The sequence below is a fragment of the Phyllobates terribilis genome, unplaced genomic scaffold (genome assembly GCF_046119375.1).
Source record: "Phyllobates terribilis strain yellow unplaced genomic scaffold, ASM4611937v1 Scaffold_4__5_contigs__length_816908805, whole genome shotgun sequence".
NCBI classification, from domain to species: domain Eukaryota; kingdom Metazoa; phylum Chordata; class Amphibia; order Anura; family Dendrobatidae; genus Phyllobates; species Phyllobates terribilis.
Genome location: NW_027362764.1, coordinates 477,754,881 through 477,899,059, shown reverse-complemented (window position 1 = coordinate 477,899,059; position 144,179 = coordinate 477,754,881). Strand labels below are relative to the sequence as shown.

The 144,179-nt window shown below is 44.2% G+C and overlaps 2 protein-coding genes across 3 annotated transcripts; both read left to right on the top strand.

The window, feature by feature from the left end:
- The first annotated feature begins 40,370 nt into the window (after positions 1-40,370).
- LOC141264376 (proto-oncogene Mas-like) lies at positions 40,371-41,864 on the top strand. Its single transcript, XM_073676662.1, has one exon. It carries the CDS (start codon positions 40,371-40,373, stop codon positions 41,358-41,360), a length of 990 nt encoding a protein of 329 aa, XP_073532763.1. The 3' UTR covers positions 41,361-41,864.
- A 15,961-nt stretch (positions 41,865-57,825) lies between these two features.
- Positions 57,826-110,247, top strand: LOC141264375 (mas-related G-protein coupled receptor member H-like). Of its 2 annotated transcripts, none has more exons than XR_012319914.1 (3): positions 57,826-57,958; positions 58,124-58,203; positions 110,103-110,247. XR_012319914.1 is itself a non-coding variant. In XM_073676661.1 (3 exons), exon 3 carries the CDS (start codon positions 106,054-106,056, stop codon positions 107,014-107,016), a length of 963 nt encoding a protein of 320 aa, XP_073532762.1. In that variant the 5' UTR covers positions 57,826-57,958; positions 58,124-58,203; positions 106,049-106,053; the 3' UTR covers positions 107,017-107,623. The 2 variants fall into 2 exon arrangements, 1 of the variants encoding a protein (XP_073532762.1); XM_073676661.1 differs by lacking the exon at positions 110,103-110,247 and adding an exon at positions 106,049-107,623.
- The last annotated feature ends 33,932 nt before the right edge of the window (positions 110,248-144,179 follow it).

The window sequence follows — 144,179 nt, the reverse complement described above, 5'->3', positions numbered from 1 at the left end:
AGCGCTTCTGTGAATCCAGACGAGGAAATGATCTGCACTGATGCCCAGAATCTTTATGAGTCGGATCCAGGACCAGACGCAGAAGGTTCTGACCATAATGTAGACCCTCATTCCCAAACTGTAACCCCTGTTGGTGGAGACAATGAGGAAGACGATGATAAGACTCAAATACCTGATTGGAGCGACAACTTTAGTTTTTTGTCAGGGCAGGAACAGGTTGGCTCTGAGGACGACGGGTGTGATAACGCACAGGGTGATGATGATGAGGTTGGAGATCCCACTTACTGTCAACCCACAGTCAGCCAAGAGATGAGGTCAGCAGAGGAGGTGGAGGAAGATGCTAGTGACGACGAGGTCAGGTTGCGCCTTCCTGGACAGAGACGTAGTACTGGAAGCACGTCAACAACTGCATCCTCAAACACAACTCTGCCTCTCACCACAAGTCGTGGTGGCTCTTCAGGTCGCATGGGTGCTAAGCCTTGCATAGCCTGGGCATTTTTTCAGATCGATAAAGATGACCCAACTCGTGTTATCTGTAACATTTGTCAGCAAAAGCTAAGTAGAGGCCAAAAAATACATAGTTTGAGTACTTCATGCATGAACCGGCACATGGACATGAAGCATAAGTTGCAGTGGGAAGCTCAGTGTGCTACAATGCGGCCTAGCCGGCCGGGCCAACCACCGTCTGCCATATCTTGTGCATCCGCGGCCTCTTCATCCTCTGTGACTGGGGGGACAGCAGTCACACCTGTTTTGGGGCGCAGACCTGCCACCTCTTTACCCGCAACAGCCAGCGTGATTGGCAGGTCATCATTTTCTTTGGAGGTGGTAACACCAGCTGGTGTTGAGCGCTGTCCGATATCGATAGCACCACCTTTGGATCCAGGCAACCTAACATGTCCGCCTGCATCTTCCTCACAGACCGGTAGTTTGCCGGGGACACCCTTATCAACCCCGTCTAAGCACAATAGCCAGCCCTCGGTCCCTCAGATGTGGACAAGTAAAAGACCATTTCCTCCTAGCCATGAGAAAGCTAAGAGGTTGAATTTCACCATCTGCAAGTTCTTGGCTACAGAAATGCTGCCTTTCCGCCTGGTGGACACAGAGGATTTTCGAGACCTTATGTCCGTCGCAGTGCCCCAGTACCAGATGCCCAGTCGGCACTACTTCTCAAAGAAAGGTGTGCCTGCGCTCCACCAGCATGTCGCACACAACATCACCGCTTCTCTGAGAAACTCTGTGTGTGACAGGGTGCATTTCACCACAGACACTTGGACGAGTAGGCATGGACAGGGGCGTTACAGGTCGCTGACTGGGCACTGGGTAACTATGGTGACAGCAGGACAAGGGGCTGCTGTCCAAGTCTTGCCGTCCCCACGAGTTGTGCGTCAATCCTCTTTATGTCAAAGTTCCTCCACTGCTTCTGCCTCCTCAACCTCCTCTCGGTCTTCCACCTGCACCCAAAGCCTGTCTGGTCATGCCACAAGCTTTCTAACTGCGCAGAAGGGATCCTGCACACCTCCTTACTATGCTGGCAGTAGGGCTCAACGTCATCAGGCGGTTTTTACATTGAAATGTCTGGGAAATGTGAGTCACACAGCTGAGGAGTTGTGGTCAGCTCTGGAGAACCAATTTCATGAATGGTTGTCTCCACTGGACCTGAAACCAGAGAAGGCCGTGTGCGACAATGCTGCAAACCTGGGTGCGGCCCTTCGCCGGGGCAATGTCACACACGTGCCTTGTATGGCTTACGTGTTGAACCTGGTTGTCCAGCAATTTTTAGCCCACTATCCCAGACTAGATGGCCTTCTGCAGAGGGCACGGTCGCTGTGTGCTCACTTTCGCCGTTCGCATCCCGCAGCTCAGCGACTTACATCTCTACAGAAGTCGTTGGGCCTGCCACTTCACCGGCTAAAATGCGATGTGCCTACCCGGTGGAATTCAACTCTGCACATGTTGCAGCGACTGTGGCAGCACCGACAAGCCCTGGTGCAATACGTTCTGACGTATAGCCTGGGCCAACGAGATCCAGAGGTGGGGCAAATCACGCTGGAGGAGTGGTCTCAGATCAGGGACCTATGCACCCTTCTGCACAGTTTTGAAATGACGACGAAGATGTTTAGTGCTGACGATGCCATTATCAGCATGACTATTCCAGTGATTTACATGATGGAGCACATGTTAAACAGAATTCGGAGTCAGGTGGTGGCACGAGAGGAGGTGGAGGAAGTAGAGGAGGAGGAGTTGTATGCGGAAGGGCTAACATCTGCAAGGTCCAGACGGTCGGCAGCACCAAGGCGGCAGGCATGTGAGGGTGGGGGAGATGGTTTTACCAGGGCGCATGGTAGCAGCCAAACTAGTGAGGAAGGTGCAGGAGCCCAGGAAGAAGTGGAGGACGAACTGATGGAAGACTCATCAGATGAGGGAGACCTTGATCACATTTCTGTTGTGCGAGGTTGGGGGGAGAGGAAAGAGGAAGGAAGCATGATTGTTACCTCGCCACCAACACAACAGGGACTTGGTGCTCCTGGATGCGCAACACACATGAGTGCCTTCTTGCTGCACTACCTGCAACATGACCCTCGAATTGTGAGAATTAGAAATAATCCTGACTACTGGGTTGCCACACTGTTAGATCCCCGGTACAAAAGTAAATTTGCAGAAATTATTCCTGCCATAGAAAGGGATGCACGCATGCAGGAGTATCAGCAGAGACTGTTGAAGAATCTTACATGTGCTTTTCCACAAAATACCAGTGGTGCACGTAGTGAATCTCACAGTTCCAACTTGCCAATCGTGGGACCGTCAAGTGTTCAGCACTCAAACCGTAACAGAACCACAGTATCTGCTGGTAACATCAATTTTGCGGAATCATTTCACCACTTTTTTAGCCCATCCTTTGCAAGGCCACAGGAGACAAGAAGTCTGACACATAGTCAACGCCTAGAGACGATGGTACAGGAGTATCTCCAAGTAAACATTGAAGCCACGACTGTGTCACTGGACCCTTGCTCTTTTTGGGCTTCCAATCTGGATAAATGGCCGGAGCTAGCCACTTACGCCTTGGAGATCTTGTCATGCCCCGCAGCCAGCGTTCTGTCTGAACGTGTGTTCAGCGCTGCTGGTGGTGTGCTGACAGATAAGCGCACGCGGCTCTCCACTGATAATGTAGACAGACTCACGTTCATAAAGATGAACAAATCATGGATCCGAAATGACTTTTCTACCCCTGTGTCATCCTGGGGAGAGTAAAAGCTTGATGATTGGTTAAAATCACCCTACCAACCGTTTTAAGCTTTCAAATTACTAATCATGTTTATCTGTATCTTGACTGGAAAATAATTTGGGCTTTGTAGCAGTGTGCAGCACTGATCCTATTAGGCCATCTATACTAAAGCTTCACCAGATTTAAAATTAATAATAATTTTTAGCTGCATCTAGCCCGGAAAATAATTTTGGGGCTCCGAGATGCGCAAGACACATAAGTGCCTTCTTGCTGCACTACCTGCAGCATGACCCTCATATTGTCAGAATTCGAAGTAATCATGACTACTGGGTTGCCACACTCTTAGATCCCCCAAACTTTTCGATCAACCTTTTCATTTTAATAAAGACCAAAAAAATGGTCATTTTTGAAATTATAAGCATTAGCAGGTTGTTAGAAACTGAAATCAAACAGTTTTCAACTCAAAACTTTATTCTAGGTGATGTTACATTTTCACATAGGACCCCTTGTTCGAAAGGAGCTTCTGAACTCTCTCGTCCATTGAATTTGTCAGGTTTTGGATGGTTTCTGCTTCAATTGTTTTGCATGAGGACAGAATACCCTCCCAGAGCTGTTGCTTAGATGTGAACTGCCTCCCGCCATCATAGACACTCCTTTTAATGATGCTCCAAAGGTTCTGAATGGGGTAGAGGTCAGGGGAGCATGGGGGTCACACCATAAGTTTGTCCCCTTTTATGCCCATATCAGCCAGAGATGCAGATGTTTTATGTGCAGCATGAGATGGTGCATTATCATGCAGAAAAATGATCTTGCTGTGAAATACACGGTTCTTCTTCTTGAACCATGGCAGGAAGTGCTGTTTGAGAAAATCCACATACATTATGGAGTTCATCTTTAGCGCCTTCAGGGATCCTAAAGGGGCCGACAATCTCTCTCCCCATGATTCCAGCCCAAAACATTACTCCACCTCCTCCTTGTTGGCGCTGTAGCCGTGTTTGCGTGGGGTGTTCATCAACCAGCCATCCTCCACTCCATCCATCTGGACCATCGAGCGCTGCACGGCACTCATCCGTGAACAAAACAGTTTTGAAATCAGTCTTCATGTAATGTTTGGCCCACTGGAGCCGTTTCTGCTTGTGTGAAGTGGATAGAGGAGGTCGACAGGATGGCGTATGCACAGCTGCAAACCTCTGAAGGACCCTGCATCTTGTTGTTCGGGGGACGTTGGAGGCACAAGCAGCTTCAAAAACTTGTCTGCTGCTATGACAAGGCTTTTTTGCCGCTGCTCTTTCAACCTGACGTAATTGCCTGTAGGAAAGAGTCCTCAATTTGCCCTTATCAGCACGCACACGTGTGTACTGTGAATCAGCTACATACTTCTTGATTGCCAAGACACTTCATCCTGATCATCGCACAATGTTGATTGTAGTCATGCCTTGACCTAAACACTCCACAATTTGTTGCTTCTCAGCAGCCGACACATCCTTTTTCTTTCCCATTTTGGCAGAAAATGTAGGCTGCTTAATAATGTGAGACAGCCTTCTTAAGTAGTCTTGCCTTTCATTGGACACACCTGCCAAACTAATTAGCACAGGTGTCTGCAATTGCTTACAGTGATATAAAGAGCCCTGACACACATCACCATCAATGAGTTTAACCCCTTAATAACATCTGACGTACTAATACGCGTCTGTGCCCTGGGACTTAAGAGCCAGACCCGTATTAGTACGTCATGGCGATCGCGCGCGCACACAGGCTGTGCGGGCGCGATCGCCGCCGGGTGTCAGCTGATTGTCACAGCTGACACCCGGTACTATGTGCAGGGAGCGGTCACGCACCGCTCCCAGCACATTAACCCCCGCGATGCTGCGATCGAAGTCGATCGAAGTCGATCGCGGCATTGCGGGGGCAAGGGGAGGTGATCGCCGATACTCACCTCCTCTTCCGGCTTCCAGCGCAGTCTGCAAAGGCTTCCCGGGTGTTGCCATGACGACCCGATGTCGTCATGACAACATCCGGGTCACCAGAGAGCAGGAAGATTGCTTGGACATGCGCAGTGCATCTCCAAGCAATCTTCACACTGTGCACTTCTGACAGCCTTCATGGCATAGGGATGGTGCTCCATTCCTGTGCCATGCAGGCGATCAGAAAAAAAAAAGTGAAAGTCCCAGAGTGGGACAAAGTAATAAAGTGTATAAACTGTGTGAAAGTGGAAAAAAAAAAAAAAAAAAAATGTGCAAAAATATAATAAAAAAATAAAAAAAATAATACACCAAAAATAAAAATATAATGTACCCATCAATAAATATTATTATAAAAAAAATAAAAAAAAAACAATAAAAGTACACATATTTGGTATCGCCGCGTCCGGAACAACCTGACCTATAAAACTGTCCCACTAGTTAACCCCTTCAGTGAACACGGTAAAAAAAAAAAAAAAAAAACCAAGCAAAAAACAATGCTTTATCACCATACCGCCAAACAAAAAGTGGAATAACACGCGATCAAAAAGACGCATATAAATAAAAATGATACCGCTGAAAACGTCATCTCGTCCCGCAAAAAACAAGCTGCCATATAGCTCCATCAGCCGAAAAATAAAAAAGTTATAGCTCTCAGAATAAAGCGATACTAAAAAATATTTTTTTCTATAAAATAGCTTTTATTGTGTATAAGCGCCAAAACATAGAAAAATTATACAAATGTGGTACCGCTGTAAACGTACTGACCCAAAGAGTAAAGCTGCCTCATCAATTTTACCACACGCGGAACAGAATAAAAAAAAAAAAAAAAAAACAATTCCTGAATTGTTGGTTTTTGTTTATTCTGCCTCCCAAAAATCGGAATAGAAAGCGATCAAAAAATGTCACGTGCCTGAAAATGGCACCAATAACAACGTCAAGTCATCCCGCAAAAAACGAGCCGTCACATGACTGTCTGCCAAAATTTGGAAAAATTATAGCTCTCAAAATATGGCGATGCAAAAACTAGATTTTACAAAAAATGCGTCTTTTAGTGTGTGACAGCTGTCAGTCATAAAAACCCCATATGATTCTGGCATTGCTGTAATCACACCGACCCGAAGAATAAAGTCGTCTAATCACTTATACCGCACAAGGAACGGCGTCAAAAATAAACTCTTGAGTTAGGATTGGGCTAGGGTTAGGGCTGGGTTTGGGGCTAGGGTTGTGCTGGGGCTAGGGTTGTGCTGGGGCTAGGGTTGTGCTGGGGCTAGGGTTGTGCTGGGGCTAGGGTTGTGCTAGGGTTAGGGCTGGGGTTGGGATTTTTTTCAAAAGTAAGAAAAAAAGATGACGATATGGCGACTAGTGTTGAGAGCAAGTGCTCGCTACTTGAGTTTGCATCGGGTGCTCTGGTATGCATTTAGTATCGTGGGTATTTGAGTGACATGCTCGAGTCTCTGCCCCATATGCTTCGCGGCCAAAAAACTTTACGGGGATTGCCTGCCATGCACGAGCGATCCCCGCATGTTTTTTTTTGGGTGTCTAATAACCGTGAAACATGCGGAGCAGGGACTCGAGCATGTCACTCGAGCACACGCTGTACATGGTGCATACCTGAGTACCCGATGCAAACTCAAGTAGCGAGCACTTGCGCTCAAGAATAATGAAAACTTATTCAATATGATGACCTAATGTAAACAAATAATGTGCCGTACCTCTGGGTTCAAAATGTTCACTATACACCTTAATAAAATCTTTGAGGGGTATAGTTTCCAAAATGGGGACACTTGTGGGGGAGCTCCACTGTTTAGGCACATCACGGGCTCTCCAAACGCGACATGGTGTCCGCTAACAAATTGAATGGAAAATCGGCTCAAATTGTTAGCGGACGCCATGTTGCGTTTGGAGAGCCCCTGTGTGTCCAAACATTGGAGCTCCCCCACAAGTGACCCCATTTTGGAAACTAGACCCCCCAAGGCACCTATCTAGATGCATAGTGAGCACTTAGAACCCCCAGGTGCTTCACAAATTGATTCGTAAAAATGAAAAAGTGAAAATAAAACACTTTTTCATTTTTATGAATCAATTTGTGAAGCACCTGGGGTTCCAAGTGCTCACTATGAATCTAGATAGGTGCCTTGGGGGGTCTAGTTTCCAAAATGGGGTCACTTGTGGGGGAGCTCCAATGTTTGGGCACACAGGGACTCTCTAAATGCAACATGGTATCCGCTAACAAATTGAATGGAAAATCGGCTCAAATTGTTAGCGGACACCACATTGCGTTTGGAGAGCCCCTCTGTGCCCAAACTTTGGAGCTCCCCCACAAGTGACCCCATTTTGGAAACTAGACCCCCCAAGGCACCTTTCTAGATGCATAGTGAGCACTTGGAACCCCCAGGTGCTTCACAAATTGATTCGTAAAAATGAAAAAGTGAAAAAAAAAACACTTTTTCATTTTTATGAATCAATTTGTGAAGCACCTGGGGTTCCAAGTGCTCACTATGAATCTAGATAGGTGCCTTGGGGGGTCTAGTTTCCAAAATGGGGTCACTTGTGGGGGAGCTCCAATGTTTGGGCACACAGGGACTCTCCAAATGCAACATGATATCCGCTAACAAATTGTCGGCTCAAATTGTTAGCGGATATCATGTTGCATTTGGAGAGTCCCTGTGTGCCCAAACATTGGAGCTCCTCCACAAGTGACCCCATTTTGGAAACTAGACCCCCCAAGGCACCTATCTAGATGCATAGTGAGCACTTGGAACCCCTAGGTGCTTCACAAATTAATTCGTAAAAATGAAAAAGTGTTTTTTTTTTTCACTTTTTCATTATTACGAATCAATTTGTGAAGCACCTGGGGGTTCCAAGTGCTCACTATGCATCTAGAAAGGTGCCTTGGGGGGTCTAGTTTCCAAAATGGGGTCACTTGTGGGGGAGCTCCAAAGTTTGGGCACAGAGGGGCTCTCCAAACGCAATGTGGCGTCCGCTAACAATTTGAGCCGATTTTCCATTCAATTTGTTAGCGGATACCATGTTGCATTTAGAGAGTCCCTTTGTGCCCAAACATTGGAGCTCCCCCACAAGTGACCCCATTTTGGAAACTAGACCCCCCAAGGCACCTATCTAGATGCATAGTGAGCACTTGGAACCCCTAGGTGCTTCACAAATTAATTCGTAAAAATGAAAAAGTGTTTTTTTTTTCACTTTTTCATTATTACGAATCAATTTGTGAAGCACCTGGGGGTTCCAAGTGCTCACTATGCATCTAGAAAGGTGCCTTGGGGGGTCTAGTTTCCAAAATGGGGTCACTTGTGGGGGAGCTCCAAAGTTTGGGCACAGAGGGGCTCTCCAAACGCAATGTGGCGTCCGCTAACAATTTGAGCCGATTTTCCATTCAATTTGTTAGCGGATACCATGTTGCATTTAGAGAGTCCCTGTGTGCCCAAACATTGGAGCTCCCCCACAAGTGACCCCATTTTGGAAACTAGACCCCCCAAGGCACCTATCTAGATGCATAGTGAGCACTTGGAACCCCTAGGTGCTTCACAAATTGATTCGTAAAAATGAAAAAGTGTTTTTTTTTTCACTTTTTCATTATTACGAATCAATTTGTGAAGCACCTGGGGGTTCCAAGTGCTCACTATGCATCTAGATAGGTGCCTTGGGGGGTCTAGTTTCCAAAATGGGGTCACTTGTGGGGGAGCTCCAATGTTTGGGCACACAGCAGCTCTCCAAACGCAACATGGTGTCGCTAACAATTTGAGCCAATTTTGCGTTAAATTTGTTAGCGGACACCATGTTGCATTTAGAGAGCCGCTGTGTGCCCAAATATTGGAGCTCCCCCACAAGTGACCCCATTTTGGAAACTAGACCACCCAAGGCACCTATCTAGATGCATAGTGAGCACTTGGAACCCTCAGGTGCTTCACAAATTGATTCATACAAATGAAAAAGTGTTTTTTTTTTCACTTTTTCATTGTTACGAATCAATTTGTGAAGCACCTGGGGGTTCCAAGTGCTCACTATGCATCTAGATAGGTGCCTTGGGGGGTCTAGTTTCCAAAATGGGGTCACTTGTGGGGGAGCTCCAATGTTTGGGCACACAGGGACTCTCTAAATGCAACATGGTGTCCTCTAACAAATTTAACGGAAAATCGTCTCAAATTGTTAGCGACACCATGTTGCGTTTGGAGAGCCGCTGTGTGCCCAAACATTGGAGCTCCCCCACAAGTGACCCCATTTTGGAAACTAGACCCCCCAAGGCACCTATCTAGATGCATTGTGAGCACTTGGAACACTCAGGTGCTTCACAAATTGATTCATAAAAATGAAAAAGTGTTTTTTTTTTTCACTTTTTCATTGTTACGAATCAATTTGTGAAGCACCTGGGGGTTCCAAGTGCTCACTATGCATCTAGAAAGGTGCCTTGGGGGGTCTAGTTTCCAAAATGGGGTCACTTGTGGGGGAGCTCCAAAGTTTGGGCACACATGGGCTCTCCAAACACAACATGGCGTCCGCTAATTATTCAAGCAAATTTTACAATCAAAAAGTCAAATAGCGCTCCTTCCCTTCCGAGCCCTGCCGTGCGCCCAAACAGTATTTTTTCCCCAAATATTGGGTATCTGCGTGCCCAGGGGAAATTGCACAACAAATTTTGGGGTCCATTTTTTCTTGTTACCCCTGTGAAAATAAAAAAAATTGGGTCTAAATTAACATTTTTGTGAAAAAAGTTAAATGTTCATTTTTTTCTTCCACATTCAAAAAATTCCTGTGAAGCACCTGAAGGGTTAATAAAGTTCTTGAATGTGGTTTTGAGCACCTTGAGGGGTGCAGTTTTTAGAATGGTGTCACTTTTGGGTATTTTCTGTCATAAAGACCTCTCAAAGTGACTTCAAATGTGATGTGGTCCCTAAAAAAATGGTTTTGTAAATTTTGTTGGAAAAATGAGAAATCGCTGGTCAACTTTTAACCCTTATAGCTCCCTAACAAAAAAAAATTTTGGTTCCAAAATTGTGCTGATGTAAAGTAGACATGTGGGAAATGTTATTTATTAACTCTTTTGTGTGACATATCGCTCTGATTTCAGGGCTTAAAAATTCAAATTTTGAAAATTGCAAAATTTTCAAAATTTTCGCCAAATTTCCGTTTTTTTCACAAATAAACGCAAGTGATATCGAAGAAATTTTTCCACAATCATGAAGTACAATATGTCACGAAAAAACAATCTCAGAATCAGGGGGATCCGTTGAAGCGTTCGAGAGTAATTACCTCATAAAGTGACAGTGGTCAGAATTGTAAAAATTGGCCCGGTCATTAACGTGCAAACCACCCGCGGGGCTTAAGGGGTTAACTGACAAACAAACAAATTCTTCCCTTATCACTCCTAAACACTTTTTGCATAATAATTTGGAACACAGTGTACATGTGCTTTTCCACAAAACACCAGTGGTTCACGTAGTGAATCTTACAGTTCTAACTTGCCAACCGTGGTCTGTATGGAGTTGTTCAATAAAGGGCCCAAAATTAAGATAACATAGATGGGAGAGGTCTCTATGAATAGGAATTCCTAAGTATTTGATACCCTGTGAGGGCCAGGCAAAGGGAAAGTTGGACTGGATGGAATCCTATATGGATTTGGGGAGGGAGACATCGAGGGCCTCAGACTTCGCTGCATTGATTTTAAAATTTGACCATGTAACAAAGTGATCTATTTCAGCCATAACAGCATGGATGGATATATGTGATTGAGTGATATATGCTAGGACATCATCAGCAAATAGAGAGCACTTGTACTCGGTGCCTCCCACCTCAATCCACCTAATATTGGGGTTATGGCGAATTGATGAGAGCAGGTGCTCCGTCACTAGGATGTATAAGAGAGGGAACAGAGAACATCCCTGCCTTGTCCCATTGGTGATTGTGAAAGGTGATGAAAATGTTCTGACGCGCCCCCTGGGCCTTGGGACACCCGGAGCCGGACCCTTTTTGGTGGATGCTGGTGGTTGTAGTCTCCGTGGCGGCAACCCGGTTCCGTGGCTCAGGGCGGTCAAACCAGTGGCGGAACTATTTATGTGGTTTTGATGTTTAAATGTCCGACTACGCCACCCGTGGATTGCGGTCAGAGTGAACCGCCGCTCCAGGGCAGACCGCTGAGGCTAGTGTTGTGGGTGCAGCAGAGCGTAGCATAACTCCCCACGGGAGGAGTATAGCCTCAGGGCAGTGTATGCGGAGGATGGGGGTGATGGTGCAGGGCAGCAGCAGTAATGACACGGAGTCAGTGATGCAGTCCAGGGCCTTTACTCACAGTTCTTATTATCCAGACCACGTCTGCAGGTAACGGCTGCCCACGTCGTACTGTGCTCACCAGGTGAGGGGCTCAGACAACTCCCAGATAACTTTGGAGTGCTTCACAGGACCCCCTTTGTGTGTCCTTTGTCTGGCCTTTCTTACCAACCCTTCTGTCCGGCTGCCTCGGGCCTCCTCTTGGTAAACTTGGCGCCAGTTTCCCTGACCCTATGTGGTGCATTCCTAGCGGGTGTAGCTAGGGGCTGCGCCACATAAAATGTCACAGCCTCCTGTTTCTAGCTGAGGGTCGTTTCCTGCCTCCACTAGTTTCGGGGACCGATCTCCCCCTTTGGCCTGACCCCTCCACGCAGGTGGATTCGGGCGTGCGGTGGCGACTCGCCCGTCCGCACCCCTGAGATCCCTTCGTTCCTCGTTCCTGGAGCCTTCTCCGCTCCTCTTCCTTCCTTCTCCCTCTTCCAGGCCTGGGCCTCTGTTACTAGGCCCGCCTCCGGAGCAGAGCTCATGCAGAGCCCCTTCTCCCTGCCACTTCTGCTCAGACTTCTCTGCACTGAACTAAGATGGTGCCCACCTTTTATACTCCCTTCTCAATGCACCCAGGAACTGCTTCCTCCCTGCTCCTGCACTACAGGGTTCCCCTTCCTCAGTGTTCCCTCCCCCCACTCCAGCCAGGGACAGGGACTGTCGTGCCCATCTCAGGGGCATATTGGTCGCCCTGCCCCACGGCAATGTGGTGTAATGCATGCAGGTGTCGGGTCCTGATCCACACTACATCCTTACCTGAGAGTGAGATATCACACCTCTGGGTGAGGTGCAATACCTCTGTAGCAACCGAGCCCTCAGGGTGCTACAGTTCCATTTATCTTCAGCCTAGGTGACGTATTGCGATACAGGGCCGTGATTTTGGCTATAAAAGGGTCCCCTAGACCCCTACCCCAAGCTTTTTAAGAGAATCATATATGGCGTGCCAGGAGACTCTATGGAATGCTTTCTCAGCATCCAACGAGAGTATCTAATTACAAATTTTTAACTGCATCTAGCCCAGGTAATACTTTGTGCCTAGTAGCAGGGTCTGCTAGTCAGTGGATTATCCCGGCTGTTAAGCAAGCTACACCACCTGTAGTTTGGACACTTCATTTTTTCAAAGGAAATGCTTCGGGACCACGGGATACTCAGTGAAGAGCATCAGGAGGCACCCCAAGGCATAGGGGCTCGGACTGGCAGTAGGATGCCTTGCGGTGGACAGACGAGCTCGATCCTTATAAAAGCTTTTTAACTGCAGCAGCTTTAGTGGACGCTACTGGAGCTGGAATTACGCGGCTGCTGGCATGAGACTTGCCCTCCAATAGATCCTTGTAAATGGATTTAAAGTGTATTTATTCAAATTAGAGAGACAATTTAAATTAAAAAGCTTAGAGCTGCCTCCACCACAGGGGGGCTCGCTCGACCCACCAGCGGACAGGCACCAGTATTGGGAGAGGGGGGCTGGCCGTCAGGGTTCACCGCGGCTCTGGCACAAACCCGGCGACACGGAGGTGGCACGGGCAGGAGCGGACTGAACGTGTCGGCTTCTCACTTTTTGGATTTTAGAAGGGCATGACATGCCTATATCTGTGTCTCCCCCTCCTTTTACTCCTCCACCTCTTTTCTTTTCGCATGACTATATGTACTTGTCACTTTTCCATGTGTTAGTTGTGTCTTCTGAGCAGTTTGTCAGCTTTTGGACACCTTTGAAGGTGTTTTCTATGTGTTTCTATGTGTTTTTGTTTGCCTGCCATTGGTTTTAACGGTGTTCGAAGGTGTTCGACGAACAGTTCGACGAACAGTTCGGCGAACACACGGGTGTTCGACGAACCGAACCGAACTCGAACACTACGGGGGTGGCTCAACACTAGTGCTAGCCACTGCAGTCACCATAAGCCATTTTGTTACCGTGAGCTAAAGCAATTATTTTATTTGATACATTTTTCCGCTTTCAGTTTTTAGGTCATGTAGGCAGCATGGATTTTTTTGTATGGTGTGATTAATTTATTTCTGTACATGATTGGCAGCATTCTTACTAATAAAATGTGGGCTTTAATTATATTATAATTGTGCCATTGCATACAGATATGTTATAACAGTATTGCATAACAGTCTTTTCCTTATTGCTGTTATGGCTTCACACACTTATGCTTTAGAGGTGTAAGGCATTTGCATTTTCTGGTGACTCAGAATCATTGTAACATAGCAGTTAATAAGCGCCTTTATTTTTACTACTACTGGAGACTTCCGTCATCACTCACCACCATGATTAACTTCCTTTTTTGCAATAGCATATTAACATTTCCAGCTGTTACTTTTTCATATTACTGATCTTTTCACACCATTCAGAATTTTCTTTGGAACAAAATTTTAAAGAAAATAGAACTTAAAGGGAACCTGTCACCATGAAAATGCCATCCAATCTGCAGGCATCGTGTTATAGAGCAGGGGTAGATGAGTATACTGATCAGGCACGGCATCAGCACCCGGCGCACCCGGGGCCCTGAGTAGGTGGGGGGGCCCACTCTCCATCGGCACCCCGGCGCGCTATGGGACCTGAGAGCGGAGGATAATATTGCCAGTGCCCGCCCCCCGCTTGCTCAGGACCCTGGCAGTCGGCACAATACTTACCTCTCCCTGTGCCTCCGCAGCAGGTCCTGTATCTTCCGCGGCTGCTGCACTGTGATGTCTCAGGTCAGAGGGCGCGGTGACGTCTTTCCACCGCGCCATCTCCTGAGCAGTCAGTGCAGAGCGGGAAGACGCCAGCGATGCTGAGGAGTCCGGAGCTGAGCAGCGGCAGCAGGTGAGAAGTGAGGTATTTGATTTTTTTTTAATGTATGGAGGCGTGGGTCATTATATGGGGGGGTGACATCCTGCATGAGGCATTATATGGGGGAAGTGACATCCTGCATAGGGTATTAAATGGGGGGAGTGACATCCTGCATGGGGCATTATATGGGGGGGAGTGACATCCTGCATTGGGCATTATATGGGGGGGTGACATCCTGAATGGGGCATTATATGAGGGTGTGACATCCTGCATGGGGCATTATGTGGGGGGGTGACATCCTGCATGGGGCATTATGTGGGAGGGTGACATCCGGCATGGGGCATTATATGGTGGGGTGACATCCTGCATGGGGCATTATGGGGGAAACAGCCTGCATTGGGCATTATGTGGGGGGGGACAGCCTGCATGGGGCATTATGTGGAGAGGACAGCCTGCATGGGGCATAATGTGGGGGGGGGACAGGGAACAGCCTGCATGGGGCATTATGTGGGGGGGACAGCCTGCATGGGGCATTATGTGGTGAGGACAGCCTGCATGGGGCATTATGTGGGAGGGGATGAAACAGCCTGCATGGGGCATTATGTGGGAGGGGGACAGCCTGCATGGGGCATTATGTGGGGGGGAGACAGCCTGCATGGGGCATTATGTGTGGGGGGAGACAGCCTGCATGGGGCATTATGTGGGGGGAACAGCCTGCATGGGGCACTATGTGGGGGGAACAGCCTGCATGGGGCATTATGTGGGGGGAACAGCCTGCATGGGGCATTATGTGGGGGGCACAGCCTGCATGGGGCATTATGTGATGGACACAGCCTGAATGGGGCATTATGTGGGGGGCACAGCCTGCATAGGGCATTATATGGGGGGCACAGCCTGCATAGGGCATTATGTGGGGGGGCACAGCCTGCATAGGGCATTATGTGGGGGGCACAGCCTGCATGGGGCATTATGTGGGGGGCACATCCTGCATGGAGCGCTATATGAGGGCCAGTATCCTGTATGGAGCGTTATATGGGGGCCTGTATCCTGTATGGAGCGTTATAAGGGGGCCAGTATCCTGTATGGAGAGTTACAGTACAGACCAAAAGTTTGGACACACCTTCTCATTTAAAGATTTTTCTGTATTTTCATGACTATGAAAATTGTACATTCACACTGAAGGCATCAAAACTGTGAATTAACACGTGTAATTATATAGTTAGCAAAAAAAGTGTGAAACAACTGAAAATATGTCTTATATTCTAGGTTCTTCAAAGTAGCCACCTTTTGCTTTGATGACTGCTTTGCACACTCTTGGCATTCTCTTGATGAGCTTCAAGAGGTAGTCACCGGAAATGGTCTTCCAACATTCTTGATGGAGTTCGCAGAGATGCTTAGCACTTGTTGGCCCTTTTGCCTTCACTCTGCGGTCCAGCTCACCCCAAACCATCTAGATTGGGTTCAGGTCTGGTGACTTTGGAGGCCAGGTCATCTGGCGTAGCACCCCATCACTCTCCTTCTTGGTCAAATAGCCCTTACACAGCCTGGAGGTGTGTTTGGGGTCATTGTCCTGTTGAAAAATAAATGATGGTCCAACTAAACGCAAACCGGATGGAATAGCATGCCGCTGCAAGATGCTGTGGTAGCCATGCTGGTTCAGTATGTCTTCAATTTTGAATAAATCCCCAACAGTGTCACCAGCAAAGCACCCCCACACCATCACACCTCCTCCTCCATGCTTCACGGTGGGAACCAGGCATGTAGAGTCCATCCATTCACCTTTTCTACGTCGCACAAAGAAACGGTGGTTGGAACCAAAGATCTCAAATTTGGACTCATCAGACCAAAGCACAGACTTCCACTGATCTAATGTCCATTCCCTGTGTTCTTTAGCCCAAACAAGTCTTTTCTGCTTGTTGCCTGTCCTTAGCAGTGGTTTCCTAGCAGCTATTTTACCATGAAGGCCTGCTGCACAAAGTCTCCTCTTAACAGTTGTTGAAGAGATGTGTCTGCTGCTAGAACTCTGTGTGGCATTGACCTGGTCTCTAATCTGAGCTGCTGTTAACCTGCGATTTCTGAGGCTGGTGACTCGGATAAACTTATCCTCTGAAGCAGAGGTGACTCTTGGTATTCCTTTCCTGGGGCGGTCCTCATGTGAGCCAGTTTCTTTGTAGCGCTTGATGGTTTTTGCAACTGCACTTGGGGACACTTTCAAAGTTTTCCCAATTTTTCACACTGACTGACCTTCATTTCTTAAAGTAATGATGGCCACTCGTTTTTCTTTACTTAGAATTTGTATTATGGCAAGAAAAAAGCAGCTAACAGTCTATTCAGTAGGACTATCAGCTGTGTATCCACCAGACTTCTGCACAACACAACTGATGGTCCCAACCCCATTTATAAGGCAAGAAATCCCACTTATTAAACCTGACAGGGCACACCTGTGAAGTGAAAACCATTTCCAGTGACTACCTCTTGAAGCTCATCAAGAGAATGCCATGAGTGTGCAAAGCAGTCATCAAAGGAAAAGGTGGCTACTTTGAAGAACCTAGAATATAAGACATATGTTCAGTTGTTTCACACTTTTTTTGTTAACTATATAATTCCACATGTGTTAATTCATAGTTTTGATGCCTTCAGTGTGAATGTACAATTTTCATAGTCATGAAAATACAGAAAAATCTTTAAATAAGAAGGTGTGTCCAAACTTTTGGTCTGTACTGTATATGGGGGCCAGTATCCTGTATAGAGAGTTATATGGGGGCCAGTATCCTGTATGGAGCGTTATATGGGGACCAGTATCCTGTATGGAGAGCTCTATGGGGGCCAGTATCCTGTATGGAGAGTTCTATGGGGGCCAGTATCCTGTATGGAGAGTTCTATGGGAGCCAGTATCCTGTATGGAGAGTTCTATGGGGGCCAGTTTTCTGTATGGAGCGTTATATGGGGGCCAGTATTCTGTATGGAGCGTTATATGTGGACCAGTATTCTGCATGGAGCATTTTATGGGGTCCATTATTCTGTATGGAGCATTATATGGGGCGCATTATTCTGTATGGAGCATTATATGGGGTCCATTATTCTGTATGGAGCATTATATGGGGCTCATAATACTGCATGGAGGACTATACTGTCCGGTCTGCATTGTACGCTGTGAGGATTCGCCGGTTTCTAAGCTATTGTAGAATTTACAATAGATAACAATCATATGATGTAAGAAGTGAAATCTTTGGCATAGTACTATATATATATATATATTTCTCTGCCGTATCTGTGCATCATGAATCGTGGTATGTGTTAAAGGGGCCCACTGAGACTCTTTCGCCTGGGTGCCACAAAGACCTGGAGCCGGCCCTGAGACTGATATATTGTTTTGTGAGAAAAGATTCAGTATAACCTGTGTTTTCATCATTTAATCCTCTGCACTTTCTGGGATTTTTGGTCCGGTAGGCGGTCCTATCAGTGATTGACAGCTACCTCAGTATGCTCACTTATACAAAGAAAGCTGTCAGTCACTGATAGCCCAGCCTACTGGACCAAAAAAAACAGAAAGAGCAGAGGTTTAAATAATGAAAACACAGGTTATACTGAATCTTTTCTCATAAAATTATATATCAGTCTACTCATCTAGCCTTGCTCTATAACATGACACCTGCAGATTGGATGGTATTTTCATGGAGACAGGTTCCTTTTAATAATGGGTGAATAAGACTTTAAAGCGGCCTTCCAGCCACAAGCTAAAAGTATGGAAGGAAGTCATCCACCTCACTCCCAAAGCGGTATTTATTTTTGCATTTTTATTATCCACATGATCTGTGACTATGCTGCTCATATTGTCATATTCTAGCATACATGGAGTCTTTTTTTGTAATGTATTAGATGATTATAAAGGGCAGCATAGTATGTGGGCTGAGATGCTGAATCCAACAATATGTCACTTGTGCCAGCTTCAGCAAGCAGACGTTTAGGCGGTCTGCGAACCTGGAATGAAGAGCCTAGGGATTCCAAAACCGTTTTTATTAATACCAACGTTTCTGCTCCGGACTGGTGAATTTCTGAAGGTATAAAAAACAAGAAATCCTACGTACATAACTTTTGCATAACAATGCTACATGCCTGTTTCTGCCCACGAAAATAGTATAACACCGTTTTCATGGGTTAACTGACTAGAATTGAATGTGGAATCTGTCACATGATATCCCTCCACCTACACACATATCATGTGACGCTAATGTGCTGGATCAACAAGTAAAAAACATCCATGAGCTACCTGAATAGGAATAATAATAGTATTACTTTGATGGTTATTGCAACATTTTCTGTGTGTACTTCTTTCTAGGTGATATATAAAATTTCTGTCTGTCTCTAGATTGTAATATGGGTTATTCTCAAATTATTCCATTTAAAGGGAACCTGTGATGTAAAATAACGCTATTAACCTGCAGATATGGGGTTAAACTATAGGTTAATAGCGTTCTGACACAGTGCGAGGATGCACTGAGAGCCCCGCTGCCAGGAAGAAATGAACTTTATTGCCCACAGCAGCCTTGCTCTTTCCGTCATAGGGGTGCCGCTGGCACAGATTCAGTCACCGCTCAGTGTATAGAGCCTTTGACACTGACTGACAGCCAGCTCTAATGCAGAGTTAGCTGTCAGTTAATGTCATGGGTGCAGTTACAGCTGCCATGCTCTATACATTGAGTGGTCACTGAAACTGTGCTGACACTGCCCCTATGACTGACAGAGGAAGGCTGCCGTGGGTAATAAAGTTCAGTTCCTCCTGGCAACGGGGCCCTCAGTGTGGGCACCATACGTATCCAACTCCCAATCCCTAAATAGAGCAAAATTAAGTCAAAAAGATAAATATAGTAGCACAAATAGTTAGACAAATTACATGAGAACAAACAAACAAAGTACAATTGAGGACAAATAGTCATGGGCAAAATTGTTGGCACCCTTGAAATTGTTCCAGAAAATGAAGTATTTTTCCCAGAAAATTATTGCAATTACATATGTTTTGTTATACACATGTTTATTTCCTTTGTGTGTATTGGAACAACACAAAAAAACCAAAGAAAAAAAGGCAAATTGGACATCATTTCACACAAATCCCCAAAAATGGGCAGTACAAAATTGATGGACCCTTTCCAAAATTGTGGGTAAAAAACTTTGTTTTAAGCATTCAAACTCTCCTGTGGCAAGTAACAAGTGTGGACAACATGAAAATCACATCTAAAGCCACATAAAAAGGAGAGAAGTTGACTCAATCTTTGCATTGCATATCTGTGTGTGCCACATTAAGCATAGAGAACAGAAAGAGAAGACAACTGTTTGAGAACTTGAGTACCAAAATTGTTGAAAAATATCAACAATCTCAAGGTTACAAGTCCATCACCAGAGTTATTGATGTTCCTTTGTCCATAGTACGCAACACATACAAGAAGTTTACAACCCATGCCATTGTAGCTAATCTCCCTGGATGTGGATGGCAGAGAAAAATTGATGAAAGGTTGCAGCGCAGGATAGTCCTGATGGTGGATAAGCAGCCCCAATCACGTTCCAAAGAAATTCAAGCTGTCCTGCAGGCTCAGGGTGCATCAGTGTCAGCACGAACTATCCATTGATATTTGAATGAAATGAAACACCGGGAAAGAATGTTGTGGAGAGATAAGACCAAGATAGAGCTTTTTGGTAAAGCACATCATTCATTCTATGACACCTTCAAAGGAAAGAACGCAGTACCTAGAGTCAAAGATGGTGGAGGTTCAAAGATGTTTTGGGGTTGTTTTACTGCCTTTGACACTGGGTGCCTTGACTGTGAGCAAGGCATCATGAAATCTGAAGATTACCAATAGATTTTGGGTTGCAATGTAGTGGCTAGTGTCAGAAAGCTGGGTTTGCGTCCTAGGTCATGGGTCTTCCAGCAGGACAATGAGCCCAAACATACTTCAAGAAACATCAAGAAATGGATTAAAACAAAGTGCTTGAGAGTACTGAGGTGGCCAGCAATGAGTCCGGATTTCAATCCCATTGAACACCTGTGGAGAGATCTTAAAATTGCTGTTGGGAGGAGGCATCCTTCAAATATGAGACCTGGAGCAGTTTGCAAAAGAGTGGTCCAAAATTCCAGTTGAGAGTTGTAAGAAGCTTGTTGATGGTTATGGGAAGCGATTGATTGCAGGTATTTATTTCAAAGGGCATGCAACCAAATATTAAGTTGAGGGTGCCAACAACTTTGTCCAGCCCATTTGGGGTTTTTTGTGGTAAATGATGTCCAATTTGCCTTTTTTTCCATCTGTTTTTTGTGTTGTTCCCATACACACAAAGAAAATAACCATGTGTAAAACAAAACATGTGTAATTGCACTAATTTTCTGGGAGAAATACTTCATTTTCTGGAACAATTTCAAGATTGCTAACACTTTTGGCCATGACTGTATGACTAGCCAATCAAAGGATCAATAGATGTTATATACAGTTATGACCTGCCAGTCTGCCTGATTCCTCTTATGCTAGGGACAGCACATAACCACTGCGGCTAATCATGGTAGTGCTTTTTTCTTTCTTTCTAGTTTACTTGAACTGTAATACCAAGTATAAATATATAAAATCATAATGAACCTTTAAAGCACCACTACAGTGTTTTGCTGTTTTTCACCACTTGAGTGGTGCTTTAAATGCAAGTCCCCTGCCTCCTATCACATACTCAACTTCCGGCGTCTTCACCATTTTTTGGGGTCGCTCCGGTCCCGCGGCGCCATCTTGTGAGCACAGCTTCTGGCTGGCCGGAACTCAGAAGCTACGTCACAAGCTCTAAATACAAGTCTATGAGAGCCAGAATGAGGCCAGAATGAGGCTCTCATAGACTTGCATTGTAAAGTGACCTCCGAGCAGCTCCATGAAACACTGGAGTAACCGGCAGGTCACACACTGGAGTAACCGGCAGCTCACACACTGCAGGGGACAGATCGGAGCTGGGGAAGGTGAGTATCAAAAAGGGGGCAGAGGACTTGGATTTTAAGCACCACTCCAGCGGTGAAATAAAAAAAAACGCTGGAGTGGTGCTTTAAATGCCACATACATACATTTTGGTGAAAATACCCCAATGTTCTACTTATTATTTCAAAGAAATCCTTAACAATCAATCTACGTCTGTGAGAACATTCCACTTACAATTGTTTAGAGACACATACAATGTACAGTGTTTTCAAATAAAGAAGCCATGCTCAGGTTTCTTGCTCAGTGAGAATATTATCCAAAGGCTAACCTACAGATGACTCAATCCTGCCAGACCTGGAAGAGTAGCATCCCGAGATTCTGCAATCACTAACAGGTATAATATTATGATTTAAATAACTTGTAAAAAACAATAGAAAAAGATTTACAGGTGCCAGCAAGGTTCATAGAAGAAGTCAAATTCCAAATAGACTAAAGAATTAACAGCTGTTTAGGAAAATTGGTAAAGTTCAGTTTGGTGATTCAGATCTAAAATTATTTGTTTTCTTGCATTTTGAAGTTTAAAGCAATTTTTAAAGCAAAATTGTAATTTTAAAAGTAAATTGATAATTTAACATCAGAAAAATGTAACTTTACATAGCAACTATTATTGTAAACATAATTAGACTCAAACACACTCACGTGATTTACTGATCCATTATTATATTATGTTAAATGTAAATATGTGCAATGATTACATTGTTAGAAATAAAAATTGAATCAAATAATTTCAACTGTTCACACATGAGCAGTATATGAAAGAATGAATGGTTTCTATATACACCATTTACGCAATATAGTACTCATACAATTATGAGGACCCTTATAATACCTTAGATATGTTTCTCATTTCATATGTAGACATAATGAGACTAAAAAGGAATAAAAAAGCATGCTCCATTGCTTTACTTCTAAGAAAGAATATATCCATATATCCATGCCTGAGTCTTCAGATCTATTCTATTTGGATTAAAGTAAACTACTACTTCTTGGTTGGCAGTTAACAAGAGAAATAAAGTGTTCCAAGTTAAAAAATCCCCTTCATTTAGAAGATTTTTCTGTTATTGAAACAGTTTAGGTAGTTAAATGTGAAAATATTGACATAAATGAACTTTTGAATAGGATTGATGATTGTTCGAGATTTCCCGTGATTTAGTTGTATGGTTGCTTGTAAATTATGTTGACCCATAGAAAACTAGTTTTTAATTGTTTTATGTTTTTTTCACTGAAAATATCCTCATGTGACTTTTGTGAATTCTTATAATATCAGTCAGCAATAGCTTATAAAGCATTTATATTTTTTGTATTTGCAGAACTTAGACGTAACATCCGATTTACAAGGATACATAATGTCAAATCATTGGCTCCGAAGTGCAGATGACAAGTCATGTAATTAAAGTTACAGCTTAAAATCTACAGTTCAACATTTTTATACGGCCGTGGTGTGTATTAAACGTATGTTTACATTAATATACTTTGCAATCTGACTTTACTCCCAACATGTCTGTACACTTTATAGCTGGGTACTGCATACTTTATTAGGGAGAACAAACAACCACTTATTTTTAAATGTAACTCCATTATTTTATTTTATTTTCATCACAATTACAAAATTATCTGAAAAAAAGAGAAATATGAGGTTAATTTGCATTGAATTTGCAGCTAGTTTTTATTCCTGGAAGTTTGTTCTAGAAATTGAGTAATGTGTAGTATATCGACTTGCTGTCTTTTGACTCTTAACTATGTTGCTTAACTGCAAATTAACGTAATTGTACATCTTGGGTATGGCATGGGAACAAGAGTTGTCCTGTGCCATCTGCAGCAGGAGCCGGCTGTAGTACACAGCTGAGCTACTGCTGCTTGTGCTGGGACAGGAGATAGTTTAGATCTAAGCACTTAAATCCCAACATTGACAGTAGCATGTGAGGAGCTTGACAGAGGGAGATCACGCCCTCTGTCAGCCCATTGGCACCCCTGCAGCATGATCGCAGGGCACTGATGGGTTGCTATCTCAACCGAAGGTCTAACAATGGCCTACATCTCTGCCATATACCCAGTCAAATAGATCCCGCCAGGGGTGGGTTCTGATAGGCTGCTAGTCAACCAGTGACAGGTTAAATGGTGCATTGTACTACAAGTAGTACAGTAAGTGATCACATGTTCAAGTCCCATTGTCGGACCAGTAAACTGTAAAATAAATGTAAAAAATATATATATATGTATATATATATATAATTATTTTTTTTATTATTTTTTTTTTTTCAGGGTAAAAAAAATACAAAACAAAATTCCAGTTTTAATTATTTTAATTTTAAAAATAGTTTACTTGTGGAAAAAGCAAACCCCTGCAATAACTAAACATACTTTGTTTCACCACATACATAATGCCCCATACTATAAACTATATTATTATTTATCCTGTGAATGCTGTTTAAAAAAATGAATAAATAAAAACTATATCATAACTGCTGTTATTTTTTATCTTGCCTTCAAAAAAATTAAATCAAACGTGATTTAATTTTACATACAAAAAGTTGTATGTATTCAAAAATGGTATCCGAAAAACTACAGATCATTACAAAAAAAATCAAACCCTCATGAAGCTCTGTAAATAAAAAAAACTGAAAAATAAACTAGGGAACTCATAATGAGGACAAAAAAAATATCGTTTTTTTTTTCTTAAAGTGATTTTTCTTGTTCAGGAGGAGTAAAACCTAAAAAAAAACCCTATAATTTGGGTATCATCGTAATTGCATTGACCTGCAAAAAAAGTTAACATATCAATTACATGGTACGATGAATACTGTAAAACATGAAATAAAAAAATTCTAGTCTTAATGTTTTTTATTTATACATACTACCGAAAAATAAAAAGTGCTCAAAACGTTCTATGTAGTCAAAACTCAAAAATGGTATAGTTTTTCCTGCAAAAAAATAAGCTCTCATACAATTCAATCTATAGGAAAATAAGAAATTCATGAGTATCAGAATATGGTGACCAAAATTTTTTTTTTTCTAAAAAATGTGTAAAAATAGCTAAACATTAAAACTTATATATATTTGCCACAGTTGTGATTGCACCGACCTGCAGAATAAAGATAACATATCAATTTTACCAAACGGTGATTGATTTTTACAAAATGTAAAATATAGAATTGCAGTTTTATGTTCATTTTGGCTGGCAGAGTGTAATAAAAATGTATCAAAAAGGTGCATGTACCATAATTTGGCAACATTGAAAACTACAGGTTGCCACGAAAAAAATAAGCCCTCATATAGCAATACTGATGGAAAATTGTGGAACCTATAGATCACAGAATATGGCAACATTAATAAATATTCCTTCTCATAAAAAGTTAATAAAAGTTTGTTACTAATGAGGCCTCTAACAAATACATCTCATCGAAAAAAAACACAAGCTTTAATATGATTATAATGTTGAAAAAATAAAAAAGTTATATCCTGGAATACATTAATAAAAAGGTTCTTACAAAGGCAAAAACTGAGTGTAACACCTAAGGGTTTAACCAGCTAGATGACTAGCATCATATGAAAGACGGGTAGGGCAGCTGGGAAACTGATCTGCTTTTCTTTATTGTTAAATAAGACAAGACTGGAAAGGCAGAAAGTGGTATTAAATATCTACCTTTTCATGCTCTCATTCAGCTATTAGTGAGCTGTGCAGTTTTGATTAACTGTTGAATTTCTGCTGGTTGGGGTAAGGGGGAGTTGTGTACGTTGATATAAACCTGCATTTTAAGAATCAATATCATCCTTCCGATGAACATGTGCCCTCTGGCTTTTAAATGGAATATGTCACCACCTGTTTGCTTCCGCAACTGAGAGAAGCATGATGTAGGGACAGAGACCCTGATTTCAACGATGTATCACTTACTGGGCTCCTTGCTGTAATTTCGATAAAATCACAGTTTTCTCTGCTGCAGATCTAGCAATTCTCTGAATGCTGAGCTCTGTATAACCCCGCCATCACCACTTGTTGGCAGATTTCTGTGTACACTATGCATATGACGCGCCCCCTGGGCCATGTTGTTAGGGATACCCGGAGCCGGATCAGATGGGGGTTGTAGTCTCCGAGTGGCTGTGACCCGGTCCGTGCCCAGGGTGTCAAACTCAGTGTGCGGCAGTCCTGGTAGTTGTTGTTTCTGTGTCGACTACGCCACCCGTTGATTTGCGGTCAAAAGGCCGCCGCTGCAGGATGGTCCGCTGAGGCTGGTGGTGTGTGTGCAGCTGTGGTAGTATAACCCCCAACGGGAGGGGTATAGCCTCAGGGGGTCAGACGTGGAGGATGGTGGTTGTGAAGGTGCAGCAAGGAGACTCAGAGGCATAAAATGCAGTTCCAGGGTTTTACTTACTGGTGTTGCTCGGGTCACTGTGTACAGCAGTGACCACCCAAGCCGTGCTGCGTCCACCAGGTGCGGGACTCGGTCAACTCCCGGGCAATTCCGGAGCGTGGTGCTGAGCTCCTTTCTGACTCTCCCTTCCTCTGGCCGTTCCCACCAGGGATCCACTTTTGGCCGGCTCCCTCGGGTCTCTTGGTGGTCAAGTCTCCTCTGGGCTCCCTGACCCTATGCTTGGTATGCCTTTTTAGTGGATTTGGTGAAGGTCGTGGCAGATCCTGCCCACGACCTCCGGTTCCTGGCTAAGGTGTGTTGTAGCCTCCGCCAGCTTGGGATCCGGTACCCTTTTGCCGACCCTTCACCCTTTTGTCCTTATTCTGGGATCTTGGGGTCCCCTCTCGTCCTGCGCCTCTGGGTCTCTCTTCCTTCTCCTCTGCTTCACTGCAGGCTCTCTCTCTGACTGACTGACCCTGATCTAAGATGGTGCCCACCTTATATACTCCCTCTATGTGTGAGCTCAGGTGACCAGCACCCAATGAGCTCCTACATTTACCCAGACTACTCCCCCTATCTGCCCCTACACTACTGGGATGTTCCACCCCCCTCCCACTCCAGCCAGGGACAGACGCTGTCGTACCTGCACATATACTGGTGGGAGTACCGTTGTTCTGTCCCCCGGAAATGGGATGTATGTAGTGCATGCAGCCTACTAGCTCAGTTCCACACTCCATCCTTACCCGGGAGTGGAATACCACACCTCTGGGTTGAAGTGCAATACCCCTGTAGCAGCCAAATCCTCAGGGTGCTACATTCCCCCCTGGTAAATCACAGCACGTCTTCGGGCTGTAAAAGAATAAACATCCAAAAACATACAATTTTTTTTTCAAAACATAAACATATAAAACATTATATACATCATAAAACTTTTCATATTAAACATTCTTGTTCCTCCGGCCACGGTGCAAATTGTGACCGGGTAAGTGCCACAGTCTCTTCTGGAAGAAAAACAGTTTCCTATAAAACCAGTAGGGGGCGCTTTAGAAAGCGCAACTATATACAAAGGGAGGTGGCCGCTCTCAGTCCTCGGCCAGTGGGGAACAGGAATGGCTGTTCACAGTCCTCAGCCTGTGGGGAGATGGGACACACTGGAACAGTTCACACTTGTCCCAACGGGGAACTCATTTTAATTAAGCAGCATGGCATATACCCTTACGGGTAACTATATACAGTTTCAGTTCACCTCTTAATGGTGACGATGCCCTCCTGCTCCTTCCTGAGGGTAGGCTTCAGACCCGTCCGGGTCCTCTTGAGTGAACCCGATGAGGTCTCCTCCAGTGGGGTCCCACTCGAACTGCGCCTCCTCTAACGAGAGCGGGGTCATCTTGGCGGGCGCCGGAGCCGGGATCAGGGGCTCATCCAGGGGTCTCTCTTTCCAGAGTCGGGGATGGTGGTACTCCGGTGGCCACACAAAGGGCTGCCCATCCGGGCAAGTGTGCTGGGCAAATAGGTCTTCACCCAGGTGTGGCGCTGTGGACGTTGAGGGCGCGGTGGTGGTAGCGGCGCCCGGGTTCACCAGGCCTTGCGACCAGGCCTTGGGTACCCTGAACGTAAAGGGCACCGTGAAGACGGCGGCGCCCGGGGTTACTTGGCCCAGCGACCAGGCCGGTGGCTCGGCAGAGGTAGAGGGCGCTGTTGGTACTGCGGCGCCCGGGGGCACTCGGCCTTGCGACCAGGCCGGTGGCGTCTCCTGCTTGGCCGCGCTCAGGATTGAGGCGCGTGACGTCACAAGAGGCGTGGCCGCGGCTCCTGCTTGAGGCCTAGTCTGGAGCGGTAGCGGTGCGGCAACGGGCACGATCAGTGGGATTTCGGGCTCTGCGACGGGGAGTGGGGATAGGCTTGCGGTGGCTGGGCTTGGGGTAGTGACGTCCCCTTTACTTGCCTCCGTCTCTTCAGCTCCCTCTGTGGCGTCGTCTCCGGCCTCAGTCCCTTCTGCATCCTCTTCAGGGGCAGGCGTGCTCCTCGTTGCGGGTGGTGTGCTTCGCTGGCGGGCTCCAGCCTGCTGGGCCATCTATCTGCTCCATGCGGCCAGTACGTCTCGCTGCACTCGGGCCATCCTCTGAGCCAAGCCCTCCAGTGCGGTCCGTGCATGCTCCCGATCTCTGGGGAGCTGCGCCAGGATCTCCACCAGGCCTTCTGGGGTTGTCGCTTGCAACAGGCTCCTGACCACTGGGTCGGTGCTGCCTGACTCTCCCTCCATCTCCGGGTACGGCTCCTCCAGACTCCTCCAGGCTGCTCCCATCTTCTCTCTTTTGTTCTGTCTACGCCCATACCGAGGGCGGTCCTGGGGCAACTTTTTGATTGCCAGTTCCAGGGGCAGTTCTCTCACGCTGATGGACATATCAATCATCACAGTCTCTGCTGGTGGGGGCGGTTTCCACTTTTGGCGCCATTTTCGGTCCTGGCCCACGATGGGAGGTGGCCTCTTGCCATCCTTTGGCACGCCCATAATGGCGTCCGCTCTGCCAAGGCGGGAAATCTTTTCTGATGGCGGGAATCGCTTCCCAGTGGCGGGAAACTCTGTGGATGGCGGGAAAAGACTGCAGATGACGGGCAAATGGCGGGAACTGATCCGAGATGGCGTCCGATGGCGGGGACCCTCTGGAATTGGCGGGAGACTTCTTTTTGAGGTAAATGCGAACTTTTCTTCAGGCACGCAGTACCCGGTGGTTGCGGGCACGTGATCCTGCCGACTACGCCAAAGTTGACGCGCCCCCTGGGCCATGTTGTTAGGGATACCCGGAGCCGGATCAGATGGGGGTTGTAGTCTCCGAGTGGCTGTGACCCGGTCCGTGCCCAGGGTGTCAAACTCAGTGTGCGGCAGTCCTGGTAGTTGTTGTTTCTGTGTCGACTACGCCACCCGTTGATTTGCGGTCAAAAGGCCGCCGCTGCAGGATGGTCCGCTGAGGCTGGTGGTGTGTGTGCAGCTGTGGTAGTATAACCCCCAACGGGAGGGGTATAGCCTCAGGGGGTCAGACGTGGAGGATGGTGGTTGTGAAGGTGCAGCAAGGAGACTCAGAGGCATAAAATGCAGTTCCAGGGTTTTACTTACTGGTGTTGCTCGGGTCACTGTGTACAGCAGTGACCACCCAAGCCGTGCTGCGTCCACCAGGTGCAGGACTCGGTCAACTCCCGGGCAATTCCGGAGCGTGGTCCTGAGCTCCTTTCTGACTCTCCCTTCCTCTGGCCGTTCCCACCAGGGATCCACTTTTGGCCGGCTCCCTCGGGTCTCTTGGTGGTCAAGCCTCCTCTGGGCTCCCTGACCCTATGCTTGGTATGCCTTTCTAGTGGATTTGGTGAGGGTCGTGGCAGATCCTGCCCACGACCTCCGGTTCCTGGCTAAGGTGTGTTGTAGCCTCCGCCAGCTTGGGATCCGGTACCCTTTTGCCGACCCTTCACCCTTTTGTCCTTATTCTGGGATCTTGGGGTCCCCTCTCGTCCTGCGCCTCTGGGTCTCTCTTCCTTCTCCTCTGCTTCACTGCAGGCTCTCTCTCTGACTGACTGACCATGATCTAAGATGGTGCCCACCTTATATACTCCCTCTATGTGTGAGCTCAGGTGACCAGCACCCAATGAGCTCCTACATTTACCCAGACTACTCCCCCTATCTGCCCCTACACTACTGGGATGTTCCACCCCCCTCCCACTCCAGCCAGGGACAGACGCTGTCGTACCTGCACATATACTGGTGGGAGTACCGTTGTTCTGTCCCCCGGAAATGGGATGTATGTAGTGCATGCAGCCTACTAGCTCAGTTCCACACTCCATCCTTACCCGGGAGTGGAATACCACACCTCTGGGTTGAGATGCAATACCCCTGTAGCAGCCGAATCCTCAGGGTGCTACACATAGGTATATCAAATAATTAGTCACTGGCTATGGTGCTAGATAATAATCCTATTACATTATTTTTAAGTTTTCTAAGTCCTAACACCTATTCACTGGACCCATGTAGCAGCATTGCTCAACGCCATGTAGAACTTGGAGCATATAAGAAAAAAACTCACATAGAACTTGGATAAAACAACCAAATTTTATTATATTATTAAAATACAACCATTAAAAAAGTGTCAGTTGTGGTAAGTCAGAAAAATAATGGCAACACAGGTTGGCAGGCAATCAAAATTTTAACAGCATAAATGGATATAGTCCATGACTAAATGATAGTCTAAGTGGAAAGGTATATACAGCAATGAGTAGTTAATCTAAACTTCAGTATCAAAGTGCTCAGGGCATATAGAATATAGGTGAAAAGACTACTTCACTAAATAATTCATAGATGCATAATATGCTGTGGGGATAACCCCAGTGAGAATGTTACCTGAGCCAAGCGATGGTGCCACTTCCCCAACGCGCGTGCCTTCATCTGGGGGAGTGGCATCATGGCATCCCTGTGCCCCTTAAAAATGCCCATAGTCCAATCACAGTTCAGATACCAAAAAATTCCCTGTGTTAAGCAAGTGCTGTGAATAGGCGCATAGAGCGCCGACGCCACCGCATTCAGCGTCACCGAGGGCGTCAACGGGGGAGGGGTGACCATCGCGACCTTGGGCCATGCTCAAAAAAGTTACGTGAGAGGAGCCGAAGTCTCGCAATGGTTGGCAGCGCCAAGCAACGGGACAGAAAGCTGCCAATCAGTGGAGAGGGCGGGGTTATACAGCGCTCAGGAATATAGAGGACTGTATGACAGCAACTTTACTAGTCCTTAGTGCTGATCAAACATTTATTGTATTAAAACTAAAGCACACAGCCCAGGAAGTGACCCAGTGCTGAAATTAGAGTCTCTGTATCTATATTATGCTGCTCTAGGTGGCAAAACACCTGGTGACAGATTCTCTTTAAATCCTTTTTGGAGAGGTACAGGTTTTGCCGCTGAAATACAGTTACTGAAATATGTCTATATTATATCTATTTAAAACCATTTGAAATACTCTTTATTATAGTGATTGGTAGCAAACTAGGTAATAAGCTGGACAGTACAACTTAAGATCTGCTGTGGATATTATTAAAGAAAAACTGAGTGTTGCAAATATTAAGGTTTTCTTTCATCTGCAGTAATAGAAAATGTAGCCATGGAAAAACATATATTGATAGAAATATTTCTAAGTTGTTTGGTTTTATTTTATGTTGTCATGGTTCTTTCATATTGAGAAATGATTTTATGTTCATTGATTGTTTTATAGCTTTATGTTTAAGTCCATCATTAAAGGGAATCTGTCAGCATGTTTTTACAACCTTATCCGTTTTTGCTACCTTATCCACAAGCAGCATATTATAGGAAAAGAGACCCTGATGCCAGCGATTTATAACTTAGCTTACTGAGTGCAGCAGTTGGGATACAATCAGAGTTTTTAGATGTAGCAGAGCTCAGAAGGCTAACCCCACCCACGCCACATCTTTTGGTGTACATTGTCTGTTGACAATAAGCCGCTAATCATAGGAGGGGGTGTGGTCAGAAAAGGGCTCACAGGGGCACCAGTCCAGGCAGTGATAATCTCCTGCTGATAAAACACTCATTGCATTGAAACAACAGCATACAGCCCAATAAGCGACACATCCCTGAAATCAGTCTCACAGCTCCTATCTCTTGCTGTCCCCAGATTACATAGCAAAAACCTGCTAACAGATTCCCTTTAAGTAGAAAATAAAGCTAAAAAATAACATTTTATCTCTAAAGGCACCAAGTCATATTTTTGTCAGATCCTGTAAATTAATAGTAACAGCATTTTTGTTCTTAGGGGTCTAACTACGATGGTAGAAGTTACAAGAGCTACAATGAAGCTTAGTGACAACCAATCACTTTTATTTACAGCTTTTTGGTGGGAGCATTGAAAGCTATACAGGAAAGTTATAGAAAGTACCAGGAACAGAATGATAAATCAACACTTTTCAATGTAAGCCCCAATATTATACTAATGTCAAATAGCCTATTTCTTTGTGCAAGCTTTAAAACCCCTTCACGACCTATGACGTATCCATACGTCATAGGTCATGGCCTTGCACTCCATGCGGGCTCTGGCGCTGAGCCTGCTTGTTTTTAGGCACATGACAGCAGATCAGATCAGCTGTCATGTGCCCCTAACAATCACGGGTGAAATTGCGATCCACCCGTGGCTGTTAACATGTTAAATGCCGCTGTCAAACTCCGACAGTGGCATTTAACAGTGCTTCATCAGAAGCGCATCATAACACTCGCCTATTGGCGCTCCCATCATATGATCGCCGGTCGCCGATTGGTTGACATGACAACCCGGGGTCTGAAGGAGACCCTTGTGGTTGTCATAGCCGATTTGCTATGAGCGCCGCCCAGCGGTCAACATTCACAGCAGATGAACATTTTTGTTACACATAGCAGGGCTGAAGCGCTGCTATGTGTAACACAAGCGATCAGATGATTGCAGCTTCAAGTCTCCCATTGAGACTATTGAAGCCAGTGAAAAGTAGAAAAAAAGGTTTTAAAAATAAAAAAAATGTAAAAATTATAAAAGTTCAAATCACCCCCCTTTCGTGCGATGCAGAATAAAACACACACAAAAAAAATACACATATTTGGTATTGCGGCTTTTTTAAATGCCTGATCTATCAATATAAAAAAATAATTAATCCGATCAGTAAACGGTGTACTGAGAAAAAAAATCAAGACACCAGAATTATGTTTTTTTGTTCACCGACACATTGCAATAAAATGCAATAACAGGCGATCAAAACATTGTATCTATCCCAAAATGGTATCAATAAAAATGTCAGCGCACAAAAAAATAAGCCATCAGTCGGCCCCAGATCACGAAAAATGGAGATGCTACAGGTCTTGAAAATGGCGCCATTTTTTTTTACAAACTTTGGATTTTTTTTTCACCACTTAAATAAAAAAAAATAAAAAATAACCTATATATGTTTGGTATCTGTGATCCAGTACACAATATGGTAAAACCAATGGTGTCATTCAAAAGTACAACTTGTCCAGCAAAAAAAAACCCTCACATGGGCATATTGACGGAAAAGTAAAAAAGTTATGGCTTTGGGAAGAAGGGGAGCAAAAAACAAAAATGCAAAAACGGAAAATCCCAAGGTCATGAAAGGGGTTAATGAACTGGAACTGCACTGCGATATGGAGCCCACAATTGGTTGCATAATTGATTGTCGTTAAACTGTGGATTATAAGAAACAATGTTGCCACCAGTTCAGACTAACGTTTAAAAACACAGCAAAACTTTACAAAGACCAACTGGCTGCACTAAGTGACTACCCATCGCTAAATATTTACTGTTTGGTGGTTGTTTAATAGCTTGTTTACAGAGGCAGGATCCTGAAAGGATGAACACGGAATGATCTGTAATTAGTGTTGAGCATTCCGATACTGTAATATCGGGTATCGGCCGATATTCGCGGTATCGGAATTCCGATACTTAATTCCGATACTTTTACAATATCGGATACCGGAATCGGAAGTTCCCATAATGCCTGCGCTCTGCAGTGTCTGTGAAGGATGACAAGTTGGATGGCAGCGCTCCGCTGAGATCCAGCCTGTCATCAGAATGCCATCCCAGCGGGGGAGAATTCTGATTGTTTAAAAGCCGGCGTGCGGTAAAAAGCCGCCGGCTTTTAAACAATCACTCAGCCCCATACTGCTTCCCCGCAGCCTCCCACCCCGATCCTCCGCTCCCCTCGCCACCTCCAATCCCAATCGTAAATTAGGACCGGGCGGGGAGCGCAGCACCAAGGAGCGAAGGACCCGGGCGGGGGAAGCTGGCAGTGAAAAGACTTCACCGCCGGCTTTCCCGTTCTGTGCTGCGCTTTCCCGCCGGTTATTTCAAATGAACAGCTGAGGTATCAGGTGATGCCGATCAGCTGTTCATTTGAAGTCGCCGCGGTGCCCTCAGAGGGTTCATGTGAGTTCATGCTTGACTGCATGAACTCACATGAACTTTCCCACGGCCGCACAGGTCAGCCTCACCTCCCAGACCCGTCATGATTAGTGTGTGTGCGGGTGTGTGTGCGGGGTGTGTGTGCGGGGTGTGTGTGCGGGGTGTGTGTGCGATGTTTGTGCGGGTGTGTGCGGTGTCTGTGCGATGTGTGCGGGGTGTGTGTGCAGGGTGTGTGTGCGGGGTGTGTGTGCGGGGTGTGTGTGCGGGGTGTGTGTGCGATGTTTGTGCGGGTGTGCGCGGTGTCTGTGCGATGTGTGCGGGGTGTGTGTGCGGGGTGTGTGTGCGGGGTGTCTGTGCGATGTTTGTGCGGGTGTGCGCGGTGTCTGTGCGTGCAGGCAGACATAGGCCGATGTGACACTACTACTCCCATCGGCCTATGTCTGTCCCCCATCCACTCCTGCCAGCAGGATCAGCTCGATGGGAGCAGTAGTTCCCATCAGCCTGATCCTGCTATTTAAATTGCCCTACTGTGCCCCAATAAATGTTAAATACATGTCATTGGTGGCCAGTGGTTACCTAAAAGAAATTAGTTCATACATTACCTGTCCCCGCCGATCGCCACCTAAAATAAAGTAAAAAATAAAAAACTACACCTATACACCTAATTCCCCGAAGCCATCGATCTCCTGTAATAAAATATAAAATAATAAACCACAACCTTATCCTTACCCCTCCGTAGTAGTCCACGAGTGTCCCACGAAGATCTCCAGTTCAGAGCAGCCACATAGAATGTGACCGCTCTGAACCGCTGCCGCTGCTAGAATGACGGGGCCGTAAGGGTTCACCGGAGTTCAGGCAGCGCTGCTCCGGTTAGCTCCTTTTACGGCCCTGCTGTATCGTGAGAAATTCCCACGGTACAGCAGTGCCGTAAAGGAGGTCTCCGGAGCTGCGCTGCCTGAATGCACTCCGGTGACCTCAGTCAGTGGCTCCCGCTGCCGGGAGCGGACGTGTTCCCGGCAGCGTGAGCTTACAGCAGCCATGACAGCTGTCACCATCTCCAGATGTGACAGCTGTGCATGGGAGATCAGCGCAGGAACGTGGACAGGTAACTATTATTTTTAGTAAACTAAGAATTAAATAAAATTGTGTGTTTTATTTCAAATAAATTATTTTTTTCTGGGTGTAGTGTGTGTTTTTTCTTTTTAACACTTTGTAGGTTAGTAATGGGGGTGTCTTATAGACGCCCATCATTACTAACCTGGGCTTCATGGCAGCTGGCGCTGACATCAACCCCACCACTATTACCCCCTGCCACCGCACCAGGGCAGCGTGGAAGAGCGAGGCTAAGTGCCAGAATTGGCGCATCCTATGAATGCGCCATTTCTGGGGCGGCTGACGGCTGGTGTTTCTAGCCTGGGAGGGGGCCATTATTCATGGCATCCTTCCTGGGCTATTAATATCAGCCCCCAGCTGTCTGCCTAGCCTTTGCTAGCTATTAAAATAGGGGGGACCCCACGTCATTTTTTTTGGGGGGGTCCCCCATTTTAATAGCTAGTAAAGGCTAGGTATTCAGCTGGGGGCTGATATTAGTAGCCTGGGAAGCTCCGTGGGTTTTACCCCCTTCCCAGGCTTCAAACATCTGCCCCAGCCGTCTGCTTAACCTCCGCTAGAGACTAAAATTATGGGGGATCCCACGGCATTTTTTTTTTAAATAAATCCTTTATTTTAACACTAAATGACATTTGAGGAGTTAATAAAGATGCAGTCCCTAAATTATTATTTATTTTTTAATTAATTTTTCCCAAAACTTTTGACGTGGGCTTCGCCATATTTTTGTATGCCAGCCAGGTACAGCATCCAGCTTCTATGAACGCGCCATTTTCCGGGGCGGCTGCAGACTGCAATTTTCAGTGGGGGGGCAGAAAGCTTGGGCCTCCCTGCGCTGCAGATTCCATCCCCCAGCTGTCTAGTTGTACCTGGCTGGACACAAAAATAGGGAGAAGCTCCACATTTTGTTTTTTTTAATTATTTCATGAAATTCATGGAATAATTAAGAAAAAAAGGGCTTCCCTATATTGTTGTGTCCAACCAGGTACAAATAGGCAGCTGGTGGTTGGGGGCAGCCCGTTCCTGCCTGCTGTACCTGGCTGGACACAAATATAGTGCAAAGCCCCACGTCAATTTTTTTTAAATTATTTCAGGAAATTCATGAAATAATTAAAAAAAAATTATGTGGGGCTTCGCCCTATATTTGTGTCCAGTCAGGTACAGCAGGCAGGAACGGGCTGCCCCCAACCACCAGCTGCCTATTTGTACCTAGCCGGACACAACAATATAGGGAAGCCCTTTTTTTCTTAATTATTCCATGAATTTCATGAAATAATTAAAAAAAAAAATGCGTGGGGCTTCGCCCTATTTTTGTGCCCAGCCAGATACAACTAGGCAGCTGGGGGCTGGAATCCACAGCGCAGGGAGACCCAAGCTTTCTGGGCCACCCCCGCTGCAAATTGCAGTCCGCAGCCGCCCCAGAAAATGGCGCGTTCATAGAAGCGCCATCTTCTGGCGCTGTACCCAACTCATCCAGGGCCCTGGTGCGGTGGCTCACTGGGTAATAAAGGGGTTAAGGCCAGCTTGGCATTATCAGCTGGCCCTAAGCCCGAAATTCATGGGGTCACGCCAATATTAGACATGACCACCATGAATTTCTAGTAAAGTATTTAAAAAAACACAACACCCAGAATAAAGTCCTTTAATTGAAATAAACACACAATTCTTTATTGTTCTAAATTAAACCATACTTACCATCACGCCCATTCCAGCTGAAGCCAACGATCTCCTGCAATAAAAGTAAAATAATAAAGCAACCTCATCCTTACCTTTCCATGGCTCCCACGACAGCTTCAGCTCTGCTACATCGAGATGACAGGCTGGACCGCAGCAGAACGCTGCCATCCATCCTGTCATCCCGCAGACACTGAGAAGCGCAGGCATGCTTGCGCTCCTCAGTGTCTGGCTGTGACGGCATCCAGATGAGCCGAGGTCATGTCCAATGAACTCAGCTCACCTCATGTACGTCACTGACAGCGTGGGAAAATTCTCCTGCACTCAGCACTTCAGCGTGAGAATTTTCCCACGCTGTCAGTGACGTGCATGAGGTGAGCTGAGTTCATTGGACATGACCTCACCTCATGTATGTCACTGACAGCGTGGGAGAATTCTCACGCTGAAGCGCTGAGTGCAGGAGAATTTTCCCACGCTGTCAGTGACGTGCATGAGGTGAGCTGAGTTCATTGGACATGAACTCGGCTCATCTGGATGACGTCACAGAGAGACACTGAGGAGCGCAAGCATGCCTGCGCTTCTCAGTGTCTGCGGGATGACAGGCTGGATGGCAGCGTTCTGCTGCGGTCCAGCCTGTCATCTCGATGTAGCAGAGCTGAAGCTGTCCTGGGAACCATTGAAAGGTAAGGATGATGTTGCTTTATTATTTTTCTTTTATTGCAGGAGATCGTTGGCTTCAGCTGGAATGGGCGTGATGGTAAGTATGGTTTAATTTAGAACAATAAAGAATTGTGTGTTTATTTCAATTAAAGGACTTTATTCTGGGTGTTTGTGTTTTTCTTTAACTTTGACTATGGGGTTAGTAATGGGGGTGTCTTATAGACGCCTCTCCATTACTAACCTGGGCTTGATGTCAGCTGGCATTATAAGCTGACATCAACCCCAGCCCTATTACCCCCTGCCACCGCTACAGGGCAGCGTGGAAGAGCGAGGCTAAGTGCCAGAATTGGCGCATCCTATGAATGCGCCATTTCTGGGGCGGCTGACGGCTGGTGTTTCTAGCCTGGGAGGGGGCCAATATTCATGGCACCCTTCCTGGGCTATTAATATCAGCCCCCAGCTGTCTGCCTAGCCTGTGCTAGCTATTAAATTAGGGGGGACCCCACGTTATGTTTTTGGGGGGGTTCCCCCATTTTAATAGCTAGTAAAGGCTATGTATTCAGCTGGGGGCTGATATTAGTAGCCTGGGAAGCTCCGTGGGTATTACCCCCTTCCCAGGCTTCAAACATTTGCCCCAGCCGTCTGCTTAACCTCCGCTAGAGACTAAAATTAAGGGGAACCCCACGCCATTTTTTTTTTAAATAAATCCTTTATTTTAACACTAAATGACAAGTACAGTAATCAACACTATTACTGTACTTCATATATATGTGACAGACATGTTTCTATCTATCTAATCTATGTGTGAAGCTCTATTCTGTCTGTTATAAATTGTCGGGTACAGATGCTGAATTGCCGGCCGGCTTTCTTAAAGAGACGGTGCACGAAAACACTAATATTTTTTTAAATAAATCCTTTACACTAAATGACAAGTACAGTAAGCAACACTGTCACAGTACTTCATATATATGTGACTGACATGTTTCTATCTATCTAATCTATGTGTGAAGCTCTATTCTGTCTATTATAAATTGTCGGGTACAGATGCTGAATTGCCGGCCGGCTTTCTTAAAGAGACGGTGCACGAAAACACTAATATTTTTTTAAATAAATCCTTTACACTAAATGACAAGTACAGTAAGCAACACTGTCACAGTACTTCATATATATGTGACTGACGTGTTTCTATCTATCTAATCTATGTGTGATTCTCTATTCTTTCTTTTATAAATTGTCGGGTACAGATGCTGAATTGCCGGCCGGCTTTCTTAAAGAGACGGTGCATGAAAACACTAATATTTTTTTAAATTAATCCTTTACACTAAATGACAAGTACAGTAAGCAACACTGTCACAGTACTTCATATATATGTGACTGACATGTTTCTATCTATCTAATCTATGTGTGAAGCTCTATTCTGTCTGTTATAAATTTGTCGGGTACAGATGCTGAATTGCCGGCCGGCTTTCTTAAAGAGACGGTGCATGAAAACACTAATATTTTTTAAAATAAATCCTTTACACTAAATGACAAGTACAGTAAGCAACACTGTCACAGTACTTCATATATATGTGACTGACATGGTTCTATCTACCTAATCTATGTGTGAAGCTCTATTCTTTCTGTTGTAAATTGTCGGGTACCGGTGAATGCCGCTGATGAATTGCCGGCTTTTCATGTCATTCTACATTATTCTTAGTTGTTTTACTTCATGTAGAATTAACCTACAAGGAAAGAAAGGGTTTATTTTCATTCCGATATTTGTGTCCCATTGACTTGCATTGGTTTCCGGTATCGGAATCGGCGATATCCGATACTTTTTGGGTATCGGCCCGATCCAATCCGATACGATATTTCCTGATATCGGAAGGTATCGCTCAACACTATCTGTAATAGATCGTTAAGTGTACATAGACTACCATTGTTTTTGTCAGAATGAGTCCTATTTACAAAGGACGATATGCTCCTGTGACGAAACAGCTTCTTATGTTAATCAGTCAGATGTCTAGATTTGTTATGCCAAGAGAAATGCACTTTTGTGTTTGTGTTGACTTTAGAACTTGTGTGTTTCTTTGGTGGGTCAAGAAAGACAGACCAGTATTTGTATAACCCTGTATGTTGTCTTCTCTTGGTTCTGAAACAATGATGTTTGTTACTATGCTAATTACATATTGTACTAAAGTCAGCTAGATGTTTGTTTACAAGAACCCCCTGCTATACCAACTATGTAAATTTATTAAATGCTCAAACTATGAGAACTGAGCCCTGTGGAATAATACTCTCCCTAACCTTTGACGTGTGGATGTGTGCTTAAAAGAACAATCCTAACTATTTAAGGGACATATGCCTCTGTAGCAAGCAGAATCGAAAGAGACTTTACAAGGAGAATCAAAGATCAAACTCTCTGCAGACCATCAGCTTCCTAGCATGGCTTTATCCAAAGAGACACAGATTTGGATTCTACATGCTTCCAGACTAAGGGTACAAGGCCCTGACTGGAAGGATACAGATCTGCTCCATTGACCATCAGAGAAACCATAGATACATTTGGGGAGAACAGGTTGGAACGATAGTCACCTGGCCCTATGGATATGTTGTTTGGGGCTGCCAGGTGGTACTCTCCGGTCGCCTGGAACCTATGGAGACATTGGGAGAAGCCAGATTGGGACCAGCCGGTCATCTGGCCCCATGGAAACTCTCAGAGAGGCCAGGGTGGGACCCTCAGGTCTCCTGGCCTTGTACCTCGATGGACTGTCAGCTTCCTAAGCTTGCCACTACCTCCTCTCTGTGGGGGCCCACCAAAAGCGGGGGGCCACTGGTTGAGGTAGTTGGCCCTGGAAGTCCCAAAGTCACAGCTGTTCTATTCCCAGGCGGGCCAGCGAATGGGTGAGACTGTGTAATTTTGCACTATCTTGGGTATTAGATGGAACTGTTCTATGTGTTGTCCATTTTGTGGATAAATAAAGTATTGCTACACTGTTTTATCCTCACCCTGTGTTGTTTGAGTAGTATTACACCCACGGAAGACCCGGGGTCTTCACAGCTCCCAAGAACAATGATCTTTGACCCGCACAATAGATCATTTACCCTGAAGGTCAAGTGTTTTGCTTGTTCATCAAGTGATCAACAGCCTTTTTCCACTGAAAGATCAGGAAACGAGCATTATTATGAATGCCTGTTCATGATAACCTATCAGTTTAAATGTGCCTTACATTATGGTAAAAAGCAGATAATGCTAGTGCAGGTTTGATAAGTCACTAATCCATGTAACATAGGCCAATTATTTTCCAAAATAAGAAATATGTCTCTAAATTGTTTTTTTTTTTTTTAATCAGACTAAAAATTATCGAAGAAAACATCCACTACAGCCATGAAAATCATGTCAGTCATCAGAATGGAAGAAAATGATTTCAATGAAACAGAGGACAGAAAGATCCAAGACCCCGCCGACATCCATTTCACAATCACATCATGTTGTATCTTTGCTCTCTGCTTGTTTGGAATGTTAGGGAATGGAATTGCCTTCTGGTTTCTTACTTTCAGAATTCCAAGAAACAAATTTACAGTATACATAATTAATCTGATCATTGCTGACTTTATGTACCTATTTTTCAATGCCACTCTCATGCTCCTACAGATTGATCAACTTATGCTTTTGCACCCTAATTTTCCTGGAATGCCCACTTTCATTCTTGTGTTAGAGATATTCTACGATGGTGCAGATCAGGCAAGCATGTTCTTTCTTCTTGCTATTAGTATTGAGAGATGTCTTTCTGTTTTTTATCCTTTCTGGTATCGTTGCTGCCGTCCAAAACACCAGTCATTAATTATTTGTTTGATCATGTGGTTCGTTGCCGGCCTTGAAAGTTGTCTTGATAACATTATATGCTCACCAGACGCTTTCTCAGCCGGGTCACTGAAATGCACAGGGGTTCAGTTTATGACATTCGTCTTATCAATCATTATATGTCTGCCCTTGATGCTGATATCCAGCATGATTCTACTTATCAAGATCCGAAATGCGTCTACAAGGTGTAGGCCTCCAAAGCTTTACATCACCATAATTATTTCTGTTCTGGTTTTTCTTGTGGCTTATGTTCCAGTCAAATTTATGTGGCTTTTATTGTACCTGAAACATTTACCCAACGGCTTTCAATCTGTACATTTCTTCTTTGCCAGCATCCTGTGTACTGTATTTAGCAGTAGTATCAATCCATATATTTACTTTATGATTGGAAGACAAAAAAAACAAAAGTTCCGCGAGTCAATTCACACTGCTCTGCAACATGTATTTCATGTTGAAGAGGATGAGACTGAAAAAACATTTGGAAGCAGCTCAATTATCAACTATGTTAGCTAAAATAGACACCTTCAAGCCTCCTTAAGATGAGTGTATTTGTAGCACATATTCAGCAGTCTGATAATACTGTGCTAATTTAAAACGTTATTACTATGGCTGTTTTTTTACATCCGTATTTTAAAAGTATAGCATGTGTTATTTTCATCTGTTTTAGGCCAGGTTCAGAAGGTTCATTTTTTTGGTCAGTGTGATGCCCATGTGCTCAATGGACAGCACTCCGAACCAATAATAATAGATGTGCTTGTGCACACAAGTAATTTTTCAAATGGACTAATGGTCTTTATGAATTAATTTGCAACATGCACCAGTCTGGTCCATTTATAGTGCATGTAAATGCTGGCAGCTTCTGCATCTATTTGCTGTGCATGCAATATGGCGGAGCATGCATAGCCAGTCACATCTGCAAAAGCCAGTTTATGTTGTTTGGCCTTCTGAACCCTGGAGGAACCTACAAAGAATGAATAGCAACTTACACATTTTTTTTTACTATAATTCAATTTATTTAGAACCTATAAAAATGACATAAAATCTATATTAAAAATGGGGAAAATCATAGAGGAAAATGGTGAAATAAATTATGTATATGGCAGTTCTGGGTCTCTTGTCACTCTGGTCAACTACTCTTTGGTATGTTTGTATTTCATAGCTACATCTAACTACTTGCACATTGTGGTATAATATAATATATATATATATTCATTATTATTCCATTCATAGATTGTCTATTGCAGATACTTTATTTAATATTGAGTATTTTTTGACCATTTATTTCCTACCCAAATATGATCACCATTTTTCTCTGTATGCTTCTCCCCATTTTTAATATTTATTTATTTATTTTACTCACTTATATAGCGCCATTAATTCCACAGTGCTTTACAGGTATTATGGGCACTGTCCCCATCGGGACTCACAATCTAGATTCCCTATCAGTATGTCTTTGGAATGTGGGAGGAAACTGGAGAACCTGGAGGAAACCCATGCAAACACAGGGAGAACATACAAACTCCTTGCAGATGTTGTCCTTGGTGGGATTTGAACCCAGGACCCCAGTGCTGCAAGGCTGCAGTGCTAACCACTGAGCCACCGTGCTACCCCATATCACTTTTTATGTCATTTTTTTGTGTGTTCTAAATTGAATTATTGTAAAAAAAATTCTGGATCACTGTTCATTCTTTGTAGGTTCTTATAGTGCAATAACCACTCACTTGCTAATTGATTGATTGATCTAGGTTCTTGTAGGTATTCTCCTGGATGCTGCCAAGAGCCCGTTCACACGTTAGATTATCTCATACATATTCTATCCTTGTTTCTCTTGGATAGAACACATTTATTACACACACTTATTACAGTCAATAGGGCTGTTTACATGATCAGTTTTTTCGTGGATTGAATGTAATGGCACCCGTCCAAAATGTGGACCAGCACAGAGATGCACACAGAACCAGTCACGTTCAACAAGTTGCAGACATGACTAACCCATTTTTCCATACAGCGGACTGACCTAGTCTTATTTTCACATCAGCAGTTTTAGTTAGTATTTAGTCATAGAATCTTAGAATGTTAGAGTTGGAAGGGACCTCCAGGGTCATTGTGTCCAAAGCAGCATTCACTGAACCATCTCAGACAAATGTCTGTCCAGCCTCTGTTTGAAGACTTCCATTGAAGGAGACCTCACCACCTCTTGTGGCAGCCTGTTCCACTCATTGATCACCCTCACTGTCAAAAAGTTTTTTCTAATATCTAATATGTATCTTCTCCCTTACAGTTTTATTCCATTGCTTCTCATGTTTCCATGTGCCAATGAAAATAAAGATGATCACTCTATACTGTGACATCCCTTCAGATATTTATAGACAGCTATTAAGTCTCCTCTTAGCCTTCTTTTTTGCAAGCTAAACATTCCCAGATCCTTTAAATGTTCCTCATAAGACATCCTTTGCAGTCCGCTCAGCATCCTGGTAGCTCTTCTCTAAACTTGCTTCAGTTTTTCAATGTCTTTTTTAAAATGCGGTGCCCAGAACTGGACACAGTACTCCAGAAGAGGTCTGACCAAGGAGGAGTTGAGGGGGATAATTACTTCACATGATCTAGACTCTATGCTTCTCTTAATACAACCCAGAATTGTGTTTGCCTTTTTTTGCTGCTGCATCACACTGTTGACTCATGTTCAGTCTGCGATCTTTTTAGTATACTCAAGTCTTTTTCACATATGCTGTTGCTTAGTTGCATTTCCCCCTGTTAAATCTCATTCTATTAGTCGCTGCCCAATGTTTAAGCTTATGTAGATCTTTCTGCATCCTTACTCTGTCTTCTCTAGTGTTAGCTATCCCTCCTAGCTTTGCATGGTCTGCAAATTTAATTAGTTTACTTTCAGTTCCCTTATCTAGATCATTTCTAAAAATGTTGAACAGCACTGGGGCCAGGACAGAGCCTTGTGGTACCCCACTTGAAACACTCTTCCAATTGGATGTAGAACAATTTATTACCACTCTTTGAGTATGATCATTGAGCCAGTTATAAATTCACCTATTTGTAGCCTTGTCAATCCTATACTTGGTCATTTTTGCAATAAGGATAGTATGAGATACTTTATGAAATGCTTTATGAAGTCGAGATATACTATATCTACTGCATTTCCCTGATCCACCCATTCAGTGATTCCATCATAGAAGAAAATTAGATTAGTCTAGCATGACTTGTTTGCTACAAACCCATGCAGGCTCTGGTTAATTACTGTATTCTTATCCAAGTACTTACATACATGCCGTTTAATAATTTGTTCAAAGATCTTTCCTGGTATAGAAGTAAGGCTTCACAGGCCTGTAATTTCCTGGCTCCATCTTCTTTTCTTTTTTTGAAGATAGGGACAAAATTTGTGCTTCTACAATCTTCTGGGACTTCTCCTGTTCAAAGATTTTGGCTAGTGGTTCTGCAATTTCCTCTGCTATTTCTTTCAGTACCCTAGGATGTAATTCATCTGGACCAGGAGATTTAAATTCATTTAAATTAGCTAAGTGTTCCCTCATCATCTCTGTTTATAGAGAGTGTGGATTATTTTATTCCTTCGATAGCACAGTGAAGATCAGTTCATGTTCCATTTCAATTCTTAGAGAACACAGATGCAAAATAGGAATTTAAAATTTTGGCCTTCTCAACGTAATTTTTGACCACTTCACCCTTTTCATCCTGTAAAAATCCTATAGCATCTTTTACTTTTCTTTTGCTTTTGATATGACCCCAAAATCCTTTTTTATTGCTTTTGGTCTCACTTGCAATCTTCATTTCTTTATTGGCTTTAGCTCTTCTAATATTTGCCCTACATTCTCTGAAGACAGCAGTATATTCTTCTTTAGATATGCTCCCTCTTTCCATTTAATATACATTTCTTTTTTCCTTTTTAGCGTTTAAGCTCTGTGTTCATCCATCCTGGTATCTTTAAGTGCTTCCAATTCTTCCTTCTTTTCGGGATTGTTACTGATTGTGGAGTGAGAATTTCATTTAGCAAAATCTCCCATCCTTCTTGGACATTTCTGTCCTTTAGAACATCCAGCCATTGTACCTTTCCTACCATCTTTCTGAGTCCATTAAAATCTGCCTTTCTGAAGTCCAACCTTAAAGTTTGAGTCCCTGCAGGTCTTCCTCCTCTTGTAATCCAAAATTTGAGGATAGCATGATCGCTGCCCCCTAAACTCACAGCCACCTTTACTTCCTCAACCATTTCCTCCCTGTTAGTTAGAATTAGATCCAATATGGTAGATCATATTATTCTCTCTTCTACCTTTTGAAAGATAAAGTTGACAGCAAGACAAGATAAGAATTTTCTGGACCCATTACTTTAGCCTGAGAGAGATTTCTAGCAAATATCTGGATAGCTAAAATCTCCCATGATCACAAGTCAGAACTTGTGACCTAAAACCAGGAGGCCTCTTAAACACATTGAAACTTAATAGTTTTTCTTTTGTTTGGTTCTACTCATCATTTTGGCTTGCAAATTCTTGTGAGCCCTCACGGGTAGAGTCCTCTCTCCTCCTGTACCAGTCGCTGACTCATTTTGTTCAAGATTATTGTAAGTGTTTCTGCTATGTATACCCCTTTTTCACATGTAAAGCGCCTTTGAATAAATGCAGCTATAATAATAATAATAATAATAATACTGCCCAAATACTCATGTGTGAATAAGGCCTTATACATCCGTAATGTGGTCATGTATTACAGCTATACCTGATTATTTTATTATTCATTTGCTTCTTAAGGCCTCATTCACACGTCAGCAATTGGTCAGAATTTAGCATCAGTATTTGTAAGCCAAAATCAGGATTGGACCCTACAGAGAAAGATCCACACCTGTTCTGTGTTTTGGATCTACTCCTAGTTTTGGCTTACAAATACTGATTAAACATTGACCAAAAATAATGACGTGCAAAAAAAGCCAGAGTAAAAAAAAATGAATTAGGAAGCAAACTTTCCAGCAGAATTTCTTACTATTTTGTTTTTGGTGAGTCTATATACTATCTACGAATTACGAATTTTTCACTCTTTGTTTCATTGCAGCCTTTTGGAAAATTCTAAAAAGTTAATTTTTTTTCTCATTAAAATACACTCTGCACCCCATCTTGACTGAAAAAAAACAGAAATGTAGAAATTTTTGCAAATTTATTAAAAAAGAAAAACTGAAATATCACATGGTCATAAGTATTCAGACCCTTTGCTCAGACACTCATATTTAAGTCACATGCTGTCCATTTCCTTGTGATCCTCCATGAGGTGGTTCTACTCCTTCATTGAAGTCCAGCTGTGTTTAATTAAACTGATAGGACTTGATTTGGAAAGGCACACACCTGTCTATATAACACCTCACAGCTCACAGTGCATGTCAGACCAAATGAGAATCATGAGCTCAAAGGAACTGCCCGAGGAGCTCAGAGACAGAATTGTGGCAAGGCACAGATCTGTCCAAGGTTACAAAAGAATTTCTGCCATACTCAAGGTTCCTAAGAGCACAGTGGCCTCCATAATCCTTAAATGGAAGAAGTTTGCGACCACCAGAAGTCTTCCTAGACCTGGCCGTCCAGCCAAACTGAGCAATCGTGGGAGAAGAGCCTTGGTGAGAGAGATAAAGAAGAACCCCAAGATCACTGTGGCTGAGCTCCAGAGACGCAGTAGGGAGATGGGAGAAAGTTCCACAAAGTCAACTATCACTGCAGCCCTCCACCAGTCGGGCCTTTATGGCAGAGTGGCCCGACGGAAGCCTCTCCTTAGTGCAAGACATATGAAAGCCCGCATAGAGTTTGCTCAAAAACACATGAAGGACTCCCAGACTATGAGAAATAAGATTCTCTGGTCTGATGAGATGAAGATAAAACTTTTTGGTGATAATTCTAAGCGGTATGTGTGGAGAAAACAAGGCACTGCTCCTCACCTGCCCAATACAATCCCAACAGTGAAACATGGTGGTGGCAGCATCATGCTATGGGGGTGTTTTTCAGCTGTAGGGACAGGACGACTGGTTGCAGTTGAAGGAAAAATGTATGCATCCAAGTACAGAGATATCCTGGATGAAAACCTATTCCATAGTGCTTTGGACCTCAGACTTGGCCGAAGGTTCACCTTTCAACAAGACAATGACCCTAAGCACACAGCTAAAATAACAAAGGAGTGGCTTCAGAACAACTCTTTGACCATTCTTGACTGGCCCAGCCAGAGCCCTGACCTAAACCCAATTGAGCATCTCTGGAGAGACCTGAAAATGGCTGTCCACCAAAGTTCACCATCCAACCTAACGGAAGTAGAGAGGATCTGCAAGGAAGAATGGCAGAGGATCCCCACATGCAGGTGTGAAAAACATCATTCCCAAGAAGACTCATGGCTGTACTAGCTCAAAAGGGTGCTTCTACTCAATACTGAGGAAAGGGTCTGAATACTTATGACCATGTGATATTTCAGTTTTTCTTTTTTAATAAATTTGCAAATAATTCTACATTTCTGTTTTTTTTAGTCAAGATGGGGTGCAGAGTGTACATTAATGAGAATTTTTTTTTTTTTTAGAATTTACAAAATGGCTGCAATGAAACAAAGAGTGAAAAAATTTAAAGGGCTCTGAATACTTTCCGTACCCACTGTATATATATGTCTGACAGGTAATCTTTGCATGTGTCACAGCTGTCAAACAGCCATGACACTTGCAGGCATGGCGACATTAAAAGAAATGCCGAGCACGCCAAAATACTCCGCTAGCACCTGAGCGTGCTCGCTGAAAGAGTTAATAGAACACGCTCGCTGATCACTATTCAGGTCCCATTGGACCCACATCTACTAAAAATGCATGGCATATACTTTTTACTCAATGTGACCATTATTATATGCAAATCTTTTTTTTTTCCATGTCCAAGGTATCCATAGTTTTTTTAATATGTTTTAACTTAAAATATATCTTTTGATCCATACACAAGCATCCTTTATTATAAATATGTTTTTTACTTCATTATCCTATTGGTCTCATGTGGTGACATTTAGAGGCATTTTTCATGTCAGTCTAGGCTAAGACCACACATGTGGATTTTATTCAACTGAACTATTGTAAATGATGTGCTGAGCATATGCTATAGATGTATGCGGTTGGATATGTCCACCATTTACTACCATTAAGAAAGGATGATAAACTGCAGTTTACTTTTTTCTTTGCATATGCTTGTACTGAAAAGCATAGTCAGCTGTTCTATTGAATATAGCTGAGATAAAAGAATCCCAACATATTTCAGCCAAAGATATGCTATAAGAACACTACTTTCTTGTCATATAAATGGCTAATCAAAGTGTATGAACACTTTAGATATACAACACTTATCAGGAGATTTTCCCAGTATGTACACTATTCATTCCCCCCAAATGTGAAGTAAAATGAGCCTCAATTGTTTGACAGAATTATAAAAATTGTAAAATGCGCTTGGAATAATGTTATTGCTCTTACATAGCTAAAGAGTACTTAATAAACAATTAAATGAATAATATGCAATATAAATAACATATCTGTGATGTTTCTAATTAAATATTTGTTAATTACTTATAATGTATGAAGAAAATGGAAACAATATTTCACGGAAGAAATTGATTATTATAGTACCTGTTGAAGAGGGCAGTCAGATAGATCTACAAATAGAAGGGAGATCGGAACACAATGCACAATGCCTACTGCTCCCCCGACCTGAGCGCCACAGCTGCATGTATTTCTATGCAGCTGTCATGCTCGGGTCGGGAGAGCTGCCGCCCAATCTCCGTCCGATTTATACCCCCATCTCACTCCGCCCTTACTCTCATGGTTGAATCTTGCAGGTAGCTACTTGGTCCCTGAGTAGAAAGTATATGTGATATGAAACTAGCCTTAATTGTAGGTTCCAGACAAATATATTAAGATTAGATTGTGCAAAATTGTATGTAGACTATTGCTTTTGCTCTTCTGGCACATAGTTTCTTGTAATGTATATATACAAAAGTTACTTGTAATAAATAATATGAAATATAAATTGCAAACTTGTAACTGTATTAATTTCATTACTTGCAATAAAAAATGAACAATATGTAATTAATCAAAAAGGAAATGTTCTTATAGTGCACTGTTTGACAGAATTATGCAAGTGGCCGCATGGACCTTGAGTTTAAAACTGATGGTGTTCAAAAACTGCAAATTAAGTTTAAAAAGGAACTGTAACTTGTAAAAAAACATTGGAGGTAAATACTTTTTAAAAATCCCTGAATTTCCCTGATTCTTCAGGACTTTTCTGTTTTGCGATGCGTCACTCCACTGCTGAGATATTCATATTTGTCTCTTCTGGAGCGCACTATGTGAAACCTCGCTTTGCAGTTCAACTGGTTGATTCTTCAGAGTCTTCTCTGAGGGCGTGAGGGCGTGTGCTTTCACCTCTCCCTCTCAGATGCCGCCAAACACAGCTCAGCATTTTCAGAGTCTGATAGACTGTTAGATCAGATGTCGAGATGTGATTGGTAGCATCTGGGAGGGAGAGGTGAAAGCCCACGCTCCAGTAAAGACTATGAAGAAAAGTGTAGTTGGACTACAAAGCAGAGATTTCATAGAGTGTGCTCCAGAAGAAACAAATGTGAATCTCTACAATTGGAGGGGAACTCAGGGATTTTTACTAGGTATCTAACTCCCCTTTTTAAGTGACTGGTCCTCTTTAAATGTATCATTGTATAATTTTTTTCCTATTCCTATTACTTTTAAATCAGTAGCTCAAAAGATATGCAAATCGCTATTTAATTTTAGAGATGATCAGATCATTTGAAATTTAAATTTGCCGTTTTTTTTTTACATTTTCCCCCAAAATTTGATTTGCAGCAATAAATTAGTGCAAATCTCAATATATGTATAATATATTTACTCCGTGGAATCTGAAGATGAAAATCAACTCTGTCGTGCAAACTGACAGTCCAGTGCCCAACTGTGCTCCACTAGGAACTACGCTGATCTCTGATGCCCCAAGTACTGATCACCAATGTACAAAATATGTCACAACTGCAGGTCATTATAGGGAAGCCAGCTCGGCCACGCAAAATGACATTAGCCAGCTCACTGATGCTTCAGCAGTGTGGGAAATGGTGCCAGGCAAGTTTTTATTTTTTTTCTGTGACTTGTGAATTGAACCTCAAAGTGTTCAAATTCATGTGGAACTGCAAATTTCATGAATTTCGACTTAAACTCGATCCTCCGCAAATCCATCCACTCATCTCTAAAAGCCACTGACATCTATTAGTACTGAAGCCATTCTAAAGACTCTGTGAGCTAGAAAGCAAAAACTTGGAATAGTAGCAAACATTCCCCCAAGTGTGCGTCGGCAACTCATGCAGGAGGTCACAGAAGAACCCAGACAAACCACTAAAGAACTGCAGGTCTCACTTGCTTCAGTAAATGCCACTGTACACTATTCCATATTAAAAAATATACTGGGCATCAAAGGAAGAGATGCAAGGGATAATCCACTAGTGGCCAAAAACATTCAGATGACCTTTCGGACTTTTTGGATATTATTCTGTGAATTGTTGAGCCAAAGGTGGATTTTTTTGAGGGAAAACATGGGTCCCATTAGATCGGTGTTAACTTAATAACGCATTCAACCACAGGAACATCATACCAACAGTTAAGCATGGTGGTGATAATGTGATGGACTGCTTTGCTTCTGCAGGACAGTGATAACTTTTTAGAGTTAATGAAACTATGAATTCTGCTCTCTATGAGAAAATACTAGAGGAGCATATCTTCCCATTAGTCCATGACTTAAAACTCAAGCACTGTTGGGTCATGCTGTAAGTAGTAATATATTTTTTAGTGCCAGAAAAATGTAACAAATGGGACCGTTCCTCGTCTAGCATTAGAAGCACTTGTGCAAGTCTACCGCTGAATGGCTCAAAAGAAACAAAATTACAGGATTTTTCCCATGTACAAAGTACATTTTAATCAGTAGATCATGGAATAAAATAAGTTCCATATTTGGATGTATAAATTTTTTTTCCCGTGTTGAGATAATCTTATAAATATGCCCCTGCTGTGTACTGTGTAATGGCTGTGCCTCACTGTGCAGGAATATGGTCTGATCATACCACATCTCCTGGGCAGGGGAGGAAGCAAGAGAGTATACAGACATTACAGCACAGGATCACAGCTGATTCTTTCTGGAAGGTAAAACATTTATTGCTTGTTTTTAAACGTGTTTTACCTCACAGAACATAGCAGCTGCTTTCATACCAAATTGGCCCGATCAAATTGCTGCGCTAGTTGAGTCATTCAATTGTAAAATGAATATGGATAGATTTACCTATTTGTAGTTGCATAGGTATACAGATCCAATAGCCTGCAATTGTATAACTAGCGTAAAGCAAAAGGGCTGATATCCGTTATTTAACAATCAGGGATCGTATCCTATCTTTGTAATATCTTTTGTAATGGCCAGAAGAACAAGGTGCTATTGAAATAGAAATAGCAACATGTACCCTTACAGGCTTCATCATGTTAATGAGGCAAAGTCAGTGAAAGGCTGAAAAAAATATATATATATTTCTAGGCGTAAAAAATATACAAATATAAAAAAATCCTGAATCCCAGTTTTAATAACAATGGTTTAATTGTTAATTTAAAAAAAAGCCCTGAAAAACATGAACTGTATTTAGTATCACTGCATTCATATGTTTTTTTTTGTTTGTTTTTTCCAGAAAAATGAAAAATGTAGGTCTCTTAGAATATGACGACCGCAAAAAAAATCCTTTTTTTTCTTAAAGTGGTTTTCCCATGAACAAAAGTTCAGTTTAAAAATTGGCTGTGTCTGACCGTGTGCGGCACATACCACAGCTCCTGGGCAGGGGGGGAAGCAAAAGACCATACAGACATTACAGCACGAAACTAAATGGATCATTCGCCTGAATGCTAATGGTCCATTGGGCTTAAATGATCGTCTGGATTTTTCTATGTTTTTATGATTCTGTTCAGATTTGTGTTCTTTTATTTTTGTGCTCATGTGTTCTTGTTTAATTTGCATATATAGGATGTGATGTCATGTTTTGTGTGTAACACAGACCTGTAGAAGCGTCTTCGCGCGAAACAGCTGTTGTCTGCTTTTTGCTTCCCCGCTCTCCCTGCTTGCCGGACTTTTTATTCTTATGGAATAAAGATACTGCTTTTAAGGATTGGTGAGTGCAGCTCATTTTTCTTTCTTATGGTTATTTTGGACTGTTTAAACTTTTTTATGAGCTTTTGCACCTGAAATGTTACCAAGTCCTATTTAGGTGTCTGCATTGTACATGTTCAGCTTTGCACTGACTATTGCAGCTGCTTGCAGGTTTTTCACTTTCCTTGCTGTAAGATTTATCGACTTTATTATCCTCGCACACCTGTTTTTGCTCCTTGAGATTGGTTCAGCAGCTTTCCACTGATAATGGACACTCCTAACATAGATATGCAGGAGTTGCAGGCACCTATATCTCTACAAACCGGTCTTAATGCAGGTCGAGAAAATGCGGAGGAATTTTTTTCTGCTTGTAATTCTCAAAACGAAATTCAGGCCCTGGGTCTTAAAACACTTGAATGGAAGGTGTCTTCCCTGTGTGAAAGAGAAATAAGTCTGTTTTGGACCATTCACTCTCTGAAATCATACAGTGACTGTGGTCGGGTACCAAGAGGTCTAAGAGTGTTTAAAGAAATATCTCAATTTCGAGAGGACCCTGACTTCCAGAGGGAATGGGAAGCCGTTCATTTGAAATGCTCCACGGACTTGATGCATCTAGTTCTTAAACGGAGCGAAGCCGCGGCTATTAAAAATGAGTTGGAAGCTGCTGAAACAGAAATTCGCTCCAGGCTCTCAATAACACAGGTGTCTTCTTTTTTTAGTCGACTGAATAAGAAATTGCTGCCGATCCTAGCAGATATTAAGTCCAGAAAGAAGGACAAATTTATCCGAGACAAAGTCAACTTTGAAACAGGCAATGTGTTTTCATGGAATAAAAATAAAAATTCGGGTCATAAACAGTCCCGTTCCAATAACAGACACGCTGCCAATAAGAGGAATCGGTCTTATAACAACAAAAGAACACCACAAGAGCTCTGGACTACGGATTCAGACTCTAGTATCAACAATGAATCTAATGATCTTTCTGAGTCTGAAATTGCGGCTTCTCCAACTGCTTTGTGCTCCCTCCCTTTAGAAGAAATATCAGGAGAGGTGGAAAGAGGAAGAAAAAGATATCCAAACCGCAAGAGAAAGCAAGTTTCCTGGAAGAACTAGTTCCCACTGACTATGTCCTTAATCTTACGGATCATGCGCTATCTCAGTTTCATCTGTTTGTGCTGTCCAAGGGACTAAATTTTTGTTTACCTGAAGCTTTTGATCCAGTGGATTTCAATTTCAATGGAGTCAATTTGTTTAAAGCCGTCAGAAAGATACATCTTCACAAATTTTTTTCTAACAAAAAAAGTGATACCCGTGTTTATGCACCTCTTGAGTGTGAGACTCCTTGCAGTTCTGACATCCTTGGCTTTTATGTCAATGATCCTGCAGACCAGCATATAATGGATGATGCGCTTTTTTTGGCTAATTTGAATACCATTCCACCTGCTGATTTTGATGCTGAATTTGATGCTGATTATGAGGTTTTGTCTGACTTACCTGCCGGTAATGAGAATGCAGCCTTCACTGGCAGCATCTCGTCTTCTTTTCTACCTCCCACTAGTCCTGGTAATATTATTGACACCTTTCAGGATCGTGTTATCCGGGAGGTTGAATCATTGATTTATGTACCCCCGCTTTCTAATTTGTCACAAAATGAGAAATCTGCTTTGAATGAAATTAAATCTTGGAAGGATGTTGTTGTACGTAAAGCAGATAAAGGTGGTAAAATAGTATTACTTAATAGAGATTTGTATGTGGCAGAGTCATTGTCGCAATTGGCAGATTCCAATACTTATACAACTTTACCTAATGACCCCACATTTAAAAATAAAAATTTATTGAGATCTTTATTAAGAAAATACGTAGAGAAAGGCGTTCTATCTAAATCTACTGCTGAAAAGCTTCTGCCAGAATTCCCATTGAGACCTTATTGGTATACTATACCAAAAATTCATAAGTGTACCAAAATGCCCGCAGGCCGCCCTATTGTCTCGGGGGGTGGGCTCCCTTTTGGAGCCTCTCTCGAGATATATAGATTGGCTTTTAAAGCCGTTTCTACAAAAAATACCTTCATTCATAAAGGACACTGATACTTTTCTGGTTGCTCTAAAGGAGGTAAACTGGCAACCTGATTTTTCTCTATGCTCTATAGATGTTACCAGTTTATACACTCGCATCCCCAAAGCACTAGGGTTGGAGGCAGTAAAAAAATTCCTGATGCAGTCTAATAAAAGTGAGGAATTTTCCTCCTTTATTTTAGAAAGTCTTGATTTTGTGCTCTCAAATAACTGTTTTCAGTTCCAGAACCAATGGTACCGCCAGAATATCGGGACTGCGATGGGCACACCCGCAGCGTGTGTCTATGCAAATATTTTTTTATCTTTTTTTGAAACGCAATTTATCATTTCCTGCAAAAATCCATTTGTTAAGTATATTAGATCTTTTTTAAGATATATTGATATTTTCATCGTTTGGTCGGGTACCGCAGAAGATTTTACGGCTTTTGTTCAGTTTTTGAACACCACAAATACAGCTAATATGAATTTTACTGCGAATTTTGGAGGACTTTTTCTTGATTTTCTGGACGTTTCCTTTTCAATTGAAAATAATACCATTCACACAAAATTATTAAAAAAACCTTCAGCTGGTAACACTTTGTTACATTATAATAGTGCTCATCCAGTGCATACTAAATCTGGGGTTCCATACAGCCAATTTCTCCGTCTGCGCAAATTGAATACTTCTGACCAAACCTTTCTTGATCAGGCTTCAGAGTTGAAAAACAACTTTCTTGCTCGTGGTTATCCTAGACATGAACTAAATACCGCACTTGAGAAAGCACAAAAATTTACACGAGATAGTCTTTTATCAAAACGCTATGTCATCCTCCCATCATGCACAAACGGCTACTAAAAGATTTGTTTTTCATTTCAAACATAGTCCCATTAATGACACGATTAAAAAAGCCATTTTGAACAATTGGCATCTTTTGGAGTCTGATCCAGATTTATTATGTGGCGCCCCTGAGGGTTCGGCCGCCACAGGAATGCTGCACTTCTTTAATGGAGTGTGGTGTTCCTCCTCTGAGGTAAGGCCGGTGTGATGGTAGTTACCTAGCCTCTTGCATCCAACACCACATCTCCACCAGAGGGAGCTAGTATGCACTAGGTGCTGCTCCCCTGGTTACAGGGAGCCTGGGGAACACAAAGTGGTAGGAACCAGTTAGTGGGTGTGGGTGGAGGAACAGTAAGTTAGTGACACTTCTAATTTCATATTTAATAGTATGCCATCTTTGATCTTGGTTCTTTGGCGGTTCTTGGGCTGTCAAGCGGTCTAAACTACTGTGTGTAAAGTGACTTCCCTCCGGGAGCGCAGATCCTGTGTGGGCCTGCACCGGCATGGGACACAGCCCTCGTACCCCGATCTATGGGACGAGGGGAAGGTTGCAGACAAGGAATGTCTCAACCCGGCCAAGGACCAGGATCAAGAAGGCCCGGGAGCTTTAGAGTGTGGCTCCTAGCAAATGGGTCCCGGGGAGGATGCAGACGGAGCGGAGTATGCCACCTGTCCTCGCCTACCTGATCTATTCAGAGGGATTCCGGCTGCAAGAGGGGTACCGGCCCCCGACACCCGACCTCGTACTCTATGTCCAGGACGGGAAAGCCCGGTTAGGCCCTGAGGATCCCGCCGGGCTTGGGATGGAGAGGAATTGCCACTCGAGCCATTCACCTGAGAGGAGCTCAGAGGGAGACCTGGCCTATCTACACACGCACAGACGGGATAGGGTAAAGTCTGTAGTGCAGGAACACTCTGGTGTAGGGATGCTACCTCACACTGGACTTCCTCGGAGGTAGTCGGACTCTCGTCCCTGGTGGCCGCAGGACTCCGCGAGGAGCAGGGAGAAGCCTTGCGCTGCTTATGAGAACTGTGAGTAAAGCCTTGGAAATTGATCCCTATGGCCTCCGGACTGTTCATTACGCGCCATACCACGCGACGCGGTGCCCGCACTCCCCGCACTACTACTACTACCCCCTTCATCCTGCCTTGCCTGCCCTGAGGCCGCGCTCTGCCTGTGGGGAGCAGCGAGAACTTTAGCCGCCATGACACCGGGCCTCAGCGGACTGTAGCGGCGCTGGTGGCCTCTTCACCAGACACCACAGGTGGCGTAGTCGACAATTACCACTCAACCCGGAAAGCCCTAACATCATTTTCAATGTGACGGCCCTGGGCACGGAACGGGTCCAGGCCACGACTGCATCCCCGTTCTCAACATCTGACCCGGCTCCGAGTACCCCATCTTCCCAGGGCAGGGCTTGCGAGCATCACAATTATCAGTGGCCAAAAACAAACCTATAGTATCCTATATGCGTAGTCAGAATATAGGAGACTTACTCAGTAAACACAGACTTCCAGTGGAATCTAAAAATTGGTTGCAGAAAAACATTTCCTCTGGGAATTTTAGATGCGGTTCTTGTTCTTTTTGTAATCTGCACCTCACGACTAATCCCTTGTGTATTGGCCCGATTACACATTTTGTTAAGGATTTCATTACCTGTAGGTCCAAGAATATTGTTTATGTAATTTTTTTGTCCTTGTAATTTTTTTTACATAGGGAAGACTATACGTTCTTTATTAGGATCAGGGAGCATTTACATTCCCTAGAAACCCAAAAGGGCTCTAAAAGATTTATTAAGCATGTTACTGAATTTCATAATGCTAACCCTAAATCATTGAGATTTGCTGGCTTAGAACAGCTTCATTTTCCCAGTAGAGACGGCAATCTGAATAAGCAGCTGCTTCAAATCGAAACTAAACGGATCATTCACCTGAATGCTAATGTTCCATTGGGCTTAAATGATCGTCTGGATTTTTCTATGTTTTTATGATTCTGTTCTGATTTGTGTTTTTTTATTTTTGTGATCATGTGTTCTTGTTTAATTTGCATATAAAGGATGTGATGTCATGTTTTGTGTGTAACACAGACCTGTAGAAGCGTCTTCACGCGAAACAGCTGTTGTCTGCTTTTTTCTTCCCCGCTCTCCCTGCTTGCCGGACTTTTTATTCTTATGGAATAAAGATACTGCTTTTAAGGACTGGTGAGTGCAGCTCATTTTTCTTTCTTATGGTTATTTTGGACTGTTTAAACTTTTTTATGAGCTTTTGTACCTGAAATGTTACCAAGTCCTATTTAGGTGTCTGCTGTACATGTTCAGCTTTGCACTGACTACTGAAGCTGCTTGCAGGTGGTGCAGGTTTTTCACTTTCCTTGCTGTAAGAATTATCATTATTACACCTACTATATATTGGGATAGGATCTTGGAGATGGGAATACCCCTTTAAGGATACTGTAATTTTTGTCCAGGCCATTAGCTATTATTATTATTATTTATTTTTATTGATTCCATGGTGCTACACATGTGGCAAGGGGTATACATACAAAATATTGATATAAATTACAATTACCAAACTAACAATGACAGACTGAAACAGAGGGCGAGAGGGCCATACCCTTGTGGGTTTACAGTCTACAGTTCATTAGATTTTATTTTTCTATTGAACCATAATTCAGAAGCAATGTCTGATTTTCATTAGTTGATATTCAGTACATTTAAATTGAAAATAATTTTTGTCAGTTTCAAGTTATTTCTGTGACCGTTCTGGGATTTCTTACTTTACTAGAATGGTACCAACAATTTTATCCACGTCTGTAATCTCACCGAGAGAATGCTTTCGAAGCAAGAACAATCCAGTATTTCCTCATGACAGGATATAAATGTTCCAATGGCAGATAACCTGAGAGGGGAATGTCCGTGTGCCTGGGAGTGATTTGCTACAGACACAAATATCTGGAGTCCTCACAGCACTTTCCAGTGATTTGCAAGTGGCTAAATCAAACCGCACTACTGCCGATGTAATATCGTGTAAAAGGTAAGTCTACATATTTGTTTTAACCATCTGTCAGCATTAATAAAGGAAACCAACAGCGCAACCTTCAGAGCTTATCAAAAATATATTTTTCGCTTCATAGAACAACAGTTAATTGATATCAGAGTAATGGCTATTTAAGCTTACTGACTATATTTATATTTTCAGGGCTTAATTTTGATATAGTGTTGGCAACAACTGAAGTTTTTCTCTAAAACCCCAGTATATAGAAGCTTCATTTATAAGAGGTAAGGTGTATAATAGTGTGAAATCTGCTAGGCAGCTACATGCTAATGAAGAATAATAGTTAAACATATCAAAATGAAATATATTTATAGTTATATGAGCTGCAAGTGCACAAATGTATATTTTAAAAATCATGATTTCTACAGTCATGGCCAAAAGTTTTGAGAATGACACCAAAATTATATTTTCACATGATCTGCTGGCCTCTGGTTTTTATTAGTGTTTGTCTGATGTTTATATCACATACAGAAATATAATTGCAATCATATTATGAGTACCAATAGGTTATATTGACAGTTAGAATGAGTTAATGCAGCAAGTCAATATTTGCAGTGTTGCCCCTTCTTCTTCAAGACCTCTGTAATTCTCCCTGGCATGCTCTCAATCAACTTTTGGACAAAATCCTGACTGTTAGCAGTCCATTCTTGCATAATCAATGCTTGCATTTTGCCAGAATTTGTTGGTTTTTGTTTGTCCACCCGTCTCTTGATGATTGACCACAAGTTCTCAATGGGATTAAGATCTGGGGAGTTTCCAGGCCATGGACCCAAAATCTCTATGTTTTGTTCCATGAGCCATTTTGTTATCACCTTTGCTTTATGGCAAGGTGCTCCATCATGCTGGAAAAGGCATTTTTGGGCGCCAAACTGCTCTTGGACGGTTGGGAGAAGTTGCTCTTGGAGGACATTCTGGTACCATTCTTTATTCATGGCTGTGTTTTTAGGCAAGACTGTGAGTGAGCCGATTCCTTTGGCTGAGAAGCAACCCCACACATGAATGGTTTCAGGATGCTTTACAGTTGGCATGAGACAAGACTGGTGGTAGCGCTCACCTCTTCTTCTCCGAATAAGCTGTTTTCCAGATGTCCCAAACAATCGAAAAGGGGATTCATCAGAGAAAATGACTTTGCCCCAGTCCTCAGCAGTCCACTCCCTGTACCTTTTGCAGAATATCAGTAGGTCCCTGATGTTTTTTCTGGAGAGAAGTGGCTTCTTTGCTGCCCTCCTTGAAACCAGCCCTTGCTCAAAGAGTCTCCGCCTCACAGTGCATGCAGAAGCACTCACACCAGCCTGCTGCCATTTCTGAGCAAGCTCGGCACTGCTGGTAGTCCGATCCCGCAGCTGAAACAGTTTTAAGATACGGTCCTGGCGCTTGCTGGTCTTTCTTGGGTGCCCTGGAGCTTTTTTGACAACAATGGAAGCTCTCTCCTTGAAGTTCTTGATGATGCGATAGATTGTTGACTGAGGTGTAATCTTTGTAGCTGCGATACTCTTCCCTGTTAGGCCATTTTTGTGCAGTGCAATGATGGCTGCACGTGTTTCTTTAGAGATAACCATGGTTAACTGAAGAGAAACAATGATACCAAGAACCAGCCTCCTTTTAAAGTGTCTAGTGATGTCATTCTTACTTAATCATGACTGATTGATCGCCAGCCCTGTCCTCATCAACACCCACACCTGTGTTAATGGATCAATCACTAAAACGATGTTAGCTGCTCCTTTTAAGGCAGGACTGCAATGATGTTGAAATGTGTTTTGGGGGTTAAAGTTCATTTTCTGGGCAAATATTGACTTTGCAAGTACAGTAATTGCTGTTAAGCTGACCACTCTTTGACATTCAGGAGTATATGCAAATTGCCAATACAAAAAATGAAGCAGTAAACTTTGGAAAAATTACTATTTGTCTCATTCTCAATACTTTTGGCCATGACTGTATATGACCAAAAAATACATATAAAACAGCATGAACTAAAAAGGCTATGTCAGCTTAAATATTTACATACCAAAACGTAACTGGTCAAAATTAGATTTGCAATTAATTTAAATATTTCAGAATTAGTGGTAAACTGAGGAATGGACAAGACGCTAACATAGTACAGTGTATTGTTACGCAATTACCTTTTTGGTCATTATAGTCATTAAATGATCAATGCCTTTTCAACTATCTTTTACATGCATCAATAATATATGCGCATATAAAAAATAATATCTGATCAATATATATATAAACATATACATATATATATATATATACATACACAGTGCATTGTGAAAGTATTTGGCCCCCTTGAACTTTTCTACCTTTTGCCACATTTCTGGCTTCTAACATAAAGATATAAAATTCTAATTTTTGGGGGAAGAATCAACAACAAGTGGGACACAATCGTGAAGTGGAATGAAATTTATTGGATATTTTAAACTTTTTTAACAAATTAAAAACTGAAAAGTGGGGCGTGCAATATTATTCGGCCCCTTTACTTTCAGTGCAGCAAACTCACTCCAGAAGTTCAGTGAGGATCTCTGAATTCTCCAATGTTGTCCTAAATGACTGGTAATGATAAATAGAATCCACCTGTGTGTAATCAGGTCTCGGTATAAATGCACCTGCTCTGTGATAGTCTCAGGGTCCTGTTTCAAGTGCAGAGAGCATCATGAAGACCAAGGAACACACCAGGCAGGTCTGAGATACTGTTGTGGCGAAGTTTAAAGCCGAATTTGGATACAAAAAGATTTCCCAAGTTTTAAACATCTCAAGGAGCACTGTGCAAGCGATCATATTGAAATGGAAGGAGTATCAGACCACTGCACATCTACCAAGACCTGGCCGTCCCTCTAAACTTTCATCTCGAACAAGGAGAAGACTGAACAGAGATGCAGCCAAAAGGCGCATGATCACTCTGGATGAACTGCAGAGATCTACAGCTGTCCATAGGACAACAATCAGTGGTACACTGCACAAATCTGGCCTTTATGGAAGAGTGGCAAGAAGAAAGCCATTTCTCAAAGATATCCATAAAAAGCCTCATTTGAAGTTTGCCACAAGCCACCTGGGAGACACACCAAAACATGTGGAATAAGGTGCTCTGGTCAGATGAAACCAAAATCGAACTTTTTGGCCACAATGCAAAACGATATGTTTGGCGTAAAAGCAACACAGCTCATCACCCTCAAAACACCATCCCCACTGTCAAACATGGTGGTGGCAGCATCATGGTTTGGTCCTGCTTTTCTTCAGCTTTCTTCAGCAGGGACAGGGAAGATGGTTAAAATTGATGGGAAGATGGATGGAGCCAAATACAGGACCAGTCTGGAAGAAAATCTGTTGGAGTCTGCAAAAGACCTGAGACTGGGACGGAAATTTATCTTCCAACAAGACAATGATCCCAAACATAAAGCAAAATCTACAGTGGAATGGTTCAAAAATAAACGTATCCAGGTGTTAGAATGGCCAAGTCAAAGTCCAGACCTGAATCCAATCGAGAATCTGTGGAAAGAGCTGAAAACTGCTGTTCACAAACGCCCTCCATCCAACCTCAAAGAGCTTGAGCTGTATTGCAAGGAAGAATGGGCAAGAATTTTAGCCTCTCGATGTGCAAAACTGATAGAGACATACCCCAAGCAACTTGCAGCGGTAATAGCAGCAAAAGGTGGTGCAACAAAGTATTAACTCAAGGGTGCCGAATAATATTGCACGCCCCACTTTTCAGTTTTTAATTTGTTAAAAAAGTTTAAAATATCCAATAAATTTCGTTCCACTTCATGATTGTGTCCCATTTGTTGTTGGTTCTTCCCCCCAAAATTTGAATTTTATATCTTTATGTTTGAAGCCAGAAATGTGGCAAAAGGTAGAAAAGTTCAAGGGGGCCAAATACTTTCACAATGCACTGTATATACATATATATGTATTGATCTGATCGGAGAAATAGGCTTTCTTTTCCACTTATAAGCCACTTCTCATTTCTCTCAGCCCCATCCTGAACTCATCATTCACTTTGAAATACCGCTAAAATTTGTCTTTCTCCAGATAAGATGGACTTCCAATTCACTGTGGAATAAGGTTTCCTCTTCACCCCCTTCAATATTATAGTCTAAGGGAGAGGGAGGAAAAGGAAGCTGCAGAGTCAGAGAAATAGGTAGAGAAAGACATACTGGTGGTGATACTTTCTGCTTTTATCTCACAATCGTGCTGGATTCCCAGTTACATTGCTCAGTACTGCTGTATAGTATCCTCCATGCTGCTCATGTCTCTGCGTACTGTATGAGAGATATCATAGCAGCTTGCCTCCATCCACTAGATTTGAGACAACGGAAAAAATAAACAGGGAACTTGCAGAGGGGGAAATCTGGTGAAAATGGCATACAAAAGTTATTTAATGGTCACTTTCTTGGTGGCTTACTGAGACTAAGCCAGTCAATCAGATTAATGTCACCAATTAACCAGATTGAGTGAAATGATATTAATAATCCCTATGTTGAAAAGATAATTTACAAAAAGACTCTAAACAGTTAGAAATTCTGTCAACATATGTTTTCACTGTACAGACTTAAAGGGAACCTGTCAGCAGAAGTATTTAGACTCTTTGCTCAGACACTCATATTTAAGTCACATGCTGTCTATTTCCTTGTGATCCTCCTTGAGATGGTTGTACTCCTTCATTCAGCTGTTTTAATTAAACTGATAGGACTTGATTTGGAAAGGCACACACCTGTCTATATAACACCTCACAGCTCACAGTGCATGTCAGACCAAATGAGAATCATGAGCTCAAAGGAACTGCCCGAGGAGCTCAGAGACAGAATTGTGGCAAGGCACAGATCTGGCCAAGGTTACAAATGAATTTCTGCATTATTCAAGGTTCCTAAGAGCACAGTGGAATCCATAATCCTTAGATGGAAGAAGTTTGGGACCACCAGAAGTCTTCCTAGACCTGACCATCCAGCCAAACTGAGCAATCGTGGGAGAAGAGCCTTAGTGAGAGAGGTAAAGAAGAACCCCAAGATCACTGTGGCTGAGCTCCAGAGACGCAGTAGGGAGATGGGAGAAAGTTCCACAAAGTCAACTATCACTGCAGCCCTCCACCAGTTGGGCCTTTATGGCAGAGTGGCCTGATGGAAGCCTCTCCTCAGTGCAAGACATATGAAAGCCCGCATAGAGTTTGCTCAAAAACACATGAAGGACTCACAGACTATGAGAAATAAGATTCTCTGGTCTGATGAGACGAAGATAGAACTTTTTGGTGATAATTCTAAGTGGTATGTGTGGAGAAAACCAGGCACTGCTCATTACCTGCCCAATACAATCCCAACAGTGAAACATGGTGGTGGCAGCATCATGCTATGGGGGTGTTTTTCAGCGGCAGGGACAGGATGACTGGTTGCAATTGAAGGAAACATGAATGCAGCCAAGTACAGAGATATCCTGGATGAAAACCTCTTCCAGAGTGCTCTGGACCTCAGACTTGGCACAAGGTTCACCTTCCAACAAGACAATGACCCCAAGCACACAGCTAAAATAACAAAAGAGTGGCGTCAGAACAACTCTGTAACCATTCTTGACTAGCCCAGCCAGAGCCCTGACCTAAATCCAACTGAGTATCTCTGGAGAGACCTGAAAATGGCTGTCCACCAACGTTCACCATCCAACCTAACGGAAGTAGAGAGGATCTGCAAGGAAGAATGGCAGAGGATTCCCAAATCCAGGTGTGAAAAACTTGTTGCATCATTCCCAAAAAGACTCATGGCTGTACTAGCTCAAAAGGGTGCTTCTACTCAATACTGAGCAAAGGGTGTGAATACTTATGACCATGTGATATTTCAGTTTTTCTTTTTTAATAAATTTGCAAAAATTTCTACATTTCTGTTTTATTTCAGTCAAGATGGGGTGCAGAGTGTACTTTAATGAGAAAAAAATAAACTTTTTATAATTTACCAAATGGCTGCAATGAAACAAAGAGTGAAACGTTTAAAAGGATCTGAATACTTTCCATACCTAATGTATACAGTTGAAACCAAAAGTTTACAATGAAATGTATGTAAACTTTTGACTTTGCAGTAAGTAATAAAAATGCTTTAAAACATTCTTTCTCTCATTATTCTGGCTTTTGGCAACTATTAAAAATGATGGTAATCCTAATTGACCTAACACGGGAAAGGTTTGTTCTGATTTCATGTCAGATATTGAGAAAAACATGCATATGTGTCTTCTTACATACGGTATGCAAACTTCTGGTTTCAGCTGTGTATATATATATATATGTATATATCTGTATATATCTATATATGTATCTATATATCTTGTAAGGCAGCGCTAGTCATCATATTGGTGGATACTCGCTGCACCGGGTCAATTAAAGCACACCAGCCACGTTTTTCCAGTTTTCACACTCCAGCAGTTTATTATACATCATAACTGCTATAACCGAGTCCAACTCAGTGGCTCACCGACATATTACATATAATGTCCAGGAGCCTTTCCAGTGGCAGCTATGCCCACTTGGCTCCAGTTACAGCCTTCAGCAAAGTAACTATAACAATATCCATATAACGTACCGCTTTTACCTTTTGCCGGTCTTAACGGTTTCGTTCTGCCACCGCTGTGGCTTTTAGGCTTCCCAGGTGGGAGTCTCCAGCCCTCGTACCTTCGAAGGCTACTGGTATATCTTCACACATAACATCCAGCCTCTACCATTCAGGACTCTTGTCTTTCAAGCCTCTGTCCTCCAAGGCCACTGGCATCGCTTAATCTAAGGATCCAGCCTCGACCTTTCAGGCTTTACCAGGCTTCACACTAACGGTGTCCCACACGGGAACAGGCCTCATGCCTTACACACCTGTCTCAAAACTACAAGGGTTTTTGTATATCCTGTAGTACACACACACAGGACCTGTGCTGATGTCACAGTCATGTGACCAGTCACCTGTGGGGGAGGTACATGGTCAGCAAGAACATATCCTGGACCATTACCGTAATGCCGCAAGTCGCTGTATTACTTATCCCCCCCCCCTGTTCAAACTTGTGGGGTTGAACACATAGTATACACAATTACCTCATAACCCACAGTTCACACCGAGACCATGTACTTGACAATTGCGCTGTTCAGCGCCTGGAACATTAGTCAACGACATTAGCCCATTCCTTAGGGACCTACCATCTGTCATTGTCACTGACTTCGTCAAGTCACATTTCTGGGTCGTAACTTTGTCAGACCTCCCCTGCTCCCAGCGGTCAGTCGTAACCTTGTCAGACTCACATGCCCTGGTATCTAAGGTCCTCTATTGGGTCGTTTGTATAGGCCACTCAGACCTGAGCTACTGGAGGTCTCACTACCTCTAACCCCACGCCCACTACTCTCAGGACATCTTGAAAGGTCCCTAACCTCAGCTGTAGCTGTTTTGTTATTTAGGGGGCCCTTTCTCTGTCTGGTCTCACAATTTCTAGATGGCTGCCACTTTCTACCGCTCAGGCAATTCTGTCTCTCCACTCGCAGTCTAGCGATATTCAACTGTTCTACCTCTCGCACGTAGGTCACTCGGTACTCCATCAGCATACGTATATAGGCAAGACTTTCTTCTGTTCCTACAGCAGAGAATGACACCATGCCGTCTTCATCTGGTATCCAGTCCTGTCGATCACGTGGACTGCTTACTCTCATTACACCAGACTTCTTTACCATCATCTGCATGGCTCGGCCATTTCTCCCAATGAGCTTTCTCACCAGAACATGAGGCACCCGGATGACCTCTTCCCGCAGACTGTGAGCTTTTCTCATAAGCTCCAGTTGTCTAACGGCTTGTTCCGTCTTCAACCGGAGAAACCGCTTTGTGCGAATACATCGCCAGTGCATGTCACTTAGGATAACCACCCTCTTCACTGTAACTTCGGTTGTGGACAGTAGTGTTGAGCCCCCCCGTAGTGTTCGGGTTCGGTTCGGTTCGTCGAACACCGGGATGTTCGAGGAACTGTTCGTCGAACTGTTCGCCGAACACCTTAGAACACCGTCGAACACCGTTAAAACCAATGGCAGGCAAACAAAAACACATAGAAACACATAGAAAACACCTTCAAAGGTGTCCAAAAGCTGACAAACTGCTCAGAAGACGCTTTCTTTAAAAAAGCCGGCCGGCAATTCAGCAGCGGCATACACCGGTACCCGACAATTTAGACAAGAAGGAATAGAGCCTCACACATAGATTAGATAGATAGAAACATGTCAGTCACATATATATGAAGTACAGTGACAGTGTTGCTTACTGTACTTGTCATTTAGTGTAAAGGATTTATTAAAAAATATAATCGTGTTTTCATGCACTGTCTCTTTAAAAAAGCCGGCCGGCAATTCAGCATCTGTACCCGACAATTTATAACAGACAGAATAGAGCTTCACACATAGATTAGATAGATAGAAACATGTCAGTCACATATATATGAAGTACAGTGACAATGTTGCTTACTGTACTTGTCATTTAGTGTAAAGGATTTATTAAAAAAAATAATAGTGTTTTCATGCACCGTCTCTTTAAGAAAGCCGGCCGGCAATTCAGCATCTGTACCCGACAATTTATAACAGACAGAATAGAGCTTCACACATAGATTAGATAGATAGAAACATGTCAGTCACATATATATGAAGTACAGTGATAGTGTTGGTTACTGTACTTGTCATTTAGTATTAAAATAAAGGATTTATTATTAAAAAAAATTGGCGTGGGGTTCCCCTTAATTTTAGTCTCTAGCGGAGGTTAAGCAGACAGCTGGGGCAGATATTTGAAGCCTGGGAAGGGGGTAATACCCACGGAGCTTCCCAGGCTACTAATATGAGCCCCCAGCTGAATACATAGCATTTACTAGCTATTAAAATGGGGGACCCCCCCAAAAAAATGACGTGGGGTCCCCCCTAATTTAATAGCTAGCAAAGGCTAGGCAGACAGCTGGGGGCTGATATTAATAGCCCAGGAAGGGAGCCATGAATATTGGCCCCCTCCCAGGCTAGAAACACCAGCCGTCAGCCGCCCCAGAAATGGCGCATTCATAGGATGCGCCAATTCTGGCACTTAGCCTCGCTCTTCCACGCTGCCCTGTAGCGGTGGCAGGGGGTAATAGGGCTGGGGTTGATGTCAGCTTATAATGCCAGCTGACATCAAGCCCAGGTTAGTAATAGAGAGGCGTCTATAAGACACCCCCATTACTAACCCCATAGTCAAAGTTAAAAGAAAACACAAACACCCAGAATAAAGTCCTTTAATTGAAATAAAGACACAATCCTTTATTGTTCTAAATTAAACCATACTTACCATCACGCCCATTCCAGCTGAAGCCAACGATCTCCTGCAATAAAAGAAAAATAATAAAGCAACATCATACTTACCTTTCCATGGTTCCCACGACAGCTTCAGCTCTGCTACATCGAGATGACAGGCTGGACCGCAGCAGAACGCTGCCATCCAGCCTGTCATCCCGCAGACACTGAGAAGCGCAGGCATGCTTGCGCTCTGCAGTGTCTGGCTGTGACGGCATAAAGATGAGACGAGTTCATGTCCAATGAACTCGGCGCACCTCATGCACGTCACTGACAGCGTGGGAAAATTCTCACGCTGAAGCGCTGAGTGCAGGAGAATTCTCCCATGCTGTCAGTGACGTGCATAAGGTGAGCTCATGTCCAATGAACTCAGCTCACCTCCTGCACGTCACTGACAGCGTGGGAGAATTCTCCTGCACTCAGCGCTTCAGCGTGAGAATTCTCCCACGCTGAAGCGCTGAGTGCAGGAGAATTTTCCCATGCTGTCAGTGACGTGCATAAGGTGAGCTCATGTCCAATGAACTCAGCTCACCTCCTGCACGTCACTGACAGCGTGGGAGAATTCTCCTGCACTCAGCGCTTCAGTGTGAGAATTCTCCCACGCTGAAGCGCTGAGTGCAGGAGAATTTTCCCACGCTGTCAGTGACGTGCATGAGGTGAGCCGAGTTCATTGGACATGAACTCGGCTCATCTGGATGCCCTCACAGAGAGACACTGTGGAGCGCAAGCAAGCCTGCGCTTCTCAGTGTCTGCGGGATGACAGGCTGGATGGCAGCGTTCTGCTGCGGTCCAGCCTGTCATCTCGATGTAGCAGAGCTGAAGCTGTCATGGGAACCATGGAAAGGTAAGGATGATGTTGCTTTATTATTTTTCTTTTATTTCAGGAGATCGTTGGCATCAGCTGGAATGGGCGTGACGGTAAGTATGGTTTAATTTAGAACAATAAAGAATTGTGTGTTTATTTCAATTAAAGGACTTTTTTCTGGGTGTTGTGTTTTTTTTAAATACTTTACTAGAAATTCATGGTGGTCATGTCTAATATTGGCGTGACCCCATGAATTTTGGGCTTAGGGCCAGCTGATAATGCCAAGCTGGCCCTAACCCCTTTATTACCCAGTGAGCCACCGCATCAGGGCCCTGGATGAGTTGGGTACAGCGCCAGAAGATGGCGTTTCTATGAACGCGCCATTTTCCGGGGTGGCTGCGGACTGCAATTTGCAGCGGGGGTGGCCCAGAAAGTTTGGGCCTCCCTGCGCTGCGGATTCCAGCCCCTAGCTGCCTAGTTGTACCTGGCTGGACACAAAAACAGGGCGAAGCCCCACGTCAATTTTCTTTAAATTATTTCATGAAATAATTAAGAAAAAAAGGGCTTCCCTATATTGTTGTGTCCGGCCAGGTACAAATAGGCAGCTGGTGGTTGGGGGCAGCCCGTTCCTGCCTGCTGCACCTGACTGGACACAAATATAGTGCGAAGCCCCACGTCAATTTTTTTTAAATTATTTCATGAATTTCCTGAAATAATTTAAAAACATTGAAGTGGGGCTTCGCACTATATTTGTGTCCAGCCAGGTACAGCAGGCAGGAATGGGCTGCCCCCAACCACCAGCTGCCTATTTGTACCTGGCCGGACACAACAATATAGGGAAGGCCTTTTTTTCTTAATTATTTCATGAATTTCCTGAAATAATTAAAAAAAATTGAAGTGGGGCTTCGCACTATATTTGTGTCCAGCCAGGTACAGCAGGCAGGAACGGGCTGCCCCCAACCACCAGCTGACTATTTGTACCTGGCCGGACACAACAATATAGGGAAGGCCTTTTTTTCTTAATTATTTCATGAATTTCATGAAATAATTAAAAAAAAAATACGTGGGGCTTCGCCCTATTTTTGTGTCCAGCCAGGTACAACTAGGCAGCTGGGGGCTGGAATCTGCAGCGCAGGGAGGCCCAAGCTTTCTGGGCCCCCCCCCGCTGCAAATTGCAGTCCGCAGCCACCCCGGAAAATGGCGCGTTCATAGAAGCGCCATCTTCTGGCGCTGTACCCAACTCATCCAGGGCCCTGGTGCGGTGGCTCACTGGGTAATAAAGGGGTTAGGGCCAGCTTGGTATTATCAGCTGGCCCCAAGCCCAAAATTCATGGGGTCACGCCAGTATTAGACATGACCGCCATGAATTTCTAGTAAAGTATTTAAAAAAAACACAACACCCAGAATAAAGTCCTTTAATTGAAATAAACACACAATTCTTTATTGTTCTAAATTAAACTATACTTACCATCACGCCCATTCCAGCTGAAGCCAACGATCTCCTGCAATAAAAGAAAAATAATAAACCAACCTCATCCTTACCTTTCCATGGTTCCCACGACGGCTCCAGCTCTGCTACATCGAGATGACAGGCTGGACCGCAGCAGAACGCTGCCATCCAGCCTGTCATCCCGCAGACACTGAGAAGAGGAGGCATGCTTGCGCTCCTCAGTGTCTCGCTGTGACGGCATCCAGATGAGCCGAGGTCATGTCCAATGAACTCGGCTCACCTCATGCACGTCACTGACAGCGTGGGAAAATTCTCACGCTGAAGTGCTGAGTGCAGGAGAATTCTCCCACGCTGTCAGTGACGTGCATGAGGTGAGCTCATGTCCAATGAACTCAGCTCACCTCATGCACCTCACTGACAGCGTGGGAAAATTCTCCTGCACTCAGCGCTTCAGCGTGAGAATTCTCCCGCGCTGTAAGTGACGTGCATGAGGTGAGCCGAGTTCATTGGACATGACCTCGGCTCATCTTTATGCCGTCACAGAGAGACAATGTGGAGCGCAAGCAAGCCTGCTCTTCTCAGTGTCTGTGGGATGACAGGCTGGATGGCGGCGTTCTGCTGCGGTCCAGCCTGTCATCTCGATGTAGCAGAGCTGAAGCTGTCGTGGGAACCATGGAAAGGTAAGGATGATGTTGCTTTATTATTTTATTTTTATTACAGGAGATCGTTGGCTTCAGCTGGAATGGGCGTGATGGTAAGTATGGTTTAATTTAGAACAATAAAGAATTGTGTCTTTATTTCAATTAAAGGACTTTATTCTGGGTGTTTGTGTTTTTTTTAACTTTGACTATGGGGTTAGTAATGGGGGTGTCTTGTAGACGCCTCTCCATTACTAACCTGGGCTTGATGTCAGCTGGCATTATAAGCTGACATCAACCCCAGCCCTATTACCCCCTGCCACCGCACCAGGGCAGCGTGGAAGAGCGAGGCTAAGTGCCAGAATTGGCGCATCTTATGAATGCGCCATTTCTGGGGCGGCTGACGGCTGGTGTTTCTAGCCTGGGAGGGGGCCAATATTCATGGCTCCCTTCCTGGGCTATTAATATCAGCCCCCAGCTGTCTGCCTAGCCTTTGCTAGCTATTAAATTAGGGGGGACCCCACGTCATTTTTTTGGGGGGGTCCCCCATTTTAATAGCTAGTAAAGGCTATGTATTCAGCTGGGGGCTGATATTAGTAGCCTGGGAAGCTCCGTGGGTATTACCCCCTTCCCAGGCTTCAAACATCTGCCCCAGCTGTCTGCTTAACCTCCGCTAGAGCCTAAAATTAAGGGGAACCCCACGCCAATTTTTTTAATAATAAATCCTTTATTTTAATACTAAATGACAAGTACAGTAACCAACACTATCACTGTACTTCATATATATGTGACTGACATGTTTCTATCTATCTAATCTATGTGTGAAGCTCTATTCTGTCTGTTATAAATTGTCGGGTACAGATGCTGAATTGCCGGCCGGCTTTCTTAAAGAGACGGTGCATGAAAACACTATTATTTTTTTTAATAAATCCTTTACACTAAATGACAAGTACAGTAATCAACACTGTCACTGTACTTCATATATATGTGACTGACATGTTTCTATCTATCTAATCTATGTGTGATTCTCTATTCCTTCTATTCTAAATTGTCGGGTACCGCTGCTGAATTGCCGGCCGGCTTTTTTAAAGAGACGGTGCATGAAAACACTATTATTTTTTTTGATAAATCCTTTACGCTAAATGACAAGTACAGTAAGCAGCACTTTCACTGTACTTCGTATATATGTGGCTGACATGTTTATATCTATCTAATCTATGTGTGAAGCTCTATTCTTTCGGTTCTAAATTGTCGGGTACCGGTGTATGCCGCTGCTGAATTGACGGCTTTTCGTGTTTCACTGTTGGCACTGTTCCCATCGATTTGGGCAATCACTGTAATGCCACAACCACCATGGCTGTGCCATTACAGTGAGTGGCAGACAATCCCTGCATGATTGGTGCTCTAAATAGCACCAGACATGCAGGACACGCTTTTGGTGCACGAACAGTTATCGAACATAACCTCGAACAGCCGAATTTTTTGCAAATCGTTCGGGTTCGTCGAACAACTCGAACACCGCCCAAAACAGCTCGAATTTGAGATTGGCGAACAGTTCTAGTCGAACACCGCTCATCTCTAGTGGACAGGACCACCAGCTGTTTAGCTTCTGAGGTCGAGTACACCTTACAGGCTCCCACGGCCTTCTTAAATACTTCATGCACGGACTCACTGGTGCATTCTTCTCTCAAATCCTCGGGTACATCTATGAGGCATTTGTACCGAGACGTTTCTGTCTCACCAGCGGTTTCCAGACGATCAACCAGCTCAGGTTTAAGGGACAACTGACTTTCAGCTTCTTCACCCTGTATGCTTCCCCTGAGCTGACTCACAGCTACGACTTCAAGAATTTTCGACTTGACCACTTCCAATTCATATTTATCTTCTGTTAACACTCTCTTACCTCTCCTCAGGTCCACCTTCTCATGGTATAAGGGAGTGAGTGCAACTTGTTTGCCCTTTTCTTTCTCCAAGGAGGCCTCGTTCACTGAGTGATACTTTGCCAGGCGACCTTTGAGCTCGAATACTTCTTCCTCTAGCTCAGCTACTCGCCTCTCAGCAGCCCATCTCTGAAGCTTTTCCTGCTTCAGTTGCTCCTTTAACAGTAGAGTTCTCTCAGACCTCTCTGTCTCCAATGCGCCCACTCGGCTCCCAACAGCTAGTCTCTCAAGATTCTCTTGCTTCCAATCGGCTTGTAGCGACTCCTTGAGCTCCTTGATCTCAGCTCCTACATCCACCGAATCATCCGGGCTCGCATTATTCGAGGAGGTATTTGCTTCATATCTCCCATCTCCAGTGGCCAACTCCTGGCCCTGGTCTGTCGCTTCTCCAATAGACTCCTCCATCTTTTCCCGCTCAGCTTCCATCTTGCTGATTCTTTCCTTAAGGCACGTCTCTGCCCTCTGGAGATTATCACAGAACGTCTGCAGCTCCTTAACCTGAGCTTCCAGACCTAGGGTTTTTCTGCGGAGATCACCATTTTCATTACGGGTGTCCTGCAGAGTGGTCTCAGCCAGTTGGTGCATGTGCTCTGCATCCGTTTTATCATCCTCTAGTTTTTCCTTAACCTTGAGGAGACCCTCATAGTCTCTCTTGATTTGTTACAGTTCCCTATTGAACTTTTCATGCCTCTTTTCTGCCTCACGAGCGTGACCAGACACTTCATCTTTTATTGCCTCTTTCAGGGCGGAAAGCTCCCGGTCTCGCTGGTTCAGAGAATCCACCAGCCGCTCCTTCTCCTGCATTAGAGGCTTTACTTGGTCCTGGAATTGCTGCAGCTCCCTCATGAGTTCACCATATTCCTTCTTGGAGTCACACAGCTACCAGTTGAACTGTTCGCGCAGTCCTTTTAGGTTTTGGTCACGTCCGGAAACTTCATCCTGCAGCGCCTCTTTTAAGGCAGACAGCTCTCTATCCCTCTGGTGTAGTCCCTCATCCAGCTTTTGCTTCACCTGCATCAGCTCTACATGTACAAGGGAGAACCGATCTTTCAACTCGCACAGCTCATCTCCAAACTCCGCTTTGTCAAGCTCCAACTGAAAAACCTCTTTATTTTTCTGTAACTTTTCCTTCCAATGATTAATTTCCTCGTTGCTTCCCTCCAGGTCTCGCTGTAAGTTCTTCACAACCTGGTGTATTTTCTGCTGTTCAGACTCCAGGCTCCGCTGGTCTGAGGACACGTTCTCCAGGTTTTCCCATAGTTGCTGCACGTCACTCTGACACTGCTGCCTTATAGGCTCCAGCTCTTGGTCATGACTGGCCACCTCCTCTTTCAGGGCTGTCAGACCCTGATCCTTATGTCTCCGTATTGTACCGGAGGTTGCTACTGGCAACGTCATCTCCTCTTCTGCCTCTAAAGGAGGATCCACGCTGGAAACAAAGGCACACAGTACTACATTTTCTTTATTTTCACTTTCAGCACAGACTCCAGGAGCAACCTTTTTGTGGCCCTTGCGCCGTCGACGACGAGAGAGAGACTCTCTCCTCTCGTCTAGCCCCTCCTGACTGACCTCTCTTTCTACTTTCATAGTGTCACCGTCAGCTACGGGGTCTGTGTCACTCCCCATGGTTTTGTGGACTAACAGGTCACCTCCCACTTTGACGTCAACCCCTTCTACTGGAGCTACCCCGTTATCAACGGTTAAATCATCATTTTTAGGCGGTACCAACCCACAACCAGTAACAAATTTTGGTTTTCTATACTCCACGCTCTTGTGAAAATCCGCCCCCTTTTGAGACTCCGCCCCCTTTTGGACACCCACACATGTAGGGGGATTTTTACAAAAAAAATCAGCAATAGTCTTAGGACTCGGTTCATAACATCTCTTACCACCTCCCCGGGCACTCTGGGACAATACTGGCACCCCCGGAGAGTTCACAGAATGGTCCACTGCCGCCACTCCATACGGTGTCCACAGCTCCGGTGGTTCCAGCACCATGTCCAGTAGAAGTTTCCCAAATACCTGCTCGGGTCCCAACCGGCACTTTAATCGCTCAATAGCTTCATTTACTTTTGCTGCTCCGTTCACAGCCATCGCGGTACACTATTCACACTTGACACTTCACCGCTTTCCCCGGAAAAATTTTCGTGGCCCCGCCGAGCCACAGCAAACCAGGTTTGAGTGCGAGGACAATTTTCGTAACCCTGCCGAGTTACAGCAAACCAGGTTTGAGTGCGAGGACAATTTTCGCAACCCCGCCGAGTTACAGCCAGATGCTTTAATTTTCGTGACCCCGCCGAGCCACAGCAAACCAGGTTTGAATGCGAAGACAATTTTCGTAACCCCGCCGAGTTACAGCAAGATGCTTGTATCTACACTCGTCGTCCTGTGCCGTTGCCCCTAGCAACCGGGCTGCAGTTGCCCCTAGCAACCGGGCTGCAGTTGCCCGCATTCTCCACCACATGTAAGGCAGCGCTAGTCATCATATTGGGGGATACTCGCTGCACCGGGTCAATTAAAGCACACCAGCCACGTTTTTCCAGTTTTCACACTCCAGCAGTTTATTATACATCATAACTGCTATAACCGAGTCCAACTCAGTGGCTCGCCGACATATTACATATAATGTCCAGGAGCCTTTCCAGTGGCAGCTATGCCCACTTGGCTCCAGTTACAGCCTTCAGCAAAGTAACTATAACAATGTCCATATAACGTACCACTTTTACCTTTTGCCGGGTCTTAACGGTTTCGTTCTGCCACTGCTGTGGCTTTTAGGCTTCCCAGGTGGGGGTCTCCAGCCCTCGTACCTTCGAAGGCTACTGGTATGTCTTCACACTTAACATCCAGCCTCTGCCTTTCAGGACTCTTGTCTTTCAAGCCTCTGCCCTCCAAGGCCACTGGCATCGCTTAATCTAAGGATCCAGCCTTAACCTTTCAGGCTTCACCAGGTTTCACACTAACGGTGTCCCACATGGGAACAGGCCTCACGCCTTACACACCTGTCTCAAAACTACCAGGGTTTTTATATATCCTGTAGTACACACACACAGGACCTGTGCTGATGTCACAGTCATGTGACTAGCCACCTGAGGGGGAGGTACATGGTCAGCAAGAATACATCCTGGACCATTACCGTGATGCCGCAAGTCGCTGCATTACAATCTATATATGTATATATATATATATATATATATATATATATATATTGCCTTGAATTTTTACATTTTTTCTTATTATACACAGATAATGGTTTTCTAATTATGTTAAAAATATAAATCTGAAAATTGAAACGTGCGTTTGTATTCAGCCCCTTGTAGTTTGATAACTCTAAATAACATCCTGAGTGACCACTAGCCTCCAGAAGTCATATAAATAGTAAATTGAGTCCATCTGTGTGTCATTTTTCCTCAGTATAGGAAAACAACTACAGCTGTTCTGTGAAGGCCTCCCTCAGAGGTTTGTTTGGGAACATTAGGGATCAAACAGCATCATGAAAACCAAGTAACAAACAAGACAGGTCAGGGATAAAGTTGTGGAGAAGAGTAAAGCAGTGTTAGATTATAAAAAAAAGTGCACGCTTTGAATATCTCATGGAGCACTGTTCAAACCATCATCTTAAAATAGAATGAGTATAGCACAACTGCAAACCTACCAAGACATGGCCATCCACCTAAACTGACAAGGAGGGCACTAATTCGAGAAGCAGCCAAGAGGCCCATGGTCACTCTGGAGGAGCTTCAGAGATCCACAGCTCAACTGGGAGAATCTGTCCACAGGAGAAATATTAGGCCACGTTCAGAATTTGGTCAGTATTTTACATCAGTATTTGTAAGATGAAACCAGGAGTGGGTGAAAAATTCAGAAGTGGTGACGTGTTTCTATTAGACCTTTCCTCTGATTGTTCCACTCCTGATCTTAATTTACAAATACTGAGGTAAACTACTGACCAAATACTGAATATGTGGACTAAGTTATATACTCCAGAAATCTGGCCTTTATGCAACAGTGGCAAGAAGAAAGTCATTTTTGAAAGCAAGCCATAAGAAGTCCTGTTCCCAGTTTGCAAAAAGCCATGTAGCGAACACAGGTAGCATGTGGTAGAAGGTGCTCTGGTCAGTTGAGACTAAAGTAAAACATTTTGGGTTCAATCCAAAAAGTTATGTGTGGTGGAAACCTAACACTGCACATCACACTGAAAACACCAGGGACAGGGAAACTAGTCAAAGTTTATGGGAAGATGGTTTTAGCCAAATACAGGGCAATCCTGGAAGAAAACCTGTTAGAGGCTGCAAAAGACTTGATAGGTTCACCTTTCATCAGGACAACAACACTAAGCATTCTGCTAGAGCTACAATGGAGGGCTTAGATCAAAATATATTCAAGTGTATGAATGGCGCAGTCAAAGTCTAGACCTAAGTCCGATTGAAAATCTATGACAAGACTTGAAAATTGCTGTTCACAGATGCTCTACATCCAATCTCACTGAGCTAGAGGTATTTTGCAAATAAGAAAGGGCAAAAATGTTAGCCTCTAGATGTACAAAGCTGGTAGATACATACCCCAAAAGACTTGTATCAGTAATTGCAGATAAAGTTGGTGCTACAAAGTTTTGACTCAGGCAGACTGAATACAAATGCACGTCACAATTTTCAGTTTTATATTTTTAAAATATTAGAAAATCGTGTATCATTTACTTTACAATTCAGAAATACTTGCTACTTTGTGTTGGTATATCAAATAAAATCCCAATAAAATTAATTTACTTTTGTGGGCGTAACGTGAAAACATGTGGAAAAGTTCTTGGGGTATGAATACTTTTTCAAGGCACTGTATATATACACAGTATATACATATAGTATATTCATTTATATAACTGATAGTAGCTGTAAACACAAAGATTCCAAATAGTAACAAATTGCTGGCAAAGTTTCTTAATATTTATTGATACTGTACTTGAAAAGTTGTACTTTATGCAAGCAATGTTTACAGATTTCATAAGAAACAAAAATAAATTAAGTAATAACAGAGACAGTCCACCAAATCACTATTTGCTACAGCACAAAGAAGCAATGCTGTGTAAATTCATTGTTTGCTATTTGACTGGGTATCTATTTGGAGATCATGTTCTTGTACAATGTCAATAGAATTGCTATTAAACCTTCCATGTCATAGAACAGTGAGGTAATTTGTTAGGATAATACTCCTGTTTGGGCGCAAGTTTTTATTTATTCATACATGTGCTTGGCAAGCTATCTGTACAGTAAAAACAGAACAGATATTGGGAGCTGAATATTATGAATGGATAAAACCCACTGTAGTATAAAGTCAATGTAGATTGTTTTTAGAGGTATTTTTCGCCTCAGAAAAGAATCAATATATTGAGATAGATAGGGGGCATAGAAGTACCCAAATTTATGGCAATTGTTCAGTGGTTACACTCTGAAGGTTGACTGTGCTTGCCTCAATATTAGTGTTGAGCGAGTATGTTCTATTAACCCGTGTGCATGATTTGCAACTGTTTGACATCTTTATTACATGTGAGGAATGTCTATTTCTTACACATTCCTCACATGTAATAAAGCTGTCAAACAGTTGCAAATCATGCACATGGGAGTGATTTAACCATATCACTGAGCAGCTGTAAATACTCGGAGCTCGGCCCGAGCATACTCGGACAGAACATACTCGCTCAACCCTACTCAATATGCATTATGATTACCCTGAATCTAAATGTAAATAATTCATATCAGCTCAATACTGCTATAAATCATTTCTATTTATTTTGCATTATTCTGTATGCTACATAAAAACAGTTGTGTAGTGAGAGTACATCTAAAAGTACAATAAATCCCATCATGTATATTTCATGGAGAGCAAGTGACCTTATTATCATCTGCATTTGTCATTAGGCCTCAACAATGCTGTCATTGTACAAATAAGGAATAATAGACATGCTTTAATGTAATTAATATTTTATTAAAGAGCTATTCACACTCTAGGATGAACACAATATGTTGACGCAGATAGAGCAGTGTAAATATTATTAGCTCATTAGCTTGCTAAATACAGTACATCACAAATGAGGGCCTTCTGTAAAAGATAAAACTTGACAACCAAATGGAGGATACAATTTACTTCCCTTTTCCAGACAAAAAAATAAAAGGGGAATGAATATTGACTAGCCTTAGCAGACCACTTTTGGGAATGAGCATTCCTAAAAACTCTGTTTCCTGATGATTGACCAGTGTTAACAGACAGCCAATCACCCAATAAATGAGCAAAATGCTCAGTTGTCAGGTGAAATGATTTTTAAGCTTACTTAAAAATCATCATTCTTGGCGGTACATTGTCCTTAAAAATGGGCTGCCAAGAACAATGACAATCTATGTGGACAGAATGACTGCATTAACGATTATTCTGTGCATTAAACCTGTCTAAATAGGCTAGCAAATGACTGACCATTTGTTTCTATGATATTAGGGATAATTTATTAGCTGTCAGCTACTTCTACTATAACTATAACTCCATCCAGCTTTCCTCCAGTGGCAATATAGGGAGTGCAGAAACCTAAGGTTTTCTTCACATCTGAGCTGAACCCTCATTAGATAAAATGATGGACACATTACAGTCAATTTGGTCTGTTGGATGCAATTCCTTCTGTCATTTGACAGATCAACCCCCTGCATGAATTCGCTTTTTCTGTTGCTACAGTGCACAAAAAAATGGAATTCCTAATGCAGATGTAAACCTACTCTAAAGCCCTGCTTACACTTTAGGTAGCTGTCGGCCAAGCGATGGTTCGTTTGGCTAGCGGCTATCATACCTGACTCTCCCATACAAAAGATGGCTCACTCTGCTGAGTACTCCTGTATATGAGAGTGCCACCGCCAGACATATCTGATGGCAGCTTATCTGTTACAGAACAAAATAATAGGAAGTCCGAAATCGGTCATGTCGGATCATTATCTCCCCCAATAATCACCTGTCAGTGGACCTGATACATATTAGACTGTTGGCCGAACCTGTTGATATTGGCAGTTTTGGCCAAAGTAAATCTATGTGTATTGGGGCCTTTAGACAGAAGTCAGCATAGATTGCGTGAATGAAGTGTGCACTCACAGATGGCAATGATATTCTCCAGTGCCTGTTGTCTGTTCCATTCTAAAGCTCTGTGCCAGAAAGGGCCACAAGGAAACATAAGAGAGATGAGTATATTTTGTCCCAAGCCAATAATTTGTACATCCTTTTCAGTATGGTAATAATCTTATTTCTGCAGTCTGCTAAACAGCTAGATGACCATCATTTGACTGCCTGTACTAATAGTCGAGTTGAAAGATGAACTGTGTATCAAATAGACATACAAATTTGGTTCCTGCTAAGTGACTTCAGTAGTGTGTATCTGAGGGGGATCATTTTAGCATGTGTTTGTTATTGGCTACAGTCATAACTCGTGTGCCATGAAAACCCTTCAAATTAACCATAAGGTATGCTCTGTATGAGCTCCCATCTTACTGTGCAATATTCTACTCAGTGCACAGTTAAAGTGCACTCCCTCTCCTGCTCTAATGAGAAGTGAATAGTGATGAATTGGCAACAAAGCGCACTGTCAGTGCACATTGTAAGGAGAGTATGTGGAGAGTAGAGACCTGCCCTGCCTCTGAAAGTGACATCTGTTTTGGAGCAAGGCTGGTCTCTCTAAATATATTCTTTCCTTAAAATGCAAAGTGATTGTGCTATATTGCATGCTCATCACTTCTAATTAGAGCAGGAGAGGGAGGGCACTGTAAATGTACACTGAGAAGACCCGCCCCCCCATGTGCTCATTTCATTGTGGTTGGAAGCCCAAACACCTGTGGGAATGTGTGTAAATTACACCACAGCATACACCAACACACACAGCCCCGCGAGGAAGCCTAACACGAAAAATATACCTGGGTCCCTCACCACATGGGTAAGAACTTCATTGCATTTTATCATGTTTGAGGTTAATTCATCATTACCTTGATTAACCTATTTGCATTTACATATAACCTGACTCCATGTTTTGACAATATTGCGTGAACACAGTTACTGTACTTTGGTGCCATTTTGTGGCTATACCATATTATGGTCTACTCCCACTTCTTGAGATCAGGCTTTATTGCTGTTGTACACATCTTGTCTATTAACCTTGGTATATGGTGTTATTACTAATTATCCCTACATGTTTTTGCTTATACATTACTACCCGTGGTAAAGTCCTAAATTGTGTATTCACCATTTATCTACTAACCTGTTGTATTGTAGTGTCATTGTTTCATTTGATTAATTTGATTTTTTATTTTGAGAAATAAAATGTATACTTATTGTAATGCACGCGCCCGGACTGACTGGCGTGTGCGTGTATATGTAGTGATTCCACTGGACCGTACCGGAGAGTGAATGCCTGGAGGGGCGTAACTAAGTATCCACCCGATCCGACCAAGGTCGCACGACGGCATGCGACGCCAGTGCACCAAGGAGGAACTGAGCAGAGGGACCAGGTGCTACTCCAGGTCAGACCCCGGACACGGCTGTTGACCCACACCGGGGAATACAGGAACAGGCAGGTTAGGCTGGCACGCAGACGGGTAGATGCTGGCAAGCACGACTGGTATGCAGGCAGGGAGGTACTGGCAGGTACGACAGGTTGGAGCACAGAGTGGATAGGTCCCAGTACAGACTGGGACTCAGGAACAGAACCGCAGATGCGGTGGACAAACACAGCAGAGTGAGGCCGCCCGGAGCGGCGAGCAAGAGCAGAGCGAGACGAGACCGCCTGGAGCGGGGAGCGAGAGTAGAGCAGGACAAGGCCGTCTGGAGCGGTGAGCAAGAGTAGAGCAGGACGAGGCCGCCTGGAGCGGTGAGCAAGAGTAGAGCAGGATGAGGCTGCCGGAGCAGTGAGCAAAGGGTCAGAGCAGAGCGAGACTGCCGGAGCAGTGAGCAAAGAGTCAGAGCGGTACGAGACTGCCAGAGCAGTGAGCAAAGGGTCAGAGCAGAGCGAGACTGCCGGAGCAGTGAGCAAAGGGTCAGAGCAGAGCGAGACTGCCGGAGCAGTGAGCAAAGGGTCAGAGCAGAGCGAGACTGCCGGAGCAGTGAGCAAAGGGTCAGAGCAGAGCGAGACTGCCGGAGCAGTGAGCAAAAGGTCAGAGCAGAGCGAGACTGCCGGAGCAGTGAGCAAAGGGCCAGAGCAGAGCGAGACTGCCGGAGCAGTGAGCAAAGGGTCAGAGCAGAGCGAGACTGCCGGAGCAGTGAGCAAAGGGTCAGAGCAGAGCGAGACTGCCGGAGCAGTGAGCAAAGGGTCAGAGCAGAGCGAGACTGCCGGAGCAGTGAGCAAAGGGTCAGAGCAGAGCGAGACTGCCGGAGCAGTGAGCAAATGCAGAGCAGGCAAGAACCGCCGGAGCGGTGAGTAAGGCAGAGCAGGCAAGAACCGCCGGAGCGGTGAGCAAGGCAGAGCGGGCAGAAACCGCCAGAGCGGCGAGCAAGGCAGGGCAGAGGGGACAGGGCTCTGTTCACACGGAACAGACAGGAAGGGAAAGGCAGAACCAGATACCCACAGGGTACTTGCAGTGAAGTAGCGAGTGGACCACAAACTCACAAACGGAAGTACAGTGACAACGAGCAGGAGTTAGGTACGAGTTCAGACTCTGCAGAAAAAGGGAAGATATGGGCGTAGAGAGAAACGGGAAACAGGCTGGAAGATGGTTAGGGCAGGAACAGACACTGGGAAAAGACACAGACAACAGATCTAGGTATGTGGCCCCTAGAGGGCAGAATGAACAGGCTAAGAGCGTGTTCACACGGGCCTGGAAATACAGCCTCCAGGAAAGGCGGAAAGACAACTGGCTAGAGTACACAGACAGGACACAGTTCAGACACGGGAACTGATACCACAAGGCAGGAAACATAGACAGGACCTGGCACATCAGTGACTAGAAGCAGAACAAGATGCTCAGGCAAGGATTCCAGGGAGGAGCTGGGTTAAATACCAGGTGACAGACAGCAATAGGCTGAGGACGCATCAGGGGAGTGTCAGCAGCAGCTACATGAAACAGGAAGTTCAGCGGGCGTCGCCCTAAGCAGCCAGAGCAGAGCAAAGCAGACAATATGGAAAGAAGCCAAAGTGATAGTCTGGACTGGAAATCAAGTGCGCGCTCTTGCACAGTGGGAGATGGACCACTATGCAAGGATGCCGCCAGGTATGTTACACTTATCATGACTGATATTTTAGTGTTGTATATCTTAGGGGCTTAATATTTTGTAGGATTTATTCATTTGGATATTGCCCTTTCCCTATTGGGATTATGGTTGTTATGCATGCCCATTGTTTCGGTTTTATTCAATATTGAGAAGAATATTGTACAATAAGAAGGGAGCTCATACTGAGCATACATTGGAATTGACAACCGATGCATGTTCAGTAGAGCAGGGAGGGACTAGCCCAGCCACTGAAACGGATTTCACAGTAATGATTCTTCACAGGGTGGGTACAGAGGCTGTAGCAGTAACAGCATGAGTATACCAGCATGCACTGGGGATTCTCAAACGAAGCATCAAAAAAAATAGAAATAGGTTAAAAAAGAAATAAAGCAGTAAGATCAGAGAAGGAAGGGTAGGAACTTTTTAATTAGACCATATTAGAAAAATTAATATATTATTAAAATAAATACAGAGACGTTAAGGATGAAAATCGATATTAGTTTCGGACCACCATTTTAATTTTGTAACCCATTCTGAACATTTTGTAAAACATTTTTACCTATCAAATACAAATCCACTGAAGTTAAAAATGTAACGATGAAAAAATATTACATTTGTCAGGTTCTCAGAGCTGCGATTCATTAGATTAATCAGTGAAATGATCATAGTTGATGTTTGCTTTCTCTGTAGACTATGCTTTTGGTTGACTCAGTCACTTCCTGTAATTATTTTGACTCTGTTCCCTCATGTTATTGACATTGGTAATCTTGTTTTTCCACTGGTTAATAAACAAATTTAGAGATAACCAGTGGATTTGGATTTTGTGTCCAGGGTATGCATTTATTCACATGTACAAGACATCATATGCTTTAGACAATTTCTGTTTTGACTGTTGTTTTCAATTTCCCTGAAAACAGCTCAAGTCCTGTATTGTTCTAAAGCCTCCATACACGTTAGACTGCTGATTGTCTAGCCAGCAGCTACCTAACCCAACTCTCCCATACACAGGACCCCTCACTCTGTCATGCCCTTCTATGTTCTATATGAGAGAACCACAGCAAGATATCTCTGATGACGGCTAGTGTTGAGCGAGCACTAAAATGCTCGGGTGCTCGAAGCTCGGGCCGAGCTCAATGTGATACTCGGGTGCTCGACCCGAGCAACGAGCCCAATGTTAGTCTATGGGAGACCCGAACATTTTTGCGGCGGCACCCCCGGCAGTCTGTAGAAAGCCTAAAAAGTGCCCAAAACGATAGTGACAGTGCTCAAATGACATGGGGACAGCATGGGGATCGCCCCTGGAAGCATTTCTGACCTCCAGGTCACTGCTGTCAACAACGTGGTCAGAGGTATTAAGCCACTTTTACAGGCTCACAATAAAACGTTCAAAAACGAAAGTGAAAGTGCTTTCCTGTGAAATATGTTAACCCCTTAACGACCATGGGTCTTTCTGTTTTTGTGTTTTCCTTTTTTGCTCCCCTTCTTCCCAGAGCCAGAACTTTTTTAATTTTCGTTCAATATGGCCATGTGAGGGCTTATTTTTTGCGGGACGAGTTGTACTTTTAAACACCATCACTGGTTTTACCATATCGTGTGCTGGAAAATGGGAAAAAAATTCCAAGTGCAGTGAAACTGCAAAAAAAATGCAATTCCACAGTTGTTTTTTGGGTCCTTTTTTTACCACGTTCACAGATTGCTAAAACTGACCTGCCATCATTATTTTCCAGGTCGTTACGAGTTCATAGACACCAAACATGTATAGGTTCTTTTTTATTTAAGTGGTGAAAAAAAAATCCAAAGCTTGCTAAAAAAAACAAAAAAAATTACGCCATTTTCCGAGACCCTTAGCTTCTCAATTTTTCAGGATCTGGGGCCAGGTGAGGGCTTATTTTTTGCGTGCCGGGCTGACGTTTTTATTGATACCATTTTGGGGTAGATCTGATGTTTTGATCGCCCGTTATTGCATTTTATTGCAAAGTTGTAGCGACCAAAAAAACTTAATTCTGGCGTTTAAAATTTTTTTCTCGTTACGCCGTTTACTGATTGTATTAATTCTTCTTTTATATTGATAGATCGGGCGATTCTGAACGCGGCGATACCAAATATGTGTATGTGTTTTTTTTTTTATATATATATATTTTATTTTGAATGGGGCGAAAGGGGGGTGACTTAAACTTTTATATATTTTTTATTTTTTTTATTTTTTTAAAAACTTTTTTTTTACACTTTCTGCTTGCTTCTATAGTCTCCAGAGGAGACTAGAAGCAGCAGTTGTCTGATTGCTTCTACTGCATACAAGCGATGAGCAGATCGCTTGTATGCAGGAGAAATGCTCACTTGCTATGAGCGCTGACCACTAGGTGGCGCTCATAGCAATTGAGACATGACAACCACAGGCGTCTGCAGCAGACCCTGAGTTGTCATGCCCACCCATTGGTGACCCGTGATCACGTGACGGGGTTACTGATGGGCGGGGCTTAGGACTCCCGGAAGCGCGAGTTAAATGCCACTGTCAGAGATTTAACATGTTAACAGCCGCGGGTGGATTGCGATTCCAATAATCAGCTGACATGTGCTCGCTTCAGTGCGGGCTCACCGCCGGAGCCCCCGCTGAACCGGCCTTCCCGACCTGGTGCGTACTATCACTGACCAGGTCGGAAAGGGGTTAAGGAACATCCTTTCCAGGGTAAAGACTTGTGTATAAGGTAAAATAAATAGCCAAAAACAAAAATACTCCTCCACACCTTGGGCTATGTTCACAAGTAGCATTTTTTATGCGTTTTTGCACGTTTGTATTGCTTTCAACCGTGACACATGCATTCACCGGGAAATGTCATTTTAACATTTTACAACCTTATCTGGCCGTGTGCTGTGTGACACATGCATACAGTGCTAAAAAGACAATGGAACAGCAGAGGAAGATCCCTGGAAGCATCTCTGACACCCAGGTCACTGCATAAAAGTGTGCCCATCCGAAGTGATCCTTGCCGCATCAGAAGATGCAGACTTGCAACTATCCCTGTGCAAGTCCTTGTCCCAGGGCAGTGTTCAATTGTACCTCCCCCATAACTTGCAATACAAGCGCAAGTATGCAGCCTGCCACCCACCCACCCCCAGGCTGCAATACCATACTGCTACCTTGCTTGCACTTGAAATTGGGCCTTTTAGGCATGTGGAGGTGGAATCTGGCCACCACGTCATGGCTGCGTCGGTAGCCTGGTATTCATACTCAGTCCCCAGCCGCCCGGGTGTCCACGCTTGGTCCCCAGCCGCCAGGGGGCGGCCGGGTGTCCATACTCAGTCCCCAGCCGCCCCGCGGCCGGGTGCCCACACACAGTCCCCAGCCGTGTAGGGGTGGCCGGGTGTCCATAAACGGTCCCCAGCCGCCCCTATTTGTCCCGGTGCGCCTTATACACAAGCGCGCATACCAAAACATTACCTGTGCCCTCCCCAGTGCATTTCGTGGGAAGGACAGCCTAACCACAAACACGTGGACAAGTGAATGTGGCCAGGAATGGTCCATCTCACTGACGCCTTCACACTGGGTTAATATTGTGGAAGCCGGGACACAGTTGGACACTGGGATGCAACACGTCCTCCAGACATAGAGGATTGCGGGTCCTGGGTCAATCAGGCTTCAACACAAAGTTCAGAAGGTAGACAGCAGCAGTGGTCGGCCTCCTACACAACGAGTAAATTATTCATGATCATGAGGCCATCCACCTCCTTAGCTTTCTGTTCCTTGGAATGCAAGCGCATGTATGTAGTAGCAGCTAGGCCTGAGGTGGTCAGCGTTTTGGCGCATATTCTACCTCCTTCGAGGATTGCTGGATGTTTTCCTGCTACTATCCCAGTTCTATGACTCCCGTTAAAACAAAGCTTCAGGTGATGAATGATGGATGAGGTGGTGGCAAAGGAGAAAGAGCAGGAGGAACAGGGACCATTCACATCAATATCAGGCCAGCCAACCACACATGTCTTGTAGGATATGTTTCTGTACTAAAAGGAGCGGTTCAGCTACACAGTTATAAGGCATACAGTGAATGCAATGCCTACCAAAAATTTCGAGGCACTCCAATGCCCCTTGGAAGTGACATGGAGGTCAGAGGGCCTTAACTAAACCGTTTTTTCCATTTATAGCAACTGGGTCCCCTGTACACTGTTGGCCTAAGCAGGGAATGGAAGGCTTTCCAAAAATTATTAGGCACTGCAATGCCCCTTGAAACAGACGTGGATTACAGCGTATTAAAAACCTTATACCCATTATTGGGGAGTGGGTCTCCCTTAGTGTTCGCCTATGCATTGAAAAGCAAAAGCTGACAAAAATTAGGAGGAAATGCAATGCCCGTTGCAAGAGTCGTGGAGGTTAGAGGTAATTAAAAACAACATGTCAATGCCCCTTGGAAGAGCTGTGGAGTTCAGAGTGGTTTAACAAGACGGTTTTAATGCCCCTTAGAAGAGACATGGAGTTCAGAGTGGTTTAACAAGACAGTTTTAATGCCCCTTGGAAGAGATGTGGAGGTCACAGTAGCTTAACAAGATGGTTTTAATGCCCCTTGGAAGAGACGTGGAGTTCAGAGTGGTTTAACAAGACAGTTTTAATGCCCCTTGGAAGAGTGGTGGAGGTTACAGTGGAATAAAAAGACAATATCAATGCCCCGTGGAAGAGACGTGGAGGTCACAGTAGCTTAGCAAGACAGTTTTAATGCCCCTTGGAAGAGTGGTGGAGGTCGCAGTGGAATAAAAAGACAATATCAATGCCCCTTGGAAGAGTGGTGGAGGTTACAGTGGAATAAAAAGACAATATCAACGCCTTGTGGAAGAGACGTGGATGTCACAGTAGCTTAACAAGACGATTTTAATGCCCCTACAAGAGCCATGCAGTACAGCATATTAAAAACATTATTCCCATTATTGGGGAGTGGGTCTCCCATAGTCTTTGCCTATGCCTTCCAAGCAAAAGCTGCCAAAAATTAGGAAGGGGGAAATTGCAATGTCCCTTACAAGAGCCATGCAGTACAGCATATTAAAAACATTATTCCCATTGTTGGGGAGTGGGTCTCCCATAGTCTTTGCCTATGCCTTCCAAGCAAAAGCTGCCAAAAATTAGGACAGAGAAACTTGCAATGCTGGCAACATGGACCACGGTCACCCTGGTGGTATAGTGGTCGTGGAGGCTGAGGATAAGGAGAAGAGCAAAAAACAGCCGAAATGAGGAAGCGTATACCCATGTGTGGGTGTGAAGCGATGCATGGGAATACACCTCCCGAAATAACACAGTGGATTTGACTTTATGTTACTCTGCTGTCATTTGGTGGTGATGAGAAGTCTGGCCCAATCCAGCCCTTGTTCATTTTGATAAGGGTCAGCTTGTCAGCATTGTCCGTTGACAGGCGAGTGCGCTTATCAGTTATAATTCCCCCAGCGGCACTAAAAACACGCTCCGATAACACGCTAGTGGCAGGGCAGGCCAGGACCTCCAAGGCATACAGAGTGAGTTCATTCCAAGCGTCCAGCTTGGATACCCAATAATTAAAGGCACAGAGGAATCACGGAGGACGCTGGTACTCCCTCACCATCTTTTGAAACTTTCCACTCCTTGTGAGAGTACCCTGCGCCTCAGGGCCTCTAAGCTGGGTAGGTCTCAGAAAACTGTCCTAGAACATTGACAGTGTTCCCCTGCCTCTGCTGGATTGGAGTTGCGTCTCTCTCGCCTGTATGTCTTAGTTGGGCAGCGAACTGTGACCTCTGCCGCTACCGTGTTCAGATGGGAATTTTTTTAATAGTTCTGCAGCAAGGGCCTTCTGGTACTGCCCCATTTTTGTAGACCTCTCCAACTCAGGAATAAGAGAGTGAAAGTTCTCCTTGTAGAGGGGGTCTAAAAGTGTCATCAACCAGTAATGACTGTCACCCAACATTTTGACAATGCGAGGGTCACGGTTAAGGCAGCGTAACATAAAGTCAGCCATGGGTGCCAGACTGGTAACGGGCAAGACTTCCGTGTCCTCACCAAGCTGACGACTGATAGTGTTGAGCGATCACTAAAATGCTCGGGTGCTCGAAGCTCGGGCCGAGCTTACCGTGATACTCGGGTGCTCGACCCGAGCAACGAGCCCAATGTTAGTCTATGAGAGACCCGAGCATTTTTGCGGCAGCACCCCCGGCAGTCTGTAGAAAGCCTAAAAAGTGCCCAAAACGATAGTGACAGTGCTCAAAAGACATGGGGGCAGCATGGGGATCACCCCTGGAAGCATTTCTGACCCCCAGGTCACTGCTGTCAACAACGTGGTCAGAGGTATTAAGCCACTTTTGCGGGCTCACAATAAAACGTTCAAAAACGAATCTGAAATGGTCTTCCTGTGAAATATGTTAAGGAATTTCCTTTCCAGGGTAAAAACTTGTGTATAAGGTAAAATAAATAACCAAAAACAAAAATACTCCTCCACACCTTGGGCTATGTTCACAAGTAGCATTTTTCATGCGTTTTTGCACTTTTGTATTGCTTTCAACCGTGACAAATGCGTTCACCGGGAAATGTCATTTTAACATTTTACAACCTTATCTGGCCATGTGCTGTGTGACACATGCATACAGTGCTGAAAAGACAAGGGATCAGCATGGGGAAGACCCCTGGAAGCATCTCTGACCCCCAGGTCACTGTCTAAAAGTGTGCCCATCAGAAGTGATCCTTGCCGCATCAGAAGATGCAGACTTGCAACTATCCCCGTGCAAGTCCTTGTCCCAGGGCAGTGTTCAATTGTACCTCCCCCATTCCTTGCAATGCAAGCGAAAATATGCAGCCAACCACCCACCCACCCGCAGGCTGCAATACCATACTGCTAGCTTTCACTTGAAATGGGGCCTTTTAGCTTCGAGGAGGCCGAAGCTGGCCACTACCTCATGGCCGCTTCGGCAGCGAGGTATCCATACTCTGTCCCCAGCCACCCGGCGGCCGGGTGTCCACGCTCGGTCCCCAGCCGCCAGGTGGCGGCCAGGTGTCCATACTCGATCCCCAGCCACCCTGATTTCTCCTGTCACCTTCCCCCACACTTTTCTTAGCCTAGCCTGCTTTAGGGCAGCATTGGACGAGCCCACGAGAGAACCAGACTCCTCCGGTGGGCCCTGGCTTCTCCATCAGGGGAGTTGAGAGTGCCTAGGTGAGGAGCATGATGATGATGATAGAAGTTAGCATCTGCTTTGTTTTCTTGGAATGCAAGCGCATGTATGTAGTAGCGGCTAGGCCTGAGGTGGTCCGCGTTTTGGCGCATATCCTACCTCCTCCGAGGATTGCTGGATGTTTTCCTGCTACTATCCCAGTTCTATGACTCCCGTTAAAACAAAGCTTCAGGTGATAAATGATGGATGAGGTGGTGGCAAAGGAGAAAGAGCAGGAGGAACAGGGACCATTCACATCAATATCAGGCCAGTCAACCAGATATGTCTTGTAGGATATGTTTCTGTAACAAAAGGAGCGGTTCGGCTACACAGTTATAGGGCATACAGTGAGTGCAATGCCTACCAAAAATTTCGAGCCACTCCAATGCCCCTTGGAAATGACATGGAGGTCAGAGGGCGTTAACTAAACCTTTTTTTCGATTTATAGCAACTGGGTCTCCCGTGCACTGTTGGCCTAAGCAGTGAATGGAAGGCTTTCCAAAAATTATGAGGAACTGCAATGACCCTTACAAAAGCCATGTGTGGCACCCCAGGGGTCTGGTCACCACAGTAATAGAGATATTACGTCGGAGAGCAAGTGGGAGGTTTCCTGGTCAGGATCCCTTAAACATGCAACATCCTCCTGCCCCAGTCCTGGGAGGGGAGAATTCTGCCCTTATAAACTGGATCTGGGGCGGGGTTGAGTGAGTCAGAGAACAGTCAGAGTCAGAGTGAGAGCAAGGGAAAGTAACAGCAAGGAGCTCTGTAGGAGCTAGGAGCAAAAGACCAGGGGCTGGAAGCTGAGCAGAGCTCGCCCTGGCAGAAGACAATAGGAACCGGACACAGGAGTCCGAAGCTGTGAGGACTTATATATCCAGCAGCAGAAACCAGCCGGCAGGGGATTTCAGGTCCTCTGGCCATAGAAGCCCGGAGGCTCAGTCACAAGCAAGGGACCAGCACCGCTGTCATGGAGCGGAGGCTAACAGAAGGCCCCAAGTCACCAGCCATACGGGTGAGCACTACATGGTACACTCAGGGACGTGGGCTACTTCTACCCGCTTACAGCAAGGTAGCCAGGAAGAGTGCAGACAGACGGGGAGGCCTACAACTCCACCTGGCCAAGGGAACTCCTGCTTGCTCACAGACTGACCAGGCCTCTTATGCTAGCCAGTACTCCCGGGAGGGTCTACCTTATAATCATCAGTAAAGACCCTGAACTGCACTGCAAAGACTCTGAGTCGTTCCTGCTGCGCTCGTGCACCATCACCCCCATCATCCACACTCACTGCCCTGAGGCTATACTCCTCCCGAGGGGAGTTATCCCATTCTATGCTGCGCACACAACACCAGCCTCAGCGGTCTGCCTTGCAGCGGTGGTACTCCCTGACCGCAATCCACGGGTGGCGCAGTCGGACAATTAACCTCAAAACCTAAGAAAGACTGCCACTGGTTTGACCAGCCTGAGCCACGGGACCGGGTCACCGCCACGGAGACTACAGACCCCAGAGACCCGGCACCGGGTATCCCACACACGTGTACACACGGCCCAGGGGGCGCGTCACATGCAGTACAGCATTTTACAAACATAAGTCCCATTATTGGGGAGTGGGTGTCCCATAGAATTTGCTTATGCCTTGCAAGCAAAAGCTGCCAAAAATTAGGACATAGCAACTTGCAATGCCCCTTACAAGAGCCATGCAGTACAGCATATTACAAACATAAGTCCCATTATTGGGGAGTGGGTCTCCCATAGTATTTGCTTATGCTTTCCCAGCAAAAGCTGCCAAAAATTAGGACGGAGCAACTTGCAATGCCCCTTACAAGAGCCATGCAGTACAGCATATTACAAACATAAGTCCCATTATTGGGGAGTGGGTCTCCCATAGTATTTGCTTATGCCTTGCAAGCAAAAGCTGCGAAAAATTAGGACGGAGCAACTTGCAATGCCCCTTACAAGAGCCATGCAGTACAGCATATTACAAACATAAGTCCCATTATTGGGGAGTGGGTGTCCCATAGTATTTGCTTATGCCTTGGAAGCAAAAGCTGCCAAAAATTAGGACGGAGCAACTTGCAATGCCCCTTACAAGAACCATGCAGTACAGCATATTACAAACATAAGTCCCATTATTGGGGAGTGGGTGTCCCATGGTATTTGCTTATGCTTTCCCAGCAAAAGCTGCCAAAAATTAGGACGGAGGAACTTGCAATGCTGGCACCATGGTGGTATAGTGGTGGTGGAGGCTGAGGATAAGGAGAAGAAGATTAAACAGCCGAAACGAGGAAGCGTATACCCATGTGTGGGTGTGAAGCGGTGCATGTGAATACACCTCCCGAAATAACACAGTGGATTTGACTTTATGTTACTCTGCTGTCATTTGGTGGTGATGAGAAGTCTGGCCCAATCCAGCCCTTGTTCATTTTGATAAGGGTCAGCTTGTCAGCATTGTCAGTTGACAGGCGAGTGCACTTCATCAGTTATAATTCCCCCAGCGGCACTAAAAACACGCTCCGATAACACGCTAGCGGCAGGGCAGGCCAGGACCTCCAAGGCGTACAGACCAAGTTCATTCCAAGTGTCCAGCTTGGATACCCAATAATTAAAAGGCACAGAGGAATCACGGAGGATGCTGGTACGATCGGCAAGGTACTCCCTCACCATCTTTTGAAACTTTCCACTCCTTGTGAGAGTACCCCGCGTCTCAGGGCCTGTAAGCTGGGCGGGTGTCAGAAAACTGTCCCAGAACGTTGACAGTGTTCCCTTGCTTCTGCTGGATTAGAGTTGCATCTCTCTCGCCTGTACGCCTTGGTTGGGCAACGAACTGTGACCTCTGCCACTAGCGTGTTCAGATGGGTATTTTTTTAAGAGTTCTGCAGCAAGGGCCTTCTGGTATTGCCCCATTTTTGTAGACCTCTCCACCTCAGGAATAAGAGAGTGAAAGTTCTCCTTGTAGCGGGGGTCTACAAGTGTCACCAACCAGTAATGACTGTCACCCAACATTTTGACAACGCGAGGGTCACGGTTAAGGCAGCGTAACATAAAGTCAGCCATGCGTGCCAGACTGGTAACGGGCAAGATTTCTGTGTCCTCACCAAGATGACGACTGACCATGCTCTCCTCCTCCTCTTCCTCCTCCCCCCTGTCCTCAGGCCACCCACGCTGAACCGACGGTATGACACTTGTACAGGTACTACCGTCTACAACGCATGATAGCAGCTCCTGTTCTTCCTCCTCCTCCTCCTCCTCTCCCTCATTGTCCCCCAATGCACGTTGGGATGAGATGAGGCTGGGCTGTGTGTAATCGCCAGCTACGGCTTCTTGATCCATCTCATCATACTCTGGCTGCAATGCCTCCTCTTTAATTCTCTGCAGAGAGCGTTGCAAAAGACAGACAAGTGGGATGCTGACACTAATGATGGCGTCATCGCCACTCACCATCTTGGTGGCCTCCTCAAAGTTTGTCAGGATGGTACATATGTCAGACATCCAGGTCCACTCCTGAGGTCTTATGTGTGGAGTCTGACCTGAATATCGACGGCCTTGTTGCAGCTGGTACTCCACAACTGCTCTCTTCTGCTCACAAATCCTTTGCAACATGTGGAGGGTAGACTTCCAACGTGTGGGGACATCACACACCAGTCGGTGTGCCGGAAGCTGCAAACGCTGCTGCTGCAACACAGCAAGGGCGGCGGAAGCTGTTGCCGACTTGCGAAAATGAGCTGACAGGCGGCGTACTTTCACGAGCAGATCTGGCAACTCAGGGTACGATTTAAGAAACCGCTGAACCACGAGGTTAAGCACATGAGCCAGGCATGGTACGTGTGTGATCTCACCTCGCCTCAGAGCCGCCACCAGGTTACGGCCATTGTCACACACGACCATGCCGGGATGTAGGTTCAGCGGTCTCAGCCACAGATCTGCCTGCTCTTTCACAGCTGTCCACAACTCACAAGCAGTGGGAGGTTTATCACCTAAGCTTATGAGTTTCAGCACAGCCTGTTGCCGCTTGGCGGAGGCAGTACTGCAATGCTTCCAGCTTGTAACTGATGTGGTGATATCTGAGATGGAGGCTGAACATGAGGAGGAGGAGGAGGAGGAGAATGCGCAGGAGCTGTACACTGTAGGGGCAACTCTGACTGACATAGGGCCCGCAATCCTCGGTGTGGGGAGGATGTGTTCCGTCCCAAGGTCTGACTGGGTCCCAGCTTCCACTATGTTTACCCAGTGTGCCGTCAGAGAGATGTACCGTCCCTGGCCACAAGCACTTGTCCACGTGTCCGTTGTCAGGTGGACTCTCCCAGTAACTGCGTTGTTGAGGGCACGGCAGATGCTTTGGGACACGTGCTTGTGTAGTGCGGGGATGGCACACCGGGCAAAATAGTGTCGGCTGGGGACCGAGTACCGAGGGACGGTCACCGCCATAAGATTGCGGAAGGATTCCGTCTCCACCAGCCTAAAAGGCAGCATTTCCAATGCAAGCAGTCGTGAAATGTGCGAATTTAGGACTGTGGCCTGTGGGGCGTTAGCTGCGAATTTCCGCTTTCGTTCAAAGGTCTGGGATATGGACAATTGAACGCTGCGGTGGGACGTGGACGTGGACGTTGATGCTGTTTCTTGAGAAACTGCCATAACAAGTGAAGACTGAGAGGAGGGGGCATCTTTACATGCAGTATGGACAGGGGATGGCCTTGCACACACAACAGGGGGTTCTATTGCACGCACAACAGTGGAAGAAGCAGTGGTGACACCCGCTGACACTGGTCGTGGACCCTGGGTTTCGCCCCACAAAGTCGGGTGCTTTGCTGCCATGTGCCTGATCATGCTGGTGGTGGTCAGGCTGGTAGTTTTGTCACCCCTGCTGATGCTGGCATGGCAGGTGGAAGATATGGCCTTTTTGGGGTTATCAGCAGAGTCTTTAAAAAAATTCCAGACTCTGGAAGACCTACCGCTTGTACTGGCAACGTCCCTCGTGTTGGTGTTACAGGGAACGATTGCCTGCCTTCTGTCTGCGGCCACCACACTGCTTCTTCCTGCCTGTTGGGGTACTCTGCCTCCCTCCCCCTGTGTGCTGCTGGCCTCACTCTGCATGTCCTCCTTCCACGTTGGGTCAGTTACTAGATCATCCACCACCTCCTCCTCTTCCACTTGCGCACCACGATCCTCCTCCTCACTTCCTGGCAATTGTGTCTCGTCATCGTCCACCTCTTGTGACAGATTGCCAACGTCGACTTCCTGTGGCCGTGGCTGTTCAAATATTTGAGCATCGCAACATGGGATCTCCTCTTCCACCACTTCAAGCGTATCAGGCGAGGGGCCCAAATATGGAAATGGACCAGTGAACAGCTCTTCAAAGTGTCCAAGTGTGGGATCACTTGCTGTCTGACGACACTCGGCATGGTGGGAGGAAGGAGCATCAGGATGAGGAGGAGTATGTGGTCGAGACTCACGGCTACTGAGAGTTGACCGTGTGGAAGACAGACCGGAGGTGGTGGTGCCCAGGTAACTGGAAGTATTGTCTGCTATCCAATTAATAATCTGTTCACACTGATCAGTTCTAAATACTGGTGTTGTTCTGTGCTTCCCTAGTAATTCGGTCAAGAAGTGGGAGCGAGAAGACGTGGCTGTTGGTTGTGGCACATTTTCACCTTGGCCACGGCCCCGTCCTCTGCACGAACCATCACCAGAACGTCCACTTCCACGTCCCTTGTCACGCGCCTTGCCCATTGTAAATGAAGTAAAATAGCTTACACTTGCACTATCAATGGAAAAAGGGTAATAAAGAGTAGATTAGAACCGTGGAAGAGGAAAACCACAGTTATTGTTTACTGGGGTATACCACACTTTTTTAAATAGAGATATTTGCGGCTGACCAGTGAGCGACACACTCAAACTGCTTTTTTTTTTAGATACCAAAGGCCCAAAACTGGATAGTACAGCGATTTGACCCGTGGAACTGCGAAACCACACTGGGATGTCGGGCCTACACAAGACTATTTTCAACAGATATATTTTTGTGTCACAACAGTCAGGAGACACTACTGTTTTTCTTTACGGAAAAAACTACCAAAACCTGAATAATAGAGATTTTTTACTGTGGAACAGCAAAACCACAGTTATAATTTACTGGTGTATACCAGGCTTTTTAAAATATATATATATTTGCGGCTGAACAGTGAGCGACACACTCAAACTGTTTTTTTTAGATACAAATGGCCCAAAAGTGGATAATACAGAGGTTTGTACCATGGAACTGCAAAACCACACTTGTATTTCTCGGGCCTACACCAGACTATTTTCAACAGATATATTTGTGTCTGAAAAATCAGGGAGACACTATTTTTTTTTTTTTTTTACAGCAAAAAATACAAAAAGCAGGATAATAGAGATTTTTTACCGTGGAACAGCAAAAGCACACTTCTGTCTCTCTGGCCTACACCAGACTATTTTCAACAGATATATTTGTGTCTGAAAAATCAGGGAGACACTATTATTATTTTTATACAGCAAAAAATGCCAAAAACAGGATAATAGAGATGTTTTACCGTGGAACATCAAAACCACAGTAATAATTTACTGGTGTATACCAGGCTTTTTAAAATATATATATATTTGCGGCTGAACAGTGAGCGACACACTCAAACTGTTTTTTTTAGATACAAATGGCCCAAAAGTGGATAATACAGAAGTTTGTACCGTGGAACTGCAAAACCACACTTGTATTTCTCGGGCCTACACCAGACTATTTTCAACAGATATATTTGTGTCTGAAAAATCAGGGAGACACTATATATATTTTTTTTTTACAGCAAAAAATGCAAAAAGCAGGATAATAGAGATTTTTTACCGTGGAACAGCAAAAGCACACTTCTGTCTCTCTGGCCTACACCAGACTATTTTCACCAGATATATTTGTGTCTGAAAAATCAGGGAGACACTATTATTATTTTTATACAGCAAAAAATGCCAAAAACAGGATAATAGAGATGTTTTACCGTGGAACATCAAAACCACAGTAATTTTTTACTGGTGTATACCAGGCTTTTTAAAATATATATATATTTGCGGCTGAACAGTGAGCGACACACTCAAACTGTTTTTTTTAGATACAAATGGCCCAAAAGAGGATAATACAGAGGTTTGTACCGTGGAACTGCAAAACCACACTTGTATTTCTCGGGCCTACACCAGACTATTTTCAACAGATATATTTGTGTCTGAAAAATCAGGGAGACACTATTTTTTTTTTTTTTACAGCAAAAAATGCAAAAAGCAGGATAATAGAGATTTTTTACAATGGAACAGCAAAAGCACACTTCTGTCTCTCTGGCCTACACCAGACTATTTTCAACAGATATATTTGTGTCTGAAAAATCAGGGAGACACTTATTATTTTTATACAGCAAAAAATGCCAAAAACAGGATAATAGAGATGTTTTACCGTGGAACATCAAAACCACAGTAATAATTTACTGGTGTATACCAGGCTTTTTAAAATATATATATATTTGCGGCTGAACAGTGAGCGACACACTCAAACTGTTTTTTTTAGATACAAATGGCCCGTAGAACTGCAAAACCACACTTCTATTTGTCTGGCCTACACCAGACTATTTTCAACAGATATATTTGTGTCTGAAAAGTCAGAGGCACACTTTTTTTTTTTGGGGGGGCGGGGCACCAAAAGGTTAATAAGATGGGTATTTGTACATTGTGAAGGAGGAAAAAAAAAAGAGGATTTAGATTAAAAAAAAGGATTTTTCCTGGCCCCCGGGACCTGGAGCTAAGTCCAGCAATTTCAGCAACAGGAGCAGCACACAGGACTGTAATGCAGCGTTTGCTGGTATAACCACTGCGTCTCCTATACAGCCTGCCTGCCTGCCTGATATACCTGGGATGGATATTAGTCCTGAGAAGGACTGTTTGTTTGATCTGGCAGCCTTTACAGACCCTACACTAACTATTCTGCAGGATATATCTCTCCCTAAATCAGCAGCGCTGTCCCTACACTGTCTGATCCGGAGCGACTGTGTCCAAGATGGCGGCGCCCGGTTTTAAATACTCAAGGTGACGCTGTGCGGCCAGCCAATCACTGTAATGCCCTCAAACAACATGGCTGCAGCATTACAGTGACTGACTGGCAATCCCTGCATGTTCATTGGCTCTGTAAAGAGCGCCAAACATGCAGGGCGGAGACCCGAGCTCCCGCCCGAGTAACCCGGAAATGCTCGGTGCTCGCCGAACATCCCTAGTAGCGTGATGCTCGGGCGAGTACCGAGCAGTGTCGAGCATGTTCGCTCAACACTAGTGACGGCATATCTCCAGAACAACAAAAGGATCGGCAGTCCCCCATACACATTAGACTGTCAGCCAAACCCATCGATGTTGATAGATTTGGCTGTTAGTCTAATTTGCATACCTCCCAACTTTTGGAGAAAAGAAAGAGGGACATGTATCCAATGTATTTCTATGGATATGTATATTCTGCTTCTGGATTCATTTCCTACAATGTAGAGTCAAGATAACCAAATTCTCCTATGTTTATCATTGAGAGCTATAGCTCAGTGGTTAGAGCTACAGCCTCTGGACACTGAGATCCCAGTTGAAGTGAACTCAAGTCCTGGGGAGATGCAATCACAGAAGAAACAAGAGGTGAATAATATAATTCAACAATAAGAACATGGAAGAGTCCAGGAGCCATTTGGTGAGCTGCATATCCTGCTACATGTTCACAGACTTGCCAGTGGAAAAGCCAAACTTCACATGCCAGAAATGCAAGCTTGTGTCCCTGTTGGAGGAAAAGTTGCGAAATCTAGAAGAGAGGTTAACTACGTTGAAAATCATTAAGGAAGGTGAAGAGTTCTTAGACAGAGCAGAATTATCTCTTCATGATTCAGAAAGAGAAGAAATTCGAACTGCACCTGACGAAACAGAGGAATGGAAGCATGTGACCCACAGAAGCAGGAGGATCGAGAGGCAGTCAGCACCCATACTGCTCAGGAACCAGTACCAGGCTCTCACGCAGGAGAACCATGAAGAAATACAGCAAAATAAGACTTTGCCAGCAATGAATAACCTTGTAAGCCCTCAGAATCCTCCTGGATGGAGAAAGAAGAATGTTGTGAAGAAAAAACGGAGAGTGGTGGTCATGGGGGATTCCCTGTTAAGAGGAACAGAGGCCGCTATCTGCAGACCAGACATAACCTCAAGAGAAATGTGCTGTCTTCCAGGAGCAAAAATTAAAGATGTGTCGGACAGGATATCAAGACTCTTCAGACCTACAGATCACTACCCATTCCTGCTAATACATGTGGGGACAAATGACACCGCAAGAAAGGACCTGGAAACCATCTGCAGTGACTTTGAAGACTTAGGCAAGAAAGTGAAAGAATTGGGAGCGCAGGTGGTCTTCTCATCCATCCTCCCAGTGGATGGCCATGGAACAATGAGGTGGAATAAGATTCTACAGGTGAACAACTGGCTACGTCGATGGTGCTGTCAACAAGGATTTGGATTTCTGGATCACGGAATGAATTACCTATACGATGGACTACTTGCTAGAGATGGGGTGCACCTTACGAAGACTGGAAAACATGTATTTGGAAGTCGCCTTGCTACACTCATCAGAAGAGCTTTAAACTAGAACAATGTGGGAAGGGAAGCAAAAGGCCAGAAAAAGCCATACAGCTGACAAATACTATTGAGATCTCTGCTACTGGAAGTGGAAAGGAAGAACAAAGACAAAACAATTTAAATAATAAAAATATGGGAGGAAGAGAAACCAATCACAAACTAAAATGTTTTTATACAAATGCACAAAGCATGGGCAACAAACAAGGAGAATTGGAACTACTAATGCAGGAAAAGGAATATGATGTCATTGGAATCACTGAAACTTGGTGGGACGATACACATGATTGGAATAAAAGGCTAAAAGGATACAACTTATTTGCAAGAAACAGACTTGATAAACGAGGAGGAGGTGTTGCATTGTATGTTAGAAAAGCGTATATCTGCACAGAGATTGAAGCTTCAGAGACTGGGAGTTCTGTGGAAACTGTTTGGGTAAGAATACAAGGAGAGAACAACGGAAAGGACACCATTGTAGGCATTTACTACAGGCCACCTGGGCAAGCTGAAGATATGGATGAACTCTTTATGTATCAAATGACCAAGTTCTCCAAAAAATATGACGTAGTGGTCATGGGAGATTTCAACTATCCAGACATTTGTTGGGAATCTCTCTCAAGTAAAACTAACAGGTCAAGCAAATTCTTATCCTCTCTTGCTGACAACTTTATCTTCCAAAAGGTAGGGGAGAAAACAAGGGGATCTGCTACTTTGGATCTAATCCTTATAAACAGGGAGGAAATGGTTGAGGAGGTAAAGGTGGCTGGGACCCTAGGAGGCAGCGATCATGCTATTATAGAATTTTGGATAACTAGAGGAGGAAGACATGTGAAGACTCAAACTTCAAGGTTAGATTTTAGAAAGGCAGATTTTAAGAGACTCAGAAAGAGAATAGGAGGGATCCAATGGCTGGATGTCCTTAAGGACAAAAATGTCCAGGAAGGATGGGAAATTTTTAAAAATGAGATTCTCAAAGCACAATCGTTAACAATCCCGAAAAGTAGGAAGAATGGGAAGCATTTAAGGAAACCAGGATGGATGAACACAGAACTTAAACACATGCTAAAAAGAAAGAAAGAAATGTTTATTAAATGGAAAGAGGGAGGCATATCTAAAGAAGATTATAATGCAGTCTGCAGTTCCTGCAGGGCACGTATCAGGGTAGCTAAAGCTGACAATGAATTAAAGCTTGCAAGAGATGTCAAAAGCAATAAAAAAGGATTTTGGGGGTATGTCAAAAGTAAAAGAAAAGTCAAAGATGCTATAGGATTTTTACAGGATGAAAATGGAGAAATGGTAAGAGAGGATGTTGAGAAGGCCGAACTTTTTAATTCCTATTTTGCATCTGTTTTCTCTCAGAAAGAAAATGTAACATCAACTGATCTTCACTGTCCTTTTAAAGGAATAGAGGAATCCAAGTTATCTGTAAACAGAAAGATTGTGAGGGAATATTTAGCTAACATAAATGAGTTCAAGTCTCCAGGTCCAGATGAATTACACCCCAGAGTACTGAAGGAGATCGTAGAAGAAATTTTAGAACCACTCTCCATAATCTTTGAAAATTCTTGGAGAACAGGAGAAGTCCCAGAAGACTGGAGAAGAGCAAATGTTGTTCCTATCTTCAAAAAGGGGAAGAAGGTGGACCCAGGGAACTATAGGCCGGTGAGTCTGACTTCTATACCAGGAAAGATCTTTGAACAAATTATTAAACAACATGTATGTAAGTACATGGATAAGAATGAAGTGATTAACCAGAGTCAGCATGGGTTTGTAACTAACAAGTCATGTCAGACTAACTTAATTTCCTTCTATGACAGAATCACTGACTGGGTGGATCAGGGAAATGCTGTAGATATAGTATATCTTGACTTCAGCAAAGCATTTGACAAAGTATCTCACACCATCCTTATTGAAAAAATGACCAAGTATGCAATGGACCAGGCAACTGTTAGGTGGATTCATAACTGGCTTAGTGATCGGACTCAAAGGGTGGTTGTAAATGGCTTCACATCCAGCTGGATGAATGTCTCAAGTGGGGTACCACAGGGCTCCGTCCTGGGACCTGTATTGTTCAACATCTTTATCAATGATTTAGATGAAGGAATTGAGGGTAAACTGATTAAATTTGCTGATGACACAAAGCTAGGAGGGATAGCTAATACTAGAGAAGAGAGAGAGAGGATTCAAAAAGACCTAAATAAACTGGAGCAGTGGGCAGCAACCAACAGAATGGTTTTTAACAGGGAAAAATGCTAAGTACTACATCTGGGCAATAAAAATGAAAAAAGCATATACAGAATGGGAGGAAAAGAGCTAAGCAACAGTACATGTGAAAAAGACTTAGGTATACTAATAGATCATAGACTGAACATGAGTCAACAGTGTGATGCAGCAGCAAAAAAGGCAAATACAATTCTGGGATGTATTAACAGAAGCATACAGTCTAGATCACGTGAAGTCATTATCGGTCTTTACTCCTCTTTGGTCAGACCTCATCTGGAATACTGTGTACAGTTTTGGGCACCACATTTTAAAAAAGACATAGACAAACTGGAGCAAGTTCAGAGAAGAGCGACCAGAATGGTGACTGGTCTGCAAACCATGTCCTATGAGGAACGGTTGCAGGATTTGGGAATGTTTAGCTTGCAAAAAAGAAGACTGAGAGGAGACTTAATAGCTGTCTACAAATATGTCAAGGGCTGTCACATTGTAGAAGGATCATCTTTATTCTCATTTGCACAAGGAAAGACTAGAAGCAATGGGATGAAACTAAATGGGAGGAGACACAGATTAGATATTAGAAAAAACTTTTTGACAGTTAGGGTGATTAATGAGTGGAACAGGCTGCCACGAGAGGTGGTGAGTTCCCCTTCAATGGACGTCTTCAAACAGAGGCTGGACAGACATCTGTCTGAGATGATCTAGTGAATCCTGCTTTGAGCAGGGGGTTGGACCAGATGACCCAGGAGGTCCCTTCCAACTCTACCATTCTATGATTCTATGATAATTTAATTTATTCACTGAGCAGCAAGCGGCCTTGCCCCCACGAGGAGTAGGAGCCACGGGAGCGATGAAAACGTTGGAGAGGTAAGTATAAGCCGGGAGAAGAGCTGTGTTGTGATGGGACAGTCCTGCCGAATACGGGACGGTTGGGAGCTATGAATGTGTATGGGGTGTCTTGAGTTGCTATCTACGATTTTTTGAATGCGGTAAGGCAGACGAAAAGGACTACTCTTTAAAGTTGAACTTGTTAAAACAGTTGTCTCGTATCTAACAATTGATGACCTACTAATAATAAAGCAGTGTACGGGGTGGAACACAGCTCTACATTTAGTAGCCACTGCCGAGTAACACTCTTTATCTTTCATTCAATAAAATGGGAAATAAATTGCATTATTCAGCAGCAGACAATATGCAATATATTGTACATGGCTGCTGTGTTCTGCCTCATACATTGCCTATATCTGGCCATTACTGGAGCAGTTTTTGTCTGATCAATGGTGCTGCCAGGTTTCAGACCATCACCAATCTTCTATTGATGGCTTATTTTTTAGATAGTCCCTTAGGCCTTTAAGGGAAGGGTACCAGAGACATAACCCATGCAGTGGAAATGGGGGTACTGAATAGAGAGAGGGTCCATTTCAGGCTGATTTTAGAAAATATAGTGGAATCATCCTTTCTGTTTTGGGTTGTTAGAACGGAGTGTGGAGGAAACTTGCACGAAAACTAAATTTAAAGCTTGGACCAAGCACGTTGGCTCAGTGGGTAGTACTGTTGCTTTGCAGTACGGGGAATTGGATTAAAATTCAACAAAGGACGACATCTGCAAGGGGTCTCCCCATGCTTGTGTCGGTTTCCTCTGGGTTTGCCGGTTTCCTCCCACACTCCAAAGACATACTGATAGGGAACTTAAATTGTGAGCCCCAATGGGGACAGTGCTGACATTTATGTAAAGCACTGCGAAATATATTGGTGCTGTAGAAGTATGGCTAATAAATAAATAAAGTTTACTACGTGGTCTCTGACTGTCAGTATATAACCCTGAAGCTGTACAGTTTTGAGGAAATTAAGTAATATAAACTGACTGTAAAATAAAGGGTTTTAACCCATCTTAAATGTCAGATAGTTACGGTCTCACATCTAGGACCCCCAACTATTGAGACAACAATGTATCCCCTGACCCCTCTTTTGCTGATTCAAGTTGGCCACAAGCTTCCCTGTTAGTGGTACCAATTCCTAGCAATTGGAACCTGTAGATATGTCATTAATAATAAATACTGCAAATCAATGTGTTTACTCAAGTTACTCATGAAAGGGTTAGGTACACAAATATTGAAGAGTTTGAAGAGTGATCATTGTACTAACTATGGTTTAAATATGGCTATTTCTGTTCTTAGAGCAGTTATGTAATTTGTAAGCTGTAACTTATGGGGTCTTCTCTCCCTTTAACGCATTGTTAATTTTGTAACAATGTGCCATCTTATTTTGCTTCAACTGATACGTGTAATATGTAGGTATAAATTTACAATTTAGATTTAGATTGTAAATTTATACCTCATAAATCTGTTGTTGGATCATTGGGCAATGGACATGTTCATGAATTTGGTTCATTGTTATTTTATACATATAGCAGGAAAAATTAGGCTAAAATACAACTTTACCGAATAATGAAAACCATATCCCATCAGTATAACCAAGAAAGCCAATGACATATATTAGATTATGGACACATATTATACGTAGTGCAGTGCAATGTTATACTTTTCCTTCTTTTTGGATCGACTCTCTGCCACAAAATCTGAATGTGTGCAGATATATACGAATGGTACATGATTTTAAAAACTAGTAAAATATATATTTTACCCTTGTTTTACTTGTAACGTGTTTAGCGCATTGGTTAGATTGGGTTGATCTAGATTTCTGTGAGTTTTGCTTTACTTTCACTGAGAGTGATAATGTGCCAACCTTTGCAACCCTCCAAAACAGAAAAAAGAGTGGGTTAATAAATGTATGCACTCACCTTGAAACAGTAGTACGTAAAATGGGATGCAATAATGATTTATATCAGTAATTTTCCAATAATTTACTGTATTATATGCATCTAAACTCTATTTGAGTATCAAGCTGCAGCTAAAATATATTAGGGTTACATATGTATATATGTATTAGGGTTACTACTAAAACTATATGCTGTAGATTTTTCACATGACATTTTGGCTTATGGTCAGTGGCTCCATGAGGATTTACATCTGAAGCCCTGGAAAATGGTATTTGTGCTTATGCATTAACCCCTTCATCACCTTGGGTTTTTCCGTTTTTGCGGTTTCGTTTTTTGCTCCCATTCTTCCCGGAGCCATAACTTTATTTTTCCAGCAATATGGCCATGTGTGGGCTTGTTTTTTGTGGGACGAAGTTTAATTTTGAACGACATCATTGGTTTTACCATATCATATACTGGGAAGCAGGGAAACTATTCAAAGTGAGGTGAAATTGCAAAAAAAGTGCAATTTCACGATTGTTTTTTTTTTTACCATATTCACTAAATGCTAAAACTGACCTGCCATTATGATTCTCCAGGTCATTACGAGTTTGCAGATACCAAACATGCGTAGGTTCTTTTTTATTAAAGAGGGGAAAAAAAATCCAAAGTTTACAAAAAAAAGAAAAAAGTCGCCATTTTCCAAGATCCATAGTCTCTATTTTTCAGAATCTGGGGCCGGGTGAGGGCTTATTTTTTGCACGCTGAGCTGACGTTTTTATTTATACCATTTTGGGGTAGGTACAATCTTTTGATCGCCTGTTATTGCATTTTATTGCAATGTTGCAGCGACCAAAAAAACGTAATTCTGGCGTTTTGATTTTTTTCTCGTTACTCTGTTTACCAATTGGATTAATTATTTTTATATATTGATAGATCAGGCGATTCTGAATGCGGCGATACCAGATATGTGTAAATTTGATTTTTTTATTATTTTATTTTGAATGGGGCGAAAGGGGGGTGATTTGAACTTTTAGATTTTTTAAATTTTTTTAATACTTTTTTAAAAATTTTTTTTTACTTTTCACTGGTTTCAATAGTCTCCATGGGAGACTAGAAGCTGTGATCATCCAAACGCCTGTGCTACATACAGCAGGGCTTCAGTAGCAGAAATGTTCACCTGCTATGAGCACTGACCACTGGGCAGCACTAATAGCAACCCGGCAATGACAACCGCATGGGGTCTCCTGCCGCCCCCTCGGTTGTCATGCCAACTCATCAGCGACCCACGGTCATGTGACATGGGCGCCTAAGAGTGGGATTAGTGACATGCTTCCGGTAAGCGTTAGTTAAATGCCCCTGTCAGACATTGACAGCGGCATTTAACTAGTTAATAGATGCGGGTGGATCGCGATTCCACCCGCGCCTGTTAGCGGCATATGTCAGCTGTACAGATCAACTGTCATGGGCTCGAAAACATGGGGGCTCAGTGCCAGAGACTACATGGAGTTCAGGAATACGACCTTGGACGTACTCATAAGGTCGTACAGGGGGTTAACGGAGCCATTGACTGTAATGATGCAGACAGTCACTGTGTGCTCTGCCAGAGATCATTTTTCGAAATGTCTGCTTAATTGAGGCAGGCTCCAAGATGCAGTTGACCACGTCTTGGACACTGCTTCAAATAGGCAGATGCTACCGAAAAATATGTCCAACAGAGCATACAGTGACTTTGTCTGCATCTCACAGTCAATAGACCCAAACACCTGAGTCCTGCTTTCCAGGAGAAGTAAGTCCGGATTGAGCTACTGACCGTAGGCTAAAGCTCTATGTGGACATAGCCTTCATCAGAACTAGAAACCACTTTATATGAGGGTAAGCAATGATCTAGCTATGTAAAACATATGACTGTACATTATAAAGTGATTACGGTAATATGTAACTTCAATATCTTTACAGAAACCATGATGAATGAATCATTCAGTGATGTCAGCAGCAATGGGTCAATAGGTGACCTGAATGGAACACAAGCCAGACAGACTTTAATCAACCAAATCACTTATGTATTGCCTTTGACCATATTCTGCCTAGCTTTGTGCCTTTTTGGACTTTTGGGTAATGGGATTGTGATTTGGATCCTCTGTTTAAAGATTAAGAAGACTCCATTTACCATCTACATCCTCAACCTTGCGATAGCTGATTTTATCTTTTTATTTGGATTATGGGTATGGATGATGTACACATTTTGCTACTTAAATGGCTGGGCAACATCCGTTTTTGGAGAGAACTATGTAGCTTTCATCATTGGTTTGTTTTATAATTTTGGTTTTAATAGTAGTATATATATCCTCATGGTCATTGCACTGGAGAGATGCGTTGCTACATTATATCCATTCTGGTACCAATGTCAAAGACCCAAAAATTTATCAGCTTACATGTGCATAGTTTTTTGGTTATTGTCACTATTAGTGACAGGACTAGAAAATGTAATTTGTTCTGATGGAGCACAGTATCCAGACCCAGGATCAGAAAACTGTACATATGTGTATTTCTTTACATCAGCTTTATATCTCATGATTGTACCTATAATGGTACTTTCCAGTGTCACTCTTGTTGTTACTATTTATACAGCCTCAACACGCTGGCACCATACAAAACTTTACATTGTCATTGTCATTAGTGTAGCAATTTTCCTAATTTCGGTGGTACCTGCGAGGATACTGGGACTTCTCTTATACTTCAATCTGTTACAGTCAGGGGAATTCCTAGTTGCATTTTTTTTTGTGACATCTCTGTGCTCCGCCTTTAATTGTAGCGCTAACCCATATATTTATATGGCGGTGGGCAGGTATACAAAACAGAAAATTGAGTCTGGTTCAATTAAACATGTGTTAGAGAAGTTATTTAAAGAAGTCACAGCAAAATAAAGCATCAGCCCATTATACCTAAGGGTATGTGCACACAACGGCTTTATTCCGACGGTGGAGTTGCCGAGATTTTCAGAAGCTTCAGAAAAAAGCTGTCGTTTTTTTCCCTGAAGCAGCATCTCTGGTGGTTTTGCCTTAATTTTTGCAGCGCTGTCTTGTTTCTATAGTTTAAATTATAATTAGTAGGTGGCTTCAGGCGGCTAGTTATAAGAAAAATTAATTTGCTACTTCTTCTAACTGCTTCACGGTTTCTAAATGTCCTTTTTACATTGATGTGTAGTATGTTAATTTTTTGTGCCCGTTTAGTGGTGCTTTTTTAGGCGAATCCACCTGAAAAAGATGTTGTGGGCACATACCTTATAGATGATTTCAACCAGCATTCAGGAAAACATTGGGGTCGATTCATCAAGACTGACATAGTGAACGCTCGCGATACTCTAGTCTTGCTAGAGTACAAGGCGCCTAAATCATTAATTCAGATCACTTAATGAACTCGGCACCTCTTTTGAGTGGCATGCACCTCTGTGCACCGCTCCAGAAATGCTACTCCAGTTCCTGTAGCATTTCTGGCACATAAAACGCTTGAGCTTTTGATGAATTTGATGAGCGGTCGTGACCATGCCCTGTTCCATCCCGGCTGTCTCCCAGCTCCACCCATTTCGGCCAAGCCGATTCAAACTGGAGTGAAGATGCCAAAAGTCTCAAAAATTTTGCCCAACTCCCCATTGCGCAAACATTTTTGTGATTTTTCAAAGCTATTATGCCAGTTTTCTGGCATAAAAGGTTTGAAGAGATGGCCCCATTGCTTTTTATTAATGCAGGCCAATGATTTCATTCATTTAAACTTTTGACTTTAATTTTCTTAAATGTTATTTGCACCTTTGCCATGTAAAAAAATACATTTAGTAATGTAACTGTGTGTTTTAAAAGCACATATCTGCATTATATTGTTGGCTCATATGCTTTCTTGCTTGTGAAACTACAAGCTCAGAACTCTGTGGAGATTCCCATCAGGCCAGGGTCACACGACCGATATTTCTCTCATCTGAGAAAATCGGTCCAATTATGCTTATCAGACTCTGATCACACGCTGATCAGAATTTGGTCAGAGTGTGATCTGATTTTCTCAGATGTGTAGAATAAAAATTTCTACATCTTTTACATTCTATTTGTCTGTCATCTGAGTGCGGCCTAATGTTTTCCATGGACCCATACACATCCGAATTATCGGAGGCAACTAAGCCATGCTGTGATATTTTTGTCGGACCGGCTCAGCTTTCCTCAAAGGCAGACCAGCAATTATGTCCACACAAAGGCTGCTGATGGAGGAGCATGTGACCAGAAGTGTCCATCAGTCTCCTACAACAGAAAAGCAGGTTTCCCCATGAGGTGTTTTACAATTTTAGGAGGCTGATGGATAGGTCTGATCACATGCTCCTCCACCAGCAGCCATTGTATGGACAGAAGTACCGGTCAGTCTATGAGGAAAGCTGCACTAACAAAAGAAAGTGGCTGACCATTTTACCTTAAAATCCATCAGTGATCATCATTCAGACAGTCATAGAGGAAAGTTTGTCTTTGTCTGATCTCCTCTATTTTCGATTTATGGCCACAGAGATTAGCTCAGAAAAAGACAGATAAAAAGTTGAATGTGCAGGAAACAAAAGGGCTGTAAAAGCCAAACAGTGCAAAAATTGTAATGAAACGCAACTGCAAAACTGATTTTTAACCAAAAACATATGCATTTAACTTAAAAAAAATGTTGCCAAACTTATACAACTCCATCAATAAAAAATAAGAAGGAGTAGGCAATTCTATGGCTTAGTGTGCTCCACATTGCTTGTGGTTCTGTGTGAATAAAGGACTTCTTTGAAATATTATTCCTCATGTGTTTGTGTTCATACACAGTCCAACACAGAAATACACCAAAAAAATATGTATCATTCTCTAGCTCCACTTTATACTTTGCTACAATCAGAACTGCATTCAGATCTACTAATTAAAAGTGAGAACATTCCTCGTTGTTTTGTCATATCACTTTGTTGCTTTCATCATGGTGGTATAGCAATTGGCAATGCTGTTTTCATCACGCGGGCACCAGTGTAGTAGAAGGCAATGAAACATCAGAAGAACTCTTGCAGGATGTGCCATTAATAAGGAAAGACTGCCATCTGCTGGCCAGGTGAAATCATGCGGAACCAAGTTGTGCTAGAAGATTTGAAGGTGGAGTAAATTCAGATGACGGACCTGATCAGGTGACTCACAGGAAGGAGTTCCTGGATATAAAAGTCCTGTACGCAAAACCGCAGGCAGATTTGGCACCAAGCTACAGAGCAGAGCAGACCTGCTCTAGAGGTACCACAGAGCCCAGTGTGACAGGCCTCAGCTGGAGGCTTACGTCACCCAAGTGCCGGACGCTGCCTGATAAGGTCCGGACCAGTCACAGAAGTGCTCAGAGTTATGTGCATGTTGACCAGAGCCAGGATCTGCGCCCCGGACTGATTGAGTTCCCAGTAACCGACGTCACCTGCCAAGAGCCCTTGACCCCTCGGAGAAAGCAAACGCAAAACGCGCATCAGGGACCTTTTCTGGGCTACCACACAGGGTCTCTACTCACTTTTTATCTATTATCATCCTTGCATCTTTGGTATCTGTTTCCCTTTAATGAATTTACATAGCGAACACCATGGTAACAGGACATTTATTGCTTATCTCTGATCTTACTATATATATCTAAGTCCATATAATAATATCTATTTTATGCAGCATATCTGGGTTCTTCTTAAAATAGTAGGATTTATATCCACTTCATTTATTCAGTTTGGTAAGCCTGTATATTCCATGCAATAAGATGAATTTGCACAGTATATTTTGATTCTCTACTGTATAGGGTCACTATTATGGTTTATATAAGTAATTTGTGTAGTACATACTTTGATACTTCTTACCCTATATACTATATGACCTATGTATGTAGCCTTGTCTGATTTTCTCCTTTTAACTTTGATTTTAATTGTGTGTAAATTGTATCAATAAAGTATTTATTTTTCATGTTACCTTGACGACTATTCCGTTGTTTTTTGTAGGTTATTTTCATATCCGGAAGAGACTTGCGGCCTAGCGGGAAGAACCGGCGATCTCTGCTAGGGCCATATAGATACAAAGAGAACTCACGTGGTGACTCCCACGACTAGGTGCATCACATTTTTGCAAAGAACTTTACTGTTACTTACTGAAAAGACTTCCCATTGTTATTTCAAATTATTGTTGATCCCATTATTACTAACCCCCTTCAAAATAATTGTTAAATCTATAAAGTGGTTATATGAATCCCTGACTGCCTCCGCCTCGTGGTCTCTGTGCTTTGCATTCTGGCACCTGTGTTACATTAGCACAAGTAAGATAAAATTACAAAAGGAAACTTACTTCTTCAATCAAAAGCTTTTACTGATATATGGGAGACATGACAATCATAAGAACTTTGTTTTTAGGATTTGGTAGTGTGACCAATAATTTAGTCCACATCCTCCTTTTCTTGAGAGTAGAGTATATCAGAACCTGTGTCCCAACTATGACAAGCTCTATGGTCAGGTAAACACTATGCAGGTGTCCACAGCTCAATCTACCCTTCCCTGCTTCCAATTGTTATGCTTGCACACAACTGCCTCCAGTGTTGACGTTTTATTGGACATCAACCCAGCCTACAAATAAGTCTGCATGAATTTCATCTAACCCCATTTATACCTCAAACACAAGACAGATACAAAAAAATAGACACATAGGGGTAAAACATCAAACATCACATGTGATCTTCTCTGTTGGCAAAAATACCCCTCTCACATTTAAGGAATATACAAACAATTTAAAGGTGCTGTGCCACCCTTTACATTTTTTGAGTGCAGTCCCATGCAGTCACAGAGATGAGCCAGGCATCTATTTGAGCTCTGGTAACAATCCCCAGTTCTTATGGAGCTGGCTACTACTCCATAGTGACATATTTTAATATCACTACAGGCTGCACATCCGCTGTCAGTACTGTAGATTCTAATGTTGAACAGCTGAAAAGACAGGCTTGATGGGAGTCTTCTGACTTAGTGGGTTCTCTGCTTTGACAAACTTTTGGGACCATGTTGTATGCTGGAGAGCTGCTGACAAAAGTACTTTGGTAACCTGTAGATTGAGCTAGTCAATTGCTACAGGGGCTTTTATCCTCATTCTATTTTGTTGCCTTGACTCTCTTTGGCCTGGAAGACCACTTAGAAAGTCATCTTCTGCTACGGGCTGACCTGCTACATTTGTGGGGACCCACAAGACCTATGACCCAGGCAGCCCAATCACCATTTTCCTCTTTCAACAGAATGAATTACAACTCATCACCCTCTCTGAGACCAGCTGGACACAAGTTTGCCACTCCGCTTTAAAGGAGTCCAGTGGACAAACACATCCTCATTAGTGCTAGTTGGAGTTGGCTAGATGAAACCTTACCCCTTATGGGCATTGAACCTCTTCATTATTCCCCTCATTTTGCTGGATTTTTCTTGTTTGAACTCCTGTATAACCACCTGATGAGTACTCCGTTTAATTAAGCAGTGCTTGGAGGATCCACTTGAAACCCCTAAGAAATCTTTAATAAGGGCTCCTGCTACTCGAAACTAGAGATGAGCGGTGTTCGACTAGAACTGTTCGCCAATCTCAAATTCGAGCTGTTTTGGGCGGTGTTCAAGTCGTTCAACTAACGCGAACGAATTGCAAAAAATTCGGCTGTTCGAGGTTATGTTCGATAGCTGTTCGTGCACCAAAAGCGTAACTGGATTTTTTCACATCATGCAGGGATTGTCTGCCACTCACTGTAATGCCGCAGCCATCGTGGGATGTGGCATTACAGTGGTTGCCCAAATCGATGGGAACAGTGCTCACAGTGAAACATGAAAAGCCGGCAATTCAGCAGCGGCATACACAGGTACCCGACAATTTAGAACAGAAAGAATAGAGCATCACACATAGATTAGATAGATAGAAACATGTCAGTCACATATATAAGAAGTACAGTGACAGTGTTGCTTACTGTACTTGTCATTTAGTGTTAAAGGATTTATTTAAAAAAATAATAGTGTTTTCATGCACCGTCTCTTTAAAAAAGCCGGCCAGCAATTCAGCATCGGTAACCGACAAATTATAAGAGAAAGAATAGAGCATCACACATAGATTAGATAGATAGAAACATGTCAGTCACATATATAATAAGTACAGTGATAGTGTTGATTACTGTACTTGTCATTTAGTGTTAAAATAAAGGATTTATTTACAAAAAAATTGGCGTCAGGTTCCCCGTAATTTTAGTCTCTAGCGGAGGTTAAGCAGACGGCTGGGGCAGATGTTTGAAGCCTGGGAAGGGGGTAATACCCACGGAGCTTCCAAGGCTACTAATATCAGCCCCCAGCTGAATACCTAGCCTTTACTAGCTATTAAAATGGGGGACCCCCAAAAAAATGACGTGGGCTCCCCCCTATTTTAATAGCTAGCAAAGGCTAGGCAGACAGCTGGGGGCTGATATTAATAGCCCAGGAAGGGTGCCATGAATATTGGCCCCCTCCCAGGCTAGAAACACCAGCCGTCAGCCACCCCAGAAATGGCGCATCCATAGGATGCGCCAATTCTTGCACTTAGCCTCGCTCTTCCCACTGCCCTGTAGCGGTGGCAGTGGGGTAATAGGGCTGGGGTTGATGTCAGCTTATAATGCCAGCTGACATGAAGCCCAGGTTTGTAATGGAGAGGTGTCTATAAGACACCCCCATTACTAACCTCATAGTCAAAGTTAAAAAAAAACACAACACCCAGAATAAAGTCCTTTAATTGAAATAAACACAATTCTTTATTGTTCTAAATTAAACCATACTTACCATCACGCCCATTCCAGCTGAAGCCAATGTCTTCTGCAATAAAAGTAAAATAATAAAGCAACCTCATCCTTACCTTTCCATGGTTCCCAGGACGGCTCCAGCTCTGCTACATTCACATGACAGGCTGGATCGCAGCCGAAAGCTGCAATCCAGCTTGCCATGCCGCAGACACTGAGAAGCGCAGGCATGCTTGGCTCCTCAGTGTCTGGCTGTGACGGCATCCAGATGAGCCGAGTTCATGTCCAATGAACACAGCTCACCTCATGCACGTCACTGACAGCGTGGGAGATTTCTCCTGCGCTCACGGCAAGCGCAAGCGCAGGAGAATTTTCCCACGCTGTCAGTGACGTGCATGAGTGAGCTGAGTTCATTGGACATGATCTCGGCTCATCTGGATGCCGTCACAGCCAGACACTGAGGAGCGCAAGCATGCCTGCGCTTCTCAGTGTCTGCAGCATGGCAAGCTGGATGGCAGCTTTCGGCTGCGATCCAGCCTGTCATGTGAATGTAGCAGAGCTGGAGCCATTCTGGGAACCATGGAAAAGTAAGGATGAGATCGCTTAAATATTTTACTTTTATTGCAGAAGACATTGGCTTCAGCTGGAATGGGCGTGATGGTAAGTATGGTTTAATTTAGAACATTAAAAAATTGTGTGTTTATTTCAATTAAAGGACTTTATTCTGGGTGTTGTGTTTATTTTAAATACTTTACTAGAAATTCATGGCGGTCATGTCTAATATTGGCGTGACCCCATGAATTTCGGGCTTAGGGCCAGCTGATAATACCAAGCTGGCCCTAACCCCTTTATTACCCAGTAAGCCACCGCACCAGGGCCCTGGATGAGTTGGGTACAGCACCAGAAGATGGCGCTTCTATGAACGTGCCATTTTCTGGGGTGGCTGCGGACTGCAATTTGCAGAGGGGGGGGGGGGCAGAAAGCTTGGGCCTCCCTGCGCTGCGGATTTCAGCCCCCAGCTGCCTAGTTGTACCTGTCTGGACACAAAAATAGGGCGAAGCCCCACGTATTTTTTTTTAAATTATTTCATGAACTTCATGAAATAGTAATAGCTAGTAATAGCTAGTAAAGGCTAGGTATTCAGCTGGGGGCTGATATTAGTAGCCTGGGAAGCTCCGTGGGTATTACCCCCTTCCCAGGCTTCAAACATCTGCCTCAGCCGTCTGCTTAACCTCCGCTAGAGACTAAAATTACGGGGAACCCCACGCCAATTTTTTTTTAAATAAATCCTTTATTTTAACACTAAATGACAAGTACAGTAATCAACACTATCACTGTACTTATTATATATGTGAGAACCAGGATGTTGAGCAGTTCTTGCGTTGCTTTGTGGCAGACAATCAAGAGGGGTGGTCTGAGTTTCTGCCACTTGCTGAATTTGCTCTTAACAACCATACATCCTCTTCTGCTGGGTGTTCGCCTTTTTTTTGTTGAACTGGGAGACATCCGTCTTTTTGGGTCATTCTCCAAATTGGTATCGGCTGTGCCGGAGGAGGAGAGTTTTTCCGGTGATTTGGAGAGAGTTTGGACGGATGTGCGTGATAATCTTCAGGAGGCTAACAAAAAATCTAAGAGGTACTTTGATAGGAAACGGCAAGAGGTTTCGTTTGCTATTGGTGACATGGTTTGGTTGTCCTCTAAGAATCTGCGATTGAGGATTCCTTCGAAAAAATTGGGTCCCAAGTTTGTAGGGCCCTTTAAGGTGCTTCAGATAGTTAACCAATCTGCTGTTAGGTTGGAGGTTCCTACCTCCTGGAAGATTAATCCGGTGTTTCATTTTTCTCTGTTGAAAAAAGCTGATGTGTCGGTTGGTGACTCCTCTGCCACTGTTCCTCCGGTGGTGGAGGACGGGGAATATGAAATTTCCCGCATCCTAAATTCTAGACGGTATAGAGGGAGTTTGCAGTATCTCGTCGCTTGGAAGGGTTTATGACCCGAGGATAACTCATGGGTGAGGGCGGATGATGTTTCTGCTTCCAGACTTGTCAGAGTGTTTCACAGGAGGTTTCCTGATAAGCCCGGTCCTAGGGGATCCGGAAGATCCTCTTAGAAGAGGGGGTACTGTTAGAACTCTCCTGTTAGTTTTTTTCTAGTTTGCTGGTCACATGACCATTTTTGCCTATTTAATCCGGCTCCGCCCTCCTGGCCTTGCTGGACTTCATTGTATTTACTACTCTTGAGCTAGCTTGGTGCTCTGTTACTGTTCTCTGTTAGTTGTGCTAGGTCTTCAGACCTCTTTGTTCTTTGTTGTGTGCTTGTCTTTGACTGCTACAATTTCTGCTAGGAGGTGTCCAACTTTATCCCAGTCCCTAGTTCTTGTAGGGATCCCTCCCTTGCATCTATAGGTCTTCGTACAGACTAGCCGAGGACTTTAGCGGGTCTGATCGCAGGATCAGGTCCCCCGTTACATCGTAGGGATCCAGTTTAGTTCTATTGTAGGGACAGATCTCCTGTCTTTCCTTAGTGCTTGTAGCAGATCATAACAACTGACATGTTTCTATCTATCTAATCTATGTGTGATGCTCTATTCTTTCTGTTCTAAATTGTTGGGTACTGATGATGAATTGCAGGCCGGCTTTTTTAAAGAGACGGTGCATGAAAACACTATTATTTTTTTAATAAACCCTTTAACACTAAATGACAAGTACAGTAAGCAACACTGTCACTGTACTTCTTATATATGTGACTGACATGTTTCTATCTATCTAATCTATGTGTGATGCTCTATTCTTTCTCTTCTAAATTGTCGGGTACCGATGCTGAATTGCTGGCCGGCTTTTTTAAAGAGAGTGTCTTCTGAGCAGTTTGTCAGCTTTTGGACACCTTTGAAGGTGTTTTATATGTGTTTTTATTTGCCTGCCATTGGTTTTAACGGTGTTCGACGTTGTTCGACAGTGTTCTAAGGTGTTCGACGAACAGTTCCACGTACATCCCGGTATTCGACGAACCGAACCCGAACACTACAGGGGTGGCTCAACACTACTCGAAACTCATCAGTAGTATCTTTTCCGGTGATGAAAGCTACGCATTATCTGTGGCCCATGGGGGCCCTACATTCCTTGTCTCAATGTTTCTGCTGGTTGCATCACAAGCACTTGCAAGGCTGAGCTGTATATCAGAACCTGTTCCCCAAATGCAACAATCTCTCTGATCAAGGCAAAATATGCAGAGTATGATTAGTGCATGGCTGTCTAGTAATCCATTACACGTTACACACAATAAGAGATACAAATAGGAAGAAACACATAGATGAAAAACATCAAGCACTACATATGGGCTCCCTCTGTATTGTCAGAAATACCCTTCTCACATTCAAAGCATGTATGAACAATTTAAAGAAGCCGTACCACCCCCTTACACATATGCCAGTACTTTAATTAGCATTAATTAGGCAGACAAATTATTCTACAAGGATGTAGCATCAGTGTATAGAATGAGTCTACCTAAACCAATCACAAAGTGGAATCCTAGCGGGCTAAGGTATAGGTAAGCCTTATTGTGAAAGTGTCTGTGTGCCAGTTTGTCTGTCAAATTTTCCAGGTACAGTATGAAAACAAAATGTACCACCTCCCTGAAGCCTCCAATTGTAAGGAAATCACATGAACACTCACTTTCCATCTGAGGGGCTAACTGAGCGTAAGCACACCCAATTTACCTATAACATACACTTTTTCTACATCCCCCATACATTTTGAGAGATGCATTTTGGCACTCCCACATTATACGCTCACTACATGGCCACTGCCAAGGTATACAGTGGTGGCCAAAAGTATTGGCACCCCTGCAATTCTGTCAGATAATACTCAGTTTCTTCCTGAAAATGATTGCAATCACAAATTCTTTGGTCTTATTATCTTCATTTAATTTGCTTGCAAGGAAAAAACACAAAAGAGAATGAAGCAAAAATCAAATCATTGATCATTTCACACAAAACTCCAAAAATGGGCTAGACAAAAGTATTGGCACCCTCAGCCTAATACTTGGTTGCACAACCTTTAGCCAAAATAACTGCAAACAACCGCTTCCGGTAACAATCAATGAGTTTCTTACAATGCTCTGCTGGAATTGTAGACCATTCTTCTTTAGCAAACTGCTCCAGGTCCCTGATATTTGAAGGGTGCCTTCTGCAAACTGCCATTTTGAGATCTCTCCACAGGTGTTCTATGGGATTCAGGTCTGGACTCATTGCTGGCCACCTTAGAAGTCTCCAGTGCTTTCTCTCAAACCATTTTATAGTGCTTTTGGAAGTGTGTTTTGGGTCATTGTCCTGCTGGAAGACCCATGACCTCTGAGGGAGACCCAGCTTTCTCACACTGGGCCCTACATTATGCTGCAAAATTTGTTGGTAGTCTTCAGACTTCATAATGCCATGCACACGGTCAAGCAGTCCAGTGCCAGAGGCAGCAAAGCAACCCCAAAACATCAGGGAACCTCCGCCATGTTTGACTGTAGGGACCGTGTTCTTTTCTCTGAATGCCTCTTTTTTTTTCCTGTACACTCTATGTTGATGCTTTTTTCCCAAAAAGCTCTACTTTTGTCTCATCTGACCAGAGAACATTCTTCCAAAACGTTTTAGGCTTTCTCAGGTAAGTTTTGGCAAACTCCAGCCTGGCTTTTTTATGTCTCGGGGCAAGAAGTGGGGTCTTCCTGGGTATCCTACCATACAGTCCCTTTTCATTCAGACGCCGACGGATAGTACGGGTTGACACTGTTGTACCCTCGGACTGCAGGGCAGCTTGAACTTGTTTGGATGTTAGTCGAGGTTCTTTATCCACCATCCGCACAATCTTGCGTTGAAATCTCTCGTCAATTTTTCTTTTCCGTCCACATCTAGGGAGGTTAGCCACAGTGCCATGGGCTTTAAACTTCTTGATGACACAGCGCACGGAAGACACAGGAACATTCAGGTCTTTGGAGATGGACTTGTAGCCTTGAGATTGCTCATGCTTCCTCACAATTTGCTTTCTCAAGTCCTCAGACAGTTCTTTGGTCTTCTTTCTTTTCTCCATGCTCAATGTGGTATACACAAGGACACAGGACAGAGGTTGATTCAACTTTAATCCATGTTAACTGGCTGCAAGTGTCATTTAGTTATTGCCAACACCTGTTAGGTGCCACAGGTAAGTTACAGGTGCTGTTAATTACACGAATTAGAGAAGCATCACATTATTTTTCAAACAGTGCCAATACTTTTGTCCACCCCCTTTTTTAGGTTTGCTGTGGAATTATATCCAATTTGGCTTTAGGACAATTCTTTTTGTGTTTTTTCATTGAAGACAAATTAAATGAAGATAATAATACCAAAGAATTTGCGATTGCAATCATTTTCAGGAAGAAACTGAGTATTAGCTGACAGAATTGCAGGGGTGCCAATACTTTTGGCCACCACTGTAGGTAGCACTATAGTAAGTATGAACTTGCTATGACTGCTAAAGCACATCCACACAGGTAACTTACAAACCAGGAAAACAAATACCTGAACCTGACAGGTCCTTGTTCAGATTAAGAAAAAGCCATTCTCTGACCCTGGTCTGTCTCGGCCTGACTGCGGAGGTTGGTACCCTAAGATAACGCAATGGTGCCCCCATTAGACAGCGGCTTACCCTGAATTTCCTTAGCGGCTCTTAGGATCGCTAGAGTAGCAATTCCCTAAGGAATAGAGGAATCACACACAAAACAACTGTAACCAACACAAACTACAGCTAAGTGAATGAATCCAACAAAGTCGGTCACCAGCAGGAAACACCAGTAGGGGAAAGTATTTAAAGCTGCACCCAAAAGGTGATTGGACAGACAAGGTGAATCTGCTGTGGCTCAGTGGAAAAAGACACCGACCACAGAACACAGAACTGTGGCTTCTCTGACCCATATGTTGTTAGAAAATTTCCTATGGGGAATATATGGGCTTAATAGATGCTGGCACCACTATTAGTGTGATAGACCTATTTAATGAATAAAATTAAATTTAATAAAAAACATGATTAAAAATTATATAAATGTAAAAAGATAAGAAAAACTCAATGCAGCATAAGAATGATATTAAAAACTCTAGATTGCAACGCGTTTTAGGGGAACAGGTTCCCCTTTATCAAGCCAGAAAGAGGTAAACTAGTTTATGGCAGAACTCATCTGCTTAAATATATTTGAAATGGGGATAAAAAAACACATGGCAACCCTGATTACAAGCGCACAATACGATCATCATACTGAGCGTGAGCAGGCTCTAAACAAACCACAGTGCCTATTTTTCATGGAAACTCCGGAGACAGGTACACACTGACATCTAACATCATCTAACACCCTGACATTATTGGAAAAAACTTCTGGTCACACGTTCACACGTTCAGTATTTGGTCAGTATTTTACCTCAGTATTTGTAAGCCAAAAGCATGAGTAGAATAGTCAGGCCAAGGCCCAGGGGCGTACATAGGATTCATGGGGCCCCATAGCAGAAGTTCTAATTGGGCCCCCCCCCCAAAAAAAAAAATGTAAATAATTGTTGGGGGCACAGAAGAGCAGATCTCACAACTTTCCAGCCTTTGCATAGCAATTCTCTTCCTTGCTGAACTCCTAGATTCCTCTTTCATAGCCCCATAAAATGTGATGCCAACAAAAGTGTCCCCCTTAACACAGTAAGATACCCCGATGGTGAATTCCTCATTAGCCTCCACATGCACAGTGTAATGACCCTACTGTCAGGGCTGTGGAGTCGGAGTCAGGGTGGGAGTCGGTATAAAATGGACCGACTCCTAAAATATATAATAAATTGGGTACAGTAGTTCAATGCAGTTTGTGTGGAATATTTTTTTCATAAGAATTTGGGAAAGTTATGAAATGTCCTATAAATGTCTGTCCTATTCCTGATCTAAGGGTCTGGACTTTTAGCGGAGATGAATCTGTGCTACAGTAAATTTATCACATAAACATGAGCCATGTATGAGGGAGTCGCAGTTGGAGTCGGTGTCATGGAAATTGAGGAGTCGGAGGTTTGGCATACTGACTCCACAGCCCTGCCTACTGTACCCCACCTCAACTCCCAGGGCAAAGTATGGTGACCCCAACACAGTATAATCCCCCAACTGTGACCCCCACACAGCCTTCCATGCAGTATAGTGGGCCTACATACAGTATAATGGCCCCCACACCTCTCCACACTCCACTGAGTATAACGCACTCCCCATGGTCCTCCACACAGTATAATGCACTCGCCATGGTCCTCCACACAGTATAATGCACTCGACATGGTCCTCCACACAGTATAATGCACTCGCCATGGTCCTGCACACAGTATAATGCACTCCTCATGGTCCTGCACACAGTATAATAAACTCGCCATGGTCCTCTACACAGTATAATGCACTCCCTATGGTCCTTCACAGTATAATGCAGTCCTCATGGTCCTGCACACAGTATAATGCACTCCCCATGGTCCTCCACACAGTATAATGAACTCTCCATGGTCCTCCACACAGTATAATGAACTCCCCATGGTCCTCCACACAGTATAATGAACTCCCCATGGTCCTCCACACAGTATAATGAACTCCCCACGGTCCTCCACACAGTATAATGAACTCCCCATGGTCCTCCACACAGTATAATGAACTCCCCATGGTCCTCCACACAGTATAATGAACTCCCCATGGTCCTCCACACAGTATAATGTGCTTGACATGGTCCTCCACATAGTATAATGCACTCGACATGGTCCTCCACACAGTATAATGCACTCCCCATGGTCCTCCACACAGTATAATGCACTCCCCATGGTCCTCCACACAGTATAATGCACTCCCTTAGGTCATCCTCCCAACAGTATAATGCACTCCCCATGGTCCTCCACACAGTATAATGAACTCCCCATGGTTCTGTATGCAGTGTAATGCAGCCCCCCATAGGGTTAAAGGCAGCCCCCACCATAGGGTAAAAGGCAGCCCGCAGCATAGGGTAAAATGCAGCCCCAGTCCTCCAGTATTATCAGTACTCACTGATTTACAAAAATAAATAAATAAATACATACTTACCGCTCCTCGTTCCCCGCTGCTTCAGTCTCTGCAGCGCGTCTCTCTCAACACCACAGCAGCCGCCAGCTCCACTGTCTGACACAGCGTGGCGCGTCATCAGAAGCAGAGGAGCAATGATGGGAGATGGAGTGTCACATGACGTTCCCTCCTCCATCATTGCTTTCAACCAGGGCCGGCTCCAGGTTTTCGTGGGCCCCGGGCGAAAGAGTCTCAGTGGCCCCTTTAATACATACACCATTCATGATGCACAGATACGGCGGAGAAATGTAGGTATACAACACAGGGCCCAGCCTGCCCCCTCATCCTTCACATATGCAGACATGCACGTACACGCACACAGCACGCAGACATGCATGCACACACACAGTACACAGACATGCATGCACACACAGTACACAGACATGCATACACGCAGACATGCTTGCACACACACAGTGCGCACACATGCACGCACACACAGTACGCAGACATGCACACACACACACAGTACGCAGACATGCGCGCACACACAAAGTACGCAGACATGCACACATGCACACACACAGTACGCAGACATGCACGCAAAGTACGCAGACATGCACACACACAGTACGCAGACATGCTCGCACACACACAGTATGCAGGCATGCTCGCACGCACACAGAACGCAGACATGCACGCACGCACACAGTACGCAGACATGCACGCACACAGTACGCAGACATGCACGCACACAGTATGCAGACATGCACGCATGCACACAGTACGCAGACATGCACACACACAGTACGCAAACATGCACACACACAGTACGCAGACATGCACACACACAGTACGCAAACATGCACACACACAGATACGTACATATTTGAACACATTCTTAAAAACACATAAAACAGACATAAATATATATATAGTACAAGAGAATGCCAAGAGTGTGCAAAGCAGTCATCAAAGCAAAAGGTGGCTACTTTGAAGAACCTAGAATATAAGATATATTTTCAGTTGTTAGACACTTTTTTAAGTATATAATTCCACATGTGTTAATTCATAGTTTTGATGCGTTCAGTGTGAATGTACAATTTTCATAGTCATGAAAGTACAGAAAAATCTTTAAATGAGAAGGTGTGTCCAAACTTTTGGTCTGTACTGTATATATTTACACAGTCATACACACTGACATACACACAAGACACATTAGAAATATATTTAATATGGGGATTGGGGAATCTGTCGACAAGCCTCACTTACCTGCCCCTTGTCCTGTGTCCGGTCCATCTGTGCAGGGCTGCCGGCTTATCTGATGGCCATCGCAGGCCCTGGACCATCAGATGGGCCCACTCACCGTAGGGGCCCACACCGCTTCCCCAGCATCTCCGCAGGGAGGACACAGCGGCACTTCATCAGGGCCCCCCCTCGGGGCCTCCATTCATCAAGGCCCCCCACGGGGTCTCCCTTTATCAAGGACCTCCACGGGGCCTTCAACAGGGCCCCTCCGGCCCTCCCTTCATCAGGGCCACCCGGCCCTCCCTTCATCAGGGCCCCTCACAGGGTCTCCCTTCAACAGGGACCCCCTCGGTGCCTCCCTTCAACAGTGACCCTCTTGGGGCCCCCCCTCCATCGGGGCCCCCCCTCCATCGGGGCCCCCCTCCTGCACCCCCCCTCTCCGCTGTCTGATTGCCGCCGCCCGCCGGCACTGTGGTCAGGCATGGCTGCGCGCAGCGCGCTGTACGGCTGTGTCTTGTAGCACAATTAAAGGTGCAGTGTCGCCCCTGCCGTCATTACTACAAGACACAGCCGCACAGCACATGGCCATGTCTGAACACAGTGGCGGCGGTGGCAATGAAACAGCGGAGCAGGGGTTGCAGAAGGGGGGCGACTGCTATGGGGCCCCGCCGGCTCACGGGCCCCCTCTGGCCACGGGCCCCATAGCAGTCGCGTGGTCTGCCGCCATTGGCGGTACGCCACTGCCAAGGCCCCACTATCAGTATTCGGTCAGTATTTTTTCTCAGGAGTGGGAGCCAAAACCAGGAGTGGGTGATAAATGCAGAATTGGTGACTTGTTTCTGTTATACTTTTTCTCTGATTGTTCCTCACCTGGTTTTGGCTCCCACTCTTGAGAAAAAATACTGACCGAATACTGACCAAATACTGATAGTTGGGTCGTGGCCTCAGAGGAAAAGTATAATAGAAACACGTCACCACTTCTGTATTTTTCACCCACTCGTGGTTTTGGCTTATGAATACTGATGTAAAATACTGACCAAATACTGAACGTGTGCACATGGCCACAATCTAACATCCAGCTTCTGCCAATAACACGCTTATTTCATCACATTTATGTCTCCCTACTAAATAGTTGTTTCATCACTTCTAACAAAAGTATAGCACCTGAAGTGGAATTAGAGGACTAGTCTATACAAGCCTTTATTGGCACCCAGTTAAATGTGTTTAAACGGATTAGTTCTGATACAAACTAGTATACCTCTAAGGCCACGGCCCCACTATCAGTATTGGGTCAGTATTTTTTCTCAGGAGTGGGAGCCAAAACCAGGTGAGGAACAATCAGAGAAAAGGTATAATAGAAACAAGTGCACCAATTCTGCATTTATCACCCACTCCTAGTTTTGGTTCCCACTCCTGAGAAAAAATACTGTCCGAATACTGATAGTGGGGCCGTGGCCTAACTTGATAAAGAGGACCCTGTTTCCCCACAACGCGCTGCTGCCTAGAATGTTCAATATCCACTCGCCAGGCACATCAGGCAATTGTCACTTGGAATGGGATGTTGAAGTCCCATTCAAAGAACCGGAAGAGAAAGCTCACGTTTGGATGAGGCTTAGGCATTATAAATGCCTTATATTCTGCATTTAATCACACACACAGACTTAATTCCTACTTAATGCTCCTCTTCAAATGGTTCTCTGAGATATACAAAATTACAACAAAGCAAGAAAGTGTTAAAATAAAAAAAATATCTTATTTTCCTGCTAATTTACAGCGATACTGCTCTGGTGGTCCCCCCTTAGTGTCATTTGTCCTGTAGTACTGACTTGCCAACCAACCATGAGCCTCAGCAGTAGTGGTGGCATGGTTGGCAAAAGACCATTGAACCCAGTGACAGGCTGTAGCAGTCATGTCTTCATTCTTTATACATCATGGCAAGACAAGTGAAATACTGGGGGAGACCACCGGAGTGTCATTATTAGGATTCAGCAGAAGTATTAGTTGTTTATTTATAGCACCTTTGTAATATTTTTTAGCTGTCACGGAGCCCCTATTAAAGTCTGTAGTACTACAGGGACATCTAGCGGCAACCATTAGCATTGCAGCCATACTGTACTTCCAATACTCGGGATGACTTACAAACAGAATCAATAGGGAACACTTTGGCAATGGCATATACAGTATAAGGTTCACACCTCTTATACTATCTTAATAAATGCATATTGGGCTAAAAATAGCACCAGGATGAACTTATTGTCTAACACTTTTTGTGTTTGGTGCAATTTTGAAGCAACCTTCAATTTCCCCCATAATCAAATTGAACTTGTGTTGACTTTGTAGGAATTCAGTGAAGCTGGTGAAATCGAACAATATGTGATTCACTTCTCGCAGATTGTCTAAAATGGCAGCAACCATTTTACACATTTCAGAAGATTGCATGGATCACATGACCTTACACGAGGACAAAGATGCCCAAAACTCATCCTTGAAGAGACATATGTCTCTTCACAAATAAAGAGGCAAAACATACGATTTAAAGTCTAAAAATGATTCAATCGAGCATGACAGGTAAACAGAACCACTTACAATAACCAGTGTAAGGATCTGTGACATGAAGAAGTAGTGCTGTTGCTTCAAAACCATCCAGCAACTGTTACAAATAACACAAGCACAGGAGACAGGAAGTGTTGTGCTTCAGAAGCATCCAGCAACTAGAGGGGTTAACACAGTCACAGGAGACAGGGAGTGTTTTAGCAGTGCCCAAGGGGGATTATGGGGAACTTGTTATTGTAGTCTGGCTGAAGCCGAAGAGAAAGGTGGTGTCTGTGTTATCTGTATCTGACAGAAGGCAACTGAACAGGATTCAGATCAGGAGAGAAACTAAACACCGATCAGATAAACTCCCTGAACTAACAGTGCAGATTATTATTGGGCAGGAAAATAAGGACAGGAAGGAATTGTGTCACAGGGATCATCTCCCTCATCAAACCCTCCCTCCCTCCATCTCCATGCAAGATAAAGAAAGAAAGGAAAAGCCTGTGGTTGTGTATGCATAGAAGTGTTCGGCTAAGAGATCTAATCTATGCTGAATTATGCTACTGAAGGGACTGTAATACTGTGCCTTGTGAAGGAACTACTGTATTGTCACTGGAGCCGGTTGCTCAAGAAACTCAGACTGTACTGTAATGAAGATTGTTGCTGTAATATCCCTGAATTGCACTGGCCGTGCTTCAGATTAAATTCCACTGTTAAACTGTTGAAAAAGACTCTTGTCAGATGTGTCTGGTCAGCAATTGAATCTATTGTGTGCCTGAGAGAAGCTGCAGCCTATGGTCACCCTGAGTAACGGTTCCCCCAGGATTCCAAAGAATTCATGAAACCCGTCTCGCCCTATCTGAACCTAGTGGCGTGACTGTAACATTGGTGGCTCGTACAGGGAATCCTGAGTGGGAATTAGCGTGGAGTGGGAGAAGAGGAAAAGTGTCTGGAAAAACACAGCAGCACAGCACCTCAATTCAACTCTGCTACACCAGTTAAAGGGGACCAGCTCTAAAGAAAACTCACTAGCAGAAATGGATAGAATTAGTGATCTGCTTCTTCAGTTAACTTGTGAAGAATTGAGAACAGTAGCAGAACATATAAAGGTGTCAGAAGAACAGATTTCTAAAGCACACAACCGCAGGCAACTGTTAGGTACAATTAATGCAAAAATGAATGAGCTGGGAAAGAAAGAAGCTGAAGACGTTATGTGGACGTTCCTCCAGGAGCTAATACAGTCTCTAACCAGGTTGAAGTTGGAGGATGGAGGGGCAGCTCCAATTACCAAAAGCGGGAATCTCCATCCGCAGATAGAACTACAGGAATTGAACGAACAATTCAAAGCCCTAACAACAGCCCTGTAGGAATCGACCAAAACCTCTGACCGGGTGACAGACTCAGACAGAACCTTTACCCTGCTCGGGTTAGATAAATCAGGAAGACAGTCCTCTCTAACACCACAAACCACCATAAGGAAAGAATTCAAGATCCTGGGACAGATTGGAGAGTGTCAACAGAAAGTGAAACTGTCTTATATGAACTTGTTGCACCAGATCGATGCAGGCTTACAGAAAGGCTACCAGCCAGATGAGATCGTCGAGGGGGTGGTGAAAGAAATCAGCCCAGGACTGAACCTCCGTAGTATGCTAGAAATGAAGAATCAATTGACCTTGCAACAGCTGAAGATGATTTTAAAAGGGCACTATAAAGAAGAGAGTACTTCAGAATTGTTCCACCGACTCTTTAACATCTCACAGAAAAATAATGAATCACCCCAAATTTTCTTGTTCAGAGCAATTGAACTGAAGGATAGATTGTTGTTTGCATCCAGAGATGTAGAAGCGGAGGAGAAGTTTGATGCTGGACTAGTCCAGAAGAAGTTCTTGAGATCATTGGGAATGGGGTTAATCTGCAAAGACATCAAGTTGCAGCTGAAACAGTACCTAGAAGATCCTGGCATTCTGGACAAGGTCCTAATTGAAAAAATGAATGAGGCAGCTTGTTTGGAGCCAGAGAGCGAACAGAAGTTAAAGAAAGGCTCTGCTCCTAAACTTACCAAAATGAGTCAGCTGATGTTGGAGACCCCCGGTGGCCAGCCCGAAGATCATCATGGAGACCCTCCAGTGCCACCTCCGAGAGGGAAGCTTAAATCACCAACAAAAGAGAGGACCGCCAGCGCTGATTGGGAGGAAGTAATAGGAGAACTGCAAGCCGAGTTGATTGAGGTGAAAAAGTTGATTCGTTCAGGCCAGAACCTGTATCCCTCAGACCCAGGAGTGGGTTCTAAAACAGAAGATACCCGGCTTGTGAAATGTGCCATTCATCAAATCAAAGTACGGCGTGTGTCCACTGTCTAAGATGTGGTGAGGAAGGGCTTTATGCCAAGGAATGCCAATGGTCATGGTCATTTGGGTTAAAAGACAGGAGGCTGTTAGTGCGGGGCAACTGGTAACCGCGACACGGAGGAGGCCCCAGAAGCAAATCCAAATCTCACAAAACCCCAGAACGGTGCATGAGGTAAAATAGCTGCGTCAGTACTATCCCCAAGTTTGTTCCCGTCTACAACAGCTGCAAGAGAGACAGGGGCATCAGTTACTTAATGGCCAGTGCGGAGGTCAAACGATGTACTCTTGGAAGGAGGATTCCTCGGTCAGTAAAGATAGCCTCATCAGCCTAATCGGTGAAAGGTGCTTTATACAGTGCCAGCTAGATGGACTCCTGGTAAAACCACTGTGGGACACAGGAGTCCAAGCGAGCCTTTTAAATGAAGAATGGAGAAGGCTCTACCTGCCACATACCTGCCTTCTGTCGCTAAAAGAACTCTTAGGACCAGTGGAACTCCACGGCAAAGCTGTGAACCAGACCGAAATCCCTTTCATAGGCTGGGTGGAAGTGACTTTCCAACTGAGGGTCATAAAGAACAGCAACACCATTGAGCTTTTGGTACCTTTTCTCGTGACCAGTGATCAGAAAGTGGTAGAGGATTCTATCCTGGGTTATTATAATGTAATCAGTGAGGTCATCATGAAACACAAGTCAGGGATGCTGGTGGTGGATGCAATTGCCACATCACTTGCCATACCCAACGCCGTGGCTGAAAATGTGATTCATAGAGTAAAGAAAGCACAGAATACAATGGACCTAAAAGAAGTCAAGGTAGGCTGGCGCCCAAACATCATCCCTGCAAACCAAATGGTGGGGGTGAGGTGTGGAGTCCGGGTAGAATGAGAAGAAAACTCCAGAAAAGACTGTTCATGCCAAAAGACTCCTCAGAACTTCTGGAAGGCCTAGTTGAAGGTGAGACGGTGCTTACGATTCCTACTGGTGGGTTTGCTCGAGTAACAGTATCGGTGATGAATACTACGAAACACGAAATTAGACTGGATCCAAAGACTGTGTTTGGTCACATTGAAACAGTTAAAACGGTTAAAACGGTATATCCAGCCAGTGTGAGACCCGCCCAGGGGTCTACCGTGAATTCAGTCTCCTCACCAAGGAACAGGAGTTGGCCATGGGAGGAAATTGCACGACCCACCTCAGTGTCCTGGGATCCCCCAGTATCCCTGGAACACTTGTGTGCTGAAGATATAGCAATAGAAAAACAGATGCTGAGAGAAGAGTGTCATGCATTATCTAAAGATGACTCTGATATAGACTGCATACCATCGTTGCAATTGAAAATCTATTTGAAAGACACGACCCCAGTAACCAGAAGTTACATGTCTGTGCCGAAACCATTACACCGTGAAGTGAAAGAGCATCTACAAGATCTAATCAACAGAGGTTGGGTCCAAAAGTCAAAGTCATCTTATTCCTCTCCTATTGTTTGTGTTAGGAAGAAGGACGGCACGTTGACACTCTGCTGTGATTACCGGGAACTAAACCGAAAGTCATTACCTGATCGGCAGTCGATACCAAAGATTCAAGATAAGCTGGACAGCCTATCAGGAAGTACCTGGTTCTCTGTCCTCGATCAGGGTAAAGCATACCATCAAGGGTTTGTTGAAGAGTCCAGTAGACCCTTGACAGCATTCATCACACCGTGGGGAATATATGAGTGGATCAGCATACCGTTTGGGCTCAGTTCAGCTCCAGCAGAATTTTAGAGGAGTATGGAGACCTGTTTGGAAGGATTAAGGGACGATATCTGCCAGCCATGCTTGGATGACAATGTGGTAGACAGCAAAACCTTTCTGGAGCATGTGGAACACGTGAGGACCGTATTATAGCAGTATCAACAACATGGAGTTAAGTTAACCCCAAAGAAGTGTGAACCGTTCAAAAGGCAAGTCCAATTTCTAGGGAAAATTGTGTCCGGAGAAGGATATACCATGGACCCAGCAGAAATTGCTCCGGTACTGGCCTTAAAAGACAAGCGGCGCTCTCAATAGTCAATAGTCTCAATAGACTTCCTCATCTCGAGACGTGCAAGGGTGGTTATGAATACATATTGGTGGTGATAGACCATTTTACTCGATTTGCCCAAGCATATGCCACCACTAGTGATGGGCGAGCATTAAAATGCTCGGGTGCTCGTTGCTCGGGTCGAGCACATTGGAATACTCGGGTGCTCGACACGAGCAACAAGCCCAATGTAAGCCTATGGGAAGCTGGAGCATTTTTCAGGCGACTCCCACCGGCGGTCTGCAGAGGGCCTAAAAATTGCTCAAATAGATGGGAACAGTGCTCAAATGGCATGGGAACAGCATGTGGAAGACCCCTGGAAGCATTTCTGACTCCCAGGTCGCTGCTTTCAACAACATTGTCAGAGGTATTACGCCACATTTACGGACTCACAATAAAACATACAAAAACTAAACCAAAATGGATTTTCCTGGGAAATATGTTAAGGAACATCCTTTCCAGGGTAATGACTTGTATATAAGGCAAAATAAATAACCAAAAACAAAAACACTCCTCCACACCATAGACTATGTTCACACGTAGCGTTTTTAATGCGTTTTTGCACTTTTGTATTGCTTTCAACCGTGACAAATGCATTCACCGGGAAATGTCATTTTAACATTTTACAACCTTATCTGGCCATGTGGTGTGTGATACATCATCAGACACATCCTGTTTCATTTATGAAAGAGGGACTCTGAAAGTCACAAAGCCTATTTTTATAGGGCTATCAGGCGGCCTTTACTATTCTTAAAGGGACAGCAGTCGGCCCTCACTATTCTTAGAGAGCCATCAGCCGGCTATGCTTTGTTTTTCCCATTACTAAAGAGTGGGTTTTCTAGCCCTTTGAAAATTTGGACGCAACCCAATACCCTTTTGAAGAGACTTAGAGCAGGACCTCCTAAAAACAATGTTCCCATTATTAGGAAATTGGTCTCCCATACTGTTTGCCTATGCAGTGAATGCAAGGGTTGCCAAAACTTTGGAGGCACTCCAAAGCCCCTTGGAAGAGACGTGGAGGTCAGAGGGCCTCCTGAAAACAATGTGCCCATTATTAGGAAGTGGGTCTTCCAAACTGTTTGCCTATACAGTGAATGCAAGGGCTGCCAAAAATTTGGACCTACTTCAATGCCCCTTGGAAGAAACGTAGAGGAGGGCCTCCTGAAAAAAATGTTCCCATTATTAGGAGGTGGGTCTCCCATTGTGCTTGCCTATGCAGTGAATGCAAGGGTTGCCAAAAATTTGGATGCACTCCAATGCCCCTTGGAAGAGATGTGGAGGTCAGAGGGCCTCCTGAAAACAATGTTCCCATTATTAGGAAGTGGGTCTCCCATTGTGTTTGCCTATGCAGTGAATGCAAGGGTTGCCAAAAATTTGGAGGCACTCCAATGCCCCTTAGAAGAGACGTGGAGGTCAGAGGGCCTCCTGAAAACAATGTTCCTATTATTAGGAAGTGGGTCTCCCATTGTGTTTGCCTATGCAGTGAATGCAAGGCCAAAAATTGGGAGGAACTCCAATGCCCCTTGGAAGAGATGTTCAGGGCCTCAAGAAAAAATGTTCCCATTATTAGGAAGTGGGTCTTCCATTGTGTTGGCCTATGCAGTGAATGCAAGGGCTGCCAAAAATTGGGAGGAACTCCAATGCCCCTAGGAAGAGACATAGAGGGCCTCATGAATTTTTTTTCCTATTATTAGGAAGTGGGCCTCCCATAGTGTTGGTCTATGCAGTGAATGCAAGGGCTGCCAAAAATTGGGAGGCACTGCAATGCCCCTTGGAAGAGACGTGGAGGGCCTCATGAAAAAATGTTCCCATTATTAGGAAGTGGGTCACCCATTGTGTTGGCCTATGCAGTGAATGCGAGGGCTGCCAAAAATTGGGAGGCACTCCAATGCACCTTGGAAAAGACGTAGAGGGCCTCATGAAAAAATGTTCCCATTAGAAAGGAGCGGAACTCCTATACTTGTAATGCCCATGCACGAAGTGTATGGGCTGACAAACATTTAACCCTGGGGGGCATACATGAACATACTGTATAATTTTTTTTTTACAGGCATCATAAACACCCTTTAAAAAAATTATGTGGGTGTTGCATCACAGATCACGGTCACCCTAGTGATATGGTGGTGCAGGATGAGGATGAGGAGAAGGAGGAGGACAAGAGCAAATAGCCAAAATCAGGAGGCGTATACCCATGTGTGGGTGTGAAGAGGTGCACGAGAATACACCTCCAAAAAAGAGACACTGGATTTGAGTTTATGTTACGCTGCTATCTTTCGGTGGTGCTGAGAAGTCTGGCCCAATCCAGCCCTTGTTCATTTTTATAAGAGTCAGCCTGTCAGCATTTTCAGTTGACAGGCGGATGCGCTTATCAGTTATAATTCCACCAGCGGCACTAAAAACCTGATCTGATAAAACACTAGCGGCAGGGCAGGACAGGATCTCCAAGGTGTAGAGAGCCAGTTCATTCCACGTGTCCAGCTTGGATACCCAATAATTATAAGGCACAGAGGAATCACGGAGGACGTTCGTACGGTCGGCAAGGTACTCCCTCAGCATCTTCCCAAACTTTGCACTCCTTGTGAGAGTACCCCGCGCCTCAGGGCCTGTGCGATGGGAGGGGCTGAGAAAATTCTCCCAGAACTTTGACAGTGTTCCCCTGCCTCTGCTGGATTGGAGTTGTGTGTCTCTCACCTGTAGTCATTGGTTGTCCAACGAACTGTGACCTCTGCCGCCAGCGTTTTCAGATGGGAATTTTTTTAATAGTTACGCAACAAGGGCCTTCTGGTACTACCCCATTTTTGTAGACCTTCTCCTTGTAGCGTGGGTCTAGAAGTGTCACCAACCAGTAATGACAGTCACCCAAAATTTTGAGAACGCGAGGGTCATGGGAAAGGCAGCGTAACATAAACTCAGCCATGTGTGCCAGACTGCTAACAGGCAAAACTTCTGTGTCCTCACCAAGAGGATGACTGACCATGCTATCCTCCTCCTCCTCCTCTCTGTCCTCAGGCCATCCATGCTGAACAGATGGTATGACAGTTGTGCAGGTAGTACCGTCTATAGCGCATGAAACTAGCTCCTGTTCTTCCTCCTCCTCTTCCTTATTGTCATCCAATCCACATTGGGATGAGATGAGGCTGGGCTGTGTATAATTATCCTGTATGGTTCCTTGCTCCATCTCATCGTGCTCCGCCTGCAATGCATCCTCTTTGATTGTGAACAAGAAGACAGAGAAGCGGAATGGTGACGCTAATTATGGCGTCATTGCCGCTCACCATCTTGGTGGAGTCTTCAAAGTTTTGGAGGATAGTACATATGCCTAACATCCATGTCCACTCCTGAGGTCTTATGTGTGGAGTCTGAACTAAATACTGACGGCCTTGTTGATGCTGGTACTCAACAACTGCCCTCTTCTGCTCACAAATCCTTCCCAACATTTGTAGTGTAGAGCTCCAACGTGAGGGGACATCACACACCAGCCTGTGAGCCGGAAGCTGCAAACGTTTCTGAAACACGGCAAGGGAGGCAGAAGCTGTGGGTGACTTTCTAAAATGGGTACACAGTCAGCGTACTTTAACAAGCAGATCCTGCAGCTCCGGGTAGGATTTGAGAAATCACAAGGTTAAGCACATGGGCCAGGCATGGTATGTGTGTGAGCTCACCTCGCCTCAGAGCCACCACTAGGTTCTGGCTATTGCCACACAAGACCATGTCTGGTTGTAGGTTCAGTGGTGTGAGCTACAGATCTGCCTGCTCTTTCAGAGCTGTCCACAACTCTTCAGCATTGTGCGGTTTGTCACCTAAGCCTATTAGCTTCAGCACAGCCTGTTGCCGCTTGGTCGAGGCAGTGCTGCAGTGCTTCCAGCTTGTGACTGATGTGGTCATTTCGGAGATGGAGGCTGAAGAGGAGGAGGCTGAGGAGGATGAGGTGCAGGAGCTGTAGAAAGTGGGGGCAACCCTGATTGACCTAGGGCCCGCAATCCTTGGCGTCAGGAGGACGTGTTCCGTCCCAAGGTCCGACTGGATACCGACTTCCATTATGTTAACCCAGTGTGCTGTCAGCAAGATGTACCGTCCCTGCCCACAAGCACTTGTCCACGTGTCGGTGGTTATGTGGACTTTCCCGGTAACTGTGTTATTGAGGGCATGCTAATGTTTTGGGACACATGCTTGTGTAATGCGGGGACAGCACACCGGGAGAAATAGTAGCGGCTGGGGACCGAGTACCGAGGGACGGCCGCCGCCATCAGGTTGCGGAATGCTTCCGTCTCCACGAGCCTAAAAGGCAACATTTCGAGCACAAACAGTCAAGAAATGTGGGAATTTAGTAGTGTTGCCTGTGGGGCGTTGGCTGCATATTTGCGCTTGCGTTTCAAGAACTGGGGTATGGATAACTGAACGCTGGGCTGGGACAAGGACGTGGATGTGCTTCCTGATGCTGCTATTTGAGAGTGTGCAATGACAGGTGCATGGCAGAATGTATCTTCTCAGGCACCATAGTCAGGGGATTGGCTTGCATGCACAACAGCGGAAGAAGCAGTGGTGCCACCCGCAGACACGGTTCCTGGACCCTGGGGTTCGGCCCCCAAAGTCAGGTGCTTTGCTTCCATGTGTTTGATCATGCTGGTGGTGGTCAGGCTGGTCGTTTTGCCATCCCTGCAGATGCTGGCCTGGCAGGTGGTGAAAATGGCCTTTTTGGGGTTATCGGCAGAGTCTTTAAAAAACAACCAGACGTGGGAAGACCTAACAGTTGCACTGGCAACTTCCTTCGTGTTGGTGTTATGGGGAATGGTTGCATGCCTTCTATCTGCGGCCACCACACTTCTTCCTGCCTGTTGGGGTGCTCTGCCTTCCTCTCTCTGTGTGCTGCTGTCCTCGCTCTGCATGTCCTCCTGCCAGGTTGGGTCAGTTATTATATCATCCACCACCTTGTCTTCCACTTCTGCACCCAGGTCCTCCTTCATGCATGATAATGCCCCGTCTCATGCTGCACATAACACATCTGCATCTCTGGCTGCTATGGGCATAAAAGGGGACAAACTTATGGTGTGGCACCCATGCTCCCCTGACCTCAACCCCATTGAGAACCTCTGGAGCATCATCAAAAGGAGTGTCTATGATGGCGGGAGGCAGTTCACATCTAAGCAACAGCTCTGGGAGGGTATTCTGTCCTCATGCAAAACAATTAAAGCAGAAACCATCCAAAACCTGACAAATTCAATGGACGAGAGAGTTCAGAAGCTCCTTTCGAACAAGGGGTCCTATGTGCAAATGTAACATCACCTAGAATAAAGTTTTGAGTTGAAAACTGTTTGATTTCAGTTTGTAATAACCTGCTAATGCTTATAATTTCAAAAATGACCATTTTTTTTGTTCTTTATTAAAATGAAAAGGTTGAAAACTCGGCTGTGCATAATAATTTGGAACATGCATTTTGAGTGCAGTTTGAGTTTTTTATTTTTAAAAAAATATACTGTTATCATAGGCAGTTTGTACAAAAACCTTTCAATTGTACTCTAATAGTTATTTGACTGGAAAATTACAATGACTGCAATTCATATAGGTAATTTGGGAAAATCTGAGAAAATATTATTTGCATAATAATTTGGAACACAGTGTAAATAGCTGGCCTATAGGTAACTATTTTGAACAGCAAACCGGTGTCAAAAACTTCGCTGACAGATTGAAAATTGTTTAATGGAGGCCAGAAATGGCAGAATTTTCTGAAAACGTATATGTGATCTGTGTGATGGACAAACCACAGTTTTTAATAGCTGGCCTGTAGGTAACTATTTTGAACAGCAAACTGGTGTCAATAGCTTCACTGACACACTGAAACAAAATTTCAATGGAAGCCAGAAATGGGAATATTTTCAGCGCAATTATATGTGATCAGTGTGACGGACACACCACAGTTTTAAATAGCTGGCCTGTAGGTAACTATTTTTAACAGCAAACCGGTGTCAAAAACTTCACTGACACACTGAAAATTTTTTTTAATGGAGGCCAGAAATGGGAATATTTTCTGCGCAATTATATGTGATCCGTGTGACGGACAAACCACAGTTTTAAATAGCTGGCCTGTAGGCATAGGCGGATTATAATGAGGGCAATCTGGGCTACCGCCCAGGGCCCCGGGGATCCAGGGGGCCCGGGGCTCCAGGGGGTCCACGGCCAGATTGCCCTCATTATAATATGTGTGGCGCCATGGCACATACCGGCAATCAGAGGCGGGGGGGCCCCCGGACCGCTCCCCCAGCAGAGGCGCACGGCAGCTACTTCTTCTTCGGCCGGGCCAGCACTGCACCTGTTAACTTCCCTGTGTGCTGGCCCAGCCGCGTCACTGCTAGGAGACACGGCCCTGTGCGCGGTCGTGTCTGCTAGTGTGACGTCACGCAGTGCGCACTGCACTGTTGCACCGGAGAGGAGCTGGAGGACTGGAGTCGAGCCGGGGGATGGTGAGTGTGTGTGTGTGTGAGAGTGTGTGTGTGTATGTGTGTGTGAGAGTGTGTGTGTGTGCGAGTGAGTGAGTGTGTTTGTGTGTGTGTGCAGGCAGATATCATTGCGTGATGTCTGTTTATATGTATTTTTGTGTTTCAAATGTGTTTATGCGTGTATGTATATGTCTGTATATGTTTGTGTGTGGGCGTGACTGTGTGCGGCCTCCTGCTGTGTATAGATAGCTACGTGCGGCCTCCTGCTGTGTATAGATGGCTACGTGTGGCCTCCTGCTGTGTATAGATGGCTACGTGCGGCCTCCTGCTGTGTATAGATGGCTACGTGCGGCCTCCTGCTGTGTATAGATGGCTACGTGCGGCCTCCAGCTGTGTATAGATGGCTACGTGCGGTCTCCCGCTGTATATAGATGGCTAAGTGCGGCCTCCTGTGTTATGATCTGCAACATGTACTAAGGAAAGATAGGGGAAAGCTGTCCCTACAGTAAGACTAAGCTGAATCCCTACGATGTAGCGGGCTGCCTGTTCCTTGTGAACAGACCCGCCTTAGTCCTTGGCTAGTCTGAACGAAGACCTATAGAATTAAGGGAGGAGTCCCTAAATGAACTAAGGACTGGGACAAAAATGGGACACCTCCTAAACAGAAGTTGTTGCAGAGCACAAAAGACAAACTGACAAAAAGTACTAGAGTTCCCAGAGGACCAAGCGAACTGACAGAGATAGGCACCCTAGCAGCTGGCTAGAAAGACAGTCAAACAACACTGAAGTCCAGCAAAGCCAGAAGGGCGGAGCTGGAATATATAGGCAGATGGTCACGTGACCGCCAAACACAAGATAGCAAAAACTAACAGGAGGGTTCTAACAGTACCCCCCTATCCGGAAACCTCCTGTGGAAAGCTTTAACAAGCCTACGAGCAGAGATATCATCCGTCCTTACCCAGGAGTTGTCTTCGGAACCGAAACCCTTCCAGGAGACAAGATACTGTAATCTCCCTCTATGCCATCTAGAATTCAAGATACGCGAAATTTCAAATTCGCCGTCTTTCACCACAGGAGGAACTGTGACAGTCCCTATCAGATACGTCAGCCGTTTTCAACAAGGAAACATGAAACACAGGATTAATCTTCCAGGAAGTAGGGACATCCAACCTAACAGCAGACGGGTTAACAACCTGAAGCACTTTATATGGACCCACAAACTTAGGACCCAGTTTTTTAGAGGGAATCCTCAACCGCAGGTTCTTCGAGGACAACCAAACCATGTCACCCACAGTAAACAAAACCTCTTTACGTTTCCTGTCAAAGTACTTCTTGGACTTCTTTTTAGCCTCTTGCAGGTTACAACGTACATTAGTCCAAACTCTCTCCAAATCACTGGAAAAATTCTCCTCCTCCGGCACTGCCGACCCCAATTTGGAGAACCAAAAGACGGATGTCTCCCAGCACAACAAAAAAAAGGAGAACACCCAGCAGAAGAGGATGTATGATTGTTAAGAGCAAATTCTGCAAGAGGCGGAAACTCAGCCCACACCTCTTGATTGTCCGCCACAAAACAACGCAAAAACTGTTCAACATCCTGGTTCTTTCTTTCAGTCTGTCCATTAGACTCAGGATGATAACCAGACGAAAATGACAAATGGACTCCCAACCTGTCACAAAAAGCACTCCAAAAGCAAGCCACAAACTGAGGTCCTCTATCAGAAACAATATCCGTGGGAACGCCACGGAGCTTGACAATCTCCTTAACAAACGCCTTAGCGAGTGTTAATGAATGGAACCAAATGACACATCTTACTAAAACGGTCCATGACCACCCAGATGACAGTAAAACCCTCGGACACAGGAAGATCAGTAATAAAATCCATAGTGAGATGCGTCCAAGGCGCACTAGGAACCTCCAGAGGGCAAAGCAACCCCGCAGCAGGAGTATGTGAAGCCTTTGACCTAGCACACACAGTACACTGACGCACCCACTTGATGACTTCCTTCTGCCATCCAGGCCACCAAAAACTGTGACTGATAAGTCTCTTAGTCTCCGAAACTCCTGGATGACCTGCCAACCGAGACTCATGACACTCCACAAACAAATCTCTCCTAAAGGCTCTAGGCACGAACAACCTCCCATGGGGAGTGTTAGATGGAGCATTATCTTGAGCATTCAGAATCCCATTCTCCAAAAAGGAGTCCAAATTCGCCACCACAACTCCTTTCTGCAAAATGCTCTCCTCCTCCTTGGCACCGACCGTAGGAGAGAAGCTGCGAAATAAAGCATTGGCTTTAACATGCTTAGTACCAGGGATATAAGTAACAGAAAAATGAAACCGAGAAAAAAAAAGTGCCCACCTAGCTTGATGGGCATTCAAGCGCTTGACAGCATCCAGATAGATCAAATTCTTATGATCTGTGAAAACCTGAATAGGAAATCTGGCGCCAGTGTTCAAAAGCAAGTTTAATAGCCAGCAACTCCCGATTTCCAACATCATAATTCAGTTCGGTTTCCGAATTTTTTTTCGAAAAGAAGGCACAAGGATGTACTCCACCCTTGTTCTCTTGAGACAAAACTGCTCCGACCCCCACTGATGAAGCATCGACCTCGACCAAAAAAGGCTTGGTCTCATCAGGCTGCATAAGGATAGGGGCAGAACTGAACCTCTCTTTGAGATACTCAAATGCTTCAATGGCCTCAGTAGTCCACTGGGCCGTATTCGCACCTTTCCTGGTGAGATCGGTTAGAGGTTTAACAATTACAGAAAAATTCTTAATGAATTTCCTGTAATAACTGGCAAAACCCAAAAATATCTGTATAGATTTCAAACCAATAGGCCTAGGCCATTCCTGCACAGCCTGAACCTTCACAGGGTCCATCTCAAAGCCCTCGCTGGAGACAATGTAGCCCAAAAAACTAATTTTCTGCACAGCGAACTCACATTTCTCCAGCTTAGCAAAGAGTGAATTATCACTTAATAACTGCAAAACTTCACGTACACTCTGACAATGGGACTCGAGATCTGGTGAATAAATCAAAATGTCATCCAAATACACAACTACATTCTTACCAATCAAAGGTCTCACGATGTCATTAATAAGGTTCTGAAAAAATGCAGGTGCATTGGTAAGACCAAAAGGCATCACCAGATTCTCAAAATGACCTACCGGAGTGTTATAAGCAGTTTTCCATTCATCACCCTCCTTCACACGTAACAAATTGTATGCCCCCCGGAGATCAATTTTGGAGAACCACTTGGCTCCCACTAACTGGTTGAACAAGTCAGGAATTAACGGCAATGGGTAGGAATTGCGTACGGTAATCTTATTCATTTCATGAAAATCCAAACATGGACGTAAACCGCCATCCTTTTTTTTAACAAAAAAGAATCCAACTGCCACAGGTGACTTAGAAGGTCTTATGTGACCAGCAACCAGGCTAGTCTGTATGTATTCCTCCAAGGCCTTTCTTTCAGGGATAGTCAGATTAAACAAGCGACTTTTGGGAAGAGTAGCACCCGGAACAAACTCAATGGCGCAATCATAATCCCTATGAGGAGGTAAAACTTGCGATTTCTCCTCTGAAAAAAAACCTCCAAAAATCTTGAATAGGTACAGATAATTCCCCTTTTTCCACAGCCGCAATGCGACCATTACAACATTTATCATAGCACTTCGGACACCAAGACTTAATCACATTAGTAGACCAGTCCAATAAAGGATTGTGCAGTCTTAACCAAGGCAATCCTAGAACAACTAGAGAGGGCAAATTATCCAAAACAACCAAGTCCAAAATTTCTTGGTGACCTCCATTGATAGTGAGAGGAAATGCAGCAGTCTTGTTAGTAATACATTTCAAAGGAGTGTTATCAATTGCAACCACAGAAATAGGTGATGACAAAGGTTTGGATTTCAATTTAAGGTTTTCCAAAAACCCTTTATCAATCACATTAAGTGTTGAACCACAATCCACAAATACCTGAAATTCAATCAAATCTCCCTGCAGAGTAGTACTCCCAGAAAGAAACACTCCTGCAGAGTGTAAACAAGCTATATGGGTGTAACTGACCTTTTTTCTTCCTTTACTTAAACGACGCTCACAATACTTAATCAAATGGTCAGCTTTACCACAATAAAGACACAAACCCTCGGCGAATCTCCGATCTCTTTCCTGAGAGCGGAGTGACATCGCCCCAACCTCCATTGTTTTTCCGCTGTCAGAGCAGATTTTCTGGGAACTAGGACCTGAAGTTACAGGAGTTTTTACATCATTAACCCTGGACCTCAGTCTTCTGTCCACACGAACAGCTAACTGCATAGCTTCCTGCAGAGTCTCAGGTGCAGGGAATGCAATTAGCAAATCCTTATCCCTTTCACTCAGACCAGAAAGAAATAAACATCTCAGCGCAGAATCATTCCATTTAACTTCTGAGGCCCATCTCCTGAAGTGTGTGCAATAATTTTCAACATCATCTGACCCCTGATTCAAACGTCTAAGTTCTGATTCAGCAGATGAGATTCGATCAGGATCGTCATATAATAGCCCCATAGCAGAAAAAAATTCTTCAACAGAACTTAAACATGGATCATTAGGTTGGAGAGAAAAGGCCCACCCCTGTGGTTCTTTGCGCAAAAGTGACATAATAAACCAATGCGCTGTGATTTATTCCCAGGGGATCTTGGTCTCAAACGAAAATAGAACAAACAAGCATTTTTAAAGGAAAAAAAATCTTGCGGTTTACCATAAAAAACATCAGGCAGTCCTACCTTGGGTTCGACAAAATGTGCTTCAGGACAGCTACTCACGTGTTGCTGAAGCTTGGCCACCTCCAGAGACAATCCCTGCAGGTGTTGAGCCAAATCCTGGACGGAAACCATACTGATCCCCGAATTTCTTTCCTTTTATTTTTTTTTGGGCGGGACTTACTGTTATGATCTGCAACATGTATTAAGGAAAGATAGAGGAAAGCTGTCCCTACAGTAAGACTAAGCTGAATCCCTACGATGTAGCGGGCTGCCTGTTCCTTGTGAACAGACCCGCCTTAGTCCTCGGCTAGTCTGAACGAAGACCTATAGAATTAAGGGAGGGGTCCCTAAATGAACTAAGGACTGGGACAAAAATGGGACACCTCCTAAACAGAAGTTGTTGCAGAGCACAAAAGACAAACTGACAAAAAGTACTAGAGGTCCCAGAGGACCAAGCGAACTGACAGAGATAGGCACCGAAGCACCTGGCTAAAAAGACAGTCAAACACTGAAGTCCAGCAAAGCCAGAAGGGCGGAGCTGGAATATATAGGCAGATGGTCACGTGACCGCCAAACACAAGATAGCAAAAACTAACAGGAGGGTTCTAACACCTGCTGTGTATAGATGGCTATGTGCGGCCTCCTGCTGTGTATAGATGGCACCGTATGGCCTCCCGCTGTGTAAAGATGGCTACGTGCGGCCTCCCGCTGTGTGTAGATGGGTACGTGCGGCCTCCCGCTGTGTATAGAAGACTACAAGTGGCCTCCTGCTGTGTATTGATGGCACCGTGCGGCCTCCTGCTGTGTATAGATGGCTACATGCGGCCTCCTGCTGTGTATAGATGGTTATGTGCGGCCTCCCGCTGTGTATAGATGGCTACGTGTGGCCTCCTGCTGTGTATAGATGGCTACATGTGGCCTCCTGCTGTGTTTAGATGGCTACATGCGGCCTCCTGCTGTGTATAGATGGCTACATGCGGCCTCCTGCTGTGTATAGATGGCTATGTGCGGCCTCCCGCTGTGTATAGATAGCGCCATGTGGCCTCCTGCTGTGTATAGATGGCTACGTGTGGCCTCCTGCTGTGTATAGATGGCTACATGCGGCCTCCTGCTGTGTATAGATGGCTATGTGTGCTCAATATTAAGCCATACAATTAATGTAAGACTATATGCCCACGATGCAGAAATGATCCGGATTTTTTTTGAGCGTTTCTGCTCTCCCTGGCAGAAAAAATGCATGTGGATTGTACATGAGTTTTTCCTGCCAGGGACAAGAGGATGTGAAGCGTTCTTCACATGCATTTCCGCATGCGGGTTGTCAAGCGCTTTCCACGCGATTTTAGCATCACTTGGAAAAGTACTTGACAACTTGGTCACACTATATAAATCCATGCATCCGGCATGGATTTATATACTGTGACCATAAAAGAATGGTAAAAAATAAATATATACTTACCTTCTGATGGCCTGTCGACGTCAGCGGTCACATGACTAAATGACGTCACCACAGGTTCTTTAGTCTACCGCAAGCTGCCGGAAAGCCAGGACGCATCGGATAAAGACACCGGGGGCCATCAGAAGGTATGTATAATATTTATTTTTTATTTTATTCTTTTTTTTACAGGTTCTATGGTACCCTGGTCTGGAGGAGAGTCTCCTCTTCTCCAGACCCGGGTACCATCCGCACATTGAAACGCATGGAATCCGCATGTACAGATGCAGTGATGCGGATTCCATGCGTTCCAATGCAAGTCAATGGCGGCGAAAACGCCGCGCTTCCGCAAAATAATTGATAGTGCTGCAGATTTTTCCGCAATGATAATGGCAGACCATGGCAGACCTTCTACCAAGAGTTTTTTAAGCATTTCTGCAGCGGAATTGCCCCTGCGGAAACGCTTAAAAAACGCATAGTGGGCACACAGCCTAAAAAAAATTACTATAATTAATATATTAATATTGTGGCAAATTAATTTCACGTGAATTATCACATGATCTATCACATGTGACATGTGATACATCAGGTGTGTGTGTGTGGGGGGGGGCACGCGCCTTCTAAACTGCCCGGGGCCCTTGCTACTCTTAATCCACCCCAGCCTGTAGGTAACTATTTTTAACAGCAAACTGGTGTCAGTAGCTTCACTGACACACTGCAACACAATTTCAATGGAGGCCAGTAGTGGGAATATTTTCAGCGCAATTATATGTGATCCGTGTGACAGACAAACCACAGTTTTAAATAGCTGAATTTTTAGCGCTGTAATATGGAAAGGACCTGGCTGTATTCTGCAGTGCCAACAAGCAAATGGCGCAGATAAACGTTCTCTGGATTGCTTTTTAAGCAAATAATGAGGATTAAGATCCAAAAAAAATTATTCCTGGCCCCTGAGACCTGGGCCTATGTCTAGAAATGTCTAACAGCAGCAGAAGACAGAACTGGAATGGAGCCTCTTGTGCTATATGCACTGCAGTCTGCTATATACACTACCTGCCTGCCTATATACACTGCCTGCCTGATATCTCTGCAGATGGATTAGTCCTCAGAAGGACTGTTTGTTGAGATGGATATGTGTAATATACTTCTGTTCTACCAACACTACCTAATAAACAAGCAAATCTCTCCCTAGCTCAGCAGCACCTCTCCCTATACTGTCTGATTGCGGTTAAGAGGAGACTTTGTGCAGCAGACCTTCATGGTAAAATAGCTGCTAGGAAACCACTGCTAAGGACAGGCAACAAGCAGAAGAGACTTGTTTGGGCTAAAGAACACAAGGAATGGACATTAGACCAGTGGAAATCTGTGCTTTGGTCTGATGAGTCCAAATTTGAGATCTTTGGTTCCAACCACCGTGTCTTTGTGCGATGCAGAAAAGGTGAACGGATGGACTCTACATGCCTGCTTCCCACTGTGAAGCAAGGAGGAGGTGTGATGGTGTGGGGGTGCTTTGCTGGTGACACTGTTGGGGATTTATTCAAAATTGAAGGCATACTGAACCAGCATGGATACCACAGCATCTTGCAGCGGCATGCTATTCCATCCGGTTTGCGTTTAGTTGGACCATCATTTATTTTTCAACAGGACAATGACCCCAAACACACCTCCAGGCTGTGTAAGGGCTATTTGACCAAGAAGGAGCATGATGGGCTGCTACGCCAGATGACTTGGCCTCCACAGTCACCAGACCTGAACCCAATCGAGATGGTTTGGGGTGAGCTGGACCGCAGAGTGAAGGCAAAAGGGCCAACAAGTGCTAAGCATCTCTGAGAACTCCTTCAAGATTGTTGGAAGACCATTTCCGGTGACTACCTCTTGAAGCTCATCAAGAGAATGCCAAGAGTGTGCAAAGCCGTCATCAAAGCAAAAGGTGGCTACTTTGAAGAACCTAGAATATAAGACATATTTTCAGTAGTTTCACACTTTTTTTGTTAAGTATTTAATTCCACATGTGTTAATTCATAGTTTTGATGCCTTCAGTGTGAATGTACAATTTTCATAGTTATGAAAATACAGAAAAATCTTTAAATGAGAAGGTGTGTCCAAACTTTTGGTCTGTACTGTACGTGACAAAGGTGGTCCAGGAAGACTTTGCTCGTACTGGGAAGGCAAGGTGTATGTGGTCGTAAAGAGGAAAGCCAATGGCAGTCCAGTGTATGAAATCCGATTGGAAAGAGGGGACAAGAAAACCAGAATAGTCCATCGGAATTTATTACTACCCTGTGATTATCTCCCATCACAACAAGACTTCCCAGAAGCAGACCAACATCGAACGAGATCTACTAAGGGACCACCACAGACAGAAGCTCCGGAGGTGGATAGTGACCTTGAAAGTTCCGATGATGAAGAGCATACCGTTGTATTTCTTGGACCCGCAAGGAGAGGGACATACCATC

What these genes read in the sequence shown, in the direction of transcription:
- LOC141264376 (XM_073676662.1), top strand. Translation starts at nt 40,371, where the DNA reads ATGAAAATCATGTCAGTCATCAGAATGGAAGAAAATGATTTCAATGAA.
- LOC141264375 (XM_073676661.1), top strand. Translation starts at nt 106,054, where the DNA reads ATGATGAATGAATCATTCAGTGATGTCAGCAGCAATGGGTCAATAGGT.